At 42.2% G+C, this 121,896-nt stretch overlaps 1 protein-coding gene across 2 annotated transcripts; it reads right to left on the reverse strand.

The window, feature by feature from the left end:
• Positions 1-50,911: 50,911 nt before the first annotated feature.
• On the reverse strand, positions 50,912-109,575 carry Ocrl (OCRL inositol polyphosphate-5-phosphatase). 2 transcript variants are annotated; one of them, XM_038316891.1, is made up of 24 exons: positions 109,341-109,575; positions 109,011-109,090; positions 105,562-105,641; positions 102,367-102,405; positions 90,741-90,851; positions 90,274-90,360; positions 89,527-89,647; positions 89,278-89,439; positions 88,002-88,103; positions 86,493-86,607; positions 84,967-85,083; positions 84,681-84,868; positions 82,573-82,684; positions 79,660-79,769; positions 78,268-78,403; positions 73,994-74,104; positions 73,242-73,407; positions 72,802-73,037; positions 60,938-60,961; positions 57,078-57,194; positions 56,126-56,210; positions 55,414-55,541; positions 54,156-54,267; positions 50,912-53,958 (listed from the first exon to the last, which is right to left on the reverse strand). In XM_038316891.1, the coding sequence occupies exons 1-24, from the start codon at positions 109,377-109,379 to the stop codon at positions 53,834-53,836; spliced, it is 2,703 nt and encodes a 900-aa protein (XP_038172819.1). In that variant the 5' UTR covers positions 109,380-109,575; the 3' UTR covers positions 50,912-53,833. The 2 variants fall into 2 exon arrangements, with proteins under 2 accessions (XP_038172819.1, XP_038172820.1); XM_038316892.1 differs by lacking the exon at positions 60,938-60,961.
• Between the last annotated feature and the right edge of the window lie 12,321 nt (positions 109,576-121,896).

The following is a 121,896-nucleotide window of genomic DNA, read 5'->3' on the forward strand; positions in this document are numbered from 1 at the left end:
AGCTGCACATATGGTAAAATTTGAACTATACAGAGTAGCATGGCCTCTGCACAGATTTGGGAAATAGTCGATGGTTTAACATGAAGAATCTTCCTATGCCTCACCATACTAACTGTGGATAAAGATGGGAGCATTCGACTGTTCCTGTTGCCATGCCTTTGCTCTACCACAATGGCCTCTGACCCTCTGAAGCCGTGTCAAATGAAGCATTTTCTTTTGTAAATTGGCTTGACCCTGGTGTTTCATCACAGCAATAGAAAAGTAACTAAGGTGGAAGTTCGTTCCAGGAAGTAGGTTGTTGCTGTGAAGAACCTGACCATGTTGTTGTCTTTTGGAGGACTATGGAGGACGTTGGACGAGAAACATGGTTGCGTGTTGAAAACAGCTCGATGAGCCATGCTAGTAGGAGCATGGGAGACAGTAGTGATGGGGGCAATGTGGACTGTGGAGGCCTAGCTCAAGTGGCTTCACAGGAAAACAACGTTAGCCACTGGGCTCCTCTAACTAGTTCTTTTCCTTCCTCTGTTTTTTCTCCACACCACCAACCACCACATCATATGTGTTTCACTTCTTTGTTTACTGCTTTTCTCACATGAAACTGTAAACGCTAAGGCAGGGGTTCTCAGTCTTCCTAATGCTGTGACTCTTTAATACAGTTCCTCATGTTGTGGTGACCCCCACCCATAAAATGATCTTTGTTGCTATTTCATAACTGTAATTTTGCTCCTGTTATGAACCCTCATGTAAACAACTGATATGCAGGATATCTAATTTGTGACCACTGTAAAAGGGTCACTTGACCTTCAAGGTTGAGAACCACGGCTCTAAGGGGATGAGTTTGTCTGTTGTATTTCCTGAAGGGACTCTGGAGCAGGTGGAGGTTAGGGACAGCCTTCATTCAGGACATTTTGCTTTTTTTTTGTCATGAAGTTTTCCTGGACGTGGCTCAGTTCTGAGCCTACAGCAAAGGTAGTGTCTGGCCCCACCACTCCTGAAGGTTTTCCAGAACAATAGGTCAGGCAAGAGTGCTCATAGGAGAGTGTGTGAAGACCTGTGCGGATGTAGGCAGGCTTGGGAATGGAAGGTAGGGTGGGACTGCGGAGCTGTGTGTTCATGCTCTGGAGGGAGAGGTAAGATATGTTCGGCTGGGTAAGGGTAAGCCCAAAGCACAAAGGCCTAGTTAGTTTCCAGCTTTGCATCCAGCAGGTGTGCTTAGTATGGCTGGCACTAGGATCTGGTGATATCCTCCTGAGGTCCCAAGAGGAGCCAGGAGTGCTGGTGACTAGTAGGCCAAGCATCTCTGAGGAGGTGGGGGCCAAGCCTCTGGCATTTCCCCTTGTGAGTCAAAGGAATGCCGGAGAAGCCCCAAGAACAATGGGGAGCTGACAGCCTCTCAGAGGATCTGTGACGTGGGCCCTAAAGGGGGAATGCACAGCTGCCGTCCAGAACTCAGGGGAGGGGAATGGGGCTGGCAGGGATACAGAGAGGCTGAGGAATCCTTGAAGGAGGAAGGCGGAAGCAGCTGGGATGACACCGATCGGCATTTCCCGCCTCAGGATGCCCTCCTGCTTTCTTCACTTCCACTGCAGCTGCAAAAGCAAAAGCTGCAACTTGCATCCGGCCCCCAAAGGGCGTTCTAGAGCTCTGGAGTTGTAGACCCCAGTGAGCCACATCCACTCTTACCACCCCACCCAGTCTCAGAGGAAAGGAGGCAAACGGCTTATCCCGTAGTGGAATGCCTTCTGGGTCTAAAGGAAAGTGGTAGGGGGTGTATTCAAAGTATTTGCCTTTGTAGCCCTTCTCCACCTTTGCCAGAAGAGTAGAGGAGGGCATTTTGGTCTGGAAGGTGTGCTTGCCTTCTTGCTCTCTCACTGTGAGGTGCGCCTACCTCCAAGCCACACTATTTGTTGCTCAACCTCCACGTCTTTTATGGGTGCTTTGGTGAACAATGTTTAGCCACAGGCGGGTTGAAGACTTTCTCTTTAAAGACCCTCTTGTTTTTTTTTTTTTTTATTTCCCACCTTGGTACTCCATTCCAGGACTCTGAAATCTCTTTTGCATTGTAACACACACTATACATGCTTCTTTGACTACTTTGGGGTATGATAATCCACGCCCACCATTTACAATCACTGGAACTGCACCTCTGGGCCATCCTTAGTGGCTATTCAAGGCTTCAGAATAGAGAGGATAAGCTAGGGTCAGCATAGCAACTATAATACCCTTCTGTCCCACTGAAGAAGGCTTATTGGAGGGAAAGTAACCTCATTCTTGGAATAATTCCAACTGCACCCCTGCAATGAAGTTCATCAAGATGCAACCTTATATGCAATGCAAAATCATTTCTTTGCACATTTTGAAGCTTTATCACGACATGCTTTACAACTGTCTTGACTCTGCTGTTTTGAAAGGGGTTCCCACCAGAGGCCACCAACTTTCCATATTCGAACAAAGGCCTGCGATAATCAACTTGTAAGGAGAAAACGTCTGTCCCATTTTAGTGCTTTTGGTCCATAATGAACTGGCCCCATTATTTTGGGCCCGTAGGAAGGTAAGCACATCATTGTAGGAGCATGTGGCAGAGAACTGCTCACCTCATCTCTGGAAAGTGAAAGAAAGAAAGACAATGACACTGGGGTCCCACAATCTCCTTCAAGAGTAGCATCCCTGTGCTGGTTAGGCTTGACTGTGAACTTGATTGGATTGAGAGGCACCTAAGTAATTAGCAGAACACACTTTTGGGTGTGTCCATTAGGTTATTTTCAGGGAGGATTGACAAGGAGGGGCTCTTGTTTCCTTCTGTTACTGGGATAAAGCAATCTGACCAAAAGTAACTTAAGGGCAGGATAGGTCTACTTGCCTTACATTTCCGGGTCACAGTCCATCACTGAAGGAAGTCTGGGCAGGAACTCAAGCAGAAACTGAAACAGATACCATGGAGGAATTCTGTCTACTGGCTTGCTCACTGGCTGGGCACAGTTAGCTTTTTTATGCAACCTGGGACCAGCTACTTAGGGATGGTGCTGCCACAGTAGGCTGGACCCTCCTGCAGCACTTAGCAAGCAAGGCAAAACCCCTACAGACATAGCCGCATGCCAATCTCATCAGTGTATGCTATCAGCTGTGGCTTCCTCTTTCGTGACTCTAAGTTGTGTCAACCTGACAATAAAAACCAGCCCAGGGAGAAGTCGTCTTCTGAATGTTGGCAGCACCACAGGCTGGAGGTCTGAGCAGGATGGAAGGGGTGAGAGGACAGAGTCAGCAGAGGGCAGTGGTGTTCTCTCTGCTTCCTGGCTGCCATGAAATGAAAAAGCTCCCCAGCCATATGCTCCTTCCACCATGATGGTCTGCCCAAGTCGGTGGGGTCAAGAAACCATCTTTTCTCCTGGAAGTTACCTGCTCAGGTATTTTGTCACAGTGACACAGAGTCTGTTTAATATAGACCCCAGTGACCCAACTTCCTTCTGCTAACCAACCCCTACCTTTGAAAGGTTTCACTGTGTCATGACAATGCCATATGGGGGACCAAGTCTTTAACACATGGACTTTTAAGGAGCACATAAGCATGGCCCTGTGGTAGAAGGTCCTCCCACAGACACCTGAACCCGGTAGGGTAGTAATGACCTCAGTGTAGATGCCAAGTAACAGGCACATCTATGCTTTGCTGGACCTCCTTATAGCACTAGGGGGCAGCCTGCTCAGCATCTTGTAGGTGTACACCTACGAGCTGCTGTTGACTCACAGTGGGTCAGCTGAAGTGGTTCAAGGAACAGGGTGGCTGAGGACCAAAGCTAAGGATGCACTGCTGGAGATGCAGAAGCCTTAGAGCCCTTCAGCATGAGACCTGGTACCTTTTTAGTATATTTTGTTACTGTAGCAGAATACCGCAGCCTTGGTCATTTACAAAACTTGTTCTAGAGGCTGGAATGTTCCAAGGCTCGCTGACAGCATCTGGCAAGGATTTGAATGCCGCAGTGCTGTACGGATGACTTCCCATGAGGGCAAGTGACAATGTGCAAAATAACCACATAGGAATAAAGCCACTCCACTAAGAATGAACACACTCCTTTAATCCATTCATGGAGGCTGCAAGTACCAGTCAGCCTTACTCCTCAACACTGCTGCACTGGGAATTAATGTTCCAACACATGGAATTTCAAATGACAGCCGAGGAAAAAGTGCTTAGAAATCAATTAAACTTCTACTGTGTAGAACCATTACCATCAGTCACATCTGGCTACAGAGCATTTAAAATGTGGCTGTTGCAATATAGGATATTCTCTAAGAGTGAAATATATACGAGAAGTAGAAGAGTTTGCCTGAGGAAAACAATGAAATATTTCATTAATCTTTTTTTTTTTTTCTGAGACAAAGTTTCTCTGTGTAACAGTCCTAGCTGTCCTAGAACTCACTTTGTAGACCAGGCTAGCCTTGAACTCAGAGATCCACCTGCCTCTGCCTCCTGAGTGCTGGGCTTAAAGGAGTTTGCCACCACCTCCTGGCCTCATTAATATTCTTTGTGCTGATTATATGTTAAAATGATGGCATTTAAAATTTTTGTATATAGTCAATTAAATAACACAGACTACCAAATATATAAAATCACAAAAGGGAGGGTGCAGAGACGGCTCAGTGGTTAAGGATAATTTGCTGCTCTCCCAGAGAAGCCAAATTTAGCTCTCAGGATTCCTGTCATGTCAGGTAGCTCGTGACTACTTGTAACTCCAGTTCCTTCCATTCAACTCCTTGTTGTGAATTCCACAGGCGCCTGTATGCATATGCATGCTCTCATGTGCACGACGTGCATGCACACACACACGAAAAAATAGACTTTTAAAAAGTTGCAAAGGGGCAGGAGGAGCTCTTTGAAGTGGAGGAATACACTCACTATCTAACTGTGATGATGTTTCCACAGATGCTAACATATATCAAACTGTGCAGTTCAATATGTGTACTTCATTATATGCCATCTGTATAGCAATAACACTGTGCAAAAATTCCCCCGTAGCTTCACTGTTACTATACTAGAGGGTGAGAGCACTAATTTCACCGCTTTAATATTTTTTTTTCCGTGAGACTACTAGAATATTTGGAGTTACACGTGTGACTTGTATTGCATTTTTTTTTTATTAAGCAGGGCCAACCTAGAGATTCTGGTTCACTTTACAGATTGTAAAACTAAGGCACAGAAAGGAGAAGGGGCTTGTTCATGGAATGAGATGATGAAAATATTTTTTACCAGTTAGCACCAGCAGCCACAGAAGTAGAGTATGCTGGCCAAAACCTTGAAGTTAGCTTCTAAGGGTAAGGAAAGGGTGCATGTCCCTGATTTTCACACCTGTAATAGGTACCAAGACCTCAGGAGGCAAGGGAAGAATTTGGAACAAGTTTGGGAATCTTGAAGGGAAGTGGCAAGGAGCAGTGAAAAAAGGGAGTCAGAAGTCGCAGACAGATGGGGGAAGTATGGGCTCTCTACTGAAGATCTTCAGGAAGTTCCTGCTCTCTCATCATGTACTTGGGGAGAACTGAGGAAGGACCAAGGTTTCGAACCTTGGTCATTGTGGCAGTAACAGAGACCATGTCACAAACCATAGGAACTAGGGGGCAAAGAGGAGCTCAAGATACATTTTCCCAATTATTTCCACACCCTATGAAATTTGCAAATATCATGGGTAGGACTCTTCTTGGCACTGGCCTGGCACAGAGGTGAAGGAAGGCTAATGCCATTTAGATCTCAAAGGGCACGGGGACCTGAGGAAAGCTCAGGAATCCACTTGAGTGGTTAGAAATGCAAAGGCGAAGAACAGAGTGACTGTGGATTTGATTCCCATCTCTTACTCCTTGATTTGACAATTGAATAATAATAAAAGGATTAAAGAAGCTTCCATGACTTGCAAAGCCAATCTCCATCCCTTCTCATCCTGCTAGGTGCTGCAATGTATACAAAAAAAAGCACAATCACCTGAAGCCTACAGAGAAGTCATTTCAACAAGCGAGCACAATGGACAGAAAACAGATAGCAGGGTAGTGGAAGGACAGAAGGACTCTGGGGAGCGCTGAGAAAATAGCTCAGCAGGGTGGTGGAGCCTAGGTCCAGCTCTGCTGGATAATGGGCCTGATTCAAGGGACTTCTGAGTACGTCTAGAATCCTTGGGGAGGAGGGAAAGAGTGAAAGCAAGCAGACAGCTTCTGGCAGGACAAGCACACGAGGGACTGAGTAAGTTGTTTGAGAAGGATGTCACTTAGATTTTCTGGGAAGATGTGGACTGACAATTTTGGGTTGAGAATAGGCAGAAAGCTGTCTAGATTGGCTCAGGGTATCTCAGGGTCACCAACAGGAATCAATGTGATGGAGGCCACCTGGTGCATACTTTCTCTGTTCCCTGTAGAACCTTCTTCAAGTATGTACACTGGCACGTACACCTTCACAGTTTGGTAGTGATGGTAAGGCTAGCGCGGGACATCCTTCTGGGACTAGATGAAGTCCGGAGTGAATGTGCGTTGTTGAACTGAACACGTCCATGTCAACAACTCCAATGCCTCAGATCCATTGGAATAGCAAACCCCACCCCCCAGTCAGGCTCAGGGAAATGGCAAAGGCTTCCTCTTGTCAAGTCTCAATATCTTTAGCTAAAATCAGTACATGCAGAAAGTCTGCTCCAGCTTCCTCCTCAAGCATGACTGCTGGCAGACTGCAACCTCTGAAACTGCTCTCTGGGAAAGATCCAGTTAAAAGGTTATGGGGGGACAATGCCCTGGGATGGGTCAGGAAGACTGCATAAAGGACATAGCATTTGATTTGGGCTTCAAAGGAAGGCAGGAATAGCATGTTCTTTTTTTAATTGACCTCTACATTTTTCTCTGCTCCCCTCCCTGCTTCTCCCCTCCCCTTTAACCCTCTCTCAAGGTCCCCATGTTCCCAATTTACTCAGGAGATCTTGTCTTTTTCCACTTCCCATATAGATTAGATACATGTATGTCTCTATTAGAGTCTTCATTGTTGTCTAGGTTCTCTGGGATTGTGATTTGTAAGCTGGTTTTCTTTGTTTTATGTCTAAAAGCCAGTTATGAGTGAGTACAAGTGATAATTGTCTTTCTGGGTCTGGGTTACCTCACTCAATATGATGTTTTCTAGTTCCATCCATTTTCCTGTAAATTTCAAGATGTCATTATTTTTGTCTGCTGTGTAGTACTCCATTATATATATATATATATATATATATATATATATACCATATTTTCCTTATCCATTCTTTGGTGGAAGGGCATTTAGGTTGTTTCCAGGTTCTGGCTATGACAAACAATGATGCAATGAACATAGCTGAGAACATGTCCTTGTGGCACGATTGAGCATCCTTTGAATATATACCCAAAAGTGGTATTACTGGGTCTTGAGGAAGGTTGTTTCCTAATTTTCTGAGAAACGGTCACACTGATATCCAAAGGGGCTGTACCAGTTTGCATTCCCACCAGCAACGCAGGAGTGTTCCTTTTACCCCACATCCTCTCCAGCGTAAGTTGTCATCTGTGTTTTTGATCTTGGCCATTTTACAGGTGTAGGATGGAATCTCAGAGTTGTTTTGATTTGCATTCCTCTGATGACTAAAGATGTTGAACATTTCCTTAAGTGTCTTTCAGCTATTCTTGGTGTCTTTCAGACATTTTAGATTCCTCTGTTGAGAGTTCTCTGTTTAGGTCTGTACTCTATTTTTTAATTGGATTGTGTGGTTTTTTTTTTGATTATGCATTCTTTTGATGACCAATTTCTTGAGTTCTTTGTATATTTTGGAGATCAGACCTCTGTCTGATATGGGGTTGGTGAAGATCTTTTCCCATTCTATAGGCTGTGGTTTTGTCTTCTTGACCGTGTCCTTGGCTTTACAGAAGCTTTTCAGTTTCAGGAGGTCCCATTTATTAATTGTTGCTCTTGGTGTCTGTGCTACTGGGGTTATATTTTAAAAGTGGTTCCCCATGCCAATGCATTCAAGTGTACGTCCCACTTTCTCTTCTATGAGGTTCAGTGTGGTTGGCTTTATGTAGAGGTCTTTGGTCCATTTAGACCTGAGTTTTGTGCATGGTGATAGATATGGATCTATTTTCATTCTTCTACATGTTGATATCCAGTTATGCCAGCACCATTTGTTAAATATGCTTTATTTTTTCCATTTGATATTTTTTTGCTTCTTTGTCAAAAATCAGGTGTTCAAAAATATGTGGATTAATATCTGTGTCTTCGATTCAGTTCCATTGGTCCTCCTGTCGGTTTTTATGTCAATACCAGGTATTTTCAGTACTGTGGTTTTGTAGTAGAGTTTGAAGTCAGGGATTGTGATGCCTCCAGAAGTTCCTTTATTATACAGGATTATTTTGGCTATATGGGTTTTTTGCTTTTCCATATGAAGTTGAGTACCATTCTTTCAAGGTTTTTGAAGAATTTTGCTGGGATTTTGATGGGCATTGCATTGAATCTGTAGATTGCTTTTGGTAAGATTGCCATTTTTACCATGTTAAGTCTACCTACCCAAGAGCATGGGAGATCCTTTCACTTTCTGGTGTATTCTTCAATTTCTTTCTTCAAAGACTTAAAGTTCTTGTCATACAGGTCTTCCCCTTGCTTGTGTAGAGTTACCCCAAAATATTTTATGTTACTTGTGGCTATTGTGAAGGGTGATGTTTCTCTGATTTCTTTCCCAGCCCATTTATCATCTGTGTACAGGAGGGCTACTGATTTTTTTGAGTTAATCTTGTATTCTGCTACATTACTGAAAGTGTTTATGAGTTATAGAAATTCCTTGATAAAATTTTTGCGTTCATTTATGTAAACTATCATATCATCAGCAAAGAGTGAGAGTTTAACTTCTTCTTTTCTGATTTGTATCCCCTTGATCTCCTTTTGGTGTCTTATTGCTCTAGCTAGGACCTCAAGAAATATTTTGAATAGATATGGAGAGAGTGGACAACCTTGTCTTGTTCCTTATTTCAGTGGGATCGCTGGGAGTTTCTCTCAATTTAGTCTGATGTTGGCTATTGTCTTCCTGTATATTGCCTTTATTATGTTTAGGTATGTTCCTTGTATCCTTGCTTTCTCCAAGACCTTTATCATGAAGGGATGTTGTATTTTGTCGAAAGGTTTTTGACATCTAATGAGATGATCATGTGGTTTTCATTTTTCAGTTTGTTTATATGGTGGATTATGCTGACAGATTTTTATATGTTGAAACATCCCTGCATCTCTGGGATAAAGCCAACTTGATCATGGTTAATGATGGTTCTGATGTATTGTTCTTGGATTCGATTTGCCAGTATTTTATTTAGCATTTTTGCAACAATGTTCATGAGTGAGATTGGTATGTAGTTCTCTTTCCTAGTAATGTCTTTCTGTGGTTTGGGTATCAGGGTAATTGTAGCCTCATAAAAAGAGTTTCACAATGTTCCTTCCATTTCTATTGTGTGGAATAATTTAAGGAGTATTGGTATTAGTTCTTCTTTGAAAATCTTTAGAATTCTGAGCTGAAACCATCTGGTCCTGTCCTTTTTTTGGTTGGGAGATTTTTGATGACTGTATTTCTTCAGCAGTTATAGGTCTGTTTAAATTGCTTATCTGGTCTTAATTTAATTTTAATAGGTGATATTTATCCAGAAAGTTGTTCATTTCTTTTAAGTTTTCCAATTTTGTGGAGGACAAGTTTTTGAAATATGACCTAATGATTCTCTAGATTTCCTCCGTGTCTGTTGTTATGTTCCCCTTTTCATTTCTGATTTTGTTAATTTGGATATTCTCTCTCTGCCTTTTGGTTTGTTTGGATAACTTGCCTATTTTGTTGATTTTCTCAAAGAGCCAACTCTTTGTCTCACTGATACTTTGTATTGTTTTCTTTTCTTTTTTTTTTTTTTGGTTTTTTGAGACAGGGTTTCTCTGTGGCTTTGGAGCCTGTCCTGGAACTAGCTCTGTAGACCAGGCTGGTCTTGAACTCACAGAGATCCGCCTGCCTCTGCCTCCCGAGTGCTGGGATTAAAGGTGTGCGCCACCATCGCCCGGCCTTCTTTGTATTGTTTTCTTTGTTTCTATTTCCAGCTTCTTTATGTAGGCATTTAGTGCTATGAACTTTCTTCTTAACACTACTTTCATTGTGTCCCATAAATTTTGGTATGTTGTGTGTTCATTTTCATTGAATTTTAAGAAGTCTTTAATTTCTCCCTTTATTTATTCCTTGAACCATTGATGATTCAGGTGAGTATTGTTTAATTTCCATGTGTTTGTGGGCTTTCTGGAATTAGTATGCTGTTGAATTCTAGTTTTATGTTATGGTGATCTGATAAGATACATGGGGTTATTCTAATTTTTTTCTATTTGTTGAGTTTTTTTTCCAAGTATGTAGTCAGTTTTTGAGAAGGTTTCATGAGGTGCTGAGAAGAAGGTATATTATTTTATGTTTTGATGGAATATTCTATAGATGTCTGTTAAGTACATTTGAGTCATAACATCTGTTAGTTCTCTTATTTCTCTGTTAATTTTTGTTGGACTGACCTGTCCAATGGTTAGAGTGTAGTGTTGAAGTCTCCCACTATTAGTGTGTGGGATTTAATGTATGGTTTAAGCTTTAGAAGTGTTTCTTTTACATATGAGGGTGCCCTTGTATTTGGGGCATAGATGTTCAGTATTGAGATTTCCTCTTGATGGATTTTTCTTGTGACTAATATGAAATGTCCTTCTTTGACTCTTTTGATTGATTTTAGTTTGAAGTCTATTTTGTTAGATATTAGGATAACTACACCAGCTTGTTTCTTAGTTCCATTTGATTGGAAATTTTTTCCCAACCCTTTACTCTGAGGCAATGTCTGTCTTTGAGCTTGAGGTGTGTTTCTTGTATGCAGAAGAAGGATGGATTCTGTTTTTGTATCCAATCTGTTAGCCTGTGTTTTTTTTATAGGTGAGTTGAGTCCATGTATATTAAGGGATATTAGTGACCAGTGATTGCAATCTCCCGTTGATTGAGCTTTTGTTGGTGGTGATGTTAATTTGGGCTTTAATTTTGAAATTTGCTTTTTTTTTTCTGATGTAGCCAACTTCCTTGGGTTGGAGTTTTTCTTCTAGTACTTTGTGTAGGGCTGGGTTTGTGGCTAGGTATTGGTTAAATCTGGTTTTGTCATGGAATATCTTGTTTTGTCCTTCTATGGTGATTGAAAGCTTTGCTGGGTATAGTAGTCTGGGCTGGCATCCATGGTCTCTTACTGTTTGCATAATGCTTGACCATGGCCTTCTGGCTATCATTGTCTCCAATGAGACATCAGGTGTAATTCTGATAGGTCTGCCTTTATATATTACTTGGACTTTTTCCTTTGCAGTTCTTAATATTCTTTCTTTATTCTGTATGTCTACTGTTCTAATTATTATGTGGTGAGGGTTCTTTTTTTTTGATCCAGTCTGTACACTTCTTGTATCTTCATAGGCATATCTTTCTTTAGTTTGTAAAAGTTTTCTTTTATGATTTTGTTAAATACATTTTCTGTGTTTTTAGGTTTGGTCTTTTCATGGTGTCCCATATTTCCTGGATATTTTGTGTTAAGCTTTTGTTAGATTTAATATTTTCTTTGACTGATGAGTCTATTTTCTCTGTTGTATCTTCAGTGCTTGAGATTCTTCTATCTCTTGTATTCTGCTGCTTATTTTTGCATTTGTGGTTCTTGATTGTTTTTTCATGATTTCTGTTTCTATAATTCCATAGGCTTGTGTTTTCTTTATTGCCTCTATTTCAGTTTTCAAGTCTTGAATAGTTTCCTTCATATGTTTGATTGCTTTTTCTTGGTTTTCTTTAAGGGATTTGCTGATGTCTTCCATTTTTTGTCTTTTCTTCCACTTCTTTGAGGGAATTTCCCATTTCTTCTTTAAGAGTCTCAAACATTCTCCTGAAGTTATTTTTTAGGTCATTTTCTTCTGCTTTATCTATATTTATTTGTTCAAGTCTTGCTGTTGTAAGGTCTATAGATTTTTACTAGTGTTGTGTTGCTCTTTGTGGTGTTGCATGTGTTCTTACCTTGTCTACTCATCTTTTCCTCTAATTGGCGTGGTTGGGTCTGTCTGTGACTCTGGTTATTAATCTTCTAGATGCCAGTGGATCCAAGGCTCGGATAGTTGTTCCTCATGGTACATTCAGTGCCATGGTTCTAGCTACCTTGTTGGTCACTCCGTGTTCCTGGAGGTCACTCGGCGCTCCCGGGGTTTCTTCTGCTTCTGTGGATTTTGTTGTCTCAGGCCTGCTCTGGTCTAGGTTGCCAGCTTAGACCTGTTTCTGTAAATGTTCCTGGTCTGGATCTGCTCCTGCAGAGGTCCCTGGCTTGGGGTTGGTCCTGCAAAGGTCTCTGACTCTGATCTTCTCCCTGGAAGGTCCCAGACTCAGGCACACCTGGACCCTCAGAGGTCCCAGACTCATACCCAGACCAGCAGGGGTCCTGGCTCAGGTCTACTCTCTCCAAGGTCCCAGATTCACGCATGGACCACTGCAGTGGTCTCTGGCTCTGGTCCACTTGCTCACCAGTTGCTCCGCTGTACCCACTCCTGTGTAGTTTGCTGTCTCAGTTCTGCCCTGGTCACTGGCTCAGTCCTGCATCCTCCACAAATGTCCCTGGTCTGGATCTGTTCTGCTCCCATGGAGCTTGCCGTCTCAGTCCTGCTCCAGCCTAGGTTGCTGGCTCAGTCCTGTTCCCATGGAGCTCTCCATTTCAGGCCTATTCTGGCCTAGGTCGCTGGCCCAGTACTGCTTCCACAAATGTCCCTGGTCTGGATCTGCTCCTGTGGAGTTCACCGTCCCCAAATAGCATGTTCTTAATACATGCTTACTACTTATCAGATTGCCTTCTTTTTACAAAGAAACATTAGATTTATTTATTTTATTAAACGTGCATGTTTTGCCTGCCTGTATGTATGTAGATGCACCATGGGTGTACCTGGTACCAATGGAGACTAGAAGAAGGCATTGGATCCCCTAGAACTGGAGTTACAGATGGTGGTAAGCCACCGAATGGGTGCTGGAAACTGAAGTTAGGTCCTCTGCAAGAGCAACAAGTGCTCTTAACTTCTGAGCCATCTTTCTAGCCCCATGTTGTCTTTTTCTATGTGCACTGCAAATAATGAGTAATTTAGGCTAACCACAATCCCATGAAGTAAGTGCCTTTACCATCTCCATTGAACGGATACAGACATAGAAGCTTAGCAAGGCTCAGTGAGTTGCTCTAGGCCACACAGCTGGTTAGAGATGGAGCCAGAATCACACTTAGCAGATTCCATGCCATAGCTACTGCTCATACTACCTCTGGAATGGGCAGAAATAGTATGAGGGTAGGAGGTGCAAGCTATGACTTGAATAAGCAGAATCTGGGATGGATATAAGAATACCTGGCATCTTGTGGAAAGCAGAGATTATCTGGATGACTTTAGTGTATGGTACCTGAAGGAGAAGCTATCCACAAAGATGCAAAAAAAAAAGCAGTCTCAGATTCCATGTTCAGGTACCCAAGGGCAAAGAGTGCCATAGTGCTTTGGAGGACTCACCAGCTGCAGCATTCATTCATGACTGACTCAAGCAAGGAGATGCCAACCCCCACCCCCCGCCCCACCCTGTGACTGTACCCAGAGGCTGCCCATTTCCCAAAGGGCTTCACTGAGCCCCACTGACTATCTGCTGAGCTCCAAAGCCAATGTTCATCTGAGGACAAGAATGGAAAATCCATCATGCTCCAGGCAGGAAATTCCACAGTGAAGGCCCTTGAGTTGCATCCCTGCAGCAGGAGCCATCCCCCGTGCAAGACAGGTTCCGTTCCAGTTTTGTTTGTTTGAGGACTGGATGTTGTCATTCCCTACTCTGCCTGTGTTTATGTCAGGACACGTTTACCATCAGAAAACAAAGTACAGGCCAGGGTCGGGCCAGTGCAGCCCACTGTGGAGTCCTTCACTGAGGCATTTCCGGGCTTGTTCCCTCCTGATGAATTTCTCAATTGAACAACATCAAAGATCTTCTCTTCTAGCCTTTCTCTCATCTTCAAGGGACTGTGGTGCGGAGAGGAAGCCATTTGATTCTTGAAGCAAGGTAACATCTAGTCTTGATGTCCCTGCCTGACGCCAGCCCGAGTGAGAAACAGAATAGTCTTGCCCATTACACCCAGTAAGCACCAACAGAGAATGGCAGACCTTGATCCAGGCCTGAGAGGGTAGCCTGGGAGAGCACTTCTCACTGAATCAGATCTCAGAAATGGAACGCAAGACTGGAGAGGAAACACCCCCTGCCTCCGGTAGGAGCCTCTTCATTCTGCAGACGGAATAATGGGGGTGAGTGGGAGTGGTCTAACAATGGGCAAGAATGGAGGACTGGTGCTGAAGATCAAGGCTGGAAGGAGAGCAGATTGAGGATTGGAGAACAAGGACTACACACAGGGTCTGTGCAGCCATCATGCCCAAAGTCCCTCCATGCCTTTCCTTCATTTGCTCTCAGGCCTCAATCTTGGGTGCTTAACCTCTGGCCTGGGCCAGACTAATCTCTTTCTTTCACTCTTCATCAACCTATACCGGCTCTTGCTACCAGCTGACACACAGCGAATTCCATCTCCTTCCCAGTTCAATCTAAGCCCCTTTGTCTGCTATAGCTCTCACTGCCTTTTCCCTCTCCGTGAGCTGCAAAATGTCTAGGCTACAACATTTTGCATTGTGCCATCTACCAAACAGCACGTGGGTGTCCTAACACCCTCCTAGGTGAATGAATGCAATCTATCAGAGTACAGACTTTCCTCATTTCTCCTCTCTTTTTTCTTCCATTCAGTAAAGGATGCCCTGTGGACCAGTGAGAGATTGATATAATCCAGCAGACTTCTGTTCAACATGGAAATCCACTGACCACTTTGACTAGGAGTTGACTGAGGACAGGGGCAGTGAATGGACTGGTGGCAAATAGAATGGAATAGAAAATATAACAGGAAGAGGGCAGGGCCTGTAGCCCAGTGGTAGAGTGCTTGCTTGGTGTGTATAGCAGCCATGGATCCTCTCCCCAGCAGTACAAAAATCAAAAAGTATATAAATAGGATGAGTCTGGCTGGAAAAGGGAGACAGTTCCCAAGCAAATGGAGGAAGGATGGTGCATTGGCGATAGCCAGAAGCCGAGGAGAGTCAACAGACACATACTGACCAGTTCCCTTCTTCTCCGCTGTGTCAGCCCTTCCACTGGGCACTTAGAGGAGTCTCTAGGAGTGTGGCTGTGCAGGATGGGACATGGATGCTATGCCAAGCCACCCAGACATTTCCTGGTCTGGGACATCCCACCAAGTGCTCATTTCCTGAGATGCAAGGTCTCCATCGCGAGGCACCTGGATGTGAGCATCAGCATCTATGAGAGGAGCAGGCATATTGGTCCTTGTGTGACTTTGATTCTTCCCTCTGCTTCTCCCAGCACCTAGCACCATTCCTGAAGTACAGAGTGCTCAGCACAGTCTGAATGACAAACAGTAATAGTATCTTGGGCTTCCAGATTGCCTACTATGTGACAGGCGATGTTAGGTGGTTTACAAAGATGATCTCAACCTTGACAACCATATCAGGACAGTATTATATTTTAGGTTCATTTTCTAGATGAGAAATCAGGGCTGGGGCTATAGCTCAGTTGGTAGAGTGCTTGATTAGCATCCGCGAGGCACTGCGTTGATAAATTGAGAAAACAGGCAGAGAGCAAGGCATTTGTCCCTGTGGCTCTCTGCCTGTCCCTTTCATTGGTAGGGAATGGGGTCCTTCAGAATGGCAACATCCAAAGCTTAGGGGTGGGGTTTGCCTTTGGACATAGCCTCTTGTACCAAGCCCCAAATCCACCTAGGCCATACCAGGCCAGTGCAGAAGGCCTTTTACATACGAAAGCATGGAGCCTGGCTCCTGGGGGCAGCCCCACCCACTTCCCAGGAAATAACTTTTTTGGTAACACCTATCCTGGCCACCATATTTAAAAGTGCTCCCATCCCCTTAGTCTCCTTCTATGCTTTATTTTTCTCCAATGATGTTGATTACCAAGTGATGTGTCTGTCTGTGCAGTTTTTTTGGTCTTCTGCCCCTCTCTACTGCACCATGCAGACAACAAGAGCACAGGACTCCAGGCTTTTGCATTCACTGCTAGGATCTCAGGAACAAGAATTGTACCTGCATGAGGGAAGTCAGGACTGCAGCTTTTTGTAAGCTGTGTATGATGCTGTGCACACTGTAAAATTCCTTGACTCTTCTTCATGGGGAGACATGGGGTTTTGGAGCAGCCTTTCCAGAGTCCGCTACACTGGCTGGTGTGAGGTCCTAACTTCAAGTAGAGACAGCCTCTCGCATACATGGCTTCCCTGCTGAGATCAGTGCCCGCTCCCTGTGGGCTCAGAGAAGGGCCGAGGTTCAAAAGGTTTCATCAGGTACGAAACTGATGCAAAACAACGCAGCAGTCTCGGGGGCCATTGTTTGTTTACCACAACTGTCAGCAGGCAGGGTCTAAACTGCAGGAGGAGCTGATAGAGTACTTCCTAAGCAACCTGGGTCAACAATAACCACAACAAAAACAGGGGAATTCCCCAGGTTAGTGGCTAATAATAGCTCACTGTACACTCGCCAGCTGTGTGACCTTTGGGCAACTTCTTTGACCTCTCCGAGCATAGCATCATATGTGAAAAGTGGACCTCTATGAGACTAAGATGAATTAATAGAAAATGTCTGGAAAAATGCATAGCACACAATGCATAGTTCATCAGAACATGCATGTTGCTTACTCTTTGTGGTGTTGTTTGTAGATCATAAGTGTCCCTAGAGAGGACCCATGGCCCCATATGTCTAGCACAAAATACGTAAGCTGAGGGAGGAGCCAGTGATGCTATTGGGGATCACTATGAGTTGGTAGCCTTTAAGCTGAGACCGGAAAGATTAAAATGATACAGCCAGGGGAAGAACTTCCAAGACATGGGAACAGCAAGTACAAAAGCCTAGAGACATCAAAGAACTCAGGGCTCTCCTGGATGGCTGAAGGGAGAGGCAGATATAAACTGATCCCACCAGGCCTAATAAGTCACAGAAGGGAGAATTTGGAAGGGCCACCAGTACAAAGGTGGTCTCCCAGTACTAAGATCATTCCCTAGAAGAACCTGTCATAACACATTATAAAATCATCCACATTCTGTCAGGAGAAAGACATGTCACCCCCCCCCCCCCGCATCCATTTCCCTGTCTGGGTTTTAGACATCTCAGAGCAGCAAAGCATCTCCATCTCTGATTTTGTCAAGTTAGACTTCACACTCATTCACTGTGGAGGACCCGAAATGTAAGCCCATTTCCACCTTGTCTGAAGGTCAGACAGTTTGAGGTTGCTCAAGTCTTCGTTCTCTTTACTCATTTTTCTGACCCCCATGCCCTTCCCCTCGTAAGTGGGTATATTTGTCGAAGCTGGTCTCCGACAGCTCACACATAAACTGGGCTTCCAGTTTTTTTTTTTTTTAAAAGACCCGGTCTCCTGTAGCCTAGCCCAGCCTTGAACTTGATTGATATGTGGCTAAAGATGAACTTGAACTTCAGATCTCCTGTCCCCAGATCCTTGGGAGGGCTAGGATTACAGCCACGTGTTGTCATGTCTAGCTGAGGCTGAGCCACGGTGACTTTGATAAGCTGCCTCCCAGCGGGTGTAGTATGGAGGAGCGGCCTAATGAAGCACTTCTGCTGAAAAGAGCAGGCTTCTCCGTGTGCCTGAAACCACACTGGGCAGCTGGGCAGCTTACCTGGCAGGCAGCTTTCCCAAGACTCCCCCTTGGCATCAATGTCCTATTGTCCTATGATTGTCTGATCAGTTCATCTGAGTTTCTTGAGTGACTATTGATATAGCTATGGTAAAATGTGTGTTCCCACACTGAGTAGAAGACATTGTAACTTCAAAATATACCAAATGTAGAAACGAGTTCCCTACACTTCACCCACCCCACAAGACCCCCCATTCCAAGTCACAGTGGACATTCTGGTGGCTTTATTTAAAAGATAGTCTCACTGTGCAGTTCAGGTTGGTCTTGACTTCTGACTCAGCCTCCCAAGTGCTGGGATTACAGGCAGTTTATTTGCTCTTTGAAACCACTTGGCAGGTAATCCTCTCTGTCTCTCTCTGTCCCTCTCTATCTCTGTTACTCTCTTGTGTGTTTCTTATCTGACATCTCAGAGTTGTACTCTGACCTTCAAAAACTCTGCAAGGCTCAGCCTAGGACACAGTATATGGTAAAGCTTATATGTAACAAATGTTCTTGTGTTACCCTATAGTTTCCCAGCATCCCTTGCAGTTAAGTTTAGGCAATATAATAATTCTGACTGAAAAGTATCAATGGAAGTTCGGTGTGCTCTTATTGTACCACAGTGTAAGGAGTTACTGTGCTGTTGTGGACTGGATTATAACCCTCTAACCCTTTGGAAGCTATTTTAGAGTGTCTGGATTAGGAGCAAAGAACTAAGCGAAGATGAATTCAGAGAGGTGGGGCCCTAATGCAGTAAGATTAGTGCCCTTCTCAGAGGGGACCTTTCTCTTTGTCAAGCGATGATGCAGTTAAAAGACACCATTTCCAAGACAGGAAACTGGCCCTCGCTAGACACGGGACCTTTCAGTGCATTGATGATGGACTTCCCAGCCTTCAGATCCAAGAATGCATGCCTAATGGTTGTTGCTTTGGCTCTTTGCTGCATTAGCCTGAGCTATGGACTCCATGCTCCTCCTGGTCTCTTTTGTCCTAGTTTGGGATTCCTGGAGGCCACTGGTTTCAGAAAGCTCCCCTAACAGTTGTCAAATCCTTGCTAGACTGTATGAGGAAGAAAGGAACCTTCCCTGTGCAGGTCACCTTGGTTTCAGGGTATCCATTATCACAGTGTGACCTTCTGTAGACAGCAGAGAAAAGGACGGGACACACCCCTTTTAGCCAAACAAGTGTGGAACTCAGTAAGTGGTACCAGCAATTCTCTCTATCCTGGCAGGCCTCCTCGACTGAGCTGGGGTAGGAGTAGGGTTGGGGTGGGGGAGCACACATCCTTGGAATTAACACGTGTAAGCCTTGCTTCTTGGCTCCCTAGAAGCAGCGAACAGGGACTGTTTAAAGGCCTCAAGGAATCTGTCAGCATTTCAAATATAAAAACCAGAGCAGAGAGCAGGAGCTGTTCACAAGACGGGACAGAGTGGGAGGCAGGGCTTTGTTTCTAGCAAAAGCCCCATTCAAATGCGTACCACTTCCTTTACAGGGGTCGTGCCTTCATCTTTTGAGACCCAGAAGCCCTTTCTTAAGGGCTGATTGTCAGGAGAGGGCTGAAAGGGTGGGTCCAGGGTTTAGGAGGCCTCCTGGTCACAAAGCAGGAAGCAGACTGCACAGCCCAGCCCACAATTAGCCCTCTGCTGCCCTCTCAAGAGTAGAAGAGGCCTGTGCTGCTACTTGAACTTCATCATGTTTTCTCTCTCATTACTGTGTTCTCTCGGGCCATGCTACCCACATGCCCAACTCTATAGACCAGTGGGTCTCAATCTGTGGGGCGTGACCCTTTTGGCAAACCTCTGTCTCCAAAAATATTTATATTAGAATTCATAACAGTAGCGAAATTACAGTTATGAAGAAGCAATGGAATAATGCTGTGGTTGCCGGTCAGCACGCTGTGAGGAGCTGTATTAAAGGGTTGTAGCAGCTGGAAGGCTGAGAACGCCTGCTGTACACCATCCATGGGAAAGTACAGATTTGAACTTGGGGATCTTATTTTTAGTTTTGTCAAGACTCACTTATAAGAATCTTCTTCCGGCCCTGCAGTGGTGGTGCACGCCTTTAATCCCAGCACTCGGTAGGTAGAGGCAGGCGGATCTTTGTGAGTTCGAGGCCAGCCCGGTCTACAAGAGCTAGTTCCAGGACAGACTCCAAAGCTACAGAGTAACCCTGTCTTGAAAAAACAAAAAAATAAAAAAAGAATCCTCTTCCAGCCAGGGTGGTAGTGCAGGTAGTGCACACCTTTAATTCCAGCACTCGGGAGGCAGAGGCAGGTGGATCTCTGTTAGTCTGAGTCCAGCCTGGTCTACAGAGTGAATTTCAGGACAGGCACCAAAGCTACACAGAGAAACCCTATCTCAAAAAAACAAAAATAAATAAATAAATAATTTTTTTCTTCCAGCAGAAAAGGCTTTCCAAATTATTTTCCTCATTCAAGGCTAAGCTCAAGCTCAAGCCCAAGCCCCCCTTCCTGCACCCCTCTGGCGCCCCAAAGAAACCTTCTTTGGTAATGTCCATGGACCTTAGTAACACAGAATATAATATATATCCACTAAGGCCGCTATGTCCTGAGCATGGTGCTGGCTCATTTTGTTTCTACTCTATCTCATCCGACCCTCCTAGTCCCAGAGGGGCATGGCTAGCACCCCCACTTTGCACCCAGGGAAATCTGTTCAGAGAGGAGAAGTGACTTCGCTAGACTTGCACATGTAGCATATGGCCTAGCTGGAAAGAAAGCATTTCTCATCTCCGGGCCCTGATCCTATTCCTCGCCCTCTATGGTTCCCAGAAGCTCAACCCCCATCATAACTTGTCTTGAATTGTTCTGAAACAAAAGCAAAATGGACTTTAAATTTCTTTTAAGTATTGTATTCCCTGCAAGGTTTTGAGTGTGTGTGTGTGGGGGGGGATGACTGCTTCTAGTTAATTAAAATCTACACGGGGACTGGAGAGATAGCTCAGTGATTAAGAGCACTGGCTATTCTTCCAGAGGACCTAGGTTCAGTTCCCAGCACCCACATTGCAGCTCACAACTCCAGTTCCAGGGGACCCCAAACCCTCATATAGGCAAAATACCATTGCACACAAAACAAACAAGCAAGAAAAGAAACAAACAAAAAACTTACCCCCTTGGACAGGACCCTACAGTTTAAATTGGTTGCCTGCATATATAATCTCATCTAATCTTTATTCCTGAGGTGTCTGTGTAGCTTACGGACGAGGTAACCGAAGCTCAGAGTTTTTCTTTTCCTTTTTCTTTTTACTGAGCTATAATTTTTCTCTGCCCCCTCCCTTCTTTCCCTCTCCCTTTCTGCCCTCTCCCATGACCCCCATAGTCCCAATTGACTGAGGAAATCTTGTCTTTTTCATCTTCCTGTGTAGATCAATGTATGTCTCTCTTAGGGTCTTCTTTGTTTTCTAGGTTCTCTGGGATTGTGAGTTGTAGACTGGTTTTTTCTTTGCTTTCTGTCCAAAAGCCACTTATGAGTCTAGGTTGTTTCCAGGATCTGGCTATTACAAATAATGCTGCTATGAACCTAGTTGAGCACATGTCCTTGTGGTATGATTGAGCATCTTTTGGGTATATATCTAATAGCGGTATTGCTGAGTCTTGAGGTAGATTGCTTTCTAATTTTCTCCAGCAGTGGAGGAGTGTTCCCTTTACCGACATCCTCTCCAGCATAAGCACACTTGAAAGCATTGGCACAGGAGACCACTTCCTAAATATAACCCCAGTAGCACAGACACTGAGAGCAACAACTAATAAATGGGACCCCCTGAAACTGAAAAGCTTCTGTAAAGCAAAGGACATGGTCAACAAGACAAAACAGCAGCCTACAGAATGGGAAAAGATCTTCACCAACCCCATATCAGACAGAGGTCTGATCTCCAAAATATACAAAGAATGCAAGAAATTGGACACTAAAAGAACACATAATCCAATAAAAATAAATGGAGTACAGACCTAAACAGAGAACTCTCAATAGAGGAATCTAAAATGGCTGAAAGACACTTAAGGAAATGTTCAGCATTCTCAGCTATCAGAGAAATGCAAATCAAAACAACTCTGAGATTCCATCTTACACCTGTAAAAATGGCCACGATCAGAGCTTCTTAATATGTAAGGGGAATGCATCCAGCAAGCAAACCCAACTTGTTTTCCTTATCCCAAGGTGCCTCTTACTCCCTAAGGGGTCTCTGCTAATCCCTTTGCCTGCCCTCTGACAATTTGGTACACCAAACCTTATTTCCACTGGTTCTAAAATAGCTGAGACCCATAATGGTGCTCATTTCTTCTCCAGTCTTTGGTCTTGGAGCCAAGGCACAGTGAGTTGTTCAGCGGACATTCACCAAGCACGGTGTGAGTTGGCCTTCTGAGACCCTGGAACTGGCAGCTAGGCCTCAGAGCTGCTGCGGAAGAAGCCTCGAGAAAGACTTGCCGAGGAGCTTTCCCGGAGGGCTCATTAGGAGCTTTTCTCCGGTTTCCATCATCTCCTCCCCTTGATACAAGCGGAAAGTTGGGGACATCATAGGACTGGGAGTCTGGCTTAGCACTGTGGCTTCTCCCCTATCTAGGCCCCCAGAAGCATGAGGGGGTTCCAGGAGAATTCCATCAAGGGGGTGGGGCTTGGGCTGCTGCTGAAGAGTGAAGAATGGCATAGCTATCAAAACTGCGTTCCTGGCTGGGCATCCGCGTGGGTAGCAGTCTTGTAGCTCCCTTCAGGCTGCATATGCTAGCAAAGCAAGGGGGCATGGCAGGGGGCTGGCACATTTTTCCTGCCATCAAGGAGCCACTTGGGAAGAGAGCATGGTTGAGTTGTGTTTCCTTATTCCACCCACAGAGACTGGCTGAGTGGGGGACCCTAGGAACAAAGATCTTTGGGGATCTCCTGGAAGGGAGGATGAAAGTATATAGTGGAGGTGTGTGTGTGTATGTGTGTGTGTGTGTATCCATTTCACCTTCTTTAAAGGACCCCCAGCAGCCCCTGCCTCCTGGAGGCTCCTCCCAGGCCAGGCCTGCCTAGCAGTGAGAACAAAGAAGACTAGGCTATCGGGTTCACTGTTATACTCGAGGTCAGGCCTGTGAGTGAGGCACTGAGCGTTCTGAGGTGAGGCGCACACTCTGAGCTATGGCCCTGAACCTCCTCCGGTTGCACCTTTGAGTGAGCCAGAGCACACTTAGTTTCCCACCTGAGGGCCTTATTTGCCTCTTCCTGGCCCCCTTAGGGCCTGGGCCAGAACCCAGGAGGCTCCGCGGGGATTCCCAATACAAGAACCTTTTGAGATTTGGCGCTGAGGATTTAGGAATCAGAGGCTGGCACAGCAGCCAACCTTACAAAAGACAGGGGTGACTGCTGCAGAGCCACCTCGGGGCCGCATTCCCAGGCGGAGGAGTTTTCTGAGTGTGAGGAAGGACAGGGAGGCGGGGGTTGGGAGGAGTTCTGGAGACCAGAGTTCAAGCCCCACTCTACCGAGTGCCTGCAGTTTAGGGACAGCACCTCGCTCGTAGAGAGGCAGAGCTCGGGGCCAGATCGGCTATCACCGTTCACTGGTTCTCTGACTTAGCAAGTGCCCTAACTTCTCTGATTATTCTTCATAAAACTGAGGACACATTCATTGCTTTTCCTGGAAACACATAGTTAAATAGAAAAAGAGAGATTTCTCCCAACTGTATGATCAGAGACAATTGATTCAACTGCTTTCTTAAGGTTCCTTCCTGTTTCCTGTTTCCATGATTTAAAAACAAAACAAAACAAAACAGAAAGCTCTTCGAAACTGACACTGGGAGCCAAGTCAGCTCTTGCACACCATTTCCCCTCCAGCCCCCGCCCACCAGCTAAAACTAAGCTTATGCTGCCCTCTGGTGTCCATTACTGCTAATGCACTCACTGCTGGTGGCCTATTGAGGCTTCAGATTTAGAATCAATACTTCATTCACACCTCTTCATTTATTCACACCTCTCACTGTTATTGATTATTCCATGCTGGCCAGCAACTGCACTGTGCACCGTGATGTTAAAGATGAAGAACAGGGATATGCTACCTTTTATGAGGCCACACTCTTGGAGAAGAAATATAGATTTTAAAAAAATATAATTTTATTTTTACGTGTGTGTGTGTGTGTGTGTGTGTGTGTGTGTGAGTGTGTGTGTGTAAGTACATTTATATGCTAAACCATCTCGCTGGCCAACGTAGGTTGTTTTAATAGGAAAAGAAATGTAAAGGTCCATTTAATGCTATTTTGAGCTGTGCTTGGCTTGAGGGAGGCAGTGAGATATCAAGAAGATGATCTTGGTAAGAACATGCTTAGGCTTTTTGTTTGTTTGTTTGATTGTTGTTGTTTGTTTTTTTGAGACAGGGTTTCTTCGTGTAGCCCTGGCTGTCCTGGAACTAACTCGGTAGACCAGGATGGCCTCGAACTTAGAGATCCCCTTGCCTTTGCCTCCTGAGTGCCGGGATTCAAGGTGTGTGCCACCATGCCAGGCTAGAGCATGCTTCTTTGAGGCTTCACTTAAGAAAACACATTGCATTATCTGTTATATGCCAATATCAATTATTTCAGAATTATTTTGAATGTTAGCATACAAATTGATAGATGTCTTTGTGGACTTTTCATATATGTCTATGTCATTGTGTGCTATGTGTCTCCCTCCCAAATGGCCCTCTTCTGTTCACCTGTCCACCCCTTGCTGATGCCTTCCTTTCCCAGGATCGTTGTTGCCCCCCTCTGCTCTTGTGTCACCTGGATTCCATTACTCCCCTCTCCTCTTCTCTCCTCCCTTAATATCTCTTCTTCCCCCCCCAGTCTCCTATGGGCCCCTCACACATGTTGGGGGGGGGGTAGATTTAAAGATATGTGCCACATATGAGGCGAAACAAAGCATTTGACTTTCTGAGCCTGGCTTGTCTCACTTAATGCAATGCTCTTCAGGTCCTATCCACTCTCCTGTGACATGATTTCATTCTTCATCTCTGCCTAAAATTCTCCTATGTTGCCAGGTGGCAGTGGCGCACACCTTTAATCCCATCACTCAGGAGACAGTGGCAGGTGGATCTTTGAGTTCGAGTTGAGTCAGCCTGGTCTACAGAAATTAGTTGCAGGACAACCAGAGCCGTTAAACAGAGAAACTCTGTCTCGAGAAAAAAAATCTACTATGTATATGTACTATGCTTTCTTTTTCCATTCGTATGTTGCTGGTAATTTAGACTATTCTATCTTCTGGCTATTGTGAATTATGCAGCAATAAACATGGTTGTTCAAGTGCCTCCAGGATAACTACTGAGAGTCCTTTGGGCACATACCCAGGAGTGTGCTGGATCATTTCATAGTCTTATATTCAGTGCATCGAGGAACCTCCATATTCACACCGGCTTGCTCCCCCATTTAAAGGCTCGTCTCTCCCCACATCCTTTCTAGCATTTCAAACCATTTGTTTTTATCTTCTATGTATGAATGTTTACCTGCTTGTGTGTATGTGCACTGTGTGCATGCCTAGTACTCATGGGGGCTAGAAGAGGGTGTCCCATCCCCTGAAACTGGAGTTACACATGGTTGTGAGCTGCCATGTTGATACCTGGTCTTCTGAAAGAACAGCAAGTGTTCTTACCACTGAGCCATCTCTCTAACCCCAGCATTTGTTTCGTGATAGCCGTTCTAACTGGGTTGAGATGGGATCTCAAAGCAATTTTAACTTGCACTTTCTTAATGGCTAAAGATATTGGATACTTGTTAAAATATTTATTGGTCATTTGTATTTCTTGTTTTGAGAATTGACTATTCAATTCATTAGCACATGCATTACTTGGGGGAATTTGGGGCTTTTGGTGTTTAATTTTCACATTTCTTTATACATTCTAGATATCGATATGCAGTTGATATACTTTCTGATATACAGTTGGCAAAGATGTCCTCCCAGTCTGTAGGTTGTCTTTTCAGACTCTGGGGATTGTTTCTTAATTTCATACAACCCAATTTGTCAGATATCGTGTCCTGTGCTATTGGCATCCTTTTAAGAAAGTCAATGCCTAAGCCTGTGTCTCGGTGTTTTATCTACGCTTTATCTATGTTTTATCTTTCCCATAACAGTTTCAAAGCTTCATCTTACGTTAAGGCCTTGGATCCCTTTCGAACTGATGTTTGTATTCGGGTGAAAGAGAGGGATCTAGTTTCATTCTTCTACTCATGAGTATCTACTTTCCCCAGCACTATTTGCTGAAGAAGTGGACATTTTGCTTTCTGGTGTATGTTTTTGACACCCATATCAAAGATCTGGCAGCTATAGGTGCTTTGACTAATTTCTGGGTTGGTTCGCTATTCTAATCCTTTGGTCTATATGTCTTTTGTGTGTGTGTGTGTGTGTGTGTGTGTGTGTGTGTGTGTGTGTGTGTGTGCCAGTGATGGTGGTTTCTGGTGACTGGATAGACACAGTGGGCATATGTAAAAGCAAAGAAGCACATTTAGGGGAGTACAGGGTGTTTGGTATGTTGGGGCCGCAACGTGGGTTCAGGGTGCCAGAAGGAGATGAAGATGCAGGTTGCTAGGCATTCCGGCAGAGATAGTCTTGTGTGTCGTGTGAAGAGCTTGGACCTGATCCCTGGATGAAAAGGGATTATTGATGGCCTTGTGTAGTGAGTGATGTGACCATATCTTAACGTAAGTTCTCATTGTGGCTGCTTTGTAAGGGATGCAGGGCTGCTAAGCTCTTGGTTTGGTTGCTAGGTTTAGAAACAAAACAAAAGGGAAAAAAAGAGAAACAAACAAAATGAAACACAGATGGTCCTGTTAAATTTGAACTTCATATAGAGAACCCTTTCTTTAAGTGTAAGTAATGACCCAAGTGTAATACAAGAGAGACAGGGAAGGATTCTACTTATCTGAGATTCAAATTCAACTCGAGGGCTTTCTGTCTGCCTGCCATTGGTGTCTCAGACTCATCATGGAGAGACGGTGACGGGCAGTGGACTACAATGGAGATGGAGTACAGAAGTGGGGAAGAATTTGGCATGACAAGGATGTGCAAGCATGAAAGAGGGAGGTGTCCAACACGACAGTGTCCAGTTGGGTCATTTAACCATGCCCTCAGCCTACCACCACACTCCCTGTGGTCAGGTGTCCTTCAGAAGCCTGCTCTTGAACTGTGGGAGCCGGGGACACAGCCGTCTCCAGAGCGCTGGCATTTCCAGTTCAGTTCTGCCTCCTGCTTCGTTTTACATGGTGATCCTGATCCCTTGCTTGACTCAGGTCATCTTCTAGGGACTGGTGCCTAGGAAGAAGCTAGGGTCTCTCTACATTTTCGTGGCTTGCTTTTCTGTACTAGTCTTTGCAATGCAAGCAGGGGGTGCTGAGCCTAGGTCTCACTTCAGACCAGGATAGATTCTTTCCACTAGGGAGAAAAATCCTGGTGGCTTAGTATTTTCCAATTTCCTTTGAGGCTTTCACACCTAAAGGAAGCTCAGAACAAACTGGCATTCTGATTTTGTTGGGCTTCTTGTTGCTCAAAAGTGTCTCCAAGTGGTCATGGAGCAATGCAGGCCAAGGTGACTTGGGCTGGTTTCTAGACCAGTGGACATGCTTTATTTATGTTGGGAATTGGAGACTCTGCTCCTGCCCTTGGCCAGGCATCAAGAGTGCTGCCAGGGCTCCTTGCCCTTAAGGTTCTGGGTCACACATTTTCTTGGCAGCCTGCTGGTAAAGAGTCCCAGATAACAACAGCCATGCCCTGAGGCTTGGCAAGACTTGGGAAGATGCTCCAGGCTAAAGTGTTCAGGCGCTTCAGAATCACTAACCTTCCTCCATGTTTCAGAAACCGCACTGTACAAATAAAGCTACTTGTGAACATGTCCACCCTGAAAAGTGACACGGGTGTGAGAGGCAGCTAACACCACAATTCCTCATGATGAATATACAGCCAGGCCAGGTGTCTAGGCTGGCTACCACAACAGGAGACCTGCCCCATTCTTCAATATACCATGCTCCCTACTGGAGTCACAAGAAATAAAAAAAAAAAAAACTGTATTTCCTCCACAGAGGAGACTGGGAGGATCCAACAAGAGGTGATGTTCAAGACTCAAAGGATGGAAGGCGAGAGAAAAACCAGGCCTCCCGTGGCTTTGTGGCCTGGCACTCAAGGCTGTTCTTGTTACCAGACTTGTTAGCATTGGAATGTGGGCCCTGATGAGCCAGGCGCAGCAATTTGTCTTCAATGGGCCAGCTAAACAAATAAGCAATAGCGGAAATCCACAGGGGGAAAAAGGTTTTAAATATTCAGGGTTGTCACATTAGGAAAAGGGACAAAAAAGACCCAGACCCAATGACTCTGCAGTTCCGTGTCCATCTTCTGGGTCCTGTCAGGTAGATTTAAACAGAGGGTCAGAGACATGCATAACTGAGCAGTTCCAGTCAAGATGTGGTCTCGCCCACCACTGAGTCCTCATCGTCCGCATGGGCTTTGCCCTTTCTCTCCTGCCAGGTGCTCTGAAAAGGTGTCAGAACTATCTGGAATCTTCGGGAGACAAGCTTCTCTGTTGGCTGGCACCATGGCCTCAGCCCTTCCTTCGTCCCGCATGAATCTCCCATGGGAAAGATTTCTAGGGGTCCGTTGTTTTGATAGACCTATACCCAAAGGGAGGGTCCCAACCATCTTTAGACTGCCTTCATTCCTGGTAAGATGGCCACACTCTGAATTGCTGAGAATGACTTCAAATGGAGCCTATCTTCACTCTGCCCTCAGACTTCAGGGGACACTCAGACTTTGATGTAGAGGCTGAGGTGATGTGGGAGGTCCTTCTGTATATGTGTGGCTTTTATTGGTCAATGAATAAAGCTGTTTTGGCCAATGGCTTAGCAGAATAAAGCCAGGTGGGAAATCTGAACAGAGATAGAGAGAGAGAGTAGGCAGAGTCAGAGAGACACCCAGGAAACAAGACATGTAGAGAATGAGGTAATGTCAGCCATGTGGTAATACATAGATTAAAAGAAACGGGTTAATTTTTTTCTTTGGTTTTTCAAGACAGCATTTCTCTGTAGGTCTTGGAGCCTGTCCTGGAACTAGCTCTTGTAGACCAGGTTGGCCTCGAACTCACAGAGATCCTCCTGCCTCTGCCACCCGAGTGCTGGGATCAAAGGTGTGTGCCACCACTGCTTGGTTTGAAATGGGTTAATTTAAGATGTAAGAGCTAGCTAGAAATATGCCTGAGTCATTGGCTAAATGGTGTCGTAATTAATACAGTCTGTGTGATTGTTCGGGTCTGGGTGGCTGGGAAATGAAAGCGCAGTCTCTGACTACACTGAGGTAATCACTGAGTGCCTGTGCCATTCCCCTCTTTTCCCCTCCACTGGTTCAGGAGTCATCCAGCTGAGAAGAGCAACACACCCTCTGCTTTCAATCAGATTTCAGGTTTGGTTTAGTCTCCTATTGTCCTGAGCCAAGTCATGGGTCAAACACAAAATTCTTCATGCAGCGTAACTTTAAACTATGAGCAATAACAACTCACAAAGTATCTGCACATGCTAAAGGAAGTCACATACACAAAATGTTTTAAAAAGTACTTCTAATAATTTTCAGATTGTAAGATTGGAGTCTCCGCAAATAGTCATCTTGCTGGCTTCACTCTCACGTTCCCATCTCTCGCCCCTGTCCACAGGGTCTCCAGTTGTCTACTTGAAAAATGAAGCAGGGATCACTTCATCTTTTCTGGGATTACCTCAGTTCCTGGAGCGGCTCCACAGCCTGCAAGTTTTCCAGAATGTGAGCCTCTGGAGGTTTGGTGAATCAAGGGTGGACGGCACTGTAGTCGTGACCCCTGAGTTGTGCAATACCCTAGCTTCATTCTAGCAACTAATGAGCAATGCTTGCCCAACCTCCCGGCTGAGGGGCTGTGCTCCTCCTGTGTCATCGAGCCATTGGCCTATTCTCCTCCCTCTGAGAACATCAGCTTTAGCCCCACTTCCTGCCCAACTCCAACACACACACACATTTTGTATATACACATGGTTGGCTCAAAGCGAAGTGCCTGGACCAACATTTTGCAGCTAAGGGGCCTGCCTGCCATGCATTAGCTCCATCAAACCTCAATCCCCCAGTTCCCACAAGGCCTTTGCCTGTCTTCTGCGTCACTAACCTAATCATCCTTCCAGGGACCTCCTTAGGCAGAGGAAACTCCTCAGTGTGCAGTGGTGGGCATTGGTCTTGTTCTTGGTGCATTGGTATGGCTCCAACTCTGGATCCCTTCAGATGGCTATCCAGTTGTCCCAGCACTGCTGACTGAGTGCAGACATGAGAACCACGGCAGTGCAGTGAGAAGCGTGGACAGTGAGACATGCACAGGGACTGAGAGAGCGTGTGGGAACAGCAGGTGCGCCCGTTCCCAGCCGCTCCAGGCTCACTCTGGATGCGAGGGATCAGGGGCGACATGGCTGCACCAAGCCGTATTTATTATCTCTTTCTGTTGGTCTTCTGAGCATCCATATGTGAATTCCTTTGAGTTAAATGTTGGATGGCATAGATTGACTACCAAAGCCTGCATGAAAGGGCCCAGCCTTCACTGATAGGGCTCAGAGCAGAACAGTCTAGATTACAGTATTTAGGAAAATTTCTGTAAAGGGTCAGACAGGAAATGTTTTTGTTTGTGGGTCTCTGTGGCAACTTTCTTCTTGTACTAAAATACAATTAGTGATAACATGGAACAATAGCATTGCTATGCCCAAATAAAACTTTATTTCTAAAATCAGATGGTATATTGGATTTGGCCCATGGTTTGTCAACTCCTGAGAGCCACTAGAACAGAATTCTACAGGATTTGTTCAGAGGCAACACTGTATAGTACAATACTAAACATCATCATCAAAAGTCCCTTGTGGTTAGGCAGGTGGGCAAAGCTTCTGGCTTAGGTCCTTCCATAAGTATGCCCTGTGTCCAGTCTCCCAAAGCAGGCTATTTTGGCATCCTAGGTTTCCCAACTGTCCCTGAATTTAGTCTACATGTCGTCTAGGGGCATTACACAGAGACGGGTTTACTCCCATCAATGCCCCCACCACCTCCCTCAGGCTATTTCTGATGGTAGGGCTATACTGTCATTCACCAAGGACAGAGAAAACTCAGGAAAAGATGGCCTTAGGGTGGATGATGTGTCCAGTACAAGATAAATGTGGGCCATTTATCCGAGTGGAGCTCCTTAGCAGGTAGTGACATATAAGTGTTCACTTAATCTCAACTCAACCTGACTTATGCCTTCATAGAATGAGAAAATGCCAGGAGAAAGTGTTTTGAATTATCATTGGGTCAAGCAAATGTGTTCTGGAATCAATGTGAGATGTCACTTTGCTGTCCCTTTAGCAGGTGGCAATTCTCAGGTTATGTTTGGTGGTATGATCCCCTCCCAGGACTAAGCGTGATTCCTATATTTAAACAGAACAGTGTGTACCGGGCATGGCGGTGCATACCTTTGATCCCAGCACCTGGGAGGCAGAGGCAGGTGGGTCTCTGGCTTTGAGGCCAGCCTGGTCAACAGAGTGAGTTCTGGGGTCTGAAATGGAAGGTGACAGGGATGGATACTGCTTCAGACGGAGGTTGGGACTTGTTACCACGCAGGTGGCAACTGTAGTCAAGAGAACGAGCTAGGTTAACTGAGAACGTGGAGTAAGAAGTGTAACCAGCTAGCGGAAGAGCCAAGATGCAAAGGGAGCCTGGAACAGCCTCTCCAAGTGAGGGAGGATGGAGGAAAGCTAGGAGAAGGGTTTTCCAGAGTAGGTCACATTCATGGCTACTGGCCATTAAGACTTGATCACATGTGTTTGGAAGGCTCGATGGCAACTCACAGCAACCCTATCCACCTGCAGCCTCCTGCGTTCCTTGTACTCCTTCAGCCACACGGTAAGGCATCATTCGGTTTCTCCCCAGTTCTCATTCGGGGTGCCTCCTCCCCACCCCTGCTCCTCCAGGAGGCCCGGTCATTTCCATTCTCTTCTCTTCAGAAGATCTAAGTCATTAGCTTTAGGCAGCAAGATTACCTTCCAACCGTGGTTGGCGCTTTCAAAATAACTGACAAAGGAAAATGTTATTTGATTTGACGTGGTGTTTTATGGAATAAAATATACAGGCATGAAATCTCTACTGCCTCTAGACAGTTTCACTTTAGTTTTTTTTTAAAGGCTTTGTTTTTGTTGGCTTTTTGAGGCACAGTAGAAAAGAAAATGATGCCAAAATAAGAAAAAAATAGCACCAGTTTTAAATGCTTTTAACCGGCAAACAGTCATCCTCGGCTGCCACCTACTGGTCATAGCTGCAGTCTGCATGTGTTCCTAGTTCTTCAAAGCTAGAGTCGCTGTTAGATGCTGATACGGCTCATTGTCAGTAAAGTGGTGTGTGTGTGTGTGTGTGTGTGTGTGTGTGTGTGTGTGTGTGTGTAGGGGAGGGGTGCCTTGGAGATTTATAGCCCATGGAACTCTTTCTAGGGGGTACAGATAAGACGGGACATCAGTAATCTTCTTTGTCAAAGTCTGAGGAGAAACGCCCCTCAGTGTGAGGGTGAGGACATGGGGCTGCCAAGGCCTTCTCCAGTCACCTCCAGGCTTGAGCAAACACTGTGTTCATTCATTCGAACACACAGACATTTCTTTCTTTCATGAAATAATGTTTTCCTTAATCTTTTTCTGAGTACAAAAAAGCAATACAGGCTCATTGTAAAAGCTCTAGAAACCCAGAGAAATATCAAAGTTAACTAAAAGCTTTGAGGTTGGCATCAAAGGGTGGCTGGGGGTGCACTTTGTCATAATTACCAGCAATACTCCCGAAGTCACTTTGGGGGTACATGTAATTTACAGCAAAATTCTGCTTTCTGTATAAGGGCAATATGCAGCGTCAAGACAAACCTTCCAGCTTCCCTCTTTTTTATTTTTTCTGGTGTGATTTTTTTAAAAATATATTTTTAAAATTTTTATTTTATATTCCAAGCACAGTTCTCCCTCTCACCCCTCTTCCTGCTCCTCCCCCTCACCTTCCCCAGAACCCACCTGCCATCCACTCCTCCCATGGGGAGTCAACAAAGCCTGGTGCATTAAATTGGGGCAGGACCAAGCCCTTCCCCCCTAGGAATGGGCTCCAACAAACTAGCTCATGCACCAGGGATAGATCCTGGTCCTACTGCCAGGGCCTCTCAGATAGTCCAAGCTTCCCCACTGTCTCCCACAGAAGTATGGCTTTCCCATATAATCAGATTGGTGAATACCCCAACTACCATCATAGAGCTTTAATCCAGCAACTGACGGGACCAGATGCAGAGATCCACAGCCAAGCACCAGGCCAAACTCAGGGAATCCAGTTGAAGAGAGGGAGGAGGGAATATATGAGCAAGGGAGGTTAAGATCATGATGGAGAAAATCTACAGAGACAGTTGAAACAAGCTCGTGGAAACTCATGAACTCTAGACAGCTGTGGAACCTCCATGGGACTGAACCAGTTTTCCTCTTAGTGGCTTCTAAACTTCCCTCCATGCACGTTCTGAAGTCATCACGGACTACAGTATCATGATCCACACTTACTGCTGTCAAGTGTTTAGAATGCTGTTTCCTAGTATTTTCATTTGCACGTATTAATTGAGCAATGCAGCAGGTTTCACAATGAGGTTTTTGTGCATGCATGCAATGTACTGCAATCACATTTAACCTAATCACTCTCTCCTTTCCCTTTCTCCCTCCTCTTTGGTCTCCCTTTCCACCAAGTAGTTCCCATTCTACTTTATTTTGATTCTTCTTTAACTTTAGTTTCCACATAGTAGAAACTTTTTTCCTACATAGTAGGCACTTTTGGTGAGACTGACTTATTTGGTTTAACATGATCATCTCCAGTTCCATCTAGTTTCCCCATGAATACCATGATTTTGCTTTTCTCTATGGCTGAATAAAATTCCACTGAGCATACAAATCTCACGTTCTTTATCCATTCATCTGTCGATGTCTGATGTGGGATTTCCCTCTGTATGCTGTGATTACCATTAATAAATAAAGAAACTACTTCAGACCAATAGCAGGGCAGAACTTAGTTAGGCGGGGAAAACTAAACTGAATGCTGGGAGAAAGAGGGTCAGAGTCCCCTGCTGGAGACAGATGCCGGAACTTTAGCCAGTAAGCTACAGCCATGTGGCCATATACAGATTAATAAAAATTGATTAAATTAATATATAAGAGTTAGCCAATAAGAAGCTAGAGCTAATGGGTCAAGCGGTGATTTAATTAATACAATTTCTGTGTGATTATTTCGGGACTAAGAAGCCAGGAACCAACAAATGGCTCTCTCCTTCTACAGATGTACCATCTATGCTGGTTTCATTTTAAGCTGTTGTGCATAGTGTAGCAATAAACATGGCTGTTCATAGCTCTGAGGTGTGTTGACAGAGTCTTTCAGTATAGTCAAGTGTGGCATAGCTGGGTCATATGGTCCTTGTATTTGCAGTTTATCTGAGGAATCTCCAGTCAATTTCTCTAGTTGCTATACCAGTTTACATTCTCATCAGCACTGTGTACGGGTTCTTCTTTCTCCGAATACTTGCCAGCATTTGTTTTCGTCATAAAATTCACTCTGATTGGGTTAGATGAAATCTCAAAATAGTTTTGTTTTTGTTTCGTATTGAGACAGGGTTTCTCTGTGTAGCCCTGGATGTCTTGGAAATCCCTCTGTAGCCCAGGCTGGCCTTGAACTCACAGAGATCCAACTGCCTGCTCCTCCTGAGTACTGGAATTAAAGGTGTGCACCACCACCACCCAGCTGTTCGTTTTTTCAATAGCAGAGAAAATGTAGATTTATTAAGGAAAAGTGAGAAAGAACTACAGAGAGTGGGATGGGCTCTCTAATGTCCCTTTCACTGGTGGTTAAAACACTGGGTAGTTACATACGCACTGAGTATTTGTACTTCCTTTGAGAATTGTCTGTTCAATTACCTTTCACATTTATAGGCTGGATTGTTTCTTCTTTCAAAAACATTTTATTTATTCTTTCACAATATTTTTCTTTTCTTTTTTCCTTTTCCTTTTTTCTTTTCTTTCTTTCTTTTTCTTCTGAGATAAGGTCTCTCCACATAGCCCTGGCTGAGCTGGAACTCCCTGTGTAGACCATGTTGGCCTCTAATTCACAGGGATCTGCCTGCCTCTGCCTACTGAGTGCTGGGATTAAAGGTGTGTGCCCTCACCACCTGGCTCAATGTTTGCTCTTTTGATGCTTGATTTTTGAGTGTTTTATATACTTTAGAAGGTATTCAGTTCTTTGTCAGAGGAATAGATGGCAGTGTCTTCACTCTGCTGTTTCCTTTACTGCATGGCCACTATTTTTGTGCGTGCATACTATTTTAAAATTTGATTTTTGAAAAATGGAAACATTTATCTAACTATATAGAGCCTGGCTTTCCTACTCAATGTTACATCTTACCAGTTTTTCCATGACACAATTCTTCAAAAATATTATTAATGAGGGGTGAAAACTATATTTATCTGTAGGTATAAGGAAGGATACACACTGACAATGCAGGAGTTATGCTGGCTTAGTAAAGTGACAGTTGTAGGTTTTCATCCAATATCCATGACATCACTTGTCTTGGGTAGTTGGCTAGGTTTTCAGTCCCAGGCCCGATTTCTCTCTTGTTGAGCAGGCTTTAAGTCCAATTAGAGAGCTGCTGGTTACTGCCAAGATATTTATGCCATTAGTATACTCTTAGGGCTATTGTACCATGCTGGTTGTGTTAGTTCATAGGCGTCACATCTGAGTAGACTGCTTCCCCCCTTTGGAAGTTTGCATGGCACCTTTTTGGTATCATGAAACCAATCCCCGGGGGTGGGGGAGGTTTTCAGGCCAAATCTAGCTTTGATCCTTTGGGTCCTGTGTCCAAAGTGCATAGTACATTCGGCAGTAGGGACTTAACCTTCCACTTCTGGGAGGCAGCTATGGTCAACAGTAATAGTCTATAATGCTTTGGGAGTTTTATGGACTTCCTTGACCAACAACTTAAAAGGGTTTTCATGCCTGGTATTCGGGTTTTCTTTAAAACTAATGGAGCCCATTACTGAAAACCACAACTGATCAAAATGCAAAAGGCAAGTGATCATATGGTACCCAGCTCTTGTAGATCAAACTGGTCTCAAAATCACAGAGATCCTCCTGCCTCTGCCTCCTGAGTGCTGGAATTAAAGGCGTGCACCACCACTGCCTGGCATGATTACATTTTAATTACAAAAATAAAAATTAAAAATAATATTTGTTGGAGGCTGGTGAGATGGCTCAACAAGGGAGGTGCTCGCCACTAAACCTAACTACCTGAGTTTGATCACCAGGACCCATGTGGTGGAAGGAGAATACTAACATGTACAAGTTACCTTCTGACTCCCCCCTATTCCACAAACATACATGCACACAATAAATAATATTTAAAAACTGAAAAGCTTTGTTTGGGGTTGAGAGTCTAGCTCAATGGTACAGCATATGCTTAGCGTGCACAAGACCTCATGTTCCAGCACTGTAAGGAAAATGACTTGGAAAACCTCCATACTATCCTATCCATAAATTCTAGATATTTTAAAACAACACATTGCGGGGTGGTGGTGGTGCGCACCTTTAATCACAGCAGAGGTAGGTGGATCTCTGTGAGTTGAAGGTCAGCCTTGTCTACAGAGCTAGTTCTAGGACAGTTAGGGTTGTTACACAGAGAAACCCTGTCTTGAACCCCCCCCTCAACGAAAACAAAACAAAAAACCAAAAAATCCCAACAACCTGTCAATCAGGCTCACTGTGTAAATGGTTTCTAGTTTTTGACATGAATATATGATGCTGCTCTAAACACCCACAGACATATTTATTGCCTGTGTGCTCCTTCAGCACCATTTCCTAGAAGCAGAATTACCACTGTTAAGTCCATACTGTGTTGATAAAAGCAACACGCACACATTAATACTCCCCACACATGATTGCTTTCCTGGCCCATACCGACATTGGAATAGTCCATGGTAGAGATCATGGAATGCCAGGCATTAGAGAAGATATTGGGGATATGCTAGTGAGAATAAAAAAGACAGAATCTTGGTCTCCATAGGATTTCTGGTCTGGTGACCAAGTGACTTTGATCAAATAGTGAATGTATTTGACTGAATGAAGAGAATTATAGACTGAAGAGGAAGGTATTAGGAGACCATTCCTGGCTGGGTGGTGGCCAAAGAAAACTCCTCAAAGACTACGAGTTACTTCTGAGACTCAGGACAGGTGTTGCTAAAGTAAGAGGGGCCAGAATATTCCCAAAGAGAAGTACAGTTTGTAGAATCCAAGAGGATGTAGAGTAGCAATGCACGAAAGGAGACTTGCATCCAAAACAGCCAGGTCAGTAGGACCTTGTGTACCCTGTCAGCCACTGGATGGTTTGAAACAGAGAGGTGATACAATAAGACTTGCTTCTGAGGATCATTGAAATCCTATTTGTGTTTTAATTGTGGGGGAAAATTCATAACCTACCATGTACTGTCTTAGCCATTTTTATGTACAGAGTTCAACAGCCTTAAATATAAACATATTGTGGTCCAAAATTTTTCCATCTTGGAATAGTGAAGTTCCATACCCACCAAAGAACTGTTTCACCTGTCCCCAGTCCCTGGTAGCCTCCATCAGACAGTCTCTACGGTTTTACTACTCTAATGCCTCCCCTTAGTGGAATTAGTCATCACTTGTCTTTTTTTCGGTCATCAAAGTTCATCTGGTTACCAAAGAGCCTTCCTTTCAAAAACTAAGTAGTGTTTCATTATTTGTATACACTACATTGATGTGGGAGAGTCTTCTGTTTGTGTTGATTTCATTCATTAATAAAGAAACTGCCTTGGCCAGCCCTTAGGTGGGTGGAGTAGACAGAACAGGAAGAAGGAAGTGAGGTAGATGGCTCAGTCAGATGCCATGCCTCTCCTAAGTTAGGCAGACTGCCATGCCTCTCCTGAGGGAGAGAGATGCGATGAAGCCAGCCACCAGGTCAGATGTGCTGAATCTTTCCGGGTAAGATACCATTCGTGGTGTTACACAGATTATTCGATATGGGTTAGTCAAGATGTGAGTAAGAGGCTGAAACTAATGGGTCAGGCAGTGTTTAAAAGAATACAATTTGTGTGTTGTTATTTCGGGGCATAAGCTAGCCGGTGGCTTGGAGCCGGGCGGGACAAAAAGCAGGCCTGCCCGCAGCTCCACACTACACCACATAGTATTTATTCCACCCTTTATGGATGAGTAATATAGTTGCTTCTGCCTTCTGCCTATCGTGAATGTTTTTATGAACATGAATGAACAAATATGTCTTCAAGGACTTTCGTTAAATTAAATTATTTTAGATATATAGCCAGAAATATGCTTGCTGGATTATATGGTAGTTCCATTTTTAATCTGAGGAATTTTGATAATTATCTTTAAGAAAAGGGAATTCAAGGGCCAGTGAGATGGCTTAGCAAGTAAAAGTGCTTGCCACCAAGTTTGATGCCTGGGACTTACATGGTTGAAGAAGAGAACCAACTCCCACAAATCATCCTTTGAACTTCATATTTGTGTCATGGTACATATGTATGTGCATACCATGTACATGTCCCTCTCATACCCATACACACAAATAAATAAAATTTGCTCTTCCAGAGGACCCAGGTTTAATTCCCAGAACCTACTTGGCAGCTCACAACTGTCTGTAACTCCAGTTCCAGGAGATTTGACTCTGTCTTCTGGGCTCCATGGGCAGCCGGCCACATATAGTGCATGTACATTCATGCAGACAAAACTCCCATACTCATTAACAAACCAACCAACATAAAGTTAACAAGATTAATTTTGTTGCCTGCAAACCAAGAGAAATGATAGTACTGCATGGCTGCTTAAAAACTATTATCTTACAGATTCAACGCAATGCCCATCAAAATCCCAGCAAAATTCTTCAAAGACCTGAAAGAACAGTACTCAACTTCATATGGAAAAGCAAAAAACCCAGGATAGCCAAAACAATCCTGTACAATAAAAGAACTCTGGAGGCATCACAATCCCTGACTTCAAACTCTACTACAGAACTACAGTACTGAAAACAGCCTGGTACTGCCATAAGAACAGACAGGAGGACTAATGGAACTGAATAGAAAACCAGGATATCAATCCACACATCTTCGAACACCTGATTTTTGACAAGGAAGCAAAAAAGATCAATGGAAAAAAGAAAGCATATTTAACAAATGGTGCTGGCATAACTGGATATCAACATGTAGAACAATGAAAATAGACCCATATCTATCACCATGCATAAAACTCAAGTCCAAATGGATCAAAGACCTCAACATAAAACCAGCCACACTGAACCTCATAGAGAGACTTACATAGATCTAATCTACATGGGAAGTAGAAAATAGAAAAAGACAAGATCTCCTGAGTAAATTGGGAGCATGGGGATCTTGGGGGAGGACTGAAGGGGGGAGCGGAGAGGCAGGGAGGGGAGCAGAGAAAAATGTAGAGCTCAATAAATATCAATAAAATCAAACTATTATCTTAAGCAAGGTGTTGGCAGCATACACCTTTAATCACAGCACTTGGGAGGAAAAGCAGTCAAATCTCTGAATTCGAGGCCACAGAGTGAGTTCCAGGACAGCCAGGGCTATACCAAGAAACCCTGTCTTAAACAACAATAACAAAAAAACAAACCAAAACAAACCAAAAAATCAAAATAAAAACTGTTATCTTCTTGTACCACATTAATGGTATCTACTAATTCCTCACCTGCTCGCGCTCTCTCTCTCTCTCTCTCTCTCCTCTCTCTCTCTCTCTCTCTCTCTCTCCTCTCTCTCTCTCTCTCTCTCATACACCTTTCTCTGAAGTTAGAACTCAGAATGAATAACTAATTGTATGCACATTTTAGGAACATGTATTGCACATAGACTTACATCTTCATGTATTTTCATGAATAATTTTTGTTAACCAAATATTATTGAGTGCTTTTCCTTTGCAAGGCCATGTGGGGAAAACTCTAAATATTCTGTTTGGTTCCATCTTTGTTGGGACTTCTGGTCCCGAGGGGCAGCAACACTCTCTGATACCTAGATGGAAAGTTCCAGGAGTGTAGGAGGGGGAGGAAGCTTTTCTGGAGGAGAGGATAGCAGGTTTGCTTGGGCCTGAACAGATGGAGATCTAGGAGCTAGGCCAGTGGTTCTCAAGTTGTGGGTCACAACCTCTTCACAGGAATTACATTAGATATCCTACATATCGGATATTTACATTACTATTCACAACAGCAGCAAAGTTCCAGTTATGGTTGGGAGTCATCACAACGTGAAAAACTGTACTGAAGGACCACAGCATTAAGAAGGTTGAGGACCACCGAGCTAGAGGGATGTAAGGGACTGATACAGATTGGGCAGTAGGATGTAGGTGGGTTTCTGCAGGGGGAGTGATAAGAAGGCTGGGAGTGGGAGATTCACTCACAGAAGTGCACAGACAAGAAGCCCAGGTTGAAGAATTAGAGCTTGTGTGGTCAGTGGGAGGGAAAGGGCATGGAGAGGCGCTACGTCAGCGGAATGTAGTAATGGGCAAGATAAGCCGAAAGAGAGAGAGAGACTGGCAGCTAAAAAGTTAGGCAGGGGTTAGCCTCAAGTGCTGCACCTTGGATCTGATGTGACGACAGCTTGAATTCTATGGGGTCCAGGAAGTGGTCAAGGGCAAAGACGGCCCAGATGGGGGAAACTTTGAGTATCCAACCTTGGTTCCATTTCTTAGGGTTTCTTTCCAGACATTTATGTTTACTCCCCAACTCTTCCTTTCCACTTTCCCCCTTTCTTCCGTCAGCCACTCACCCCTCTCTTCCCTTTCTCATACCCATCCTCCCTTCTTCTTCCGTATTCTTATTCCCTGCTTTTCCCCAAGTATCTTTGTCTTTAAAAAGAAAAAAAAAGAGTCCACATATTTTCTTATCTCCCATCTTACCCATTTCAGTTTCCTTCAGGGCCTTCCAGTGGCCTGTAGCTAGTGAGTGCTTGATAAGTACTTGTTGACTTCTAATTGGTACAGGACTACAACTGGGGCCCAGGGGCCTGGCATACGCAGAGGATTAGGCCTGGGCTTTCAGAGAGAGGAAGATACCAGGAGAAGCAGGTTAAAGTCTAAGCTAAGTTGAATATCAGCTACCAGCAAGGATATTAAGTTGATGCTATGTGTTGAGGATGAAGCTAAAGGGGATTTAAGGGGGCCTTTCTACTACTATGGTTTGGATGTTGAGTGTCCCCTAAAGGTTCATCACCCGGGGTGAACGATACTAAGAGATGTTGTGAAATTGTCTTCATGGCATGGCCATTGCCATCTTGGGGTCAGAGCAGCTGTGATTACTCACTATTATCATTTCTGCCTAGGAAGCATCAGGAAAGGTAATCAGACCTTCCCCCCAGATCCCAGCCACTCACTTCCTCTTGTCCGTCCCTAGTTACACGTCACCTTGTTCCAGCTGCACATGGTTTAGGGAAGTGGTAGAGCTTACGTAATACTAGGAGGTGGAAGGTTGTCTGGGGGAGGAGACTGCAGAGAAGCAGCTTTTCTGAGTCATCACTCATGCTAGGGTGGGGCTTTCTGATGATGCAGCTGACTGTAAGTCACCCATGCTCCTGGAAGTAACTGGAATAAATTCACTCATCCCCCCAAACTAGACTTGGACAGAATCAGCTCTCTGGTCTATCATTGTCCTGTATGTCTTGGGGGTAAACAGATTCCCCAGAAAAGGTAACTGCAACAGAGGCTTTTGACACTTTCAAGAGGTAGGGCCTAGTGGGGGAGATCCTTAGATAAGTGGGGAGCATGCACTTCAAAGGGCTGGTGGGACACCTATCCGTCTTTTTGTCCTGACTTAGAGACTTTGTCCCACCGTGAACTTCCCACCATTGCCTTCTGACACCTGCACTAGAAGGCCAAAGAAATCTGGTCACATGATTATGGACCAAACCTCCCAAATTAAGAGCTAAGTAAGTCCTTTCTCCTTTCTAGTTAATTATTTCAGGTATTTTATCATAACAAGGGAAGCACACCCACTTACATTCGTTTTTACCACAGTAGTGGAGATAACAGTTGCTTCTAACAGTCCAATTTGGACTCTGGGGACATATACTATTCTGTCATTAGCCGAGTAGTAAGTTACAGTCTCTTTGAGCCTTGCCTGTGGAAATGGGGTAAAGCAGTATCCCTGTCAAAAATGCAATATGACAGTATGGTACTCTCTTGTGAGAGAAAGGAACATTCATATATAGAGAGGGGGGAGAGAAGGGAGGTATCACTACATCAGCCTTCTGACAAGAGATACCCATAGCTTTTGTTACTTGTGAAATCAAACTCCTGTCCTTGGCTTCTTAGGTCCCCAACTACCTCTTACCCAGCACAGCCTCCCTGTCCCTGGGCTAAGCCTGGTTGTCCTCAGAACACGTCAGCTGTTTTTCTGCCTTAGAACCTTTCCTCCCTTCTTTTGTTGAGATATAATCTTCACAGGGAGCCTGAATGTTTGGTTTCTGTGGCAAGTATTGTGTCACCTCAGGTCAAATACAGATAAGGTATCTTTTGGCTCCAGGGGATTTCGGAAGACTGCAGCTAAAACCTCGAGACCTGTCCCTGAGCGAGTCTTCTTGCTGGTTCTCTTGTGCTCACCCTGTGAGGTTCTCTCCACAGGGCTTGTGATGATCTGCAGTTGCTTTGTGAAAGGTGTGCACCTCTGTCTACCTCCAGCTGCTCCACCTGCCCAATGAAAGCACCATCAGAGTAGGGACTTTGTCTTGTTAGTTCTATGACTCTAGCATCCTGCATAGCAACAGTACATAGAGGAGACACCCAAGAAATAATTATCAAAATATATTACTGTTACTGAAGGTGTGAGAGGACGCGTCGTGGTTGATAGGACAAAGTCTGGCAAGGGTGGATGGAGAAAGCTTCAAAGGCATAGATGGAGGAGTTGACTTTAGCAAGGAAGAACACAACTTATTTCTGAGACAGGGCAGAAAAGAGGGGATGGGTTGAAGATAGAGATATTGGGATGTGCAGGGGCAGCTCTTTGAGAGGGATGCATCTGCCAGATGGCTTTGACAAGTTCACAAAGTGGATATGGTTGGTACTTGCCGGGAGCTGAAGGGCAGCAGGAGAGGGGTCCGAGCATGGAAGCCAATGGAACATTTTGGAATAATTAGGTTAGCTGCCATTTATTGAGCACTTGTTTACCAGGGGCTGCTCTAGGCCTTTAAAATATATTAACTGAGTTTGGCATCATCATGAGTCTGTAAGGAGGGGAGGACTATTATTGCTTCTATTCTAAAGTGGGATCACTGCAGTTTGGATATATTTTGAGTGTATCAAGCCCAAGGACATGTGTTGTAAGTTTGGTCCCTAGTGTTGAGAGGGCAGGAAACTTGAAGAGGTGAAAACTAGTCATCACTGGGGATGCTGTCTTTGAAAGGGATTAATGTACTTCTCAAAGGACTTGGGTTACTTCTCATAAGTGGGTTGCCGTTAAAAGAGAAGAGTGGGTCCCCTGAAATGCTTGCTTCCTCTATGTGATCTCTTCCTATTGCAGTACTCCATCCATGATGTAATCCACTATGTTGTGATATAGCCAGAAGTCCCGCACTAGAACTGTGCAGATTCCAGCACCGACTGAGATATCCAAATATGAAGTTGTATGAACGATAAGCGCCCAGCCTCAGGTAGTTGGTTATAGCAATATAAAGTGAACTAAATATATAAAAATTTTGATTTGCTAATTATGTATCAATGAAGCTGGTGAAAACGTGGAGACTAAGCCAGAGAAGAGAGGGAGGAGAGGGTCAATTAACTTTTGTCTAAGGGAAATTTTATATATATATATATATATATATATATATATATATATATATAATGTAAAATATGACAGATCTGGGATTTGAACTCATGTTGGAGACTACATAAAAAGCCAATAACATTTCCTATCTCTTTAGTTCTTAGTGGAACATGTAAAGGATCAGCTGGATGTGGATAGGAGGTCCATGGAAGCCCATGGGATGGACACAGGGGTAGTCAGTCATAACACCATGAAAGAAAGTCAAAGAATGGGAGGAAAGAAAGTGAAGGGGACAACATGGAGAGCTAGTATTAGGCACAGTGAGCTGGAATCTGAGGCATTCTGAAATGGGAGGTAAAGAGGGAATTAGTCTACACTATGTACAAAGACTTGAGCTGGGAAAGAATTCTCAGCTCACTAAAAGGGGTAAGAGAACAATGCCAGATCACAGTGGCAGTAATGGAGAAAGGTTATTGGTAGATGAATAAGATACTTCAGGGTAGAATTATTCAAAATATGGTCAAGTAATCCTGCATCAAATGCTCTTGGATACTTTAGAGCAGTGCTTCTCACTTGTGATGGCTATTCTTGGTTGTCTTCTAGGCCTTTGATTTGGATCATGAGACAAGAGGACCCAGGCCTTTGATCCAGTCCTTGAGGCTAGAAGGCACACCTACAATCTGGGCCACACCTTCTGCTGGAAGCCTAGATAAGGACAATGGAAGGAGGAAGGGTTTAATCTTCACCTGCCTGCCCTCCCCTTGTCAGCACAGGCAGTCCTTCACTGGCATTGGAGTCTACTTCTCCAGGATTCCAGCACAGACAGAAGACCAGCTGAGACACTAGCTTTATGGGACTGAGCAACTACTAGATTCTTGTTCTTTCCATTCACAATTAGCCATTGTTGGACTGTAGCCTTTAAGTCATTTCAGTAAATTCACACACACACACACACACACACACACACACACACACACACGTATATTTAGTTTACTTTATATTGCTAAAACCAACTACCTGAGGCTGGGTGCTTATCATTCATACAACTTCATGTTTGGATATCTCAGTTGTGTTTGTGTGTGTGTGTATGTGTATGTGTGTGTGTGTATGGAGAGAGATAATTCATTCCATAAATTCTGTGACTCTAGAGAACCCTGAGTAATACATCAAACTTCCTAATAACACGACCCTTTAATATATAGTTCCTCATGTTGTGGAACCATAAAATTATTTTTTAAAAATATTTATTTATTTATTTATTTATTTATTTATTATGTATACAATATTCTGTCTGTGTGTATGACTGCATGCCAGAAGAGGGTACCAGACCTCATTACAGATGGTTGTGAGCCACCATGTGGTTGCTGGGAATTGAACTCAGGACCTTTGGAAGAGCAGGCAATGCTCTTAACCTCTGAGCCATCTCTCCAGCCCCCATAAAATTATTTTATTGCTACTTCGTAACTATAATTTTGATACTTTTAAGAATTGCAATGTAAACATATGATATACAAGATATCTGATCTGCAACTCTAAAGGGGTTGTGACCCATAGGCTGAGAACTACTCATGTAGAGTGTGGATTACCATACCTTAGTACTACCAAAGCAGAATTCTGAGAGTGAGGCCTGGGGACCTACCTGGTTTTGAACCATCTCCAGGTGATTCTTGGGTACACAAAGACTTAGCAGCCACCAAATTCAAGGCTTGGTAGACCTTGGGAAAATTTAAGATTTTTTTTTTCTTTTTTAGATCTGACATACTACGACACTTCCATTAATTAGGAATTCAGGAGAGTGGAGAGATTGGTGGTCTTAAGTCATGCTGCCTGCTATAGGGTGGACCGAAGGGTAATACCATTAGAAAGATAATGACCAGGTAAGAAGGTATGCCCAAGGGATTGTGGTGACCTGGACTAGTGAGAAAGATCAATGTGTGGTAGCAACACTGAGGTAGGGTTGGAAGGAAACGGATGAACTAAAGTTAACCTAGATGTTTAGCCTAAGCTAAGCATCAGATGGTGGCATTAGCATTGAGAGATAACTGATAGGGGATTGGGACTGGGCGGAAATAAATGCATTTGGGGTAAAAGAAGTCCATTTTGGACATGTGAAGCTTGTGATACCTGTGGGTTTTTCAAAGGTAGATATCAGTCAACTAATTTGACACATTGGGTAGAAAAAGAGATGAGCTGGAAATAGACATTTAGGGTCAGGATCACTGTGGTGCTAAGGCCATGGCAAATGATAACATATCATGAAAGGGACTGTTGGATGAGCAGAGTAGAACTGTTTGGAAAAGGTCAGTCCTGGTTTGGATGGAGAAGAGGCTTTAATGGGCTGGGCGGTGGTGGTACACACCTTTAATCCCAGCACTCCAGAGGTAGAGGCAGGTGGATCTCTGTGAGTTCGAGACCAGCCTGGTCTACAAGAGCTAGTTCCAGGACAGGCTCCAAAGAGAAACCCTGTCTTGAAAAACAAAAAAAAAAAAAAAAAAAAAAAAGAAGAGGCTGAATGGGCATAAGGAAGCATAAATGACTGATTAGGAGATCTAGTCCCACAGAATGGAACACCAGTTAGCTTGTAGGAAACCTAGGCATGGGGTAGCTTGCTCCACAAAGTGAATTAGACTTGGTGCAACACATCTGCAATTCCAGCACTAGAAAGCCAGGGTGGGAGGATTGCTGCTGGTCTTAAGACTAGCCTGGGCTATGTAGTGGTACCTTGGATCAAAAGTGGGGAGATAAAGGTTTCAGAGCCTCTGAAACAAGCATTATTAATGTAGACATCCCCATGAACAGGAATTACGGCAGGGGGTGAGGTAGACAGGGCAATCGGGAACTAGGTAATGATAATTGTACTGTGGAGGCCAACAGGCCACCAGTGTGGTCTCTGGTCTGTCAGCCTCAGCCTTCCCTGGTGTGATGGCTAGCTTTGATGTCAACCTCACACAACCTAGAATTACTTAGGAAGAGGGGTTCAATGAGGGTTTGAATACATTGGGTTGGACTGTGGATATGTCTTAGGGAAGACCTTGCCCACAGTGGGCAGCACCATTCACCAGGCAGGGGGTTCTGGAACTGTAACAGAGTAGAAATAAAGCTGAGCACAAGCAAGCATGCACACATGTATGCATTTGATTCTCTCTGCTCTTGACTATGGATGTCATGTGACCAACTGTCTCAGGCTCCTGCCACTGTGACTTCCTGTTAGTGTTGAGCTGGAAGCTAGAATTGTGGGTTAATAAATGATGTTTATTTATCATGTATATGGTATTCTGCCTCCATGTAACCCTGCAGGCCAGAAGAGGGCACCGGACCTCATTAGAGATGGTTGTGAGCCACCATGTGGTTGCTGGGAATTGAACTCGGGCCCTTCTGGAAGAGCAACCAGTGCTCTTAACTTCTAAGCCATCTCTCCAGCCTGAATTGTGGGTTAAAATAAACCCTTTCTCCCTTAAAAAGAAGCCCTTTATCCCTTATGTTGCTTTTTGTCAGGATATCATATCATAGCAACAGAAATGAAACTAGAACATCCAAGAACTTGTCAGAAATACAAATGCTTGCCATTTCCCCTGCTAGGCTTTAAACATATTTATCTTCAGAAAAAAATAATGTTGGGGCTCACTTCCCAGTCATATCAGTGTCAAAGGGTAGGATCTAATGGGAGGGATGGGGATCATAAGGACAGAGCCTTTATTAATAGAAATTAATGCTTTTCTTGTGGGAGTGGGTTACATATAATGAGTTCAGTCCTTCTTTGTCATTCCTAAATGTCTCCTCCTACTCTATTTCCTGCTAAGAGTTGAAGAACCAGGAAGCCCACAGCAGAAGCCAAGCAGATGCCCATGCCATGCTCCTGAGATCTTCAACCCCCATAGTTGTCAGTCAAAATAAATATCTATGCCTCTTAAATTACCTTGTCTTGTCTATGGCCACAGCACTAAGATCATTCCTGATCCCATCAAAATTATCCAGTCCTCGAGTATCCTGTTACAGCAACAGAACATGAAATAAGATATCCACCCCAGACCTACTCTGCAATTTGGAGGTGACTTCCAGTTTTCCTGGTAGTTCTTAAGCCCTCGGGTGACTCTGTATAGTGTGAGGACCAATGGCCTAGGAAGCTCTCAAGATATTTTTATGCCTAAGACTTGAGAGGGCAATCTCATTCAGGGGTCTTAAGTGTAGCTATGGCAGCGGTCATTTTTACATGCTGCAGTAAAATTAGAGCAGCTTCCAGGTGTTGCTGATGCTGGTGTCCTTGGGGACCACATTTTGAGAACCATAGCTGTAGATGATGGCAATGAAGGCCAGGATTAAGAACCACTCACCTAAATTGTAGATGAGGAAGTCAACAGTCCAGAGCCATGTCTTCGAAGCATGATTCAGGCACAGGCAAACTCCTTTTCTTTACTAAGGGGGTCAGGGGAATAGGAATAGTTTCCCCAGGACAGAGATAGAAAGTAGCACTGTGGGCTAAGAATCAATTCAGGTAAGGAGTTAGCTGTGGTATAAGCAAGCAGCAAAGGCCAAAACAAGGCATTTACTCACCAAGCCGGAAGAGGTAGAAGTCAGGCACACAGGATAAGGCAAAGCTCCTTAAAAAGAAAGAGGCAGTAGGGAGGAATGGGCAGAGCAGCCAGTGTGGCTCCCAAAGTTGGACAGCAGCCAGGTGTTCCACATGAGTGGGCTTGCTATTCATTCTTTTTTGTTTAATTTGAGTGGGTGTGGCCAAAGAGATGGCTCAGGAGCTAAAAGCATATACTGTCCTGAGGAGGATCTGAGCTCTGTTCTTAGCACCTATATCAATTAACTTACAACTACCTAGAACCCCAGCTCCAGCTCCAGGACATCCAGTGCCATCTTCTCTTCCTGTGGGCACCATCATATACCTGTGCACGCGCACGTGCACACACACGAAGAAACAAACTACCCCAATCAATCAAGACAGGGCCTTGTTACACAGCTAAGACTAACCTTGATCTCAGCATATAACCCAGGCTGGCTTCTAAATTGGTTTGGCCTCCTAAGCAAACACTGGGTTTACAGATGTATACTACCATATTTGACGTTGTTATATCCCAAGCCCACTTTGCAAAAGGTTTCTGGGGGCCACCCAGATGGGTCAGTGAGTGACAAGAACTTGTCACATGAGCCAGACTATCTGAATTTAATCCCTGAATCCCAGTATAAGGAGAGAACTGAATCCTGGAAGTTGTTCCTTGCCCTACTTTCTCTCTCTCTCTCTCTCTCTCTCTCTCTCTCTCTCTCTCTCTCTCTCTCTCTCTCACACACACACACACACACTCTTTCTCTCTCTCTCTCTCTCTCTCTCTCTCTCTCTCACACACACACACACACACACACACACAAATATTAAGTATCATTTGAAAATGGGTTACCGATAAGGTCTGAGATACAGAGGCATAGCTGTTCTGGGCTGGCATGTCCCAGGGTCAGATGACGGAGAGTGGAACAGACTGAGTACAAGCTGGTTCTTGCCTAGCTGACAAGGTTATTAGCATTAAGTGAGAAATCTAAAGTCTTAGGTACAGTTAGCTTGATAGAAACAGAAATCTGGGAGTGGGAAATCTATAGAGCACTTCTATGTGGCATGTAATATTGCTGGCACTTATTAATGTACTTTCCATTTAACAATGCCAGACCTCGAAGACCACGAGAAAGTTGGGACATTGTTCTAAATGTGCCAGGTAATCGTTCAGTTTTGTTTAACAAGGAGGTGATGAGACTGAGACTGATGTAATTATACAAAATAGGTGAATAATACTTGTTTCATTTTACAGGCAAGAAAACTGTAGGGTAACTAGTCCAAAGTCACTGACAATAAAGAAGTGGCAGAAGCTGGATTGAACAGCAGACTCAAGATAAGGCAACTGTGGTGAAATGCTAACTGGTGGGTATAAGTTAAGGCTATGTAGGGTGTTCATTGACCCACGTCAAACTGTGAAGCTTAAGCCTTTTCTTTCCATCACACTACAGGACGCGTCAATCATTGTCCCCTCTGAAACTCTCTATTTGAACAATGACAATGAATTAGATCATTTACTAAGTATCTCTCCTTAACATTCTGGGGTTTTTATACTTCACGAGGTGGCTATGGATTATTAAACCACACTAAGAGCCTGTTCAACTTGCCTTGCAACAAAAAGGCTCTAACGGGGCCCCTATAACACAAGCGAGCAGCAAGGAAGGTGGGGATGCAGATTCACTCTGACTTCTGACAAGGACAGCTATGATGCCTGCTATGCCACATTGCCCCCTAATACATAGAAACTGCTGGCTGTCAGTCTCCATTCACAGAGGGGGACACCTTCTGCCAAGCCTTTGGGTGGAGCTAGAACACCCCCCCCCCACCAAGCATTCCTAACAACACTGAATCAGCACATGGATCTGGCAGGCTCACGGAGGGAGGGAACTGGAAAAAGGCCCTGGCTGAGAAGAAACCTCCAGCTGAAGCTTCTCCAGTCTCCAGGGTAATGAAGTCAGAAGCCACAACTTCATGCTGTGGATGGGCCAGGGCACAGTAGTGTACTGTTGAGCTGACGAGTATCCTCTCCAAGTGCCAGAGAGCTCATACCAGAGCCTCCCCAAAGTGTTCGTAAATCTATGCACCTCATTACCCTAATACACTGCTTTTCAGAAGCTCTAACATGGATTATGTGAAGGCAGGCTCTTTGGGAGGCACATCTAATCCACCGAGGCTGGCTCCAAGGGCAACTGGGCTCCTCTGAAATGTGGGTGTTTGGACTTGTCCTACCTGTGGAGCTGGTGAGATCATGGATGTGACCTTGTGGTGACATTTACAGGATTAAGAATCAACATCCAACCAGGCAAGATGGTGTGTAACTACAGCTCTAGCAACAAGGGAGGCTGTGTCAGGAGGGCTGAGTGAGTCTAGAAGTTCAAGATCAGCCTCAGCAATATAGTGAGATTCCATTGCACATGCCATCCCAGGGGGTGGGGTGGGATGCATCATAGAACAAATGAATTCACTGTTGCCTGAATCCTTAGGGTCAAAATAAGGATATTTGCTGGCCCCAAAAGTACAGGACTTCTTCATCAGTCTCTGAAAATACATGGCTTCTCATCTCTTAGGGAAAATACATCTTTTTAAGTTTTTCATTAAAAAGATTTATTCTTTATTTATTTATTGGTGTGCGTGTGTACATGTACCATATGTGTGCAGGTGCCTGCAGAGGCTGTTAGATCCCTGGAGATGGAGTTATAGCAGTTGTGAGCTGCCAGATGTGGGTGCTGGGAACCAAACCTGGGTCCACCACGAGAGCAGTAAGTGTCCTCAACTGTTGAGACATCTCTTTAGTTCCAATTTTATTTATTCGGCTATGCCACAACATGTGTAGGGGCCAGAGGACAATTTTCAGGAGTAAGCTCCTCCTTTCTACCATTGTAGTTCCTGGGAAATGAACTCAGGGCATCGGGATTGATGGCAAGTACCTTCATCCATGGATTCAGCTTACCAGCCGAGGAAAACACACTTTTTTTGTTTTTTTTTGTTTTTTTTTTTTTCGAGACAGGGTTTCTCTGTGTAGTCCTGGCTGTCCTGGAACTCACTCTGTAGATCAGGCTGGCCTCGAACTCACAGAGATCCGTCTGTCTCTGCCTCCTGAGTGCTGGGATTAAAGACATGTGCTGCCAATGTATTATAGTCCTGGCGCTAAGGGTGAAACGCAAGGCCTCGTGCACAGTAAGTAAGCACTGTAAACTAGAGTTATAGACCCAGTGCAGAAATTTTAAACGGTATTTCTCTGTAAGCTAGGTGGTGGCACATACAGGTATAGTTAGTTGATGGGGACTCCAAAAAAGCCAAGTGAGACCAAGTGACAGAAATCTCCTCCCTTCAGTTCTTTCTCACTAAGGTCCCAGTGATTTTTCACACAACATATATTTATTCAGAAAATTGCAATAAATTATAATAAAAAAGATGACACAAAATACAGACTCCCACTAGCAGTTTTGCTTAGTGACTGAGACATTTTGTGAAATATAACAAAGAACTTCAGATTAAGAATCAGAAAGCCGTGAAAGAACTAATGTAATAGCATCCAATAGATTTGAATCATTTCTTCCTGAAGATATGAGGTGCTAAGTTTCTCCCTATAATTGGATATGAAATCCTTAATTTGGAGGAACTATGAAATAGTACCTTGGAGGAATTAGGGCTTCCTCCCTACCAGTTGGATATAAAGTCCTTAATTCAGAGGAACTATGAGGTTGGGGTTCTGGAGAGGCAGGGTAGGGAAGTGAGTTTCTTCCATGTGATCTGTTTTGTATCCCCTACCTGGAGATTGTCTAAAAGCCTCAACCTAGGCCAAGCTGGACAAAAGGTGGAGGCAGTGAAGCACCTTGGTGCTTTGGCCTGAGGAAGGAAGGACATTACATGCATGCTCCACAGAGCCCCTACTAACCATATTCTTGGTCACCCAAAGACCCAAGGTTGGCAAAATATTACAAAATGGGCACAGGAAAGGTATTTCCCTGTGGACCACCTTGCCTTGCCCTAGCTCCTATCATCTGCTTTTTAAGTGATTACTTTCTGGCCTAATAGATACAACAAAATTCCTAGTTCTGAGTCTTCCACTAACCAACTATTGACCCAGGTAAGGTCTTCAGTTTGCTGGCACCAATACTTTGAGTTCTTTTTCTCAACTCCCATTTGGGGAAGGGCTTAAGCGGTTTACTGCAGGATACACACCTTTTGTTCTCCAAAGAGCTCAATTTTGAGGAGACAAGAGAACTGGAACACCACTGGATGTTGGATGTTTCCTTGGCCCCCTCCTCAGAAGCTACAAGAGTCATGGAATCAGTACCCAAGATTGTACACACAGCCTTCTACAAGCTCGTCATGTCCAATGGTAATAGGCAAGAATGAGATAACTCGCGTTGGTTTTCATGAAAGAGAACCAAGCAAGCCAATTTCACCAGGCGGTTTGTAGTTAGTAGCTGGTGGTGGCTTGTTTGCCAGCCAATATATTAGTTCTTAAAAAAAAGTCTGTCCACACCACAATGCTTGAATAAAATGAAAAGCCCAGAGTTGTTTTAGGTGGGAGAGGTAAAGTGTGTGGCTGGTCCCACTGGCCAGCCTCTCTTACACAGCACTGGATATAGTGACTAGGCGCCAAAGGCAGTCTTTTGATTCCTGATGTGAAGGAGTCAGATATGGAGCCCAGAGACAGCCCTGCTGAGAGAGGGCAATATATTCCCCCCTGCTGAGAGAGGGCAATATATTCCCTTGATATGTCAGAAGATAGGAGAAAGGGTTCTGAGGGTTACCCTCAATAAGTCTAGGGGAGGAGGAAAGGTCCATGGGACCTCACTTGAGGTACACAGACTCCTTGTTTGACTGTGATGCAAACATTACTCTGGAAGTGGGTTCCTAGTGGAAGATGGGTTCCCGAACATCCAGGATCACGTATGCCTCATGTCAAGTGTCAATACTAGCCGGCAAAGGGAAGCAGGAAGCAGGACCTGTCAAGCATGGACAGTGTCACTCCTCAAGTACTCACAGGGATTTCCTCGCTTGTGTGATTTTCTCACATCAGTGGGATGCCATCTCTATGGTCCATAAAACTATGTAACTAAACATGACCCGGGACAAGGGAATATGGTTCCACCAAGTGTGGATCCACGAGAAGGCCAACGGTACAGTGACACATAGACATCCTTGTAGTAGAAATGCACCAGTGCATGTACCAATCACATGTAGACAGTGAACTTCATGGTTGAGGACACCCATGGAGTCACTAGCCTCATCCAGGTGTCCTTCAGAGTGCGAAGTAGTGACGTGGGGAGACGGTGGGTCCAAAGTGCGTTATGAGAAGGACTACAGACAAGTCTGAGTTATAGCAAGTAGTGCTTGTAGGCCTAGAATGTATGCCTCAGAATCTAGGCCTTGGGGCATTAAAGATAATCGTGGTGCCTGGGAAACAGGGCAGGAAACACGCCCCTAGGTAAAGGAGTATAAATACAGACCTCTTTGCTTTACAAGAGTAAACACAAAACACCAAAATATGGTAACTTTGGCTTGGCAATATATGTCTAAAAGGATTTTGCTGTGTAGGATATGGTGAGGAGGGGTGAAGAAACTCTTTCCTTGTACTATTACCAGAACTTAAGATCCTATAGTAGACCATTTTGGTGTTACGACTCTTCAAATCATTCTGAAATATGTGGAGCCCAAGATCTTCCTCCTCTAGATTCTCACACAGGAAAAGACTTAGTCTTCCTCGCTCCCGAGCAGGAAGACCAGAAGGAACTGGATGGCACGCTGGCGGTCACTTGGGGTCTGTTTTGCCATGAGGTTTGGTGGAGGCCTTAGGAGAAGGCTCGTGAAGAGAGTAGCTGGAGGGGAGGAGAAGGAAAAGGGGAAACCCATTGTCAGACATGACCTAAGGCAAAACCTGAAGGTTCAAGGTTCAGGGAACAAGAACAGGAGGAGGGAAGTGACTGCCCCGTCAAATACGGTAGAGATTACGCATGATGCTCTCAGATGATTCTTGGCAAACACTCGCAAAGACTTTCTCACGAAGTGCCCTTACCCATCATGTTGGCACTGACGTTGTTGTAGTCGGAGAATTTTAAGAGCTCGCGAAGGAATGCCATCAAGTAGCGGAAAACGTTTCTATGACATCTTGGAAGCTGGGAAATGACCTGTTTGTTAAAGAGGAGCATGGAGTGAGGTAAATAGTTTAAAGGGCATAAGCATTTAGAGCCGCCATAAGAACAATTTGGAATCTAACTCTTCGAGGCCCCATTTGCCTGTCACTACCATTACCTACTCATGACCAGTAGTAGATTTAGTACCTGACGAATTATAACTCTGAAGTGGGTATGGTTTGGTTGCTCTCTATTCAATGACCAGGTCATGCACTCACCTCGGAGTCCCATTCACACAGTGCCTCACCAGAAGTTAAACATTCATCTGTTCCTTTTCTCCTTTTCCCCCAACAGCAAAGGCATCTGTCAACTTAAGTGTTTTTTCTCTACGATCTTACTGGGCAATGATGGGTCCCTCCTACCAGCACTCACTGAAGTGATTCATAGCTGGTCTCAGCCATTGTGGACCAAAATCTTCTCAAGATTAAAAACACACCAAGAAGGAAAGAAGGGGAAGGAAGGAAAGGGAGAAGAGGAAAAAGAAAGGCTCCCAATTGCTATCCACTTTTTCTGGTAATGACAGCTAGAACTGCCCTTACAATTGTTTGCCAAACAACCCTTGGGTTCAAGTAACCACCCCACTAAGTTTCCTGTCAACAGAAATAGGTCAACTAGAAAACATTCCAATATAATAGAGAATACTAGCACCTAAATTCAAGGGTTTCAATTTCCTTCATTTATAGTGTGTGCCAGGGGCAAGGCATTTGCAGAGATCAGAGAATAACTAGTGGGATCTGGTTCTTTGCTATCATCACCCTTGGTTCTGGGGATCAAACTTAGGCCACCAGGCTTTGTGGCAAGTGCCTTTATCCATCAAACAGTCTCACTGGCTCTCCCAGTCTTAACTTTTTTTTTTGGTTTTTCAAGACAGGGTTTCTCGGTGTAGCCCCGGCTTTCCTGGAACTGGCTTTGTAGACCAGGCTAGTCTTGAAGTCACAGGTATCTGCCTGCTTCAGCCTCCTGAATGCTGGGATTAAAGGCGTGCACCACCGTGCCTGGCTCAAGGGTCTTAACTTTTAATGATGGTATCCTGTCATGAAGAACAGACGCAGGCCCATTCTATCCTATAGCTTTGTAAAACTGAAGACTACTCTATGGGAAAAGCTGCACTGGGCATATCCCCAGAGCAGCAGAACTCACCTGTCTGCAGATCCGAGGATCATGAGCAGAGTCAAGACATCGCTGATACAGCTCATAACAGATGACCGGCTCTGGCAGCGCTTCCAGGAAAATAAGTAGTGCTTCAGCCACAGAGTGGTTACTGCCAGCTGAATTACCATAGTCAAGGGCAGAGCGATCCAGAGAAAAGCAAGACAGACATGTGACTGGCTCCCTTCCTCAAATCTCTAAGACGGACGGTTTTTCTCTTCTCTTTTAGGACATACTGCTCCTGACTGGAGTTTGATAATGGTCCAGGTATTTTGCAGCCAAGTAGGTATAGAATTGGCCAAAGCCTGCTGGGAGTCTCTTCACTAAACTAGAGACTCAGGGAGCACAGCCTGCACAATGATAGGGCCCAGTGGATGGGATATAAACTAGATGTCAGTGTTTTTCTTCTACTTCTTTCCGCCCTATGATAGCACTTGAATGGGAAGGCTAGCATGAATGACCAGCTGGCCGAAGGAGAGCAGTATTGGTGCTGTGGATCCCCCGTCCCATGCTCCTTGTTGTCCCCCTCTCGATTCCTCTTAGGCCACACAGAGAGACTAACAGATCTCTACAGGTCTTGAGAAAATAACTGGATAGTCAGTGACTATCTTGTAATAGAACAATGACAAAAGTCAATGTAGAAACACAAAAGACTTTGGCCATGCATCTGTCCAGCTTCCCGAGCCTTGGGCAGAAAGGATACGGATTGTCTCAGGAATGCTGGTATCCAGACAATCAATGATCTGCTGTAACTCCTCCTGCATTCCAGGGGTTTGGAACAGGTCCTCCTACCAAAGAAGTCAGAATGAAGGGACCTAGGCAAGCTCTCCCTCCACTTAAGTTCTGAAGCTTGCCCAGGAACTGGGAGAGCAGCAGGAAGAAATGTGAAGGGGGCACAAGCATTAATGGGTAGGGAAGGAGGTATGGATGTAACATCGTCTTCCTTTAGCGTTTCTGTAATCCATGTCAAAGTTTATTTCAAGCAAGAAAATGACCTGTCCAAAAATGACACGTCAGCCTCTACCCGCTAGGGTAAGGGACTAGATGGCCAGATCAGGAAGCCAGACAGTCCACTGAGGCTCTGGAAAACAAGGCAGAGTGGACCCTGCATAATCACAGTCATATCAAATATGGACAGAATTGGATGCCAGGAAAGGAGGAAATGGCACATTCACGACAAAACTTGGCTTCCAAGTTATATTGGTCTCATTAGGTCTGAGAAACACTACCTTCAATTTGGTCAAAGAAAGTTCTTTCTTTTAGGGAATGAGTTGTGCATGGCTAGTGTTTCAGTATAGGATTTAAAAGAAAACTCAGTGCTATGTGAAAAAAATGGGCATGAAGTTTGTTTTAATTTTAAAACTCGCACTTGGCTACAGGGCAGCTAAAAACAGGCACTGGACTGGGGCACTCAGTCGTTCAGGGCAAAGTGCGTAAACAAGCCTTGGGCATTCTCAGTTCTGGCCATGGCTCTGCCGACAGACTCAGTGTGGTCTCAGGCGCCTTCTCAGCTTGTATGCTTTAGAAGTCCGACAGCGCAGACGCATGGAGGTTGCTTGGATGGGTGAAATGCTCTACATTGATGCGAAGCACTGGGATTTCCTACAGGATTCACACACAGTGTATAGTTTCACAGAAGGTTTTCTCACACTTACCTGGTGACGTGCATATCTGAATAAGTGATCTACTAGAAGCCAGATCTCCTTGGGCACCTGAAGGGGTCGCTCACTGGTACCCTCCTCCAAGGGGACCATCTGGAGAAGGGATTTCTCCTAACAGAAGAAAAGGATGAAAGTCAAAGGGGCCTCAGAATAAAGAGATAAAAATCTCTTTCAAAATCTGCACAAGTAAGCACAGTGTGATCTTTGTCTCTTATGCTTTTGCATTGTCTTCTCAGAAGGGACATCCATGTTCAGGAGGCACACAGTAGTGATTCGGATAGTTAACCAATTGCCTTCCCAAAGTGCTTCATTCAATCAGCAAGCATTTCATTTGTACTTGGGGTGTGCATCCTCTGGATGCATTCCATACTCTGAAGTGAGACCCAGCACAACAAGAATACAATACATCCCAGTAGAGTCTTCACATGACCAGTAGCTGGACCCTGAAACCACAGTTGTTAATATGGCACCCCAAAAGGCAGTGTTTACACTTAGGTTTTGGTTTATTCTACACTAACTCTCCCTTGAAGTCTTACCACAAATAACCCTGGGAATTGTATTGTTTCTTTAACTGATTGACTTGGTTCTGAGAAATTAAAGATAATTCTGCTCATTAGATACATAAATATGGACTCTTCAGGCTTGATCCAAGTTTCTAATCATAAGCTCCAAAATCCAAAAGTAATAACCTGGAATATAGCAACCAAGGAGCTAGAATACCGTGAAAACTTCCAGAAGTTTAATTTATGTTAATAGCTCAGAAAGATTTCTATGGGCTATTATTTGTTTTCCCTAGTTTTCTATTGTTAGAGTCTTCTGAAAGAATAGAAGACAAAAATCCAGAAGTGACATATATCAGACAAATAACTAAATTCAAAGGGCAAAATAAACTCAATTATCTCCCAACATTCAAAAATAAATGTTAATTTAGCTTACATTTATAGATTCAAATATAAAGCATATGAAAAACATATTCAAACTAGGCTAAAGGGCATCCGAAGGCAGCCTTCAGAAGAACCCCAGTGGAGAAAGCCATGTTCAGCTTTTAGCATCCTCTTCCTTTTGCTAACTCTAAGTCATACATTATATATTGTCAACTTTCAGCTTGTTGCCTGACACCATACTACCTATAACCTCCAGCCATAGAGCTTTATGGGAAATAAAAAACCTATCACTATGCTCACAGTGACCACATATACTACAGCAGCACCCAGGTATTTTCTTTAATAAGCACCAATGAACTTTCAGGGAAGAGAAGGGAGTAGGGATTGTTGGCTACCATTTCAATCTCTCTAAATTTCTCTTTTCACATTTACTTTCTCTCTTTCCCTGGGATGCTATGTCTTGATATTCATACTTTATATGGTTGCTATAACTCCTATTGGTGACTCACCCACTAACTTCATTCTGGTTGTATGTATTACATGCAGGTATCCACCTGCTATCGGAGCCCAAACATTTCACAATGCATGCTACCAACTTTTTTAATCAAACAGGACACATATGCAGACTCTTTAGTAGATGTCTCCCAACTTAACAAGTATAAATTATTCATCATTGACTCATATATTTTCAAAGAAAAATCTGACATCCAACTAAAGGTTTTTCCTGTCCTGAGGCATTAAAGACAATACAAGGCACAGTCTAACTGTATAGACAGAACATGGACTGCCCTTAACAGAGAAGAGCTAAGAAGCAAAGATGTCTCAAGCCTTAGTGGTTTAAAAGGTTAATAAAATGTCAGTAGGTTATATACAGCATCTACTATCCACTTCCAAATTCACGTGTGATAATAGGAAATGTCACACATGTAGCTCTGAGGCCTAGAAAAGGATACAATAAGAAAATGGGGCATGAATAGTTACAAAAAATGTTCTGTACATTATTGTGAACTCTGATGTTTAAAAAGGAACCAAGACACTCTGCTTCTTTCAACAAGACCCCCTATTTGCCTTCTTAGCCTACACTTTGTAATCTTAATGCTAGTGGTTAAAGAATCTCTACCTTCACAATGCATTCAATTCCACCCAGTGGATAACTCCCTCAAACACTCTATGGGCATGCTGAGGAATGTTGAGCTCCTGCCCATGTTTGGCAGCCCTGAGGGGAGCCTGGCATCTCCAGTTGATGATGGAAGAGGCTGTGAGGCATTGCAGAAGGGGCATACCACTAGACAGTTAGGAAACAGCACCCACACCTGACGCTCTGGTGCTCAGAGGCAGTGGGACCTTTTAATAGCCTTTTCTACTTTTCTGGACCTTGGGCTATGCCTGCTATAACATAGAAAATATCTTCCTTTGGCTAAAGACAGATGGCTAGATTAGATGATTTATAATTTTCTCCATTTATGATTTAGTTCCACAATTCTCCTCTATGCTCTATTTCTTGACTGTATCTGGGTATTCTCTGAGAGTAATTAACCATTATTATCAAGAACTCCCAAATCACTCCTCTGTTGTGCGTGTGGTCCATGTGTATGCCTGGGTATATGTGTGTATGTAGGCCAGAGGTTGACAACACTTGTCTTCCTCAGTCTGTTTCCATCCTATTTTTTTTTGGAGCCAGGTTCTCTCACTGAACATGGAGCTCACAGATGCTATAGACAGACTGACTAGTGAGCTTCAGGGACCTACTGGCATCTATTCCCTAGCACTGGCATCACAGATGCCAGTACCTAGCTCTCCTGTTTACACTGGTGTTGGAAGTCTGAAGTTGGGCCCACATGGTTGCCTAATGACAAGTACTTTATTGACAGGGCCATCTCCCCAGCTTCTAAATTACTATTAATGCTATAGGAATAGCATTTTTTGGTGTTACTATTATTGGAAGCAGGGGCAGCTAAACAGTTGCCTCCAACTCACGAGTTTTCAGATAAGATATTTCAAAGACAAATCTGGAAATCTGGGTTAGAAATGTAACTTCATGGTCCAGCACTTGTCTGGAAATTAAGAAATGCAAATGTGTAGAAGGATGGGAGCAGTGGGCTGCTTCCTGCCACCCGGCTAGCTTTACCCGAAATAATTACACGGAAACTGTATTCATTTAAACACTGCCTGGCCCATTAGTTTCAGCCTCTTATTGGCTAATTCTCACATCTTGCTTAACCCACTTCTATTATTGTGTGTAGCACCATGAGGTGGTAGCTTACCAGGAGAGATCTTAACCTGCATCTGTCTCAGAGAGGAGAGGCATGGCGACTGCCTCACTGCCTTCTTCCTCCCAGCATTCTGTTCTGTCTACTCTGCCTACCTAATTTTCTGTCCTATTAAAGGGCCAAGGCAGTTTCTTTATTAACCAATGAAAATAACACATAGACAGATGACCCTCCTCCATCACAAATGCAGCTGGGGTACAGCTCAATGGTGGTACATTTGTGCAGCATATGTAAGGTGCATATGTGTAAGGTAGCACTAGGGGCCTAGAAATGTAGCTCAGTTCAATGCTTATCTACCATCTACTCTAAGGCCCAAGTTTGAGTCTCAGGACTGCATAAAACCAGGAGTGCTATAATCCCAGCACTGGGGAGGTGAAGGCAAGAGGATCAAACAGCAAGGTCACTTTTGCTACATAATGAGCTTGAGGCTAGCCTGTAATACATGAGACTCCATCTCAATAAAATCTATATCTTGAGTTTTATTTCTTTCATAAACAGTATCAACGACTTGTCAGATGGATAAATTCCTGAATTTTGAGCATACTTCAAAACATGTGGCGGGACATCAGGGCTTATTTGGGAATTCTCACCAAGTCAGAGGCCTCTGATATGAGAATGCTTAGGGGCAAATTCCAGGGACCACAGTTAAGTGTTAATCAAGCACAAGGAAGCCTTCATTACCACCAATGAATTGAATTACCTTTTCTAGGAAGCTGTCTTCTTCCTGAGAGCAGAGCAGGAGAAAAGTCGTTGGCAGATAGACAATGATTAGAGTTAATTCACAGCATTAGAAACAGCTCAGTATTAGATCTTGCTAGCTTGCTAGACATGGGTTTTTAAAAGCTCTGAACCCTTCAAATGACAAGCACTGAAAATAGATCACGTTTTCCACATGCAATGTTCTTTGTCATGCATAGTATATTATTATACAGTTCGCTGAAATTATCATTCAAAAACCTTCCTTCTACAGGCCTTGACTTTTCTGACCCCGGGAAGCTGCCTGAGGGTCCAGTCAAGCCTGGTGCTGCGTCTTCCTGTTTGTCTGTTATCATGTGCAGTTCTTACCTCATCCTAATGCTGCCTTCGTGGAAGAACCTGGCTGCTGGTCTGAGAGCAGACACTCAGAAGCAGGTGATGAGCTACTCCTTTCTATCGCTCTTCTCATCTCATCTAGTGCCTGGAGTCTCCAAGAGCTTTTACCCTCTCCTGTTACCCACCCGCCTCCTCAAAGGCCTATAGACTCCCCAGATTTGAAGGGCCTACTAAAATGTACATGGATTTTATCTCAGAGCTTTGTGGATCAGAGTGTCCATCAGTTCCTCGATTTTCCTAGTGGCTGTAAAAGACAAGAAGCAGGGGAAACAGCACCTTTTCTCTTCCTTGTTATTTCTGCAGTCATTACAACCCAATGTGAGAGCAACAGCAATGATCACCACCACTTAAGGAATATCTACCAGGTACCAGCAGCCATGCCAAGAATTTATATATGATGTCACTTTATCTGCACATCATTATGAAACATTACTCCCATTTTACAGATGAAAAAAACTGAGGCTTTGAGAGGCTAAATTATTTGCCCAAGGTCACACACAGGTAATAAGTGACAGGGTCAAGATTGGAACCCAGGTCTGACTAACCCCATTCATTATCACCATATTCAGGTAGACAACTCAGAAAGGACAACACAAGCGCTTCCCAGATAGAGAGGCAGGGGAAACCTGTGGGAGTATTTCTAGAATTAGCTAAGAACAGTGATAAATGCTATTCACAAGGCAGCAAGGTTAATGCAAAGAGTATCAGCCCAGATGTGAGACAGGCCTTGGTACAAATCTTCCTTCTGCCTCCTACTGATTGCTCAGGCAATTTACCAAACTTCATCTTGTCTCAGTGTCTTCATCTCTGAAGCAGGTAAAGTATTTTCTACATAGGGATAGTGAAGCAGTTTAAAGTTATGAGGAAATGGGATACACTGTCCCAGAGACTCTCAACTGGATTCTTCCTGATCCCATTGTAGACCACTGAGAAAATCAAGACTAAATCACATCTCAGGTCTGGTAGGTGTAAGGAGAAATCTATGATTTGCTGTCAGAGAAGCAAAGGTGTCTGGAACGGTAGTGAACATTTATTTCCTGGAGATTGCAAGTGATAATCCTGAACCTATTATCCTGAGTTGTTAATATGGCAATTAGGGGTCTTAATATTGTTAGATACTTTTGAATTAAACATGCTTTTCTGCATTTACCTAAACTTTTAAATACCATGTGAAATAAAGTAGTAAGAGTCCTAATAATAGTACTTAAAAGGTCCATATTGTTCAATCATCATGATATTTCTAAATGTGAAGTTGATTCTGAGTGTCAGCCATCCAATTTAACAAAAATTTGTACTCTAATATTAAGTTTAGAAACACTTGTTAATAAATCTGACAAACAAATCTGACGTGACACACGATGTACCAAGCAAAATGAAGCAAGGATTTTGTGTTAATGTAGGCCCTGAAAGTAGTTCCCTTTGAGTGGTGACCATCTATCAGTATAAAGGGCTATGTGAAATACCTTCTAAGGAGGACAGTGACAAGTAAGGACACAGAAAAGAGAAAGATGTGGTTGGTCCCTGCTTTCTAATTCTGACCAGTCCTCCTTAGTCTCATAATTTACAACGGATATTCTTAGAACTCATATGTACAAGTTCCCAATACATGGCCACTTGTTCTTTAAAAAAAATAAAATAAACACAGGATTTTTTTGTCAGCTGGTATTAGGACCCAGAGCTATGTACATGGTGTAGCATGTACTTTCTCCTACTGAGCCACATCTAAGCCCTTAAGTCACAGGATTTGGATAAAGGGAATTAATGTGGAAGTAAGCCAGGCCCAATGGTGTAGGCCGGCTACAACGGTTACTCAAGAAGTTCATATGGACGCAGGAGTTCAGGGCCAGTCTGGAAAACATAGCAAGATCCATGCTTTAAGAAAAGGTGGAAGAGGCATAAAGAAACAAATGCACAGAAAAGTTAAACGACAAGGTAACTAAGAAGAACTTATTCATCTTATTTGTAGGGAACATAACTTAACTAGTTATTAACTAATGTTGAAAAAATGTCAAAAACCAAAAGGTGACACTGAATGACAGCTTAATGAATCCGGATTGTCTCTAACAGGCATGTGGGAGCCACTCACTACCTTTGGGCAAGGAAAACCATTGCCCCCAGCTGGAGTAGTATCACAGAACTTTCAATCTGGTAGACCTGAATGGGAAAACACGAAGTGCAGGAACAAAGGGAAACATTAAATGGCTATCAGCATAGATCAAGAGGGAGAAAAGAAACACCTTAAAACTAATAGGGGGGCAGGCAGTGGTGGTGGACACCTTCAGTCCCAGCACTTGGGAGGCAGAGGCAGGTGAACCTCTGCGAGTTTGAGGCCAGCCTGGTCTATAGAGAGAGAGTTCCAGGACAGGCAAGGCTACACAGAGAAACTCTGTCTCAAAAAGCCAAACCAAACTAGCCAACCAACCAACCAACCAAAAACTAATATGGGGGCCCATGAAAGAGCTCAGCACATAATGGTGTTTTCCACTAAGCTTGATGACTTCAATCTCTGGAACTTACATGGCAGAAGAAAAGAAAGCAGCTCCACAGCACTGTCCCCTGACCTCTACAAGTGTGCTTTGGAGTGAATACACAAGCTAAATCAGTCAGTGAATCAACTTATTTACTAATATGGGGCCTAGGAAAAGGCTTACTTGATGGAGGTGTAAGTATACTAGAGCCTACAAGGCAGGAGAGAACCAACTCCCAAGAGCTGTCATGATCAACACACATGTGCTGTGGCAATGCATGTCTGTCCAAGTACACGTACACACACACACACACACACACACACACACACATGATGGAGGTGGGTCTTTTTCTATGTGTTACATTCATTGGTTAATTAATAAAGAAACTGCTTGGCCTGATAGGTCAGAACATAGGTAGGTGGAGTAGACAGAACAGAATGCTAAAAAGAAGGCAGTGAGGCAGTCGCCATGCCTCTCCTCTCTGAGACGGACTCAGGTTAAGAATCTTCTCGGTAAGCCACCACCTTGTGGTGCTACACAGATTACTAAATATGGGTTAAAGCAAGATGTGAAAATTAGCCAATAAGAGGTGTTTAAATAAATACAATTTGTGTGTTGTTATTTCGGGTGTAAAGCTAACCATGTGGGATCGGGGCAGCGGAAACGCAGCCTGCTGATCCTTCTACAATTGGCGCTCCAACATGATGGACTAAATCTGCCATGCACCGCGCCCCCGTGTCTGCTTTTGGTGCGCTTTTACCCAGTTCACAAGATTCGGGCAAGGGGCAGGAAGTTAAAATACACAAACACACACAGACAGAAGGACAGCGACACGGGTCATCCTTAAATTCCCCAAGAATGCCCCCTTTATTGTGTTCAGGGGCAGATTATATAGAGATAGCCATGCCCCAGCCAAACCCACCAGAAACCACTCTCCTGCCATCAGGAACTCCTGAAGGTCTCGTGCTCAGAGCAGCTGTAGGCACTCAGATCAGGGGATTACAAGAAATTCAGGATCTGGGGTCTCACTGCTCCCAACATAAATCCACTTAAAAGCCTGAGAGAGCTTAAAAAGGAGAGAGAGAGTTTAACACAGCTTTTTGCTGTTTGCCAGGGCATGCTGTAGTGAGATTTCCTGGTAACTGTGCCCATATTCCCAAATATTGTTTATAAATGTTCTTTTACATTTAATGGGGGATATGATATAGATATAAATAATTTACATTGGTATAAATTTTGCTTTATTGGTATAAAGTTAAGATCAATTTTGTTATGTATATGTATTTCTGATATTGATAAGGTATTGTGATTATGTAGTTCATTTTAAAATGTACTGTATAATTAGGAAATGTAGGTTGTTAATGGATAATCATCAATAATAGTCAAGCTTGTAGTCATGTTAGTTAGATTTTCTAGATGTGCATAGATATATTTCAGATAGGCATTCTTCATATCTTTCAAAGACTACAGAATATGGCATTTAATGTTTTAATAACTTTGGGTTTTTCATGACAATGGGACACGTCTGCTCCTGGCAGCACCAATCTACTTCAAGAGGAAGATGGGCATCGAAGGGGCTCCTTATAAAGTTGGTTAACCATTTGGGCAAAAAACTACACTTGCCTAGACTGTTGCATAAACTGGACACAGAGAACCCTCAGAGAGAGGACTGCTAAACTTGCCTAAGGTGAGATGGTCTTTCAGGGTTCCTGATTTATGAAAGAGTCTGTGAGACATTCTGCAGGACACAGCAGAAAGTGACTAAACTGTCTTTGGAATTTCCTGCTTCATGGAAATGTCTGCTGGAAACTATGGGCCTGTAGGCCAAAGATGGATGCCCCAATGATAAAGAGGAACTTTGGGTGACTGTCCAGGCAGCGAGATGTCTCTGTCATTTCTAGAGTTTGGAAGTTGCTTATTTCTTGTTTGCTTAGGTAATATTATATCCTTCTGGAGTCTTTGATGGAGTTAAAAAATGGTTAGTTATAGTTATAGTTTTCCTTAGTTACAATAAAAGATAAAATAGATATAAATATTGTAACTATAATTCTTGCTTTATAACTGTTTTGTTATATGTAATTTTGCTATGTTAAAGCCTTTCTTTTTTGTTTAAACAGAAAAAAGGGGAAATGATGTAGGTGGGTCTTTTTTCTATGTGTTACTTTCATTGGTTAATTAATAAAGAAACTGCTTGGCCTGATAGGTCAGAACATAGGTAGGTGGAGTAGACAGAACAGAATGCTAAAAAGAAGGCAATGAGGCAGTCGCCATGCCTCTCCTCTCTGAGACGGACACAGGTTAAGAATCTTCTCGGTAAGCCATCACCTTGTGGTGCTACACAGATTACTAAATATGGGTTAAAGCAAGATGTGAAAATTAGCCAATAAGAGGCTGAAACTAATGGGCCAGGCAGTGTTTAAATATATACAATTTGTGTGTTGTTATTTCGGGTGTAAAGTTAGCCGTGTGGGAGCTAGGTGGTGGGAACACAGCCCACTGCTCCTTACACACACACACACACACACACACACACACACACACAGAGAGAGAGAGAGAGAGAGAGAGAGACAGAGAGACAGAGAGACAGAGAGACAGAGACACACAGACAGAGAGACAGAGACACACAGAAATTTATTTTAAAAATCTAGAATGAAAAAATATATTTTAAATAGTGGCCAGGCAGTGTTTCTTAATGGTAGAATGATTATCTGGCATGAATACCACAATACCACAAACATGAGGAATGGATAAAAGAGAAAACTCTAAAAGAATAAAAATGATTGATTAAATGCAACTGGAGAGGCAGCAAATTTACATGAAAAGTTTATTTCTGTAGTAGCTAGGATGGTGTCTCGGTGCTTAAAGCATCAGCTATATAAGTGTGATGGAGTTTGGACCCCCAGAACCCACTCATATGCCAGGTGGGTGTGGTGGCCCACCTGTAATCCTAGCCTCGGGGAGATGTGAGATCTTCAGAAGCTGGCTAGCAAGACTAGCCAAATCATTGAGATCTGGGTTTGATTGAGAAACTTTGCCTCAACAAATAAGGTGTGAGACAGATGGAGAATGATTCCCAACATCAAGCTAGGGACTTCACATGCATGAGCACATACACGTACACACCTGAATATGCATATGCACAATGCACATCACACACACACTTGAAAGCATGTAAAGGAAAATATATAGTGAGTTTACTTCTCTGGGTGTAGGTATAAAGACAACAAATGTAAATTACACTTAATTCAACACTAGCCTGAATTTTGAAACTAGAAACATCAGTTAACCTCCACTAATAAAAGGTCACTCGTTACGTAGTTCAGTGGACTTGAAAGGCACAAAATATTCTCTTTGTTAAAGGCTCTGTTGATCTCATTCTGAACAGGAGCCTACTTCAGGATTTGTTTCCCTGGGGTGACATGACACGTAACAAATGCAATGCAAATCATTCCTAAGTCCAACATTTACCCTAAGAAGAACATTCTTGGTAGTGAATGTGGCTACAACAATATAAAAGAGGTTTTTTGTTTCTGTTTTTGTAAATTGAAGATTCAGACTGACAGTACTGAGGATTATATCCAGGGCCTGTGGAACGTTAGGAAAGTATTGCATCTCCACTAAGCCGCATCTCCAGCTCCCTCACCCCCTTTTAACTCCTTACATGGAGACAAGGCTTGTTAAATTTCTCAAGCTAGCCTTGATCTTGTGATCCTCTTGCCTCCAGTCTTCCAAGCAGCTAGATAAAAGGTGTGTGCCACCAGGCTCAACTAGAAGGTTCAAATTTAAGAATAACTAAATGGAAACTGAAGTTCTCAGGAGAAATAGTTCATATGAAATATATAGAAGAAACCAGTCATACATGTAATAGGACAAGAAAGGAGCAATTAGATCAGCAAGATAAAGCAAACCCAGGGTAAAGAGAATACAGGTCCTGAATGAATCACCAAGTTCCTATCTCAGACTTTATATCCTCCTCACTGGTATGTTCTCCACTCATCTTTCATCTTTTTCGTGTTTGTACTTGCAACCAAAACCCTTAACCAGTTCTGGCACGTCAAGCCTTGTCTCCTTTCCATTAGCTCATTCTATATGCAATACCAGAAAGTTCCTTCTAATATGTCAATTTTCAACCTTGTATTAGTCCTCAAAGTCTCCTGAAGGTTCCAGGTAATCTCTGGCTCAAGCATAAGTGCATCTCTTGATTTTGGTACCATTGCCTACCCCTATCCTACAGAACCAGTTTCATGTATCATAATCTGACCCTTCACCCTCCAGGGAAATCTTAGTATTTCCCACTCATGGTCACTTTTCTCTTACTTTGCATCCTTTATTTAAGGTGCTCCTTACTTCTAGAACAGTCTACTCAGCCTATACCTAAATACATATTTGTTTCTTTCTTTTTTAAAATTTATTCCCTTCAGCAACTAGGCTGTGGGGTACCTTTTCACAGACAGGAGTTTGTTCTTTTCTTTTTATTTAGTGTTTTTGCCTGCATGTATGTGTGAGGTTGTCAGGCTTGGAGTTACAGACAGTTGTGAGCCGCCAGGTTGGTGCTGGGAATTGAACCCGGGTCCTCTAGCTGAGGAGCCAGTGCTCTAACCTCTGAGCCATCTCTCCAGCCCCCACATGTTTGTTTCTTAAGTGCTCTGATTTGAGTGGAAATATGTCTGTGGTCAACTTCAAATCACTTTTCTAATCTACGTTATTCATATGTACTGAACATATTTCTAGATCATGTTAATGTTACAAGCATCAAATATACATTAAGAAAAAATAGGCTGATTCTGAGATTGATTTTGCAGAGATTTCCTGGTGAATCGATAAGCTTTTATAGCACACGAGGGCTTGAGCCACTGTGTAGAAAAGGAATCTACAGTGAATACAAATTACAACCTCCATAACATTCACTTTACACCATTTCACAAAACGTCGACTTACCCAAACAGAGTGAACAGTAGCCAGTACGGACCACTATGTTCAAATTAACTCGAACAAAACTTTCTATTAACCATGATGTAGGATTTAGCTATATTTTGCACACAAGTATACTTTCATGACCACTAAATTACTCACATAATCTCCATACTACTTTATAGCCAGCATGTAATAAATATTGATGATTATTTGCAGGTTAACATGTTAGTTAATAAATCAGAAAATGGATCTTTGTTTTGAAAAAGAATAAAAATAATTACAACAGCAAATAATTCTCATCTGTTTTCTCTTAATCCCAACTATCCTAGCAGTTGTAGACTCTCTATTATTGAACATGGTTGGAAGAATAAAAAGATTCATGCTAATTATCTCATTTTGCCTTTAGCAGGAAGCAAATGTAACATAAGTATCTCCCTGAAACAGTACATGGAAACAAATCACATGAGCTGAACTCATTTTTGGCTTCCCTGTGAATTTATAGCACACAATACAATACGGGACATGTACCAGTATTAAGGGTACTGTCTCATGGGGTTTGAAATATCCCGTTGGGTCCAAGAAAAGCATAAGTGAATATGAGACCTAAAGAAGTATTTCAGAGTCAAAATAGGCGGAAAGGTGTTCAGAGAGGGAAGTGGTGATTTTAGATTCCTGTTTACTGCCTCACAAAGATGGATAACTTCCTTATTGATGAGATACAGTAATTTAATAATACTGAAATGCAACAACCTGTGGAAAGAATGAGAGCCCTAAAGCCTACAAAATAAGAACTTTCACAAAGAACAAATGATGATCATGAATGTATAATTTAATAAAAAGTCATTATGTAATTACAAATGACCAAGGTTCTATTTCTTTAACCCTGAGTCAATAATGTCCTAAAAGAGCAAAGAGGGCCCCTTACAGAGACGCTGATTAATCTAATGATTTTTGTCTACTTTCTACTTATGGATGTGGTCAAATTGCCTGATAGTATACTTTCTATACAGTAAGACCTTTTAAAGCTTGCTGAACCTCCTAGTCATTTCAAGAATATGAAAAAATTATGGTCAGGTACTATAATGCTGCCACTGACTTTGATAAAATAAGCCATGGTCTAATTGATGATAGGAAAACGAGAGTAAAGAGAGGGCATACAAGGATAAGTTAAAAATACCAGCCGGGCGGTGGTGGCGCACGCCTTTAATCCCAGCACTCGGGAGGCAGAGGCAGGCGGATCTCTGTGAGTTCGAGACCAGCCTGGTCTACAAGAGCTAGTTCCAGGACAGGCTCCAAAGCTACAGAGAAACCCTGTCTCGAAAAACCAAAAAAAAAAAAAAAAAAAAATAAAAATACCAAAGAAGAAATGGCCAAATTTAGGAACTAAGAGACCATTGCCTGGACAACTAAACTAGACTCTTAAAAGGCAAATGACAATAAAGAAAAAATGGAGCCTTGCTCTACTATGAAGGGTATACATACACACATGCTATATACTACATGAAAGGTACTACAGAAATATTAGCATATATATGAATATATGTATATACACACATAATATACATACACATATGCTATACTACATGAATCGAGATTGCATTTTGGTTTTTAAAAAGCTATAAAAGAAATTGCTAGAACAATTGGAAAAATATGAATATAAACTAGATGCTAGATGGTATTGTGGATTACTGTTAGCTTTCTGAAATGCAGTAATAGTGTGTGCATGTAAAAGTTTGTCCTTTCTCTTAAGAGATACAGGCTGAAGTACTTAGTGTCAAGATGACATAGTGGCACTTAATTTTAAATGGTACAGAAAAATATTTGTGTGTGTGTGTGTGTGTGTGTTTGTAAGTCGTGAGAGTTCACTGTATTATTCTGTTTTTTTCTTACACATTTGACATTTTTCATAAATTGAAGGAACAGGGCTAGAGAGATGGCTCAGCAGTTAAGAGCACTGGTTTCTCTTTCAGAGAACCTGAGATTGGTTCCCATTACCTAGAGAGTGGCTCACAATGACATAGTTCCAGAGGAATCCGACACCCTTTCCCAACCTTGGTGGGTAGTCATGGAATGCATATGGTTCACGGATGTACACGGGGACACACACACACACACACACACACACAGGCAAAACACCTATATACACAAAGCAAAACCCATTTTTCAAAAAATTAAAAATAATGATAAAAAGCAGGAACAAAGAAAGCTAGGAAATAGTGTTTGGGATGAAGTAGGAAAAATCATGCAGAATCTATTCTAACAGGTGAAATGCAAAATTTGAAGACTAAGACTATGGTGGCAGGCCTCATGCCGAACAGGAGATGGCCAATACAAAATGAACCCATCTATTCTGGTAAACCTTTTGTCTCATCTTGCTTTGTTTGGGCATTTTTTTTTTGTCTCACTTGTCTTTTGCAAGGCTTCCTATCTTTTGTTTTTATAGTTTTTGTTTTGTATGCACATGCACGTGCATTTCTTATGATTTTTTCCCTTTTAAAAGAATTCTAGTCTTTTGTCTTTTATCTTTTGTTTGCCTCTTTGTCTGCTTTCTAAAGTCAGAGAGAAGACAGAGTGTGGAGTTGGTTGGGTGGGGTGGGAAGGCTCTGAGAGGAGCCAGGGCAGAGGACCTGTGATCAGACTATATTGTATAGTTTTTTTCAATACAAAAAGGGAATATGGTGGTAGAAGAAAAATAATTACGAGAAATACCAGACTGGCAGGATATGAATTTCTGTTGAAAATGGTTTTCTTTCAAACACAGGTAAAGCCTTCCATCATGAGAGCTCTATGGAAACAAATAGAATTCCAGTGCTGTAATTTGCTCTGATTCATAGGTGCAACAATTCCATGGCAACGGCACAGATACAAGCCAGCAGGCTGCTCCTCCTCTAACCCTTCCTGCGGGATGCTACAATCACTAGCTCTGCCCAGGCCTAAGCACCAATGTGATATTATACACATGATAACATCTGGCTCTACTTCATTATATTTGATAAAAAAGCTAAGAATAAATTTGTAGTGCCAACCTGTACACACATCCAACAACAGTTTCATTTATCAGAAAAGTTTTTAATAGGATGAATTTGCTATTAAGTCATGCTTTTTACTGAAAATAATATACTTTCTCCTCTTAAGACTATAGATATTATATAATAACTTGGTTTGGGAAAGGGGAGGAAATAATTTTCTTTTCCTTTCTTGAGTTACATTAAGTGAACAAGCCTCAGTGTGCATTATACCCATCTATGGACTGAGTTTGCATCTCAGTTGGCAGAGTGCCTGTCTAGCATGCATGAAGCCCTGGCTTTGATCCCCAACTCTGCATAAACCAGGCTTGTGGCATATACCCGTGATCCCACACTGGGGTGGTGGAAACAGAGAGATCAGAAGTTTAAAGTCTTTCTCATTTGAACAGGAAATTCAACTCCAGCCTCGGCTACCAAAGAAAAAAGCTTCTGGAATTTCAGTAAAATGTAGACTCAGGCTCCATATCTAAAAATTCTGTTACCACTGGTGAATGGGGACAGGGACCTCTACTTAGAGTAAGCACCCCAAAGGACAATGATGCAGGTTCTGTAAGCTCTCCTAACAGCCTGTGTTCTCATCAGCAGCAAAGTTTGATTTGATATAATGTAGGGAGGGATACTGGCGAGGAAGTCAGACAATCTGGGCAGGAGATCTGTCACTAACTTAGTTGACTATGGGCAACTGAATGCCTCTGGACCTCAGTGTTCTTGTCAGCACAATGAGGATAATACCACATGGTGCCCTTGCCACACCTCACATACATGCCAATTTATGTGAAAGAGTGTGATAAACCTAAAAGCATTATAGCTTTGAGAGAGCCTTTAATCTTATTTTGGAAGTATACTACCTACTATAGTCACAACAAGAGTTAACGACAGATTAGCCTCTTCTTTTCCCTCTTAGGCTTAATTTAATTTAAGTAGTGCTAAGATAAAGTGACATTCTTTTGTATCATTTGTCAGTTCCCCTGACCCCAGAAGAAGAGAGAAGGCACAGAAATTAATGGGGACAAAAACATGCGAATTAAATGTGAAGACAATTTATGTTTTAGAATGCTTCTCACCAAGTCTATGAGTTTGGTAACAGGAACTTCTCGGATTGGCCTTTTCATTCGACACAAAGCCTCTAAGGATGTACCAAAGCAACTCGGAAGGTAATTCCCGCCGATGGTCAAGAAGTAATCTTTGCCTCGATCCAAATGAAGGACGAGAATATCCTCAATCTTATCTTCACCAGAGTTCAGGATGGTTACAGAGTCTTTGCTGACGTAGACATCAAGAGAAATGTCCACTGTCTCATCTGAAATAAAAGAGATGGTGCATTATAGCCCAGAGCTTTCTGGTGGAAACATCAGCTGTCCTCAAGAACAAGAACAAAACAACAATGGGGGAAAGGATGGGACACACAAATATAAAGACAGTGAAGCGAGAGATAAGCGCTTAGAGAACTAGAAGTTAAGCCAAGGTGGTGGCAAGCAGAGGCAGTGGTAAAGGGAAAACTCACTTGGCTCCAAGTAGCCCTCAAAAGGTTCAGCTCGAAGCCATGGCTTGCAGTATTGGCTGTCATTAAGTTTAGGGATGAAAGAAAAATGGCAGGGAACCTGTCCATTGTTGCTGATCTGGAACTTCTCCTTTTGCAGCTGCCGAAACTTCACATTCTCAAACATAAACTGGGGAACAGACAGACACAACCATGCATCACTAGTAGGGGAAGTAAGTTGGATTATTCATAGACAATATGAATCAAGAATAAGGTAATTATTAATCAGATGCATACCTACCACATGTATTCACAGGCCGAGACGACTTCCTAGTATTGGCTTTCCTACATTATTTAGCTAACACCAGCAAAGTAGGTGCTAGGTAACTTTGGACCCTGTTCAAGGCTACTCTGATTCTTCCAGGGATGCTGAGATGAACACAATTGTGGTCCAGGATGCATATTCTATGACTAGGCTCTGTTCCCTCAAGCATATGAACTGAGCGCCAAACAAGAGTAACTAATATGAGGGCTTCCAAGCTGCTAGGTGCCATTTTAAGAACTTCTCATGGATTAACTCATGTGATCCAGGAAAGGCAGCTGCATCTCTGAGGCTTCTTGTGCTCCTCTAGCTACTGAACTGCAAAGCTGACACCAGAACAGAGACAGTCTGACACCAGTGGAGATGTTATCCTTGATGCCCTTTGAAGTGACACAGTTTCCTTTGTGCTAACTAATAATGGATAGTAGACAGGAAGCTGTTTAGTTTTGCTCACCTCTCTCCTGCTAAGTTCTAATGAAGGAAGGAAGTCATTTTCCATTCTGTCCATAATGCGTACGATATCTTCAAAGACCTTCCGATACCTTCGTTCATCCACAACCTTAACCTAACGGGGAAAAAGGAATCATTTTCAGCTCTACACACTCCTAGCTCATCTCCATCGGAGAGTATGTAATACTTTCAAACTGGGCATTACGGGGACACCTTTAAGATAAACTGTAGTACAATCAACACCCTCCAAAGCTTTAATATCCTGCTTCATCCATAACTTTCACCTCAAAGGAAATAGATTTTTATTTAGTCTTATGTAATTTCAACTTCTCTAAGAGTTTCTAATAAATTCTAAAAGCCACTAACCTAAATTTATAAGCATTATAAAATACACTTTATGGGAAAGATAAAGTCAAATGGCTAAATTTCTGGAAAAGTAAAATCTCTAAGATGTTTGATAATGGTATATATCTGGGAAGGATTTTTCCTTGCTCCATTGTTAATTATCTGAGAGTGGAGAAAATGAGAACTTGTAGTAAAAATGATTCTTGCAGTGTGTAAAACGACAGTGCTAAAACATATCCACTGCTATTTATAACAAGCAAAAATTGTGAAACTGTACAAAATAATAATCGAAGCATTTAAGTCCATTAGTTGGTATGCACGTTGACAGGAATCAGGTAATTGCTGAGATTACTAACAGGAAAGCTATGGTGTTAGGAAATGGAGCCAGTGACCATTTTAGAAAAGGGCCACCACAAAATGTCCTGCAGTAAAACCATGACAACAGACAAATCATTTGGAGTAATGGGTCAAGAAAGTTTCTAGATGACACAGCATTTCCAGCTTCCTGAAATAGCTGTATTTTTGTAAATATTAAAAGTTCAAACAAAATAATGTTACCACTTAGCATAAGTAATGTAACATCATTGTCATATCTGAAACATCACTTTCCTTTTTACATAAAGTATAAAATCACAAAAATCCATCTTAAGATTCATGTATACAGCAAAATTCTGAGGCAGATGTGGGAAACAACGGAAGTAAATGGACTAGGGAGTTTTTTTTTTTAATACATTGCTGCCATAACTTAGAGAACTGAGGGTTGATCACTTTAACCCCACAGTATGTAAGCGTTAGGTTAAGTTAAATCTTAAATTCTTAAAAAAAAATTGTAACTTTTTCTTTCTTAAAAAAATATTGGTTGAACTTTCAAGACCACAGAAGCAAGGGCTATTCTAAGAGTTGAGCAGTTCACCTAACTGGCTCCCTGGCAAGATCTGGAATACTATGCAGATTCTTTCAGAAAGACAAGGTAAGCAACAGATTCCACCTGGCTGAGGTTTAAAAATCACAGGGGCCTGGGACTATTATTCACATTGTTGAGGTGAGAGGTTCATGGCTCCATCCTTTTTTCTTCTTACAAAGTTCTCTGGGCAATGGGCATTTTCCCTAAAATCTGAGAGCCATCACAGCAGATCATAGAACCCAGTGCAGGGTAGAACAATGTCTCAGAAAAGCTTCGTTTCAGACAGTCCACTAAAGTCCTTAGAAACTAACTGACAACAGAACACTTGGCTCCTTTGCTCAAAGTCCCTGGGGCCAGTGGTGGTGCCCCAATGTGTAATATAGTTTAAAAAAAGTCTTTAATCATAGTCAGCCCAAGGTTCTAAAGTATGAAGTAGTTACTCAATAAAAGCAAACCTATTCTCTGTGGATTAGCACTACTTAATGGTGCATCTAGGATAACAAAGGGTGGTGGGAAGAATCTTACCATGGGATACATTCATTTCAGAAAAGGAAATCCCCAACAAATTAGGAATTCAGTATAAAAGGAAAATGAGCTAGATCTTAACATAATGACCCAGAGAGATATACTATATATCACAAACAAATTTCAGATCAGCACATAGTATAAGACCATTTACAAGACACACACATTTACACAAAACTTTTAAGCAGAAAGACATATGCAGAAGTCTAGCATGGATATAAGACATTTCCACCATCACAGAAAGCACCAATGATACACGTCTAGGAAGACAAACACTCATACATGGTGTTGGACTGTCTAGGAAGTAGGGATTTATGAAAAGTCTCAAGTGGGAGATGACAGTTACTAAAGAGTCTCAGCCTTCTGTGTAAATTCTGCTTAGGTCTCTATTTTAACAAAAATACAAATTAAATTTTCTTCTTCGTGTGTGCATGCATGTGTGTGCATGTGGCACGCCACACATGTGGAGGTCAGAGGACTACTTTCAGAAGTTGGCTGATTCTCTCTTTCCACCGTGTGGATCCCAGGAATCAAAGTTGGGCCATCAGGCTTGCTGACAGGTACCTTTACCCACTGAGACAACTTGCCAGCCCCACAAAGGGCTTATTCAAGTTGTTGTATCATATAAAATCAGAAGCAGAGACTATTAAAGTTATATGAAAATATAAAGAACCCTTGCAAATGTAAGAATATTTAAGTGGGAGTTTAGGATTGATGTGTAGTATGAAGAACATTCCAAGGTTCTGTGGGCAAGTACAACAAAAATCCAACATGGCTGATTAAACCAAGGAGGTCAGTGTTTAAGAAGTGATACCTTCTTTAAATTGATTGGGGGATGAGGAAAAGAGGATGTCCTAGAAGTACAAACTGAAATCCAATGGGTTAAAAGTAGCTTCTGAAGGCACGTTTAATCAGTACATTAGAACCATTAAGGTACAGTGGGGTAGTCGAAAGACCACACGTGTAGGAGTTAAACAGACTTAAGATTTGAATCTTAGCTCTCTTTCTAGTTGAACACTCTCAAGGAAGTCATGCTGGAATTCCCTGAGTTTTTATCTGCTCATCTGTGAAGTGGAAAATATTTAAGTGAGCACTGTTGTGGGAAGTAACCGACGTGCACAAATTCCCTAAAGCCATTTTGGGCCCACAGATACTAGCTGCTGTATGTTGGAGTGGAAGGGAAGGGGTAGGGATGCACAGCTCAGTGATCTGGCAGGTCTTTAGAAGGCACAAAAGCCTGTGTTTGATTCCTAACATCAAATTAAAAACAACTGTGGGTACTGGAAGGCGAAAAACAACTCCTACCAAATTGTCATCTTACCTTTACACAGCACACAGCATGTGCCTCCCCAGCCAAAATATAATAAGAAACAAAAACAACTGCAGCCCCAAAGTGGAAAAAAATAAAGTTGTTGGTTGTCTTGAAAATTTTAATATACTCTAAGACCAAGAACTAATTTTGTTTTTCAGGGAAATGCCCTAAAGTCACTCTTCTTTAAAAGAGAACTTGAGGGTGGAGGTGGGGGTGGACAGATGACTCAGTGGTCACAAACACTGGCTGCTCTTCCAGAGGACCTGGGTTCAATTCCCAGCACCCACATGGCAGCTTACAACTGTCCGTAACTCCTGTTCCAGAAGATCAGACTCCCTCACATAGACATGCATGCAGGCAAAAATGCTAACGTACATAAAATAGAAACAAATAAATCTTTTTAAAAAAGAGTACTCGGGATAAAAGTCACCATAAGGCACATGGGTAACACCTATGACAGCAGTCCCTGAAACGGACATAAAAGTAACCTGTCTCACTATGCCTTCGCATGGTTGAACTCATTAATCCTCATGAGTAGGTCCCATTACCAGCATACTATGTAGAGTAGATTGACACATAAGGATGCTAAATAAATTGTCCATATTCTTCACAATTACAAAGTGGTTGACCTGGAATGTAAAACCAAGTGGTAGACTACCTAATTCATCCTAGTGAGAATCACACGGGTTATATCCTGACAGGTTACATGACCACATATGTGGAAAATACACAAGAAGTAATCAAATATCAACCATCAAGCTTATAAGATAATTTCTACACTCATAACACAGTTAAAAATGGGGAAATGCACTCACATTAGAGGTGAAACAGATTATAAATTCAGCCTAAGATGCAACCAAGTACAAAACAACCTAATACCTACGCTATTTGAGAGGAACGTGCCACTGTAGTGGACAGGACTCTCTTTAATGAGTAGATCTGGTTCTATTCTGATCAGTCTGTGCCTACATGGAATAAAATATCTGTATATCAGAAAAAAGATGGGATCATGAAGAAATAGAAGGCTAGCATTTGGGAGGGTTGAGGGGGTGCTAACCATGCAATTCTGCGAATGATTATTTGCTTAGAGAACAGTTATGGCACGCTGAATTATGAATTTACTCTATCTCTATAGTGCTCTGGAAGTAGCTACTTAACACGTAAACAAATGAATGAGCAATAAACTATTTACCCCAATATGGAACAGGGCGCTAACAGGCTTGTGGTCACTAGTTTTGAGTTCCATGTGACTCCGGTAATGAAGTTGATTAATATTTATTCCTCTCCAAAGAATTCGGTCACACCAGGCTGGAACTCGGCATTTCCCACTGTAAATAAAGGAATGAGTCACAAACAGAGTATACCACACTAGGATGCAGTAATACACACTGGTTTAGAATCACATTAGGCCTCTTCTAATATGCTTCCAATGAATCAATTACTTCTCCTTCCCGGGCAGTCCCTATCATCTTCTCTACATTGCAAGCACTGATAAGGGCCTGTGTCTGCTTGTCAGCCACTAAACTCCTAGCACTACTGCCCAGTACAAAGTACAACGTGCCTAGTGTTAACTAATGGAGGGATGGTGTTCCTAAATTTAGGTCTGCATCGTAAAAGTCACCACAGGGAAAGGCTTAAAATAGCCTTCTCAGGTCAGGATTCCATCCTGAATATTTTCTCGTCCTTTGCTCCACCTGACTGCAATGGTACTCCATGACAGACAACTAATGGAGTTGAAAACCGCCATTCTCTATTCCTAGGCCCGGTTTAACCTCTGGAGAAGACTAGAGCTTTCTCTTCTAAGAAGTATGGGTTCAGACTTCTTCAGGATGTCTAAGGTCACCAATGGATTATTTTTTAAGACCTATTTTCAGTTTTTTCATTAATGTATATATATATATATACACATATATATACACATACATATATATACACATATACACACATATATATATACACATACACATACATATATGTATATATATACATATATATACATATATATATATATGTAGATGTCCTCAAAGGTCAGAGAAGGGTGTCAGATCCCTTGGAGTTCCTGAATTTAGGTACTCTGCAAGAGCACCAAGTATTCTAGCCACTGAGCAATCTCTCCAGGCCCTTACCAGTGGATTCTAATGTGTTCTCAGGACCAAGAATGACTCTGCTAGAAGAACTGCTTATGACTCTTGGTTCTCACCTTCTGGTATCCAGAGTCAGTAGCAGAGAAGTAGTTCGGGTAAGAGCATTAGGTAAGCATTAGAGGAGGAGGCTAAGAGCCTTGGGTGAGAAAGAAAGGTAAGACTAGGGAACACAAAAAAAAATCTAAACTAGTTTGCAGAGGTGACAGAAACAAGGTACCAGAAACAGCTCATAAAATGTCACCAGCCCTGATATCTAATTAATACGTTCCCAATATAAGCTCAGTTTGAAATACTCTTCTGTAATAATACAAAGCCATTAGATTTCCCCCTCTGCATACGGAATGATATAAAAAAAATTCTAGCCTGTCAGGAGGGACATGGAAAGGCACAGTAAAGATCAAGCCTTAACCTCTTCTGTGAGAAGGTTCTTATCACTTTACCTGGAATCCCATCTGTCAGTTTTAGAGTCATACTTGTAAGTGGGAATAAACTTGATTTCCCCTTCATGGAAATCCACAAAGGCTTTTTTCTGTGTGCGCTGAATGTTTAACTGCAGACAGAAAGAAACACCATGTAAGCACAGTAACGCCACATTAACAGAGGTGATAATCAGGCTGGTTGGTCACTGTTCCCTTTGTAGGGATCCAGTTCCAGAGCCTTTTCAAGTGTGGAAAAATACACAGATAAGACTGCTTATCTTTCGGATTCAATGACAACACTTGTTATTAGCACATTGCCATTTTATTGCCAACTGTGGTGAGGACAAAATTGTGGAAACAAGAACTCCAAATAGTCCTACACTGCTTAGAACTGGACAGGCACAACCTAGCATAATTATAATTACACCACCACCACCACCAAAACCATGCAGACCTTAAAAGGATAATTCCTGAAACCAATTTCAATGACTAGTTAATGTTTTTTTCTTTTTTTAAAAAAGTGGGTGAATTGGTGCAATAGAGAGGGCCGGTGGTTAAGAGAGCACACTGCTCTTCCAGGGGACCCAAATTTGTCAGATGGCTCACAACTACCTGTAACTTCAGCTCTAAGGGATCCACAGACTTATTCTGGCCTCCATGGGCACTGCATGCACATGCTCTAACCCATACTCACACACACACACACACACACACACACACACACACACACACGCACACACACACAGAGTGACCCTCCTGTCTCCACCTCTCCCTGTTAGTGCTGGGGTTACAGGTCCATGTGACCATGCTTGGCTTTTTTATGGATGTTGGAATCCAAATTCAGGCCATCATGCTGGCAAGGCAAGTACTCATTTCTCCAGCCTTATAACCCATTCTTGTAAAAAGTTATCCTCATTCAGATATTTTACCAAAGTTACACAAGATTCAGCAATTATCCCAACTGTACCCTTTCTAGAAGCAAGAAAGAGGAAGGAATACAAATTAGCCATTCGACTTCTGTGTAAAGGCAGAGAGCTAAGGAAGACTCACTATAAAAGCTATTGTACTGCAAAACACTTGAATTTTTACTGTGTCTAAAGGTCAAAAGGCTCTCATAGGGATTTAAAGACATTTGAATAAAGTTAAAACTTTGTCTTTTCTCATTAAGAAGCATTTACTTTCACTCCTGTACCACGATGTGCTGGGTACATAATAAGAAAGTAAAACCAGCATGCCAAAGAGATAAGTGTTCACATATGTTTACCGTGGCATTAGTTATATAGCCCAAAATAAGGAACCAAGAAAAGTGCCTGTGAATACTGACTAGGTAAAGAAAATGTGACACACATATATTATTCAGTCATAATCAATGAAACACTGTCATTTGAAGCAAAAGGATGAGCTAGATGTAAGTATTGTTAAACGAAATAAATCTGACACAGAAAGACAAATGTTACAATTTAGCTCTCAGGCGTGAAAGCCAAAAGAAGTCAGCCTGAATGTAGAATAGTGATAATCAGAAAGTGGAATGTGAAGAGAGGTCATATAAAAATAACGAGGTGATTTTTATGGCTGTAGATTGTCCTCACAGCCTAACATAGATTATGCAAGTGTTCGACCACGGAGCTGCACCCCCAGAGCCCAGTGGCTGGATTTGATTACTGTAACTCCGACTCTACATGCTGATACACAAGAAACACAATGACTCTGTACAATTAATATGTATTAATCAAATATGAAATGACATGAAGGAATATTCATTTTCATTGATCACTACCTATATTCCAAAATATTATTCTTATGATCAAGGTGTTTTGGCCCATGCCTGTAACAGTAGCACTTAGGAAGCAGAGGTAGGAGAAGCGCAAGTTCAAGGTCAGCCCTAGGCTATACAACTAGTTCTAGGCTAGGGCAGGCTTTATAGTGATGCTCAAGTGCAAAAAGAAAAAAGGATGTATGAAAATAAAAATTCAACTCATGTACCAGGTTTACACACCAACGTAGAGGCTTACATTCACAGAGACTGCTTTACTGAATATCAGGTTTTGTCTGAGCACTCCATAATCAATAATTTCCCACCAGTACTTTGGTTGTTCTTGATTGTTTATATGTGGGTAGGCGTCCATGTAGGGATGCGCAGAAGTCAGAGGGTGCTATCAGGATGCTTTCTTCAATCACTTCTCTACCTTATATTTTGAGATCGGGCTCTCTCATTGAACCAGGAGCTCACTGTTTGGACTAGGCTGGCTGACCAGTAAGCCTTTGGGATACACCTGTCTCCCTCAGAACGGGGATTACAGATGCATGCTACTGTGCCTGGCATTTACATGGGTGCTGAGGATCCTAACTCAAGTACTGATTCTTGTGCAACAAACATTTTATCCACTGAGCTACCTTCTTAGCCCCTTCACTGGTTTTAACATCAACAGCTAAATATCAGTCAACACCAACTTATCAATCAGTTCCTATTTGACTATAGCTTATGCTGGTCATCCCCCCAAAACTTTTTTATTAGTTTCCCTATCTCTTTCATAGGGCCTGCCCCTCTCTTTGATCTCCAAGCTGTTGCTCAGCCTGCCAAATAATCACAGAACAATTTTCCCCAATCATCTGCTAGACCACATTAACACAGCGGAAGGCCATTCTCCTCCAGGAAGTATTCTCCAATTAGCCTCACGTATTCTGTAGCCAATCTAGACAAATCTCTAAAATCTCTGCCTGATAATGACTTACTAAATGAATTTTACATTGGCTTTTTGTCACCAACATTATCTCCCTTGAATCTTAGTACTTAATCAAGGCACTCCAAATCTATATATCCCCAGGTACAAATCTTGCAAGACAGTAAAACTTGCCATCTCTTCCCAGCATAAGCCATGCCTACCATGCCTGTCTCATAATCCTCACCATCTCTGCCATTGAAACTTCACTTACCTGGTCGAATTTCAAGAGCTTCTGAAGGTCATTTTTATTAATAAGACTTTTCACCTCATTGGCGTCAGGCATGCAAAGTCTGTAGTTCAAGTCTCCCAACCAGATGACAACACTGAAGACCAAGAAATAGATTAGAATAGCACTAATTAACATTAAAGTCAATCAGAGGAGAACTGAGAGAAGAAAATGGGTAGACTACTTATAAGGATCTATTTATCACTGACAAGGGGTTTTAAAGCTGCAATCAATTCTTTAGGGGCCAGTACTGCCAATCCCCGAGAAAGCCAATAGACTATAAAATAGCTGGGAAAATAGGCACACCACATAAAACTGAATGAAAGTGGGGCCATATAGTATACATATGGGATTTGGAAGCCAAGGAGTTAATGGACTGAGAAGCATGCAGTTTATTTGCTGGATTAGCTTCAAAATTTTGTCTGGCCGCCTGCCAGGTCTCTAGGCAAAGAGAATCTTAATGCTTTTTGCCTCCCAGAGCCCTGAGGTTCTGTAGGTGCTCTGTCATGGTTTGGATGGTGGGAAGGACTGACAGCCCACTAGGAAAATTGAGCCCGGCCCTCCAGTGCAGTCAACCTGACTAAATCTGTTTCAGATCTGAAGTTCATGTTCCCCCAAAGAAGGAAACTGGCACCTTACTTCTCAACTGCAGCACCAGGACTTGAGATGTGCCAAGACCCTGAAATTACCATATCAAAATGGGTCCCTTTTGAGTCACCTCAAGTTCTCAAAGGCAATAGGAAAGTTTGAACTCTTGGAATTAAATTTATGGAATTTCTGGGGGCTTCATGAACATAAATTTCAAGGCCTTGACTTTGTAATTGTGAAACCAAATTCTATATTCCCCCAACTGTTGAGACAGTATGGACATATTCCAATATTACCACCTTAGCCGGGCGGTGGTGGCACACGCCTTTAATCCCAGCACTCGGGAGGCAGAGGCAGGCGGATCTCTGTGAGTTCGAGACCAGCCTGGTCTACAAGAGCTAGCTCCAGGACAGGCTGTAAAGCTTCGGAGAAACCCTGTCTCGAAAAAAAAAAAAAAACAAAAACAAAAATACCACCTTGCCCTGTTCCTTCCTTAATTCCCCTAATATGCACTGCTTCTCATAATCCTAAATTATCTTTGGATTTACTACAATTCTCACCTCGCGCTATTCCTTCTAAATCACCATCTCAGAGTTTCAAAGAATTTCTCCACAGCTGATTCTTTGCTACACCACCTAACCCATTCCTCAATGGAGTTCCGCTCCTGTCCTTATGATAGGCAGTGACCTATCACTGCCACTCATTTTTAATAAGCACAACCGTTAAGAAGAATCATGTGGATCTGCAGACACAATGTTGGGAAGATGAATAGGGCAATGTGCTCATACAACAAGTATGTGTGACTGTACATGTATGGAGAAGAGTCTAGAAGAGACTGTTGGATGAAATGATGCATGCCTCCATATCCTTTTATTTTTTTCTAGTAGCTGCACTTAAAATATAAAAGTAAAAATAACAACTTTCATTTAACTTAATACACCCACATCATTAAGGTTTGATTAATATTTTGCAAATTAAGGTATCCCACATTTCCACCAAGCAATCTTCAAAATCCAATATAGCTTTTGCTCACAGACCTCTCAGTTTGTTGAATGACTTTCAAATACCAACAGCCAGAAGCTGGCTATCATATTAGACAGTGCACATCTAGAAAGGTCTATATTCAAATGTTAAATACAGTCTCCTATGGAGAGAGGGACTGACTGGGGAGAAGAGGAGGTAAGTAAAGGATTTTAAACCATGTTTGTTCATTTTATCTTTTATTATCACACTTACAGTGAACATTTCTATTTCATTTTTTAAAATGACACTAATGTGTAGACTCCTTCAGCATTATTTTAGAAGTTACACTAATACAAACCTTTCTCCCCCTAATGCCAAACCTAATTTCTCTACCTCAGTGAATCTAGTTCTAAATAACATATTCTCTTCTTTGTGGTCCAAATCCCCAAATGGTAATCCCTCCCTCTTCACAGCTCCATAGCTTCTCACCCTATCTAACCACTGCTACATCTCCACGCAAAGGCCACAGAGAGGCCACTTACTCATGTTTCATGATGTTTAGCTGTGGGAGAGCCTGATTGGGGACTGTAAAACTCATTCTTGCACAGATGTCCTTATAATCCTGATTCCTTCTTTCAAACTCTTCCACATGGGCAGCCAGGTGGGAATTGACGATGCAGAAGGTGGTGTTATGAAATACAAACCTCACAGCGACTCCTCCTTTGTTTCCCTGGTAGCAAAGGCAATTATAAAGTTAGGAAACACGGGGTGCAATCAAATTTCACATAGATATCAACAATAATCAAATTAATTGCCAAAGTAACTCACCATTTTCCCCATGATTCCAGTTCCCACAGTTTCTGTAGCAATATCACGGATAAACCGACACTGATCTTTCCTGGCAAATATAAGAAGCATCATCCCCACAAGGCGGACTAGTTGCACCTATGAGTTTCAGGGAGTTACAAACAGCTAATGTGAGCATCACTTTCTGCTACATAGCTACCTTCTTAGAATGACCAACAAAGTGATTACTGATGTCCACATCTGTATCTGCATCCTCTAATTTCCTATTGGACCCCATAAATTGGAAACCAAGGTTCTCTGCGGAAGCTCTAGTCTCAATTTGACTAACAAAAGTCAGAATCTCTGAAGATAATGTAGAAGTTTCTCTCTCTGCTCCCCGCCCCTATGTGTGTCTATTTGTCAGTGCTGAGGATCAAATGAAGAACCCCGAGCACGCTATGCAGGCAGGCACTCTACCACTAACTCACATGCTCAGTTTTAGTTCTCTTTGTAAATCACTTTGTACCCTACTGATAGTACATTAAAAGTTCAAATAGTGAAGAACAAGCCATTATCCCAGCTTGTTCTTCCTTCTCCTTCCTAGATTCTGATTTCACGTTGTCTAAGATATTTAAATCTACAGTGATCCTTTGAATTTTGATTATTTTTAGTCTAAATGAGCTAGAGAGCTGTAAGATCTTCACGATTTATGCCACCTACATAAACTGTTCAAAAGCAAAGAAGAACATTAGATTACTACTTCTGAGATTAGGATAGTCGCCTTGAAATGAAAATATCTCTCCTAGTAGCTAAATGCCTATACCAAATATCTTCTAAAGACCAACAAACTTGACCACTTTGCTAAAGTCAACTTTATTGTTATTATTATTTAACAAGTAGCTGAGTGTTGCTGCATATATCTTTTAAAAACTATTTTTATTTTATGTGCATTCGTGCTTTGCCTGCATGTGTGTCTGTGTGAGGGTGTCAGATCTTGGAGTTAGAGAAAGTTGTTTGCTGCCATGTCAATGCTGGGAATTGAACCCAGGTCTTTTGGAAGAGCAGCCAGTGCTCTTAACTGTTGAGCCATCTCTTCAGCTCCTCAACTTTTTTCTTCACTTGCAAAGAAGTCTAGAATTTGTTTAAATACCACAACACTGCTGTTCTTGTTCTGAATCTAAAACACACTTTATGTACCCCATAAGCTTCAATCTGCTTTTCTGGTAGGCATTTTATTTTGGCTATGTTAGAAGACAGTTGTACTTTTATTACACAGACAGATCAATTAGCTTATATGTAATTATTTTGACTTAATTATTAATGCAAAAACAGTAAATTGTTTTCTTCTAAAGGCTACCCAAGTGATAAAAAATTATGAACAGAAAACTTATGCTTCCCCCCCCCCACCGAGAAGAAACTATGGTAGATTAGTCTCCTATAGCACAGTATTTCATCTGAGAAAGAATTCAATTATTAACAAGCTTTTTGAAAGAGGTTCAGCTAATGGAATAACTCCCACTGAGGTCTACTTAGTTATATACTGAAAGAGATAATTGAGTGGAGCTTACTTTTTTATACTTGGCCTTTGAAGGCAGACCCCTTTCCACGGCCATGGACCATTCTTGCTCTTTTACAGACTCAAAGTAGAAAAAGGCTTCTGTGCTCAAATCCAGCTCTTGGAATCTGAGGGAAAAATGGGGGCCGAGGCTATAGCTATGGTATACACAGCCCATAACTTAGTGACTACCTCCTTTCCCATTTTCTGAGACATTAGAGTAAAGGGGAAAAAAAAGAATGCAAGATAAATTTTATAAAAGACATGCAGTTTTTCTAAAGAATCCCCACCATTATATTCATAGGTTATACTAAAACCAAACAATAAAAATCAAAACTCTCATAGGGATAGTAGTGAAACTTTTCTTTTACAACCTTTGAATAATTACTGTGAGAACTGATTTCATCTACGATGAGCAATTTCCTATGGGTTTCATTCATGCTTTCTTTTGACCCACAAATTAACCCTCACATATAGTTCACATCAAGTTTTTAACCAAACGAGTTTTAGAAAAAAAATAGGAAGATGAAGGCTGGGGAAACGGCTCCGCCAATAAAGTACTTGCTGTCCAAGTGTGAGGATATGAGGTCAGTCCTTAGCATCCATGTAAAACAAAGCTGGGGGTGTAGCATATACCTGCAATCCCAGCACTGGGGAGAAAGAGACAGGAGGATCTCAAGGCAAGCCCCTGGTTCAGTGGAGAGTCCCTCACAAAATAAGGTAGATATAAGGTAGGCTTTAACATAGAAATGGGTGGCAGTTAATGTAGGAACTTGTAACTGGCCAAAGTGCTGAGAATTAGTGATGGTGGAGTGCCTTCACCGTGGGGCAGCTACATCACACATCGCAAGGCTCAGGGAACATGTGGAAGAGAGTATGGAAAGAATGTAAGAGCCAGAAGACGGTGACATGCACAGCAAAAGGACGGCTTCCTGATGATATAAACATCGCTCCCCTTGAACTCACTCCAGTTGTGGTTATCTGCATAACACCTTTGCAAATTGGACCCATCAACATTTCATCATGGATAGGGGAGGGGCCCACGAGGCTCTACCCCTCCCTGAGGGGACAATGGGCAGTTCAAGGTTGCTGGTGGGAAGGCTGTCACTTTCTTTTGGGGTATAGCCACTGATAAGTTGCTCATGCTCCAGTAAATAACCTCCCACCCACGCTCACACGAGAAACTCCAATTAAACACAATGGGTCATGTATATAAAGAAGACATGGATGTAGGAGGGAGACTTGTTGGGAAGAAAGGTTTCAGCAGGAGAGAGAGAAGGTCATAGGGGTGGAAACAACTAATATTTATTATATACAAGAATGAAATGGTTAAAGAATAAAAAATGCAAAGAAGGTAAGATGGAGACCGATCGTGGGAGACACCCAATGACCTGGTGCGCACATGTACATGCTAACACATTACATACACAAACACATACACAAACAAAGGTGAGAGAGAGGCCAAAGCCATGTTACATTAATACCAAATAAAGGAAAAAGAAGGTCCAGAAGTGGTCTTTACCCAATGCAGTAAATATCAGGAGGATTTGGATCACAGTTCAGCCAAGGTTCTAAGCTGCAATCTGGAGACTGGCCATTCACATTCCAAGTTCCAACAAAAAATCTAATACAGTACAACAAAAATTAATTTGAAAACAAAGATAAAGCATTAACAAACATAATACTACTTTTAACATTTCTATGAAAGGGTATATTGATCAACATAACACTTCAAAGTGTTTCGCCAGCTACCTAAGAAAAATTTTGCTCACAGAATACAAAGCCATGGGTTTATTTTCTCTACATTTTACATCAAGTGAATCACCAAAAAGGAGCTAGGTCTGTATTTTAAACAGACACACTTAAATCTCTTGACAAATTTCCACTCAAACTTTGTCCACATTCATTAAGGGAGAGCTTTAGGTTAGAATGGAAAGAGCTGTTTTTGTGCTGGAGACAGTCTAATAAGGACAACTGTTCCATAAGGAGCTATAGCTAAAGTGAAAAAACCCTCCCTTCTTGAGGATCATGAGGAAAACTCTTTGGGAAATTTTGATGAGGCAGATAGTACACTAAGCAGGAAGGCAGAAGGGATGACTCATGACTGTCCTAATTGTTCATATATAAGTGCTGTATAAAATATGAGGAACTGTAGTTGTGACTGGATTCGAGGAAATGATGCATGTTAGGCTAGAAGATGGGACTGGAGTCTTGGATTAGAAAGGCATATTCTGCCCATGAATAACACACTGGGGACACATGCCACATCCCATCGGCTCTCCTTTATACCACATATACCAGGGTCCAGAAAATGAGATGTTAATGAACCAAGGTGAAATAAAAACTAATAGGAAAGGATTCAGGATAGATCTTCCAATCAAGATGACTGGGTGAAACTTTAGTTAATTTATCAAAGCAGTAAATTAATACATGGTAGTAACGGTGGACTTTAGTTTTCCAGTACTGGCTGGACAAAGATTCAGTAGGCCAGATGAGACACATACTTGTTTATAGAAGGCATGAGAGGACAATTTTCTATTATATGTGAGTTTGATTTGTTCCTATAAGCGTGGGTAGAAATATTAGTAAACACGGTGTTATTAGCAGTTAGGAAATTGAAAGTATAGCTTCTGCATGATCTTAGATATATATGTTTTTGGCCAGCAGAGACAGAAGTCTGAGTCAGATGAACATTGCCTTATAGCATGCTTTGATTCTTAATGAAGCTAATATTTTTACAAATAAAAAGACTGTTATACCTAAAGTTTTAGACTCAGCGAGTATACAGACAGACAAACCTGAAAGACTGGAGGTTGACATATTCTTTTTCTCGCTTTGCAAGGATATGTTTGATGAGACCCTCTCGCTGCCCAGATTGGGTATTTGGTACAAATAGCTTCCGCATGGTGTTGGTCACTTTGGGCTGTTCTTTGTTTGAAGCTTCCTTTTCACGTGGAGGCCTAGCACATCAAGCAGGGATTCAAAAGTAAAGCAGGCTAACTTATAAGCCTATTATAGGGGGAAGTATGTTGTGACACAGGACTTACATTCTATTTACTGCAGGAGGTGGAGGGGGTGGTTCCCGATGAATCGCTGTGGGGTAGTTTGGTGTGTTCATTTTTTTATCCAAATTCATAGATGAAAAATTATCCTCAAATCCAAGCAGCCCTGAAGGATACAAGATGCAAAGTGAAAGTGAAGAAACAGAGATCCTCCAACATAGCCACGACAGACAAGGCTTTTATTTGCAACATCAGCAATGTTGCTAAACAGAAGGGCCCCACAGCGGAAGTAATCACTTATATTATGGTAAGACTTGTATTCATCCAAGAAGCACTGACATGCTAACTGTAATGATAGAAATTTTATACTGATCTGGATTTTGAATAATATAAGCCGACATTTACAGAAGGGATTATATATCATCTGTCTTTCTTACATTACAATAACCTCATAAAGTATTTTTAATGAAAAATCTTCCCACATTGTAGAGAAGGAAACAGAAGTTCAGGATCTTTGAGTCACTCAAACATGATGACATAATTCGTAAGCTTCATGTCAATATTTTACTGACTTGACATTCAAACCTAGGCTGTCTGGCTGTGAAGTTTGTACTTTTTAACCTTTCTTTTCTTCCAGTTGGCCTGTAAAGAGCTAGTATACCATAGAGTGAAACATTGGTCCATGGTCATGGGTTCAATAAAACCACTCTACACAACCAATTAATCTGAACTAATACAATCTATCAATTCTAAAATGATCATAGCAACCAGAGATAAAAGTCTTTCCAATACCTGAATAAGTAGGTTTATCCTTAGTGTCTAATTTCTGATACCAGCTAGATGATTCTTTCTGTTCTGGAACAAGAAGCTGTGACTGAGCTGGAAAGACAAGATTTAGGTCAGAAACCGAGAAACTACAAACGCAAAGCTATTCATTTATTCAAACTCCCCAAGTACATGGTCAGCACAATTCTGGAATGGAATGGAGGAGACTAAGGAAATACCGACAGCTCTGAGTCATCTGGGGGCAAAAGGAGGGGGATTACAAGCTGCAGGGAACTGCATGCCATGCCACCAACTTTCTTTTTAGAGCTGGGTAGACTTGTTCCTTAATCTATCCTGGGTTCATTCCTGAAGAAAAAAAAATCAGGGCTCAATGGGCAGGGGGCTTTGTTAACGGCTACGTTACTCTGAATCAGCACATCAGTATTTTACTCCCATTGAAATAGTGGAAAGAAACTTGCTGAGTCTTGAGTTACCTTCCTGTGCTGCAAAGACTTCTGAGAGGAACTTTAAGCAGAGCTCTTCATCAGGAATTTCAAAGTGGCGTTCTCTGGTCCAGTCTCCCTGCACCCGAATTTTGCAGCCACCTTTTAAAAAAATTAAATCCACAGATACCTAGATATGTGATACACTGCCTTATTGAGACAGTATTCTGAAATTGTTTGGTCAGTAGGAGGTCCAGATTACAAATATTCTAGACCCTCAATAAGGAACACACATCCAAGAGCAAGGGCTCGGTATTGCAGTGGTTGAGGGGCTGAAACAGAGAGGAAACCCTATGGGAAATACTCACAGTACTCACAGTGCTAATGGACTGTTTCAATAAGCAGACTGATCTAGCAATAGGCACTAACTATTATAATAAGCTAACTCATAGCTTCCTATGTCCTGATCTCTCAGATGTCAGTGCAGGGATTTCTAAGATCTAGCAAAAGATAAATTCATCAATCATCCTCTTCTTCTTTCCATATTGGAAATCCCCACCATTTCAAGTCCAGCTCATATAGTATTCTAAAGCATGAAGGTAATAGAGGAAGTAACATGGTTAGGTTCAGAGTAAATTAAATTTACAAGCTAAGTTAAAAATAGCAGGACTGATTTAAAGTGTTCTGGAAAGACATACCTATACCTCTCACACAAGTGAAAAATACCTCAAGTAAAAATGAGGATTTTGAATAACCTTGCAAATGCAACATAAAGATCTATTCCAAGAGTGGGTTAGTTAAGAAGAACCATTTGAGAAAGAGTAGAATTTGAAGCAAATTTACTGGGGCTGGAGAGACGGCTTAGCAGTTGAGGGCACTTGACGTTCTTGCTGATGACTTGGGTTCAATTCCCAACACCCACATGTTAAACCACAACCTTCTGTAACTTCAGTTCTAGGGGGTCCAATGCCCTTTTCTAGTCTCTACAGGCACCAAATATGCACATGGTGCAATCTATACGTGCATGCAAAACATCTCTAAACATTACAAATAGTAATGCTTAAAAAGTACATTTACAGCCGGGCTATGGTGGCACGCGCTTTTAATCCCAGCACTTGGGAGGCAGAGGCAGGCAGATCTCTGTGAGTTCAAGGCCAGCCTGGTCTACAAGAGCTAGTTCCAGGACAGGATCCAAAGCTACAGAGAAACCCTGTCTTGAAAAACCAAAAAAAAGTAAATTTACAAAGGTCTCAGAGTTCTTTAATTATTAAAACTATTATTTTTATTTTATATGTATGAGTATTTCTGCTTACATGTATGTCTGTGTTATGTGTTTGACCTCTGCAGGTCAGAAGAGGCAGTGTGTCCCTCTAGAACTGGAGTTACAGTTATCATGAGGTTTCTGAGAATTGAACCCAGGTCCTCAGGATGGGCAGCTGAGCTATCTCTCCAGACTCAGGCTTAGACTTTTTAAGGGTACAGCATACTCTCACCTGTTTTCTGGTGCCCTAAAATTACCATCTGACTCAACTATTCAGATTTTATGATTCAGGGAGCCTATGTATTTGTTTATATTCTTATTCTAATGGACTACACATATTGCTTTTCTGTGTTCCTAAAGCTACACATTCCTTAGTCAGGAGGCAGGACACACATCCACATCATCCAATGCTCTCCAACAGTTTCAGAGTCGTCTGAAACTTAAGGGCTTCCCCTATGTGCTTCAAGACTTTTCAGATTATTAGGATGGACAAAGTCCCGAGTTAGCTGGTCACTCTCCTGGTGACAATGATGGCAGATTCAGAGCTAGAAGGCATTCAACAAATAACTGTGGAAGAGGACTTTTCTAAACTTATAAATAATAAAGAAAGGAGAAATGGAATTCATATCCTAGTTTCTTATGTTGGTAATCTAGTTCTCACCTTTGGTTCTGTTTTTGTCTTCTTTTTAAAATCTCTTTTGTTTCCATCTTCATAGGACTCAGTGATTTTTTAAAACAAAATTACTGATTAGAAGAATACAAAGGATGAAAATGGAGGAATGGAAGACAACCAAGAGGGACACAGATAAGATACTTACTGGGGGGATCCACTGCGCAGAGGAGAACAAAGGCAGGTAGACAAGTGTCATTTAGGAACAGCCTTAAAGCTACTGGGAAAAGCTTCAGTGATGTGGGAGAGTCTTCTGTTTGTGTTGATTTTATTCGTTAATAAAGAAACTGCCTTGGCCCATTTAATAGGCCAGCCCTTAGGTGGGTGGAGTAGACAGAACAGGAAGAAGGAAGTGAGGTAAATGGCTCAGTCAGATGCCATGCCTCTCCTCAGTGAGACAGATGCCATGGAGCCAGCCACCAGGTCAGATATGCTGAATCTTTCCCAGTAAGACACCACTCGTGGTGTTACACAGATTATTAGATATGGGTTAGTCAAGATGTGAGTAAGAGGCTGAAACTAATGGGCCAGGCAGTGTTTAAATGAATACAGTTTGTGTGTTGTTATTTCGGGGCATAAGCTAGCCCGTGGCCGGGAGCCAGGTGGCAGCAACACAGCCCACAGCTCCTCACTACAATTCAGGACCCGAGTCCTCCATTTCTCATGTCAGTTACAATCAGAGTAGGTAAAACAGAACAATATCCATCTGATGCAAATTTAGTGCAAGAACATTTAATCCCTTTCCTACAATTCTTGAAAAACAGAATTTAGCAAATATAAAATAGATCTATTAAATGGCCAAAAGATTCCAGAAACTGTTTGAAAATTATCACCGAATGCTCTTTTACCAAAATGCTTAGAAAATATAACAAATTATTTCATGACCCAACCTTCTCTTCTTCTTTCTCCCACTCTGCCCCAACTCTCAGCCTTCTATGGGCAGTAAACATTCCTGTATCTTTCACTTCCTCTGAACAGTCTTTGTATCTCTTGGTAGTTCTCAGTCATAGTTGCATTACATTCCAGAGGTTTGTTTATTTGTGTGCATGTGTGTGTACCTATGTGTGTGCACATACAGGTGGAAGACGGAGGTTAAACTCTGTTATTAGGCCTCAGGAGCCATTCACTTTATCTTTTGAAAAATACACAGGGTCTTTCATTGACTTGGGACTTACAGGGTAGTATAGGCTGTTGACCAGGGGGCCTCGGGAATCTAACTGTCTCTGTCTCCACAGTGAGGGGTTATATATGTGCTTGCCATCTACCTGTTTGTTTAAATTTTTTAAATTATGGGTTCTGGGGATCAAACTCATGTCTTCATGATTGCACAGAAAGCAGTTTTCCCACTGAGCCATCTCCCCAGCTGGAGAGGTGCTTTTTAGAGCACACTGACAGGTGGACCCCATCCTAGGACAACAAAAAGAGAATATCAAGAGAGGAAGCTCAGAAATAATGTTTCACTGTATAGCCCAGGCCAGTTTCAAACCTGCAATCCTGCCTTGGCTCCCAAGTGCTAGAATTCTAGGTACCTGTCACTACATTTGACTCTACTGGTAGTTTTAAGCAAAATACTTGCAAGGGATTTTAACATCCAACTCCATTAAAAATCAGATGCAAATGCAAACTGCCTGGTTTTCAAGTGGGTTACCCCTCCACAGACTGGCTTTGATCTCCTGCTCTCAAGTGATTCTCCCTCAGTTTTTCATGTAGCTAAGACTATAGACAGGTACTATCATGCCTGGCTTAAACATGATGCAATCCAATACCACCTCCTCCCTCCCCATCTCTTTCAGGAACCCGCTCTCTCCTGAGTGGGCTGTACTGCTTTCTCTTTCTTCCTCTGTGAGAGCACCACTCTCTATAAGACTCAGAATTCAGGATCCGATGCCTGATACATAAGACTTCACCTCCACCTTGTTTGAAAACTGGTGCAGAAAATCCAGTTAACACCTTCAATTCCTTCACCTAATGACCTTCCCATTCCACCTCAGCCACCATTTCCTCACTCCCTACAGTGACTCCCTCAATAATATCCTAGATTTTCCATCATAGAAACACCATCACCTAACACACGCCAAGTCAAATGTCTCACTGGGACCTCCTCCTCCTCCTCCCAATTTACTTGTTTATTATCATTACTGGAATTGTTTTGGGCCTCACAGAACCTCAGCCCATTAATCCCTTCACTTTCTATCCAAGGAACCCTTCTTGCTTTTACTTCCCCTTTTCTCAAACAGATGTCATCACCATAGTCTATTGCAAAAATCCACAATTGTCTTACCTCTGGTCTCCCACAGCACCTATTTGGCTATATTCCAACCCACAAAAGTCTAACTAATAGCCTTCTCAGTACTTCCACCAGAGCAAGCAGAGGAAATAAGCACACATGTACACATACATATTGTGCTGGCTAGATCTATGTCAACTCATAACGAAGTCATCTGAGAGGAGAAAACATTGACTGAGAAAATGCCTCCATAAGATCGGACTGGAGGCAGGCCTGCAGAGCATTTTCTTAATTAGCGATTGAAGGGGGAGCAAGCCATGAGGAACAAGCAACACCCCTCCATGGCCTCTGCAGACTCCAAGTTCCTGCCTTGTTTGAGTTCCTGTCCTGACTTCCTTCAACGATGAACAGTAACATGAAAACATAAGCCAAGTAAACCATTTTCCCCCCCAACTTGCTTTTTGCTTATGGTGTTTCATTGAAACAATAGAAACCTGAACTAAGACACATATACATTCGGATTTGCTAGCATAATAAAATTTCGATCACCAACCTCAAATGGACCCTTTAGCCTAGAAAGCAATTGTTTCCTACAGATAATTAGCTTCCTGATATTACCTGGAATAACTTTTACATCTTCTCATGTATTCTCAGATTGTGGACCAGCTCCTTCTCATGTCCTCCCACTCAGCAGGTTGCTTAACTTTTACTTCAGAGAATGGAAGCCTACCTGTTTGTACTCATCTCTTTTACGACCCCATTCAAAGAAGATCACTTCTACTATGATCCCAATCCCTCCTCACACATCCCCCAGTCCTCTCAGGAATCACGCTTCCTGCTATTCTTTGGGTAGACACTCTCCATTCCAAATTTACAAAAGTACTCATCCAGTTTGTCTACTATGGATATTAGTTGTTACTACTTTTTGAAGTGGCTCCTCCTATATGTGACTTTAAAGAAACAGACAGAATTCTTTGAACTAACACATTATTTTCTCATTCTATATAGCACTGTCCCAAATTTTCTGGGATCTTGTGCATGCTCTAGAGTTGGACCGTCTAGTATGGACACATCTGGCTAGTGAGCTCTTGAAAACGGATTACTGAAATGGATGGCTGAATTTTGGATTTTACTTCTAATTCATGTAAGGCATATGCATCAGACAGCACTGTGTGAAACAGCACAGCTCTCGACATAATCACATTATTTATATTATCATTCACGTGCTAGTGGTTTTGACTTTGCTTCTAAGTGGCATCGGTTTGACTGTCAATTAGTCATCCACTCACACGTGTCCCAAAGAAATCTCAATTAACCATGGTTAAAACTGCATACACTGGTACTGTAAATCCAGCCACAAACCCATGGTTGGATCACTCAAAAGCCCCAAGGGTAAGCCTACTGCTATTACTCTGCTAAACGGACACAGTATCAACCTGCCCTCAAAGCCCTCAGTCTTTATCCAAAAGTTTGTGCAGTGGGTAGTGGTTAAGGAAGAAACTCACAGCTTGGCAAAATACAAAGAGTAAGTGGCAGTGGCAGGCTCGGCCACAAATGGGACTTCATATCACACTCCTTTCCCAAGGCTTAGGGGAAGATTGAAACAAAACTGTCTTCTTGACATGACAGGCCCACACTGCACTTGAGCTGAGAGCAGCGGTGGTTATGTGCACAGCACCTGCACAAAATCAGTCAATCAACATTCTAGCATCAAGTGTAAAGGGGTTAATGAACCCTTACTCCTAACTGAAGAGCTATGGACAGCTGATGGCTTCAAGGGGAGGGAGAGTCAGTTTTCTTTAAGGATGCGGTTACTGGTAGGTCAATGGATGACTCCATGCCCAGGAATAGGTAAAAACAATCAAAATGTATTGTATAAAATTCCCAAACAAATAATAAGATATATTTTAAAAGAGGAAATTTTGACGGTCTTCTCAAAGGAAAACTCATTCCAACTTCAATGTAGTTGTGCAAATGGGCATCATCATCTCAGTTTAGGTTAGAAACCCTGTATTTATCCTCGACACTTTTCTTCCTCCCACTCCCCACACCCAAGCCAATTCTTCTTGATCTTACCTCTAAATTCATCTATCAAATCTGCTCATGTCTCTCCATTTCTATCACCACCATACTCTCTAGCATATACAACCAAAGCAGTCTCCTAAGTGGTCTTTCTGCTTCCAGGCAAATGATGTTATATCAGCATAAAATCCTTAACTTCTCATTTTAAGATCTAAAAGGACAGATTCAACACTGTGGCTTACAAGATTCCACTGGATCTGGCCATAGCCTCTCTTGCCTCAATGCTAAAGTCCTATTCCAGGCACCCTAGCCTTTTATTTCCCAGAAAGCATCAGGGTACTTTTAAATTTGGAGTCTCACATGCCCTTGATCTGGAACACTCTTTTTCCCCCTCCACTTGTTGCCTGTCTCTTAGGCCCTCTGTTCCCAATTTATATGTCTCTTCTTTGTAAATTCCTTGCCTAACTACAATGCTCAATGAATAACTCTTCTTGTAAATTCTTTCCAATTTTTCTTTTATTTACCAAATCCATAAGCATGTAAGTGTCTAAACCTGCTGAAAGCCACTTTTCTATATTAAAATACATGAACTACCAGGAGTGTAGCTTTCTCTTGTAGTTTTAGAGCCTTACACAGTGCATAGCACCCAAAATGAACTCAGATATTTATTGAATACATTCATGAATTATAGGCATCTCTGTAGCTCTAGCAACAAAAAAAATCACAGAAGGTAAAACCAAAGCAATAGCAGGAATATTATCTCTGCTGTGCTCTGATGATTTTGTGGGATTTACAACCAGGTCTGACAAACAGAAGACACTGAACAAATATTTATAGAATAATGAGTAAACTAGGTAGAGTAATAACTAAAAATTAGCATAATAGAGTTCATCTAAAGGTCATAAAGATACAAAAAACAAAAGGGGAAATCATATTCATCTCCATGAATAAGAGGGAGAAAATTTAATAAAATTCAGTATATATTCACAATGTTAAAGAACAGCAAAAACTTAAATACATTTATTTTGCTGTTAGTTTTTTTTTTGGTAAGTGACAGAGTTTTGCTATGTGACTCAGGCTAGTCTTGAACTTGCTATATAGCCCTAGCCTTGAATTCATGATCATTTTACTTAAGCCTTCCAAGTATTCTGACTACTGGCACATGCCATGTCTGGTTTAAATGCAGTTTCTTACTTCTTTTTAAAGGGCCAGCAAGTAATGTCAGAATGTCTTTAACTAGGAAATTCCACTTGAGGCATCCTCAGTGAAACCCAGGCCCACACAAGGATTAACACCATTAGTTAACATTGATCCCCAAATTCTCATTGGTACAGTAAGACATGAAACACAGCAATGGCTATAGCTAGAGAAATAGGGCAGAGTAGCTATTTGAAGATAATTAAGGCTATCCATCTACCAAAATGGAAAAAAATAGATAAATACTAAAAATAAATTAGGTGAAGTGGCTGGATAAAATATCCATGATTCATTAGTTGTTCATATGCTAGTAATAAGCAATCAGAAGATAACAGAACTCCCCACCACAATATCAGCAACAAATCATCATGAAATTCTTAACCTAAAAATCTGATGTACATAAAGAAGCCACAAAATTTTACTACGAGTTATAAAGAGATGCATTGTGTTCCCGCAAAATGATTTAATTTTATAAACTAATTTAATAAAACTATGACAAAATATCTATGATGAGATACTGGTTATTAGAAATAGTGTTTAAACAACCCAGCAGGTGGAATAAGGCATTAATTCCAGCAATGAGGAGGAAAGGGTCAATGTCATCCTTGACTACATAAGGAATTTGAGGCTAGCCTAGAATAGACTTCTTTCTCAAACAAAGAAAAATAACAACAAAAGTATGTTTAAAATGATTTTAAATGTCATAGGGAAAATGTCATGGTAAAGTGTTAAGTAAAAATCCATGGTTAAAAACTGTCAATACAGGAGTAGGGGTATAGCTCAGTCATAGAGCATATGCTAACCATGCACCAGACCTCTGGGGTGAAAGCTCATCATTAAAACTCTCCCACAAAAACTATGTAGAAGGATTCTAATTATGTGGAAATATAATCTAAAGCAGTAGGAAATATATGTATATATATATATATATGTCAGCTATAGTATAACTTCATGGTTATATAGCAATGCTCAAAGATTTTAGTTTTAATTATGTGTGTATGTTTGTGCAGATGTAAGTGCAGGTGTCTGTGGAGTCTAGAAGAAGGCATTGGATCCCCTGGAGTTGGAGTTACAGGCAGTTGTGAGCCACCTTAAGTGGGTGCTGGAAACTGAACTTTGGTCCTCTGCAAAAGAGGTACTGGCTCTTAATTGCTGAGCCACCTCTTCCATTCTACCCAAAAGTTTAATTTGATACTTCGAAACTTTTTGATGACCACAAATTATAATTAATTGTATTAAGTTTATTAATTTTAAAATTTATTAATTTTTTCTGGTTAGAAAAACTATTTTCAAGTTGTTTACTACGGGTATCTAAACAATACATATTTACACCAAAATCAGTCTTGCCCATTAACAAAGGGTACTATTTTCTAGGGGTTGAACTCAGAATGTCAGACTTGTACAGCAAGTACTTTTACTGAGACTTCTCCCTGACCCTATATTCATTAACAACAACAACAACAACAACAACAACAACAACAACAACAACAACAACAGCACCTCTGGTTTGGAAACAAAGGGTTCCATATAGCCCAGGCTAGCCTGGAATCACTATGTAACCAAGGATAGACTTGAATTCCTCATCCTCCTTCCTGCACTTCAATCACTGAGGTTACAGATATACATCACCATACCTAGTTTATGTCGTGCTGGGATGGAACCACAGCATTTTGGATGCTAGGCAAACACTCTATCAACCGAGCTACATCTCCAACCTGGTGCTGCTTTTGTCTTGTCTAGTCACAATAAAACACAGATTCTGAGCTACTTTCTCTCTTGGATACCTGTAACGGAAACTAGCAGCTAGTTTTACATAGCATGTTAGAACCAGCCTTTAAGACTTCCATATTCGACGATTAAAGAAAAGAATAATAAACCCAAACCAGAAAACCATCCAGTACAAATTAATAGTGCCAAGGGCAGAGACCATCTCCAAACAAAATTAATGTGCAACCTGTAGCCTCAAGCTAAATGGCAAGTTTTACTTATCCAAGGACTCAAGCAAGAGATAAGACAAATTATCTGATTTCGATTCGTGTGGTCAGATACACTTTCCATAGCAACCACACAGTAGTCACAGTAGCAATCAAGTGCCCATTTTCTCCTCTCCAGAGCACAGCACAATTAGATGATAAACAAAGAACATCTTGCCTAGAAAGTCAGTGATTTGCATCAAACTGATAAAAATGAAAGCACAGAAACAGCGAAAAGAAGACCATGTTCCCTCTGATGAATCGAAGCCTTGTGAGGGAACAGGGCTTAAGTAGGACTCAAATTATTTCAAAAAAGAAAAGAGAATACTTGAACAAGTAATTTCATGGACTTTGTGCCTTTCAACATAATAAAAGGAATAGGTGAAAACATCGTGAGCTTGCACAAAAACATCAAGAGAAGTTGGGAGAAAAGTCTACAGTATAATAGCAGTCAAAAGATTCAGCCACAAAGAAAAATAGAGTCGTGACTTTTGCAGGAAAATAGGTGTAACAAATTATAATGACGATATTAACGTGTCTCAGACTCAGAAAGACAAATACTGCTTGTTTTCCCTCACACGCAGAGCCTAAATTTTAATATGTATCCAGGTGCGTCTGTGTGTGGGGGGGTACAGGCTAGAAGACTGGAAAGGGGATCACGAGAGAGGAAAAGGTCTTATCCTAAGGGAATGTTGGGGAGAAAAAAACAGGGTCAAAGAATATATGTGATATGCAGGCAGAAGGAGAACCAATGAGGTGCAGAAAGGGTTTAGGAGGAGAGGCAGGCTGCTGTGGAAAAAATCAATAAAGCCAAAGTATGTTCAAAAATGCCATGATGACATCTATTACTTTGTATGCTAACAACAATAACAACAAAAGAAAAGGCAATCCAGAGAGGAAGAATCAACCTTACCCAGAGATGAGCTCCTAATTTGTTATTCAATACTCTGAAGCCATGTACACACAAAGAACAGAAACTTATTTAGCAGGTTGTATTTATATATTTATGCATACATGAATGCACATACATATGTAAATAATAATAATAATGAAGTTATCAATTTGAAAGTGGGCGGACATGGAAGAAACTGGAAGGAGGGGACTTTAGAGGGGCTGGGGAGACGATAGGGAAAAAGGAAAAGAATGTAATTACATTTTTATTTTAAATACACACACATAAAAACTAATATGGCTGGATAGATAGCTTTATCAGTAGGTGTTTGGCATTTAAGCATGAGGACCTGAGTTTGATCTTCAGAACCTATGTAAGAAAGCTCGAAATAGTGGAGCATACTTGCTGTGCTGGGGAAGCAGAAACAGGTAGACTCCTAGTGCTTACAGGCCAACCAGCCTAGCTTAATTGGGGAACGCCAAGCTGGTGAATCCCTGTCTCAAAAACAAAGGTGGACAACACCTAAAAATGCTACTTATTGTCACTGACCCAAGGCCTCAACACAAATGCACAGATGTGTACATGTACACACACACTGCATGTACACACACACACGCATGCTTATCTGCATATGCACTAACATAAACACACACACACACACACACACACACACACACACACACACACACACACACGATCTGGAAACCTTAAGTGTTTTAAGCATTTTCCTAGTTCTTCTTTATAATTAATCAGTTCCACAGCAGTGATGCGATTGGTAGTGACAATAATTGCAGCTTCAGGTGGCTTAAAGCTCCTCAGCAGAAGAGCTGATCACATTTCAGGTTTTTAAAGCTTCTTAGCAGCTATCTGTGTTTTTTCAGGCTCAGAAGGCATGGTTTTGAGAGATGAGGATAATTTGTAGGGCAGCATTAAGAAAATGGTGACAACAAAATGAGATGGCTAAACACAAGCAAGATGTACCCCTGAAACTCTTAACTCTCTCTCTCTCTCTCTCTCTCTCTCTCTCTCTCTCTCTCTCTCTCTCTCTCTCTCTCTCTCTCCCCCCCCCTCCCTCCCTCTCTCTCTCCCTCCCTCCCTCCCTCCCTCTCTCTCTCTCTCCCCCTCCCTCCCTCCCTCCCACCCTCCCTCCCTCCCCCTCCCTCCCTCCCTCCCCCCCCCTCTCTCTCTCTCTGTGTTTGTTTCTTTTTTATTTTTGAGACAGGGTTTCTCCCTGTAGCTTTGGAGCCTGTCCTGGAACTCGCTCTGTAGAACAGGCTAGCCTCAAACTCATAGAGTTCTGTCTGCCTCTGCCCCCCGAGTGCTGGGATTAAAGGTGTGCACCACTACCATGCGGTCCCCAAAAGTTTCTTAAATATAGAGTAATAAAGTCAATATTTGTAGAATGAAAATCAACACCATTCAGAAAGATACTCACTGTTTGAAGCAATATCAATCAAGAGAGTTTCTTCTGCTTCTACGGGGAGGAGAAAACCACAATGGAATCAGAGAGGAGAACACTACTCATTACCACTAAAGCACTATTTCATAACTAAACAATCACCCAGTCACCCCTCCTGAGTCTCAGAATACGTTAAAGAATCCTTTGACTGCTTTTGTTTGAAATATTTTTAAAAAGAATTTTTATAGCCCCAGGTTATAAAGACTATGTACAATTCAACTTTAAAAAAATGAGTTGATCAAGGTCCCAACTGGAACACCTCAAAGAAAATCAAGGGATGGTGACTTAATAGAAGGGAACATGATAACATGTTCATGCAAGTGAAGGCCAGTTTAGCTCTCTGTGTTCTTTTGATCTTATAGGAAGCCAGAGAAAAGTGACTAAAAGCCTCAGAGAATTCTCACAGAATTATTCTCTCAACTCAGATATAGTCTCTGAAAATTTGTCAATGATCTCATCTTCTGCTTTTGCCCTGTGGAAGAGTAGAGTATACTTAAAGATTTTTTTCTCTTAGGCTTTAGTGAATATCTGTGGGTCTAAAAGGTATCATATCCAATAAGAAGTTTCAGACACAATGCCATCTTAATTGGAGCATGATTCACAAGAGCCATCTACTGACGTGATGACCCAGACAGATGAATAAAGAAGATCTAGTTTATAACACACAGTGGAATACCATTTAAGGACAGAGAGAATGAAATCCAGTCCTTTTGGCCATTGGATGGAACTGGAGGACATTATGTTAAGTGAAATAAACCATCACAGAAGGAAAAATATTGCATGTTTTCACTTACACATGGAAGCTAAAATATGATCTCGCAGAAGCACAGAGCAGGACTAGAGACTGGGGTCAAGTAGTGGGTAAAGGGATCCAGAGAGAGTAAATACGGGATAGCAAAGTACAGTTAGATAGGAGGACTAAGGTCTAGTATTCTGAAGCATAGCAGGGTAATTATAGTAGATCACACATTACTACAGATCTTAGAAAAACTAGATGTCTTTGACGGTTCCTAATACAAAGAAATGCTATTGTTTCAATTTGATCATTGCATATTTCAGATTGTTACACTGTACTCCCTAATAATCACAAATGTTATGTGTCAATGGGAGGGGGGAGAGAAGACAGCACAAGCTGTTTGCAAGTTTAGAGTTCTCTTTTCTCTCGTTGGTTTTCCTGGACTTCCTTTTTTTGCCTGGACTATCTGAACTCAACCTATCTTCTTCTCTCTGACTTCCCTAGATTTGAGCACAGGCTACTGTCTCACAGCTGACACTTGGTTCTGAGCTGGAATCAACCATGACCTCTGTTGATCAGATGGGAAGCCACACACTTTTGGTTCTACTATTCAGGTGCAAAGAGCAGCAATTAGTAAGGCACGAAGTTGTCCAATAGCAGAGTGTAGTCCCCCTGCTCTCTGTTGCAGGTTGACGTAAGTAGGAAATGAAGACGTAATCTATATTCACCGTTGCTCTGTAATGCCCTTTAGTTCCACAAAACTCTGAGTGACTAGTTTCCCAAACAGATATGCAAGTCAGGAAATGGAAAGGAAGTGAAAACTCAAGAGCATAACATTTCGATTTGTCATGGGGGAAAAATGGCATACATCTTCCACTGCAATATAGCAACTGGCTATCTACTTCTTATTAAAAATAATGAAAGTGAGACCCTAGGGGTAGTAGGAAAGGCCCAAATCATGCTCGGACACCGAAACCTTTGGCTCTTTTGTGAGTGTAGCATCCCTATTACAGCATGTAGGAGCCTTGTTTACAATGTCTTCCATGCAGGGCAGGTTCAACAACTGGCTTGCTTTTCGACACACCTTAGATGCTACTCCTGTACAAATTTCAATTTACTCCCTCCTCTTTCTCTTCCTCCTTTCCCCTATCTTCTCCTCTCTTTGTTCCTTTTGCTTTTTGTTGTTGTTGTTGCAGGCAGGGTCTCCCTACATGGCCAAGTCTAGCCTGGAACTCTTCCTTGGCCTCTAATTTGCAACCCTCCTGCTTCAGCCTCCTTCTGGGACATAGGTGTGAGCACTGTTTAAAAAGTCATACACACTGACTATATTCACTTACAGGGATAAATCCTGAACAAATAATAAATATGCAGGGAGATTTATATGCAGAGATGTTCGCCCTGTTCCTATTTATACCAGTGAACAGTAGTCCAAATGTCAACCAGAGGGAATAATTTGATTATGAGCTATTCATAAAATGGAACAGCATATAGCCATTGGCAGCATGGGACAACACTCATAATATAGTAGCAAGTGAATGAGAGAAAAATGTTGTAAAGGATGAATCCTGCTTAAACGTTGTGTTGTGTGCACAGAGAAAAAAAATAGATATTAGGTGTCTCTAAAGGATGCGTTAGGTGACTTATTTTCTTCGTGCATTGCTGCTCTTTCCAACCCTTTTACAGAATGCACGTGTTGTGAAAAGATCAAAGTTCAGTGTAGAAAGCACCTGTGCAAGGTGGGACTTAAGCTCTCAAGATCCTCCACTGTGTACAGAATGCTTCTCCCTGAAAGAAGCACTGGACCTTTGGGAGACATAAGGCATTTGTTCTTTAGTAACCAGCTTCCTTTCTAGAGCAATGGGAAGTTACAGAAGCAATACCTCCTACACAGTTCTCCCAGCTTTTGAGTTTCATTGCAGCAAACGAACCAAGATTTTTCTATGTTCAGTATTCAAGTGTGAGGGAAGAAAGCCAAGTGGTCCCTCCCCAGAGTTATGATTCACCAATGTCAAGGCTTGAGAACCAACAGAACTGAGTATGAGGCATGACAGTCAGATACTTCATGTTGCCAAGGCGACTTAAATCCAAAGTGCCGAATATGGGAATCCTTTACAATGGACAGAATGTTGTTTAAGCCCAAGGTCGTCATTTAAATCCACATATATGTCAGTCAGCATAAAAGATTAGTTATACATATCTCTAACCCTACTCAGTGAAGCAGGTGCTATATACATATGTAGTTTTAAAATATAATTCTTCAGCATTTTAAACATAACACTTATCTTTTCAATGACCGGTTAGAAGTGTTATCTTTTTTTGTGAAGAGTAATATGTTTCATTTTACATGCAGTGACAAATTTGAATATGTATGGCATTATACACTGCATTAATGACCAAGGCGAAGCCTTAATTAGCTAAGTCATTAAAGCAAGTACCTTGAACACATTTGAAGTGGCTATTTATAGGAATGATATCTTGAACATGCTGTTCCTTCCCATGCAACTGGATTATTAACCTAGAACACAGAAGAATGTATTAATGAACAGTTACTGAAAATGACAAATCTTTAGCAACCAAACACCTTACTGTCTTGCTACACAAAAATAGTATATGTTTATTGGACTTGCTGGATTTAGTCTATTCGAGCTGAGTATCACAATTAGTAAATGCTGCTTAAGGGCTAAGCGTGATGATCAATATCTGAACATCCAAACTGGCTTACATGCATAAAGAATGTATACGTCCATGTCTTAAAAACAATCTTAAGAGCATGCATTGCAAGTTACACACCTTCACTGTATAAACATGAGACTGGAGAACCTATAACTTTAAGGGAACTCACTGATGGTAGGGACCATGGCTATCTTTTGGTCATAGTATTTCTGGTGCTTAGTTCAGAGACTGGCATGTCACAGACACTCAGGTGCACTGAATCAATGAACCAGACCACCTGCTCTTTAGTTTGTCACGGTCGGGTTCATGTCTTTGACCAAAGAAGGGTTCTGTCTCTTTCGCATATGCATGTAGGTTGCTGGAGGAATAAGAAGAATTATTCATGGACCAGTAAAATAACAGCAAAGAGGTCCAAACCATAAGTGGGCTGCCTGCACACCTTTGTGTATGTGCTCTGCTTTCTAACTTCAGGCTGGTGTATTTTTTTATGCAAGCACGAATGAATTTGGCTCACAAGTATGAAGTGCAAGACTTCTAAATTCATGTATTCTTACTCCTTACATTGTTGAGACAGGGTTTCACGGTAGGTTGAACTATAGTTCAGGCTGGCCTATAACCCAGTATATAGCTCAGGTGGATCTCAAACCCATGATCTTCCTGCCCAGCCTCCAAATTGCAGGGACTGTAGATGCATGCCACCATGTTGGGCTCGTTTTTTAAAAACCACTTCTTCTTAGTGGCACAGAATCCAAAATATAACCTAATTAGTAAACCGCTGTTCTAAACATCACCTGCTTCCTTCACATCAAGCACTCTTCAGTTCTGTTCAAGAATATCTCTTTTCTTCCTGAGCCCCACTTCAAATCCGCCCTCCTCTGTGAAGCCTTTTCAGAACAGTTCCAAGCAGAACCAGCAATCTTCTCCCTCTAGCATGGCCTTCCAACAGAACACTTAAACAGCAGTTCCATTAATTTCCCCTCGAGTGGAGCTCCTTCAGAGCAATGACCCTATTCAGATCCGTCTACAGTCTGGCAGATACTCAATCACTACTGGTTAAATAGGTGAACAACTTTAATTACACTATAAGCAGAGGTTAATTTCCAAATGAAACTCCCTGAAGAAATAAATATTTTTTAACATTTCATTGTTTTCCCTGCAAAACCCCATATGTTTATTTTTCATTTTGGTCTCTCAAGCAAAGCTCTTCCATATTCAGAACCCCAGAGCTAAATGTGGAGCTAGGCTTCAAGTTCTAAGACAGAAAGTCCGAAAGTAAAAACTTCTGGACACCTAGGTCAGAGAAGACATTAAGAGGGAAAAATCCTTTGAGGCGTACAGATGGTATTACAGGTTTAGGTGTCTGCAGTGAATGTTTTCAAAAGAAATTTCACAGCCACACCTTTAATCCCAGCACTTGGGGAGACAGACAGGCAGATCTCTGAGTTCAAGGCCAGCCTGGTCTACAGAATGAGTTCCAGGACAGCCCAGGGCTACACAGACACCCTGTCTAGAAAACAAAACAAACCTTTTCTCTGTAGAATTCTGGATTATACTGCATAGGTTTCGATCTCAGCTATGCAATGTTGTAACTGAACAAGAAACCTGGCCTCCCTTTCTCTATAAAGGGGCACGAGAAGCACTTAAGCCCTCATCAAGTCACCATGCACTAGTAGTCGCTATCCCTTAGCGCTTATATGCACTCACACCACAGGGATTTGATTTCTCTGTGGGGAAATAGTCAAGGGTGCTCCCCTTGCCAAGTTGAAAAGTTTTTCTAGTACAAGAGATTAGACAGGACAAATTCCTTATCCTAAGACCAGCTACTGGCTCTCATTTTAGAGTTCTAAACCCACTAAACAGGGGGTTCGATTCCTGTGTTGTAGTCATTTCAATGACGTAGCTATTCTACTTGATTCTTATAACTTTGGCTTTTTTTTTTTTAATTGAAGAGGAAACCAAGAGACAAAGAATCGACTGGTTTGTGCAGGTTACACTTCTTCATACTGTTTCCACCTTCCGACATGATAGCTGAATCGAACCTTTCAATTCACTGTTCCATTGAATACACTCTTATTACACTAGTCTTCCTGGATTTTTATAAAGTCTAGGGAAAATAATACGAATGTCTCACATCAGCACAACCGACCAAGCAGGATCAGGAAAGAGCTACTTCAAAGACCTAGTTGAAATCAGTTACAGTGTCACCTGTAGCCTCAAGGCAAGGCTTGTGGTACTTTTCTTCTGTGTGCAGCTAGAGACAGAGGATTAAAAAGTAGAGCCCGAGACAAACAGATTTTCGTGCAGAATCCAATGTTAAGAGATGTCCAGATTTAAGTGCTCAACAATTGTTAAACGGGGAGGAAAATTGATTCCCAGAAACCAGTGAACCAAGGGTAGCAGCTTCCACACTAACAGTGATAGGGCATTGTGATGTATAATGGTAACCATGGAAACTTAAGATGAAGCATTAGTGGCAAGGGGGCAAGGTTAGCAGCTGTGCGATAGCTTATCTAAATAATCTTTTGCTCAATCAGTCAACAGTATTTACTGAGCTCCTATCATCCAAGGAAGTGACTTGCACTGATAAAATGTCAAATATGGCTTTATTTCTGTACATTTCATTAGCTTTTCTTTCCAACAGTCCAGTCCAGTGAGACAGTTACTGCCCTACGCCAACAAATTAGCGAATTAATGAATATGCCTTCAAGCAAATGGAAAAAGAGGATCCAGGGACTGGAAGAGCCAGTCGAATGGGAAAAAGACAAGTTTGGAACATTAACAGTAGAGCATTTCCCTAGCACTTTTACTTTGTAAACCACTTTTGCACTTAGGATTCTCCCAGTTAAACTTTCAAAAGTTCTAAGTCAGTTTATGCTTTTATTCAACGTAAGAGGAAAGAAACCAAGACTCAGAAAACCTTATTAACTTGGTTACACAACACATGTCAGTTACAGGGTGCAGGAACTAAGAACCCAGGCTTCCTGCTTCCCTGTCCATTGTGCCCTTCCATTGAGCCACAGGGCCTGGAGTTATTTAGCAACTTAGAAGTTGGTGATGGGAGGCCTCTGCTCAGGAAGCGCTCACTTGACTGCACACCTGGCTGTGAACCTGTTGCCCGCTTGGCCAAGGGGGCTGGCTCCTTGAGGTTTCGGACTCAGGGAGGTTTATGGAAGAAGGCGCTCTCCTCCCTGGGAGTCAGGTGGTTACTTACTCATATTGCCCGTTCCTCTGGGCTAGGGTCAGGGTGCAGGGCTCCCGGAGGGGACCCTTCATCTCCAAACCCTCCACCATATGCAGGCACCGGTCAAGGGTCTCACTGTCTCTCTCTCCCTTTTTTTTTTTTTCAAACTCAGCCAAGGAGGGGTGACACGGGGCTGGGCACACACCGGCCGCCCTCCTTGGTTCCCCCAGTGTCCCCTCCCGAGCCGGCCGGCCCCCTTTCCCTGCTCCGCTCAACCCCAGGATTTACGTGCGGCACCCCGGCCCGCGCCCCCCGCCCCCGTGGCCTCCCTTCCCCTTCCCCCTTCTCTCAGACGGATACGGCCAGGGGCTGAGCTCCGATCGGGAGCTGCGGCTCCATCAGGGCGGCCTCCAGGCTCTGCGGGGCTGCGGACTGCCAGCGGATTCCACGACACCGCCTCCTGCGGCCTGCCGCCCACCCGCCTCGGCTAGGCAGACAGAAAGGGCTCGGGCGCCAGCAGGCGCTGGGAAGCCCGGGAGCCCGGGAGCCTGGGAGGCAGCCGGGGAGCCGGGGAGCTGGGGAGCTGGGAGGAGAGTGTCTGACCCGAGAGAGAGCGGCGCCTCCGGCCCCCGCCCGCCTGCCAGGCCGCCGCAGATTTCGCCCCCTGCGACCAACCTGGGGAACTGCAGCCAGACACCCGAAGGACTTCAGGACTCCATAGCCGCTGGTCCAGCGGAAGGCAACGCGCCAGAAGGGTTCTGAGAACTTTGAAGGCAGTCATAGAAAAGAAACAGCCACATCCGATGAGCTGGGCCGATAGGAACCATAGCATGATGCAAAACAAACAAACAAACAAACAAACAAAAAAACCTTTAAACTTATGAAGCTCTCTGTTGGCCATCTTCTAAGGTGTTTTCTTTTTCCATGTTTTTCTTCCATCCCCTAAATTTGGAAATTACCCATAGCTTAGGCCTCTGGCCCACCCCCGCCCCTGCATTTCATCCTCCTCAGGTGGTTTCCGAATGTGTGAAGTTCAAGCACGCATGCCTAGTCCATTCCACTCAGCCATCAGCCCTGAAAACTCAAAAGCTACATGCTTTTCTTCCTCTCTCATAATCGTTTTGATCCAAATAAACCTTACTCATATTTTCTTTGGAATGACTTTTTCAATTTCTTGTTTACTCGCCTTTCAAATGGCCATGTAAACAAGCTTTTGTGATATCTGAGCTGGGTTACTTAATCCTCCCCCCACCCCCAAGAACTCCTGTAACTTTTCCAGGCTGTTAATAGTCGCCCCAAAGTACTACCACTTCAGTTGTGTTATTCATTTGCGCCAGAATCTATATTTGACTAGAAATCAAGACTTACTTTAAAGCTATGCTAGTTAAGACTATATAGTATGAGCACAGACCAATGGAACAGAATACATAGCCCTTAAATAGTCCCATCCACATATGGAAGATGGATACTCACTATATATGCCATTTCATATCAGTGAAGGAAAGAATAGATTCTTCATTAAATACCGCTGGGGATATTGATTTTTTTCCACATGGAAAATTATATAGTTAGATCCTTACCTCATACCATGGATGGAAAAACCAGTTTCTGGAGGTATTATAGTTAGTAGTCAGCCTGAGCCCACTAGACAAGCTGTGTGTGCTCCATATGTCAGAGCTGGGGAAGGAGAGGTTAACCAAGCACTGTAGAGCTCAGAAGATCACAAATGAGTCCCAGATATCGGACATTAAGTGTAGAAGGAAACGGGCAGGCTGTGTCCCGCCACCCAGCTAGCTTTGCCCAAAATAATTACACGGAAACTGTATTCTTTTAAAACACTGCCTGGCCCATAGTTTCAGCCTCTTATTGGTTAATTCTCACATCTTCCTTTAACCCATATTTAGTAATCTGTGTAGCACCACGAGGTGTGGCTTACCAGGAGAGATCTTAACCTGCGTCCATCTCGGAGAGGAGAAGCATGGAGACTCACTATGGCGACTGCCTGAAGCATCTCCCCAACTCTCCCAGAATTCTGTTCTGTCTATTCCGCCTACCTAATTTTCTGTTCTCTTAAAGGGCCAAGGCAGTTTTCTTTATTAATTAACCAATGAAAGTAACATAGACAGATAACTCTCCTCCATCAATTAAGCTTTTTACACTGTTAGATTTTTGCTTGGCCTTGACCTGACCTGATTTTAACTGTGCCCAGGCTCTTCCCTCTGGAATAAGAAGGTATGAAACTTATTTTGGATTTTATAACAGCCTATAGTTAAGAGACTTTAGATCTTTAAAGAGAATGGGCTTTTAAAATAATTGGTATTTTTAAAAGACTAAAACTATTTTTTGTTTGTTTTTCAAGACCCATTTTCTCTGTTTAAAAGTCCTGGCTGTCCTGGAAATCACTCTGTAGGCTGGGTTGATTTCGAACTCACAGAGATCCATCTGCCTGTGCCTTCCAAGTGCCGGGATTATAGATATGCACCACCACTGCTCAGCTAAAACTGAAACTTTAAAACGTTGTGTTGAGATTAACACGAGATCCCAGAGAAAAGAAATAAAAAAGATTGGTTTAAAATTGTGTGTTTGTGTGTCAGAATTGACAAAGGGTGGAATGTCATAGGGTTTGTAAGCTCAACACAAACATACCCAGGAGGAAGGAATCCCAACTGGGGAATTGCCTGTATCAGATTGGCCTGTGAAGGCATTCTTCGGATTACTGATGTGGCAGAGTTCAGTCCACTGAACAGATAGGCCTATGCTGTATACGAATGATAGCTAAGCAAACCAAGGGAAATGAGCCAGTGGGCACTGTTCCTCTAGGATTCCTTGCTTCAGCTCCTGCTCTGGCTTAGGTTGATGACGAATTCTAACCTGGAAGATGAAATTAATCCCTTTCCTCCTCAGGATGGTTCTGGTCAGTGTTTTATCACTGCAACAGAAAACCGGGGCGGGGGTAGGTTAAAAATCAAGTGGTGAAAAGCAAAACTTTGCAACTTTCAGAAGAAAGTGGGAGAATAGGGGTGGGGGCAATGGGCCAGTGATAATACGGACATTTAGTATGCACAAGCCCCTGCAACCCCCAGCACCGAAATTATTATCTGAAAATACAGTGAGAATGATACTTTTAGTTACACTACTTTTCACAATGCATATACTTTTAAGACAATAGGGTGAGGCATGATAGCACATACCTGATATTCAGGAGTTTGAGGCTAGCCTGGGTAACACAGCAAGTTCAAGACTAGTTGAAGTTATATAATGAGAGCTTATTCCAAGGAAAACAAGGGGATGAAACTCGTCTTAGTGGTAAAATGCTTATTTACCACGTTCCAGGCTTTGGGGTTAATACCTAACAATACAAAACACACACACACACACACACACCATCTAGTAGAAAACAACAAAATATATGAATAAATAATTGATTGTCAAGTATACCTTAGTGACTGATAAAACATAAAAGGATGCACAGCTTTATTACTACTCAGGAAAACTAAAACATAAAATCATGAAATATTGCCTCACAATCTTTTTTTTGGCAAAACATTGAAAAGTTAGGTAGCATCTGTTAGATCTCAGGCCTTCTATATGTCTAGAAATGATTTCAAGCTGGACAATAGAAGGATTTCTGATGGTTAGATAAAAGCCAGCATTCCTCAGGAACTTGTCAAACAGGTTTTCCACCCCCCCCCCCAAATGAATCCCTCCCTCCAGCTACCTTATTATAATCTGCCTGGTTTGTCCGCCCCCCACTCTCTTGGGACTCTATTTGCTGCTCTCCCCCACTCTCACCTGCGTCCTATCTCCTGCTATCCCCACCATTGTCTCCTGCTCTCCCACTACCCTAGCCCTGGCCATGTCTAGTCTGCTTTCTTTTCTCTCTGCTCTGGACTCTTCCAGATGCCTCTGGATATTGCCTCTGTTTTGCTAACAATAAGAACCCCCCCCCCCGTGGAGCTGTCCTGTTGGCAGTTCCTTTACTGCATTCCCTTGGATGCAGCACCAAGTGTTTTTGAGGGTGTAGAACACAGATAACTTGGGTAGAATTTATACTATCATTCTAAGTTAGTAAAGAACAATTGACAATGTCCAATAAAAGTGAGAACACACCCTGTGGTAGTTTGAATGTAATTGACCCCCATAATCTCATAGGGAGTGGCACTATTAGGAGGTGTGGCTTTGTTGGAGTGGGTGTGCCTTGTTGGAGGAAGTGTGACAGTGTGGGGGCAGGCTGTGAGGTTTCCTATGCTCAGGATACCACCCAGTGTCTCAGTTGATTTCCTGTTGTATGGCATGACTAATAAAAACCCAGAGACAGAAATTGGGGTTCTACCTGAAAAACAGAAAAACAAGGCAGCCAGTCCACCAGAGAAGCCTTTACAGAGGCTGGGCAATTGCAAACTAACTAAACCTCTCTCTCCTCCCGTTTTATATTCCCTCTAGTGCTGGGATTAAAGTCAGGACTCCCTAGTACTGGGATCAAAGGTGAGGCACCACCACCTGGATTTGTTTCTGCATTGATCTTGTGTAGCCCAGGGTGGCCTTGAATTCACAGAGATCCATCTGTTTCTGTCTCCCAAATCCTGGGGTTAAAGGTGCGTGCCACCATTACCTGGCCTCTAGTGGCTTTAGCTTTGCCTCTGGTCTTCAGGCAAGATTTATTTATTAAAATACAAATAATATACCACTACACTGTTACCTGCAAGATGTAGGTCTCTCAGCTATTTCTCCAGTACCACATCTGCCTGCATGCCTGCCACTATGTTTCCCGTCATGATGATAATGGACTGAACGTCTGAAACTGTAAGCCAGCACCCTCAATTAAATGTTTTCCTTCTAAGAGTTGCCATGGTCATGGTGTCTCTTCACAGCACTAGAAGGAAACCCTAAGACACACTCTTAAACCCAGAAATATACATTCCTAGGTAGAAACCCTGGCAAAACTAATTTTCTGAACAAAGAAATAAATTATTTTGCATTATTTGTAACAAAGATGGAAGCAAATCAAATGCCTGTTGGAAGGTGAATGATTAAATTTCGGTTTCCATGAAGGTAAATGCTACTATTTCGAAATAAAATGAATGAATTTGAGCTTTAAGTAGTAACAGAATTAAATCTCAGAACTATGGAGTTAAACAAAAATGTATCATATAATATTTATCCAAATTCTGAAAATTGCTGTGTGTTAACTACATAGATGCAGTACATAACAAAAGTATAATATGTACGTCACAAAGGGGCATGATCACAAAATTATAAGGGAGGAGAGGTCTGAGAAGAATCCTGGGGCAAATGTGAATGTTATTATCTTTTCTCTCTTTTTTTCTTTTCTGTCTTTTTTTCTTTTTTAAGACAGGGTCTATGTAGCTCTGGCTGGTTTGGAACATGCTATGTAAACCAGGCTGTCCTTTAACTTGTGATGATCTTTTGGCCTTCTTTCAAGTACTGGGATCACAGGTGTATGCCCTCAGACTTAGTTTTTAATATTTATTTCTTCAAATACAATGAAAGTTGCTGTTGCAAGATTCGTTAGAACTAGGTGCTGGGTGCATCTATTTTTCTATTGTTCATGTTTTTCTGCATTGGCAATCATTGGTAATCAATGAAAATGAAAAGGGAACAATCTGTAGAAGAGGGTGAGCAATGTCAGGTGCTAAAATTAGGTCAAGGAAAATGAAGGCCAAGAGACTCTTTTTTTGTCTGTTGCTAGGAGTCCACTAGTGCACACCAGATGTGTGGTTTCAATTAGAGGTGAGAATAGAAACAAGATTACAGAGAATGCAAGGAGGGAGCTGTGACTTAAGAGAGTGGAGACAAGGCACCACATATTGAAGAGCTTTGAAAACAAAGAGGAGGAAAGTAATGAACTTCGCTAGAAGTGTAACACAGGCTTTCGATGGAGCCCGAAGGCCCATTAAAGCCAAGGGATGGGAGCCAGCGCATATTAAATTAAGTAGGCTGCAAGATCCCATCCACAAAATCATGAGGAGCAAGCCAGTAAGCAGCACTCCTCCATAGCCTCTGCATCAGCTCCTGCCTCTGGGTTCCTGCCCTGCTTGAGCCGCTATTCTGACTTCCTTCAATGACGTACAGTAATATGGAAGTGTAAGCCAAATAAAACCTTTCTTCCCCAACCCAAAGATCCCATGCAAATACCCTCAGTAATTGAGAAGGACAAGGATCCAGCCTAGAGACAGAGGAATCAACTTTGGTGAAAAGGCAAGATTCTTTCTTCCCACTTTATAGTCTTTGAACCTTAAAATAGTGCCTACCAGATAATGGCTTCTGAGGGAACTCTTTGTTGGATAAAAAAAAAAATAAGAGATTTGCATAGATATTAAAGTACATTGATGTAAGGACTCTAAAAGCTAAGTCTTTCATAAATGTAATAATGGCTGTATAGAAAAGACATTAAAGGGCTGGGAATATAGCTTAGTGGAGGAGTGTTTGCCTAGGAAGGTGCGAGAGTCCCATAAAGAGTTAAGTGGTCATGGAACAAAGTGCAAGGTAATGTATTTTTAGCTTTAAGGAAACACAAATCTCCAAATCTCACCAGCATCCCAGTGTGGCTGAATTCTCAATGTGTATCGTTGATCTATTCCACAATATCCAGTAGGAGTCATAGGATTTTCAGAGACAAAATGAAAGCTTGAGATCCTAGGCAGAGCTCTTGACTAGCATATGAGACACCCAGGGTTCCATCCCTAAGTACTGAGAAAAGAAAATTGACATCTTAAGGCTATAAAATACTAAATGAAACCAGTAAACATGAGAAAATAATTTATAATCAAGTAGCTACAATATAGTATGTTCTATCAAGTATATCAATTGCTATTATTTTCCCAAACTCATTATATTTTGTTCTTGTCCTGTTTGGGGCTTCCTTGTGCTGGTTTGATGCTCTACCACAGCACATTCAATCTGTGCTTGGTATGCTCCTAGCCCTGACGCCCATGATATATGAAACTTGTTTTCAGGTCAGATCTCCCTACTTCCCAAGTCTGCTTAATTATTCTGCAGAAATCACAGCCATCATAAATTAAATTAGTTATGCACAGACAATTTCAAAAGCAAAATTGCAAAAGCCCTTTCAAAAATTTATAGTAAAATATAAATGTTTAATGTAAGAGGGGATGCATTTTAATATGTTTAATTTGATGCTGGCTGGAGCTTCCACAAGCGAGAGAGCACTTAGGGTCTGTGAAGGGAAAAACAGGCCTGCCTGGCACAGATGAGGCCAGGAGGAAAGATTGCACGTAGGTGAGTCAGCAGCCAGAGGCTGGAAGGCAGGCAGAGCTGAGGCATAAATGATTCATTAATTTTTAAATTACCACTAGTTGAAAAGCCTTGCTTTTCACACACAGAGGTCCAACTACTGTTATTGCTTTCCTTACAGTACTGCATGAAGAGCTCATTCTTATTTATATATTTTTGTTTTACATTTCTGTGATGTATTTCTAGTTAGGCATTTTTAGTTTGTTTACATATATTTTCCTTCTGGGTAGAATTTGCATTGAGAAAGATTTATTACCTTGGGTCACATATACTCTAGAGAAATGGTGAGAGGCGCAGCAAGCAGAAACAACTAGCCTCCCTTAGCACAGAATGCCCTCCAGACTCTCCTTTTCCACTAAGCCTCAACTCACATTTGGTATTTCCTCCTTTCCTGGCTAAGTTCTCCACTTTCTGCATACATTGTTCTTGTCTTTGGACTATGGCTTGTCTTTGGCTTTTCTTTCCCACATATTGAACCCCAAAGTCAGGCATTACTCAGACCTACTTGCCTCCTCCTCTCAGAAGCTGCAATATGCAATCAACCTGTCTTTCTAGGATCCAAGGATCTGTTTATGTTACATTTTTGTTCATTGGTTGGCTAAATTTTTTTCTTTTAACTTTTAAAATTCTCTCTCTCTCTCTCTCTCTCTCTCTCTCTCTCTCTCTCTCTCTCTCTCTCTGTGTGTGTGTGTGTGTGTGTGTGTGTGTGTGCGTATTGTGTGTGTGTGTGTGTGCGTATTGTGTGTGTGTGTGTGTGTGTGTGTGTTATGTATGGTGAACAGAGGACAATTTGAAGGAGTCAGATCTTTGCTTCCAGCATGTATGTCTCAGGGACTGAATTTAGGCTGTCAAACTTGACAGTAGCTGCCTTTTGTTTTGGAGACAGGATCCTTCATTCTACAGGTCACGCGGCCTTAGAATGCACTATATAGAGCAGGCAGGTCTTAAAATCTTAACCCTCCTGTCTCAACCTCACAGCAACAACACCTGCTGGGATTATAGATGTTTATCATCACACCTGGCTTTGAAAGGTTTTTTCCTTCAGTTATATAAGGAAGAACCTTGGGACTTGCATATGCTAAGTCAGTGTTTTACCACTGAGCTTCGTCTACAGCCCTGAATATGTTTTTTCAGGGTTATTGCTTAAGATTACTTTTTATAGACTTCATGTTCTAGCCATCATGCCTTTGAAATTGAACATGTACAGGAGTTTGACTCAACAAGATAGTTGGGATCACTTGAACGCTGCTAGCTTGCCATCTTGGTTTGACCTTTATAGCAGGTTAAGTTACAAAAATGGTTATAAAATACTCAGTATCTTTCCAAAGAATATGAGAGATGGCAATGTTGAAATACAGAGCGCAAAATTGATAAAAAAGCTTCTACAATTTGTCAAGATGATACTCATCAAACCCATAAGCTGATCAACATTCTTAGATTACATATAAAATTTTCTTGAGTGCTTTGGAAAGCCTAAGGAAAAAACAGTTATGACTAAATTACAAATTAGTTTCTCATTTATTGGTAATAAATGCACCCACTTCTGCAAAGTTAAGTAAAGATCTCTAATTTCATGTACAAACAAAATAAAAATTATCAAAGTGAGCAAGTTTTTTTTTAAACCATGGAATTAAATAATTCCAGACAAATTTGTTTAGGGGAAGAGACAGACTTTTGTCATCATTATCATTATTATTACTACATTTTTATTCTTTAGTAATGGTGCATTAGATACTTGAGCCAGTAATTTAACCCAGTGACTGGATAAGTACCCACAAAAGTGAAATGTATAAGGTCATATACGATCCAAGGTCACCACTGAGGGACATTAGTTATGAGTTATAAACATCAGATGTTTTATTATTAGTTTTTTATGTTAGTATACAAAATAATAGGTTTCACATGATATTTTCATGCATATGTGTTGTTATACTGTGTTCTTATTCATCCTCCTCCCTCTCCTCCCTCCCTTGTGTCCTCACTAGCTGATTCTCTTCTTTTTCCAGCTCAGCCCTCCCTTCTGTTTTGTTATCACAAAACATCAGATTTTGAAAGCACTTTCTGTTTGTGAATGCTTCAAGGTCAAGTAATATTTAATCAACACTGTGATGGATACAGAAAGATGATCTATGAAGATTGCCTGAGTGCACCTGCCCTCACCCTCATGACCCTTATTGATGCAGGCAGTGTGGCACAGTGTGGCACATTGGCCTCGTGTCCAATGTAGGTGTCCCAGAGGGAGAGAATAATGTATTCTTGGTTTTCATTTTAAATCTCAGTTCAGGGTTTAAGAAACAGATTTGGGAAGAGTTCCTGCTGGAAGATACACGTTACACCTCTCACTTCTATCTCTCTAGCTCCAACAAACAAAAGCCAAAGGAGTGGTAAGAACATTAGCAGGAAGAGGAGAGAAATTAGGAGTGCAGGTCTTGTGGGAAGGATGAGATGAAACTTTGTTGGGCAGCAGTAGAGACCCTGCCCTTAGAGTTCTAATAGAAAGATGGCTCCCTTAATGGATGGCGGCATTAGTGGATAACTGTACACCTCCAGGAAGACCTGTGAAAGCTACAGCCAGATTCAAGAAATGGGCTCATTCCCTCCCCCACCAAATGATATTTCAGTCTTATTTTTATAATCTCTTGAGTTCAAAATCAATATGACTGTCCTGAAGGAAGGAGAAGATAAATCCTAAATTTGATTGAGCCTAAGTAGAAAATGACTGAAAGAGTCCCCAAATAATGAATTGACTGAGTTTTATGTGGATAATCTAATCATTGCTCTCAGGAAGGACGGTGCCTCCGGAAAGAAATGATGTCCAGATACAGGCAGTAGAAAGTCCAGAATTTAGTCTCTCTTTCTTATGGAAGTATACTCAGCACAAGTACCCCACACAGTAACATTTCCATTGGCATCTGTAAAACACACAGTATTTTCATAGGGATCTGTTAAACAATCCTTACAGAAAACGATGAATGACTTGGAATTTTCCTAAGGGTGTTAAACATCAAAACAAATTGCAGAAATGCTGTCTCATTTCTTGAGCACACATTCCCTACTTCAGTATCAGTATTAATTTAGCTTTATCTATCGTCCATCTCCTCTGCTATTACCCAATGGAACCCTAAATTCTTCAATGCTCACCTTAAGGCCTTGCTCTCTGAAGCTCTTCTCCCATTACTGTTCAGCTGGAAAGGAATGCTCCCTTTTCTGAGCAACAGTGTGCCTCTTTGTATCTTTTATAGAACTTCTTGGAACTCTTCAAGGTCTGCTTTGTATCATATTGTAGCAGAAGGAAAGAGCACATGATGGCCTCTCTTCCTTCTTATCTCTACTCACCATTTTCTCAGCACTTTATGGTCACACGTTTTAGAGTAAATGCTTGGAAGATATCTGTTTATATTTTCCTATGCCGTTTCTGCTTTGTCCATCCTTTAATGTGTATAAAATAGATAAACACACTGAACAATAATTATAAAGCAAATGCACATGTAAACTCTACCTGGTAGAAACAAGAAATCAAACAGTTAGCACTTGGGAAAATACCTCTAGAACAAGCATCTCTTCCTCATCATTCCTCCCCCAACCCAGGATTAAATCTGGAACAGCTACTGAGCCATAATTCTCTGAAGTATAGACATTTTTGTTTATTTTCATTTATCAAGGTTTGTGTCATACTGGCTGTTAAAAAAATCTGAAGATTGAGCTTAGTGGTAACAGGCTTCTTTAGCATATTCAGGGCTGCAGATTTAATGTTCAGTACCAAAAAAAATTAGTATCTCCTCCATATATAAGCCACTATCTTGACTTTTGTGATAATTATTTCCTCGTTTTTATATTTATTTTATAACATGAATATGTGATACATTATTTATATATATTTGCCTGTTTGGGGTTGTGCAGTATATACTCATGTTTTGTTAATTTTATTTAATATCATGTCATGGTGGTGAATGTATGTAGATGTTGTACATTTTCATTGATGTCCAGGATATTGTGTTGTATGGTGACTATATCACAATTCATTCCCTTGATGAAAGACATTAAGTGTGTCTTGTAGCTGTCTTTTTCAAGCCAATGCTGTTAAGAATATTCTTGCATAGTTCATTTTTTTCTGATGCCCATAGGAATAATGAATGGCATTCTGGAGGGTATATTATCCTAGTGGATTTGGTTATCAATGATAAGAAGCAAAGATTCATAAATGGTGTATTGTGTGCAAAATTTTCATTAGAGATCAATACCTGTGAAAGAAAAACAGAAGAAGGTGTGGGAAGGCAAGGTGAAATGCAATATAAGAATGAAACTTGAACCAATCTTTGGAACAAGTAAAGCCCATTGGTGCGTTTCTGTGTGTCTGAAATGATTCTTTTCATCCCTCCTTGCTTATTCATCTTAGATGTGCAAGACGTTGGCCCAAGCATCTCTCTGCAGTTGGGGCAGATTCAGGAAGTTATTAGTTGAAGGCTGTCTCTTTACTTTGCTTTCCAAATCTGAACAGAATGCACTTTCTTGAAGGAGAATCTAGGTGGCACATCTATCTCTACCACAATTTATGTCTTCAACTCTAATAACATAATGTAATGCCAGACTAGTTTCTAAAGTAGCTGCATAATTTACATTCTTGCCTGCAATGTGAGACCCACCCTGCTCCTCATCCTTCTCAATGTTTTCTATTTTTAGTCTTTAAGGATTTCAGCCATTCTAGATGATGTATAGCAAGGTTGTATCAGGTTTTTAGTTTGCCATTCTCCCAGTGACTTTAGAGGTTAAACACCTTGCATGATTTTTGCTTTGTTATGTCTTTGTTTTTCAGGTTGTACTCGCTTTGTCTTCCTTAAACCTTAACTGGATATTGCTCATGCAGGATCTGCAAACCCTGTTCAAAGGCCAAAGGCCACTTCTTATTTGATCATCTGTTCTTTGTTTGTTTGAGTCAGGGTCTTGCTGTGTTGACCAGGTTGTCCTAGAACTTTCAACTCACAATCTTCCTCCTCGTGAGTGCTGGGATTGCAGTTGTGTGCTGCCACACCTGACCACTTATCTCTCTCTCTCTCTCTTTTTTACTTTTTAAGTAAGTCCTTCAGGTAATGCTGATGTGCAAGCATGAGAAACACTAGTCTATTCTTAGACAAGGACTTTATCCATTTTCTTAATGAGCCATCATGGTATTACTGGTTTATATGTACTGTGTGGTAGTTTGAAAGAGAAATGTCTTATGTAAGCTCTGGTATTTAAACACTTGATTCCCAGTTGGTGGTGCTTTTGGGGGAGTTTTTGGTGGTACAGCCTTGCTGGAAGAAGTATGTCACTGAGGGGTGGGCTGGGCTTTGAGATATATACCCTGGTCTTCCAGTTTGTTCTCTCTGTTTCATGTTTATTGTGAAAAATGTGAACTCTCAGCTTCCTGTTACGGTTGCCTTTCCTGTCTCTTGCTGCCATGCCTCCACACCATGATGGAATCTTACCCCCGTGGAACCGTAAGTCAAAATAAACTCTTCCTTCTAGCAAGTTCCACTGTCCATGGTATTTTATCATGGCAACAGGGAAAAAAGTAACAAATACAAAAGTTGGTACTAGAGAGTGGGCTGCTGTGGAGAAAAATCTAACTGTGTTGATTAATGGAGGGATGGCAGAGTAATTG

Source organism: Arvicola amphibius, chromosome X, assembly GCF_903992535.2.
Source record: "Arvicola amphibius chromosome X, mArvAmp1.2, whole genome shotgun sequence".
NCBI classification, from domain to species: Eukaryota; Metazoa; Chordata; class Mammalia; order Rodentia; family Cricetidae; genus Arvicola; species Arvicola amphibius.

Bases quoted from the DNA above. Each gene is read 5' to 3' on its own strand.
- Ocrl (XM_038316891.1), bottom strand. From the start codon at position 109,379: ATGGAGCCGCAGCTCCCGATCGGAGCTCAGCCCCTGGCC. The intron at 89,648-90,273 runs GTATTGGAAAGA...TGTATCCTTCAG, and splicing joins GGATAAACCTACTTATTCAG to GGCTGCTTGGATTTGAGGAT. The intron at 73,408-73,993 runs GTGAGCAAAACT...TCTGTTCCCCAG, and splicing joins TAGAACTTAGCAGGAGAGAG to TTTATGTTTGAGAATGTGAA.